We start from the raw sequence: 142500 nt of genomic DNA, 5'->3' as shown, positions 1-142500 counted from the left end.
TCCTCTTCTCCTGTCATTTTCCCCATTTTTCCATTTCTCTCCCCTTTCTCCTCGGCCTCTGCTGTCCCCGGGGGGTACGAGACAGGCTGGGAGATTCAGCGTTCGCGCCGCTGTCATGGCCTGAGCTCCCGTCTGAGGAGCCTTTGATGGTGCTGGGGATTATTCATCCTGTTCGCAGGGCCGTGTAGCGCTGTCACACAACAGCCGCAGCATCACATGCATGTACAGACGTGCACATAAAGGCACACTCTTGATTAATATAACGCCGCCAAAATTTCATACATTGCCTCACTTTGATGTTGCCTCTGCGGTTGTTATTAGGAAAATTTGAAGTTAAGATGCAGAGATGATTCTTGGCTCATTCAGCAGAGCAATCATCATTTAATTGATGCTACACATGTATGATGCAGGCACATGGATTTGTTTTTTTTTTTTTTTTTTGTCTCCAAGATGATCAGCTTGAAGCAAACTGCTGTCATAAACTGGTGGTAAAATTAAAAAAATAACCCCTGTTTAAATATTCAGTTTAATCTCTTTTCTGCTGGGATAATTTATACGGTAAAAATATGTTTTAAAGCAAAATTTGACAACTCTAAATGTGTTTTACTGCTCGCTTTTTCTTGACTTGACATTTCAACAGATCCTCGGTTTGTACAAATAATTTGCAGAAAACAAAATGAGCCTAAAACTGAAGTGAGGAGCTGATTTTACAGGTACAGCACTGTGCAAAAGTTTTAAACCATCTCATCATCATATAAAAATCCAGAATCACTGTATTTATTCAAATTTGTCCCGTTTTTCTTTGGAAAGCAATTACAATGCAGTATCTGTTCAATATCCATATTTTTCCTCAATTTCTGCAAAAACACAAAATGTTACCCTGTTTTTTTGATCTACCTTTTAGTGCACATTTACTTGAAATAAGATAAAACTAATTTACAAGTAACTTAGCAGCAAAATGAAAGAGCTTGTACTAAGTCACTAATTCTTACCTCTTAGAAGTATTCACTTATAGTCAGCTCTTTTATCTTGCTGAAAAGTTACTTGTAGTTTATTTTTTTTCTTATTGCAAGTGTATTCAGATGGTTGCACTAGAAAATTAGATGAAAATAGTTTGCACCATTTATTTTTCCATCCATCCATCCGTTTCTCAACACCTTGTCCCCAGTGGGGTCGAGAGGTGCTGGTGCACCGCTAACGTTTCGGGCGAGAGGCGGGGTCACCTTGGACGGGTCGCCAGTTTGTTGCAGGGTTTGGGTTTTCTTCAGTGTAGATGTAAATCACACATTTAAACAAGGTTCCAGCCAGGAACTGATTCTCCGGACAGATCTTTCACTCACAGTTTGTTTTATAGTTATTGAGTTTTGCAAACTCTGCTTCTAATTTTGCCTAATTGACCATTTCAGTCCGAAAGCACGCATCAGTAGGTTTTAAACTGTTCAGTTCAGAACTAGGGGCATATAAAAATAAACAACTTGAAGAATTATTAACTGTCAATAACTCAAACTTCAACACAAATGTCAAACTTTATTGACCTCAAATCTTACAAAACAGCCATGCAACTCAATGGCTTAGAATTTATACATAAAAATTAATTTTGGGAAGATAACTAATTGGCATTATCCCTGTAATTTACCAGATTAAGAACTGTTATTGTTTGACAGCCCTAGTTTGAATATTTCACTATAACTTGTCTACATGTGAATACACCAGTGAAGTGGCAAAAAATATTGAACTTTTTCAGCATATATTAACTTTCTGAGTTGTATTTTTAAATAAAGGAAGATAAAAGCTTTTAGTAGACGTAAGCAACATTAAGATGTAATATAATACCAAGTAAATTAGCACTTTAGAATTTATGTGAAGAAGTGAAAAAAAAAACTTAGGTGTGTTCAACGTTTTCAAAAATGATAAAGCACAAAACAACAAATTAGCTCCACTGTTAGCGCATTAGCGGCAGCAAGCAGATTTTGAGAGCTACATTAGATTCCTAGCTCATGAATCAGTTTTAACTTTTGGTTTTTGTTGGTTTTGTCAGATTTTCTGTCTCTCCATTCTAACTTATCTGTGTGCTGGTTTAGCAACGTGGCTCCTCGTTCTCTTCTCACTCAAACTCCAATCTGAAGACCTGTTTTGGATGTTTTTCCCATCTTCCAAGGTCCCTAGAGGAATTTGGGTGCTTCTCCTTAATGATCCTGAACGGTGCAGCAGTGGCAGTACGTGGGCTGTTGGTGTAGGCGATGGGAGATGGAAGAGCAGAGCTCCACAGCACCTCATTAGGCCCAAAATCCCGAGCTGGAGGCACATTAAAGAGCAGCCATGCCTTTCAACATGTGCCTGCGAGTCTCCCTTCCCTGCTCTCCCCGCTGCAGGAGCACCTCCTCATCCTTAAGATGCATCCATACATGCACTGAATGCAAGCAGGGAGACAGAGCGGACTGGTGTAATTTAAGGACGCAGCACATTTTTATTCGAAATGGTGCAATAAATGCAGTGAGCATATCAGAGATCTGTAATCACACGGCAACAACACAAATTATAACAAGTATTTTTGCCTAGTTTATAGTTCAAATATCTTAGTACACTTGAAATAAGACAATACTAACTTACAAGTAACTTTTCAGTAAGAAATAAGAGTTTGTTTTAAGCCGTAATCCCTTAATATTGATAAAATAGTTCTAGCTCCACTTGCAGATTATTTTACCTACAACATGGATAAAATGACTTGCCTAAAACGTTTTCATCAATATTAAGGAATTATTGATTTGAACTGCAGTGGGAATTTTTCCTGGTTTCTATTGCTTCTGAATTTCAAGCACTTTGATAAACATCCAGTTCTTTTAAGGCAATAATTTAATGTTTTTTTGGTGTTTGAAAAACGACCCATTTCAAAAACCTCCTGAACATGATGTCACAATGAGCGGGCACCGCCCGTTACCAAGCAACCCAACCCACTTCATTATTAGTCATTGAGCATGTTTGGTTAGCTGGTTTTACCTCTGTACGTGCGCTACAATGGCTACTGTTCAAGACAAGAGTTTGGTTGGTAATATTTGCACAGCTAGCCATTTTCAAGTGTAAATGTTGAGTTGGGGGGTGTGGCCAGGAGAACTTATTAGCATAAAAGGGGCAGAACCCTAAAACATCCCCAAAATATGCAGAACTGAGCAGGTAAAATCTCATTATCTAAGAAGGATTTTGTGTAAAAAATGTAATGAACATAGAATTTTTCTTAGAATATAGACGTATTCTAATCTTTTCAAGGAAGCATAGCGGCTCACTTTTGAAACAAGGTCAGTGTGCTGAAAAGTTACTTTTAAGTTATTGTCTTACTTCAAGATATTCGTGCTAGAATCTAGACCAAATCTACTTAAGATTTTGGTGTTTTTGCTGAGCAGATGAAAAGATTCAACTCTACCAGAACTGGATTCTGCTCAGACGCTCTCGTTTTCGAGTACCGGCAAAGCAGGGATCAGGGTAATCCAGAAAAGCCCTCCATCTCTTCATGTCCTCCACTGAAGTGGAGCTGGCTCCTCTTCTCTGTGTGAAGTTTGGCTTTGGAGGCTTCAGTGGGCCAGCCTCTTTGTGATCGCTGTCATATTGATGAAGAACACCGGTCCAGGACCTGCCCAGACTTCAGCCGGCAGCCCAACGTTTCGGGGGAAGTTTCTCCCTCTCGGGCGCACAAGAGGAGCAAAAAGGACTATTTGTTGTTGATCTTCTTCAAACTGCAGTGGGAATTTTTGGTGTTTACGATCGAGATGGTTTTGGCTATAAACAAGCCACCAGGAGAGAGCGGGAGCTGTTTGGATGGTTTGATAAAATGCATATCTTTTTTCAAGTGTTGAAATCAATATCCCACCATAATCATAAACATGAGGGCATTAGAGAGTGATGCTCGTAAGGACATACAGCATGTCATTAATGCAGTTTATTTCAATTAGCTCCTCGCTGGGCGGGCCGCAAAGGCCCACAGGGATATTTTGTTGAAAAAGGGAGCCGCGAGAGGAGGATTGCTGCTAATGCGATGATGTGATGAGCCCGTTTGGTGTCATAACAAGCAACAAACTGCAAAGTTTTAATTAAAGCCATAACAAGCCTGCGATCTCGCGCTCACTAACTGGAAGAGCGAGAGAGTCGAAGGTTTCCTAATGGACTGAAAAACGCTTTTAGATGAAAGAATTAAAATATAACTTTTTTTTTTTACTTCCTCAGACTGTCAAAACAGAACTAATCCTTAAGTTTTAGAAGCTCCTTGCAAGCAAATTTAAGAACAGAACAATGATTGCCAGCTAGCAGAACGTCATTATGAAATAAAATACAACACAAAGGAGAGCCTTTAGGTTTTACCTCCGGAGTGGCTCCCTGTCACAGGTGACACAAGCCATTATTTTTCTGTTTTCAGTGTATTTCATTTAAATTTCCATTCTGCGTCTGAGAAATGAATATTTGATCTTCTCCCCCTCCGAACCTGTCACTGATGGGCCTTTGAAGCTGCGAGACACTGCATTGTGTTTGTGACACTGCGGGATATACAGCAGAAAAAGATCAAACTTCTCTGCAGAGCAGGGGAATGGCGAAAGGTAAACACGCCGACCGGCTGGTTTACCTGTTTAGAGGCCCCTCTTTGTTTCCACGGGTTGGACCGCAAATGTTTGGGGGCCACAGTCCTGCGCAATGTTTGCTTTTCTGGAAACGACTGTTGGCTTTAATGTTTTTTGTGTTTATTTTGAGGGAACTGCTTCAGTTTGCAGAAAAACTTTCTCTTTGAGACTTTACTGTTCGCATGTAACCTTTCTGAGGCACGTTTTTTGTATCGCACCAGTCACAAGCTAATTCAGGTGTTTTACAGAAAAATAAAGAAACTGTGTTAAAACAAATTACAGTAAATACATTAAAAAACGTTCTGGAAAATTAAAATGAAAAAGCTTATGTAATACAATAGAACAGCTAAAACGTATCAGATTGTCTAAGTCACATGTGTCAAACTCAAGGCCCGTGGGCCAAATCCGGCCCGCCGTAGCTTTAATCACACTACGTGTGATTAAATATTATATTATCAGTCATATCAATGTAGTTTTTATCTGTTTACTGCCAATTTATATCAATCAATCCCTCCAGTTTCTTGAGAATTTAGTTGATGTATGATTATAGTCCATGATTTATATAGCGAGTAAAGAAAAAGTCGCATTTATTATTAGTCCCTGAAGGGACTAAAAAGATGTTCAAAAATATTATGTAATTTTAAGAATTTATTGTCATATTAACAGTTTGTGAACAGGTTTTATCAACACGTTCTGGCACAACCGGCCCTTTAAGAGTCTTCATAATCTTGATTTGGCCCAAAATGAAAAGGAGTTTCACACACCTGGTCTAAATTCACTTTATTTATAGACGACAACATTCTATTGCTGTGCTAAAAGTTTGGAGTAGCTTCTGATTAAAATCAAAAAGGAACTAAAAATGAACACAAAATGAAATATCTGAACACAAAATGAAATATCTGAAATATGTAGCTTAGCAACAGCCAAATAAAAACTAAGACAGGCAAAGACAGATTTCTAATAACTGTTTGTAAGTTTGGTTTTTCAACGTAAAACTTCCAAAATAATTGCACTACTTTTAGTGGTGGGACTCGATTAAAATGTTTGATCAAGTTAATTACAGGGGCTGTAATTTATTAAGTGCAATTTAAAAACTACTTATCAACAAACACGTTGATGGCAGAGAAACAACTTGACCAACCATCAGATTGGAGCAAAGTGTTTTTCTATCCATTTGTCTTTCCAGAGTTTCAGAAACTCCTGATCTTTTATGAAAACATTAGAAACATGGACTGTAATGTAGGTGCTGACATTAGCATTAGTTGCTACATGTTTAGCATTGAGGTACTATTTTAGGCTTGGATACTTTTGTGGCTTAGCTAACTATTTTTAGCTCAACTTCTATATAATAATAACAATAACTCTAAAGCACTAATCAAGCATTAGTTCCACTAATACTAAAGTGCTACATTAAAATGTTGGTTAGCAGAAGCTAATCATAGAGTGCTAACTTCATTTCACATTTTATAATACCCTGTGGACATTGTGTTCATGTTAGTTTCTTGTTCTCTACTACCCCTGTTTTGTTTTGTTTTGTTCCTTTAAATTTCTTGTTTTAAATAAAGCTACTGGCAGGAAATGAAACGGAATTGCTGCAAAAACAGTCTTCAATTACTTCACAATAAGAGCATGAATATAAATGCTTAACTACTAAAATAAGTCTTAACAGTTGACCAAAACGTTAAACTTTATTCAACTGAAAGATCACTAAATAGCCAAACAGATTAGCGCTTCAGAATTTATCTGGAAAAATGAATTTAGGGGAAGCTAAGTGCGCTAAATGTGTTGAAGGTTAGCAGTAATGCTAACATTCAATGCAAAACAAAGCAGCTCCACTATTAGAGGATTAGCATAAGCTTTTAGGATTAAGGGTCACACTTAGAGGTCTGATGTAAAAATTATTTTAGGTTAAGGTTGGTGAGGAGAATATACTGGTAACAGTTACGTTAAATATTAATAGTTACTAGAGTAGAAATATATACCTTTTAGTGGTGTTTTGTGTATTTCAGCATTTTCTCATCTTGTAACTATACTTTTTCCAACAAATATTATGTTGTGATGACCCACTAGTCCTTTTGGGCCTAAAGGCCAAAGAAGAAAAAGAAGTTTTTGGGTCAGGATCAGTATTAGGCAATAGAAATGAATTTAAAAAATGAATGGAAGTCAATGCAAGGTTTGTGTGTGTGTGTGTGTGTGTGTGTGTGTGTGTGTGTGTGTGTGTGGTGTGTGTGTGTGTGTGTGTGTGTGTGTGTGTGTGTGTGGAATCCCCCTTTCTGACATCAAATGGGAGAAAAGACGTGCAGACTTTTGCAGCTTTCCAATTAATACCAAACCTGAATTTTTGATTAGATGAAAGCTGATGGAAGCAGCCAGAGGTTGAGAGAAAATGTATTAAAAAAGAAGTGAAATTAGTAGTCAAACATAAAAAGTAAAAGAGAAAAATAAACTCTGAGCTGTTTCACAAAAATCCTGATTCTCCACTCCTAATTATAAAAAATAGAGGGAAAACATGGCCTAATAAAAAGTGGAAATTGAGCACCCTAGTTAGTCATAATTGACTAATTTTGTTTGTAAGGTCATGATAGCACTTAAAGCCTCTCTGGACCTCTTCCCGCAGAAATGCAGCATGCAACACAGGCAGCCCTTTTGTGTGCCAGCGAGCGCTGATGTGCTTTCTGTTTCCATGCCAACTCACTTTCATCTTTCATCTTTCTTACCAGCTCATCCTACGCTTCAGATGAATTAGGTTTGTTACAAATTCTTTTGAAGTGCACACACATCCCCCACCCCGCCGCCATACCACCCCACTTCAGCGAAACAAAACAAAAACACTGAGGAGCTACAAATGTAAGCCAGTAATCTCGCTCGTTTCGGCTCCTTGGCTAACCAATGGCGCCGCGGACAGGATATTTCCACTTCATTTCAATTTGGAAGACGTCCCTCGCTCCTTCTACCTCTTGGCTTCCATTTTCTGCTGTTGTGTGCAGCGCCGCGTCGCACAGTTCATTTCCATTATGAAGACGGTCGCTGAGAGGGTTGCATTGTGGGTTAGTAATGATCTTCAATTACACTGATGCCAGTCCCTGAGGGGGGAAAGGGAAGGTGGGGGTCTCTTAAGGATCAAAGGGTTAGACCTGAAGAAGACTTCTGTGTCCTTGCAGATGCATTTTCTCAAAATGATCCCATGAATTCTGCCTCCGGATACAGAAAGGTAATTTTCAGTCCCCGAGCCGCTCGCGTCTGTAATGGAAGGAGATGGAGAATCTGGTGCAGCCTGCAGCCAAGGCCTTGTTTACGATAACCTTATCATATTTTACAACACTCTGTTTAACCTCAGACTCAGAAAAAACAGACTCAGTCCTATATTTCTGAACACTGGGGTTAGTGCAATGAGTACGTAGAAAGCGCTACTGAAGTACATTTTGTCTGCAGTTTAGTGTTTTAAAAGCCAAAGTGTTGGAGTAGCAGCCATTTTTTTTCTATTGAGATAGGATACATTATATTACAGGAGCATAATGATTATATTACACTGGATTTGTGCTCATATAAAAGCAAAACACGATTTGCAGCCATTTAACTGCCAACATGGCTTCCTCCAAGCTCAGATTGAACAATACAGGATTTGTTTGCTGTTTAACTCAACCTGAAACTTACGACTGAGTTTTGGAAACACAATGAGGAATTTTTTTGAAAAATGACAAAAACAAAATTGTGATGTCACAAAATTGGAAATTAAGTCAACTATTAGAGGTCACCAGTCCGTCGCAGGGTGAAAATAATTAAACTAATATGAATTTATTGGAATTAAGTTGTGTTATTGGGAGAATGAAGTCATAATGTTACGACTTTATTTTTGAAATACTGACTTTATTCTCGTATTATCACGATTTTATTCTTGTACGAGTTTACTTTCAAAAAGTGACTTTATTCTTGCAATCTTAATGCTGTCCATCATGACCATGTGTGCGCCGCTTCTCCCCTGAATACTCAGCTAGTTAGTATACCCTCCAATAATGGCACGTAGACGGCTTTCCTGCAAGTTATTTCTCTGCCATCAAAATGTTTAGCAGCCTATTCACAAGTTGATTGACAGCACTAAGCCCTTCCACCTGGGTCTGATTGGTTGTTTTTGGTTTGTAAAAGCAACATACTGCGGCTTTAAAAGATCTAATTCCAAAAATGATTCAATGAACAACAAGCTAGTAAATCATCATCGCTGCACTTAATGCAGCCATTATTAGTGGACCAATGAGGAAAATATGAAATATTAAGAAGTGCTTCCGATGCCAGAACCGTCTGCCTCCTGGTTGTACTCAGTAGACTCAGATTTTACTGGGATTTTCTACATTTTAGCCTCAAATTAGCTTTAAATCCATGACAGCATCTTGACATTAGGTTGATGCAAGTCTCATTGAAACCGCTGTAAAAACGCATGCAAACAGACACAAAGCATATTCGTGTAAAATACCAAAATGCGCACAAACCACAACCAGGATCGGCTCATTTAACACTCGATTATGTCTGGCAGTTTGTGAGGAAAAATTAGAGACACTGAAATTTCTTGGTCAGCCTTTCAAAACGGCGATGCGTCGGTAATTTACTTGATTGGAATACAATCTGGAGGTTCAATTAAATCCAGGCTGGTTCAGAATAAATTACAGGCAGACTGATTTATTTAGGTTAAGCTGCCATTGGTGCCTTGCAGAAAAGTGGGGAAGCTTTAACAGAATGATATTTCATAACTGAAGTGAAAAATATTCCAGCCCCTTGAAAAGGCGTTTAAGGAGCATGAAAGGAGCCAAGGGTGATACTATAACCCTACAACATTTGGTTAATTGAAGATTGGTCACGGGCTGTAATATTTGACTGTAATCTGAAAGGCCTGTGAAAGCTAGAGCGTGCAGAGAGAGAGAGAGATCAGCAGAAGCTGTGAGGAGCAGCCGCTGATAAGATTAAACCCATTCACATCCCATAATGAAAAACGAGCAGCCGTGCTTCCTTTTTATCGGCCTCATTTCTCTCTTCTCTGGGTTGTTGTGCGCCGCGTAACAACGCCTGATCTCATCCTTCAAACATGCATGTTGCAGAAACATCTCAGCCCTGGCCTGATTCCCGCCATGTTCCAAACTGACTCATTACCAACTTCAAAGACACAGATAGGAGTTTTAATTAAGAGAAATGCTGCGGCTCCGTGGAGATAAGTAACACCCCTGCGCCCCTTCTATGCTCCCCGCACATCCCCGCCTCTCGCTGCTCAGACGGCATCATTAGGACGTTACGCCGGTTGCTGGTAATCCTCCCACCGCAGTGACACTGGGCACGTTTCAGTAAATACATGCAAACACAAACACGGGATTACCTGGCATCAGCAGCAGAACCAGGAGGGAAGGGAAGCTTCATTGTCTCTGTTATGTAACAGTTAAAAGGTCTGAGATTTTTATCGAAAAGCTCGGCTTTGATTGTTAAAACTCGACTCTAAGATGATCGATGCTCAAGTTAGGGAGTAATTTACTTTTATATACAGATATTGTTTGGAGAAAAAATGTTACTTGTGGGAGTGTAGTGGCAGCTGTTTGTCAAACCAAACATTCTATAAAAACTGATCCACCATACTGATGTAAGACTATCATTTTTTTTGTTTGTTTTACTTTTTACTCCAGTAAAACTAAAAAGTAGCCATCCAAGAAATGACTGAAGAGTAAAAAAAGCATTTGGTGAAAAGTTTACTCAAGTACTAACTGATCAAATTATTTGAGGCACAACTTGTCTCCCAATCAGCTCCTTCAGACTAGTCAGGAACAATTAGCAAACACCTGGTGGAACTGAGCTCCTGATAGGAGCTGCTGCTAACACAGCGCTGGTAAAAACGTTATTAAAGGGTTGATAAAGGAGCCACGTTGTGATGACTTCCTGAAGGTGGAGATACAGAAAGAGCAGGAGCTTCTTAAAGAGACAAGCCCAATTTCAAGGCTTTAAATTACAAAACCAAATATCTTTTAAATCATATTTGATATATGTAACAGCTGATAACAAAGTTATTTGATAGAAATTGCACTGTATGCCTAGAAAACGCATAATATTTTCAATTTGGTTCATATAAAATTTACAAATGGGCTAATTTTCTAAAAAAAAAAAAAAAAAGAAAGAAAGAAAATTGGGAGTTACAGAAAATCCTGGAATATTTCTAGTTTCACTGTATTTTCAATCAGCTCTTCTGCTGATTTGTGTGTGATGTTACAAATCAGCAGGCATAGCCCGTTGCCTAGCATTTTAACTGAGTGTAAAACTGAGGTAATTTTCTGAAAATGTAACATGATCAAGGTTATAAAACAAAAACATGAAATAATAAAAATTTGAAAAGTAAGAATTTATGATTTTAAACCAAGCAGACGAGTTAAAGAAAGTTTTCCTTCATTTAATTAGAAGAAAGTCAAACCAAATCTTGGTTGCCCCATCTCTCCCACTCTGCAGGTTTATCCACTCCAGTTTGAGACAACTGGGTGAGCCGGCAGCCGCAGGCTCGCTCTGTGGCAGCAGAGAGAGATCTGCCCCCCGGAGGGAAGGCCTCTTGTCGGAGAGATTAATTACAGGCTACGGAGCTGCAGCGCGCTGGGAGCGCTCATGGCTCCCGGGCCTAAATAGATTCATCTGCATTCACACAAACACACACAAGTGCTGCCTCACTTTTCCTCACAAGCGGGATCCATCAGCAAGTCGAGTCCCAGGTGAAAATCAGGAGGAGCTTCTCTCTCTTTTGTCTGCAGGTAGCGCGGCCTGGCGCGCAGCCCGCCGCCTCTCCGCTTTCATGTGGCGGGGGGAATTATCCCACGTTTTGTGCGTGTTGGTGTTCGGTTTGCTCAGAGTGTGACGCCTCCACAAGTACGAGCTTTCCTGGCTGGGAGCCAGCCAGCCAGCCACCTGTGAGGTTGTTTTCCCGGAGGCTTCTGAGCAAGGCAGCACTGCGGCTGGGGCTGCATCCGACAATTAGGAGCGCAGGAACACAGCTCTCTACTTAGTGGTGACGGGTTGGGAAGTGGTTTGCCTTGTGTGCGTAAATCAGCACGCTTTACGCATGGCTGTTTGTGTGTGTGAGAGTGTGTGTCCACATGTTTGGTTTTATTTGTACAAGGAGAAAAATGGAAGGTACAAACCCGCAGCGCACCGCTCTGCTTATTTTGGGGAAACATAACAACTGGTATTTGCCACTCTTCAAAGAAAAGCTCCATAATGCTTGGTTTTGCCGTCTTCTGTGGAGATCCCCACCGTGAATCCAACTTAAACGCTTTTCCATCCCACAAACCCCTGATGGAGTGAGCCTTCAACAGAGATCATCTGCAGCTTTGGTCGCCTCATCAGGCGTGTGTGTTCATGTTAGTGTGTGTGCGTGTGTGTGTGTCAGTAAGGTGTCATCATCAACTTTAATTTGGAATGAGACAAGTCAGGCCTTGCGTCTGAGTGTGCAAATATTTTAAAAGACCCCCTAAGATTGTTTATACTTTGCTTCTTGCACTGCAAAAACATTAAATTTTACCAAGTATTTTTGTTCTAGTTTTTAGTGAAAATAACTTAGTATTGTCTTACTTCTAGTTCACTAACTTAAAGGTAACGTTTCTCCTAGAAATAGGAGCTTGGTTTAAGCGAATAATTTTGCATGTTTTTGTACTTTCATCTGGGTTTCTACAGAAACAGACCAAGCACTTAAAAAAAAACACCAATCCAGGTTTTGGTAATAAGTTAATGGTTTTTAACGGTCGGAAAAATTAGTCATTTAAAAAACCTTCAAAATGTGATGTCACAACTCAGCAGGCACAGCCCGTTACCTAGCAACTCCAGCAGAGTTCCACCGTTACCTAGCAACTCCAGCAGAGTTCCACCGTTACCTAGCAACTCCAGCAGAGTTCCACCGTTACCTAGCAACTCCAGCAGAGTTCCACCGTTACCTAGCAACTCCAGCAGAGTTCCACCGTTACCTAGCAACTCCAGCAGAGTTCCACCGTTACCTAGCAACTCCAGCAGAGTTCCACCGTTACCTAGCAACTCCAGCAGAGTTCCACCGTTACCTAGCAACCCCAGCAGAGTTCCACCCGTTACCTGGCAACACAAGCTGAGCTCCAGTACATTTGGTAAGCTGGTTTTCCCGCTGTCTGCACTGTACAATGGCTGCTTAAAAAGACAAGTGTTTGTTGTTGACTTACCATCCAGAAACCACTTGCTGAATTTTGGTTGGTTCTTCTACTTTTCAAAGGTTTTTTTTTTAATTATTTTTTTTATTTTTCATAGGTTGGATAATTGTGCATCTGTTTGCTGCCATTTTCACGTGAGACTGTAGATCAGGGGTGGGGACTCCAGGTCCTCGAGGGCCGGTCTCCTGCAACTTTTATAAGTATCTCTACTTCAACACACCTGAGTCAAATAATGAGGTCATTAGCAGGACTCTGGAGAACTTGATTGTATTTAGGAGGTGATTCAGCTATTGGATTCAGGTGTGTTGGATCAGGGAGACAACCAAGAGTTGCAGGACACTGGCCCTCGAGGACCAGGAGTGCCCACCCCTGCTGTAGATCTTGAGTTGGGGACGTGGCGAGCAGCAACTTATTTGCAGTTAAAGAGACGAGACGCCCTAAAACAGCTCCAAACAGGCAAAACTGACCAGATTAAAATCTCATTATCTAAGAATGATTTTGTGCAGAAAATGTAGTGAACATGTTTTATGAGGGACATAGACCTAACATATAATAATGGGTCATCTTTTGTACTGATGAAAATGTTTGAGTTCCATTGGCAGATTATTTCACTTATAACCAGACATTATTCTCATGTTATAAGTGAAATAATCTGTTAGTGGATCTAATACTTTTCTTATCAAAATGAGGAGTTATTGATTTAAAACAAGATCCTAAATGTTTGAAAAGTTATTTGTAAATTTGTTTTGTCTCATTTCAAGCATCCCAAGAAAAATCATTTATTTCTGCAGTGCAGGACCAAAACCTTTGTGTAATCTTTATAGATAACTTTTATTATTTCGGGAAGGCGTTTTGGCTGCTTTCTAAATAACTTCCCAGATCTACTTGGATCAACATGAACATGACATCCTATAGCAAACACAGGAGCAGAGTTATCAGTAAAATCAGCACCTGCTTGGAATCGGTTCTGCGTGTGTGTAGCTTTTCCTGCATGCTGCAACAGAACGGGCCTGCAGGAGATGTAGCAGGTGGCCTCGCTCTGCTGTGGACAGCTGGGACCGTTTGTTGACTCTGGATTACATGAGGAGGATTCCAGCAGAATACCTCCACACTGTCCTGCTCTGTATGTCTGTAGGTAAACATTTACCACAATAATGTCAGCGAAACGCCTGGATTACTAGAAACAAGATGAAATGCAGCTGAACATGTTCTTTGTTGGAAGCCTTTGGGATTGTAATTTACTTTTAAAAGGCAGGAGAGTTTTATTTTTTTTGCAAAAAAGAAAATAAAGACCTTTGCAACTATATTTGTCTTGCAACTGCTTCCACGATAGATTTTAGGACTGTCACTGCAAAAACACAAACTCTTACCAACTATGATTGATCTAGTTTCTAAAATTTCCATAATATTGGTGAAAACGTTCTTGTTCCACTGGCAGATTATTTCATATATGACAATGGGAAACTCTTTTGTTGGACGTTTCTGGTCTGCTTGGCATTCACATATGCATTCGCACCAGAGTTCACTTCAGCTGAACCGAGAACGCAGCAGGAAGTGGATAACGCCGGGCATTCTGGGGAAAAACAGCCTGAACAAATGGTATCGCTAGCAGGAGAAATGGTTTACGGTCTTTTACTAAAAACAAGAGAAATCTTGCAGCCGCGAAAATCTGACCCCACTACATTTTTGTTTCCATTTGATGAAGAAGGAAGTTGCACTTAGTCTCTTTTTTATTTAACATCTTTACTTGGATATATTTGTTTGTTATAATCTTCTTTAGTTTTCTTTCTTATAAATCATGTTTTGATTTTTGTGCTAATTTTGTTGTGAGGAACTTTATGGCATTTTATATGAGAAGGCTGTGACACATGAATCGATACATTTATTTAGAAAAAACAAAAGATTAAAGTAGTACTTACATGTTCTTAAGTGTAAATGCAACATTATTACCAACCAAAAACAACACTTATTTGGAAAAAGGGGTTTAAGGAAGCTGAATTTAATTAATCATACGCCTTTTCTCTCCTGTAGAGCATTTTCTTTTTCACTTCTAAATCAAAGAGTTTCTAAGACAAATGTAAACACACATATTTGTATATGTAGAGTTTCAGACTAAATGTTAAAGTTCAAGGCCACACAACAGACAACTCTGATATTTATGAGTCAACATGTTGAAAGTCAGAATTTTCTTCTGAATTTTGTCAAAGAAATCCAGCAAACATTGCACATTTCTTCCATTTCATGTTCAAGCAACGAAAAAAAAAAGCTCCACCGTATCCATGATGGTTTATAATAGTTTGATTTAAAGGAGGAAAATCAATTTTTAGATTCTGTAATATCACATATAAAGCTGGATAGTTCATCACTCCGGTGCCTAAAGTCAATATGTCTTCCAAAATAGAAATCCATTCTCCGACCTGTCCCTCCACCCTCGCTTCACTTTGATGTCTGGGTGTCTGGGTCTTACATCAGACATCAGGGTCAAAGCCTGAAAAGCCAAGTCAATTTCCAGACAGACATCAGAGGCAGAGGCTCCTCCGTCACAGGTAGAGCCGGAGCAGCGGCGCTGCAACCTCCTCATCCGTCAGCCCTGAATGGAACAGACAGCTCGGCTAAAACCGTTTCATTGTTTGGGCTCGTTGCAAACATCGATTCGGGAGCCGGAGTGCAGGCGAGCTGAGCGCCGAGTCGTCCTGGTGCTGCAATGAGGGTCCGCACGTCTGCACATCAAAGACCAGAGAGAGAGAGGACGGAGAACCAGAGACCTGCTCCCCTTTTTAACCATGATTATAATATGTCTATAACTTCAACACAATGCTGAAAGAAAACACAAGACAAAATAGATTTACAATATTTATATTCCTATTATCCAAAAAACAAAAAGTGTAGACAAAAAATGTTTAGGTGAAGGCACAAGCTTACAGTATCAGATATAAAGTTACCTCTGTTTACTAGAACTGTGCTTTTATTTTGGGAACTCACTCGTTATAGTAGCTTAACAAGTTCTACCTGAGATGGTTAATCACAAGTCACAGAACTGACCGCCATCTTGGCAGGCAGTTGCTATGGAGATCCTACACAACAATAAAAAGCCACAAGTTCAGAACCAGCTCTCTTCTAGTTTCTGTCTAACTTATGAACAATTACAATATTTCAATACTTTATGTACCTCTGTGTAATGATAGGATAAATATCAGTGACATTTACTGCCAAACTGGCAACAGTAGCTTAGCTGACGTAGCTTTTATCTCCTAGCTAAGACGGACATGTAGCCTGCGTGTTTGTTTCTCACCAGAACCTTTGTGTTTAATTCACACGAAGAGGTTGTGTGTCCTCTACAAATCCACTTAAACACTGTCAATGTGTGTCCATAGAGTTCACGCGATGAAGCTCCTCCATGTTGTTGGCGCTCTGAAGTAGTTTATTATATGATAGTAGATCGAAGGCTTGGCTTGTCCACATAGTCAGACATATTTTCCTCATACCAGTTGATTTTCACAGCAGCCGTTATGCTCATGTGTGTTTCTCTCAAAGCCATGGGTCTGCGACGTGTTGCATGTGCACTTGCCTACTAAGATGACGCTGATCACTTCCGGTTCAGACTTGACTGAACTTTGCAGCAACAGCAACTCCAGCCTTACAACCCAGCATCACATTCGCTCCATCACTTCCAAGTCCAACAATCCGAGGCATAGCGACCCCGTGACCCGACAGCCTTTTCTAATTTTTCTCTGATGTGTTCAGAAGTGCCAGTCGAAATGGGATAACTGCCGAGTTTCAGGTCCTCTTTCTGTTGAAGTGTGATTAGCATCTTTTCCACTGTAACATTTGTGGTTTTACCTGCTTTTATTCCAACATGTGCTGCTGGTGATGCGGTCTGCAATGCTGCAGGTTATGGTCTTCGCTAACTGTATTCTTTGCATTGTATATTGTATGATTTCTTGTTCAGAAAATATTTTATTTCATTCAATATTTTAATGTATATTCAATATTCAATATTCATTCAATATTTTAATGTATTTCCACGGTGACAGGAAGTCAAACTGGGCTGGTTCCTGTGTGATTTGAAGCGCTGTTTGCATGCCTCGGGTTGGTTGTGGTTTGAGTTTAAAGCTAAGTTCCCGTTTTTCTGTTTTAATCTTTTTTTTCTTTGAACTCCACTGAAGTCAAATGTAATAAACTTCTCGTTGTGCACAGGTCTCCAACATCAAATGGATGCAGGAGTTGGTAATAATACTTCTTTTCATGTCTGCTTCAGCTGAATGCTGCGATCTCAGGCCCACTGTGGATTAATTGCTTTGGATGCAAAAGAATTTTTAATTTCTTCACTGAACCTTGTTTAAAAAAATAAAGAGAGAATGCACATTTTTATTTTTTTATGTGAGAAAACTTTCAGGTACAATTACTGACATTTTTGCGACATCAGACTGAAACGTTTCATATAATTTTAATAATTTTCGTTGAACTTGGAAAACGTTTAGCGCACCTAGCTCCCCTTTAATAAATGTTTCCAGCTCAATTCTAAAACACTAATTTTCTTTTTTGTAAACTTTCAGCTAAATAAAGTTCAGCATCTGTGTTTAAGTTTTGGTTTTGGACAGTTTAGAATTATTTACGTAGTTTAGACGTTTATATCGATGCTCTTATTTTGAAGTGGATGAGGCCATTTACACAGCGGTTCCATGTCCTGTCCTCACATCCTCCGCCCAGGTGTATCAAACAGGTTAATCTGTACCCAGAATGCATCATTCTACATTAGATAGTTGAAATCTGGTGATGTCCTGCTCGCTTTCGGACCCAAACCAGCTTCAAAATTAGCAAAGCTTTTGAACGGGAGATGAACAGATAGTAACTAATTTGTTAAGGCAACAAACTGTGTTGTACGTTGGGTATAAACGTGGTTCAAATGAGCGCTTTAGCATTAGCGCGTTAGCATTAGCTGTTGGTATTTTACAGCTATGCTACTTAGGGACTGGAGGGAGTTTTGAACACAAACTCCAAACTTTCCAACTTTGGAAATTGCTTTCCAAAGTTGTTTTCCCAGATTATTCATGGTTTCTACTTGTTCCAATGCTTGGTTTGGACTCATTGACGGCGATAATTGCAAATGTGGTAAATTTATGTCAAACAAGGTTATTGAAATTGGGGGATATTTTTGTTAAATTTGTGTTTTGTTCTCTGACCAATCAGGCGTGGAAGTTATGTGTCAGAGAGTTTTTGTTTGTTGCTACATAGAAAACCATCACAAAACATTATTAATAATAAAACGACATCATAAAATAGATTTTTTGTTTCTTTTGTATTGTTCTCATCTTCACAATTTAGTGCTGGAAAAGTTTTAAAACTTACCTTGAAAATGCTTGAAAAGTTCTGAGATCTTACTAAGAACGTAATATTGCATATTCTAAAATATCAGAATATGCAGTTAGAACAGAAAAAAGATTTTTGCATATGGTTTACACAGAGTTCATTCATTAGTTAAGAAAAATGTTTTATTAATTAATCAAACAAATAAAAGCCTGCAAATCTCATTGAACTGAAACTTAAAAATAAGTTTTATTCCAGTTTTTTTTTTTACCTGAAACCTGAGCAATAGATGGAGACGATTTCACACAGCAGTGTGTGAAGATCACATCAAACACAAACATGGATGAAAGACAAAGCACCTCTGCTGTATGTGCCGTTACTTGCAGCAGAGTTCATTAGTGTGTGAGTGGAAATAAAGGCCCTGCGTTTGGGGATTTCCCCCTTCCAGCGCGTTGCCTCAACACGAACGCCGCCGCCACTGCACAGACGCATGGCTGAGGGCGGATTCTCATCAGATCCCAGATCCTGTCGTCTTTCCACACACAGGTGGAAGTTCCTTCTTAGCTCGCTGCGTACGTACAGTGATGGAAATATGGCTTTGATACGTATAAAACTGATTTATGGCTCCACTTTTATCGCGGCTCAGTCAGAGCAGCTGCCCCGAGCGCTCCGTCCTGTGGAGAGGTATTTTTGGGGAGGAAACCACCTGCTTTGATTTACGGCCCCTAAAAGCTGAAAGTTGTGGTCTGGACTGAAGAGTGAAAAGCCCAGACATCTCTCTTCAGTTTGGTGAAATCAGTTTATTAAGAAGTTACAGTCTGGACTGTGTCACAGTACTAAAATTGCTTTCCTTATTGGGGCGCTATTATGTAAAATTGACTTTTTCAAGGGCTGCACAGTGAAGCAGTTAGTACTGTTGCCTTGCAGCAAGAAGGTCCTGAGTTTGATGCAGAACACAAGAAATACTATATATATATATAAAATATGACTTAAAAGAAGTTTACTTTCAAGTAAACCTCCTGATTTACAGACTTGAAATTGGGCCTCTGTGTCTTTAAGAAGCTCCCGCTCTTTCTGAAACTCCGCCTTCAGAAAGTCACGGCAACATGGCTTCTCTATTAACCTGTTAACGTTTTTACCAACGTTTTGCTCTGAGAAAAAGCTCCTACAATGAGCTCAGCAGTTCCACCATGTGTTTGCTAATTGCTGCTGGCTAGTCTGGAGGAGCTGTGCTTTGAAGGCGGGGTTAGGTCTACTCAGGTGTTCTGCTCAGCTGTTGCCATGGAGATTAAAGGATTTCTCAAACATGCATGAAAGAGTCAAAGCAACACTCCTTATATGATTTTCACAAGGAAGGGATTAACATGATAATATAATGTAAAGCTAAAAAAAAGTCAATTTTACATGACACTGTCCCTTTAAGATGATTCTGTTACAAACGTTTACGTTGATGATTTTTGTTTTTAAATGTTGTGAACTTTGCAGTGTTTTGTGTATTTATCCATTCAACAATTTGGGACGTCCTCCAGAGACGCTCGCTAGCGCTAGCACTAACTGCCGCTGTGAGATCTGCATTGGAAATGTGTTTTGTCTCCCGGGGCGACGGGCGCTCCTCCATTGTTTTACGGCTATCTTGACACCCACTCACCAGAATGGAGGCACGCCGCACTGAACCCTGGGATCTGCGATGCTGCCACCGATAGGCACAGCATCGGCGCCGATTCCATTAAGCTCCAAATTAAAGCAGGCACATCAAAGGGGCCTGCGAGGAGGCAGCATGGAGATGTGATGGGGGAGAGGGGAGCAAAAATAAGTGAGGGGAGGAAAAAAAAAAAGGAAAAACCTTCTTTATGCAATCCCTGAACGTGACAGAGCCTAATCCAAATCAATATCTGTGAGTGGTGCAGTGTTGCTACAATGCTAGTTTGGAACACATTAGCAGAAGATGAAAGCATCAAAGTGGTTAGCTTGATGAAAATGTGTCTTTTATGTCATGAGACAAAATTAGGGAATTCTGTAAGAGCTGTCATGCATTCTTGCCCCGTTGTTGTTGCAGGAGCTGGTGGCGGCGTCTTTTCAGGCCTGATGTGTGATTTTTATCCCCGTCTATAAAGCCTCTTCGTTGTCAGAGCAGCAATAATTGAACCGCTCTCACCGACAGGCTTGTAGGAAAAGCTCATGTGACCTTTTCATTCAAATAATTCAAGTTCAATAACGAGGGAAACAGACACAGTTAAGTCCAAAATTATTCACTCCTCTGGCAGATTTAGATTTTTATGTCGTAGAAAATCTGTGCACAGATGTAAAGATGATGATGAATTGGAGCTCAGTTGTATAAAAACAGAGGAAACATTAAAAAAGCAAATATAAAGAGCTGCAGTGAGTAAATATTTTTCCATTAATTATTGAGAAGGCTGTAAATAATTTTCAACATGCACTATTTCATGTGTAAAGAAACCTGACACTTAATTTACTTGACTATCAGAAACAAATTTCTCTTTTTTTTTCAACTAGTTTTTAAAGAAACTTCCAGATCTATGAGCTTTTTTGGACTTTAATGGATTCTGTCAGCTTTTTGCTTTCACCACAAAACAAATATAAATGATTATAATCAAATGAAATGAAATCATATCTAAAATTTCATGAGTTAGAACAAAGACAACTATGTCAAATCACATTGTGGAGCCAGATTTTCCAGTTCTCACCATCAGTTTGGAGAATAAGTCCTCTAATTTGCTAACATGCTAATAGTGTAGCTAATTTTTCAATTAGCGGTTTTGCTAACTTTGTTTAGCACACTTTACTTTTCCTAAATGCATTTATCACATAAATTATATAATAACCTGCCAGAGGAAGTATTCATGTTTTCATCAATATTTAGGGGTTAATAACTTAAAATAAGCTTCTTTTTCTTGCAGAAAGTTACTTGTAAGTCAGTTTAGTCTTATTTGAAGTGTGCTCAGAGTTTTGCAGTGTGTTTTCTGTTTTTGCAGTGCAGTTTCAGACTGAGCTGGATGTTTAGTTTTCCATCAGTATCTGTGAGGCTTCATCTGTGGCATGTGGAGGGTAACACGAGGGGGACCGCTGGGATCCCGTTGTCTCTCCTGATAATCTGTATTTATTTTTCTGTGAAGGGTGGAAAATTTGCTGCTAATCCCTCAGGTTTCTGTAAGTGTTTTATCAACCAGAGATTCTTCACCAGATGACAAGGGAGATAAGGCGGAGGGAAAGTCTCTACGTGATGCCGGACGCATAATCCCAGCTAGGTTTGTCCAGCGGATTGTCCCGCTCAGTCAACACCGGAGAACCTCGCCGTAAGCGTCCCTCTCTTTGTTTGTTTCCAGAAGCAGAGAAAGGTGAAGAGGGGTGACACGCAGCGGTGGTGAGGGTGGTGTTTGTGGCCCTACAGCAGTCTGCCTGATTACATCGCCACACAAGCGTGTCTTCAAAGCCTTCCCCTCCCCACCGCCCAGTTTGACCAGATAAGGGCCCCCTCTCGCTGTGGTTCAGCTGGGGGACAGGAAGACACACGAAGGGGTCAACAGTAGTGCCATCTGCGCCTCATGTTCAGCAAATACAGCACATCTCTGTCAACAGACCGTCTTCCTCTGGTGATCATGCTGCCGGTTTGTTTTATCGCTCCTGTAAGTTTTACCGAGCCGCTGTTGGTTTTGCTTTTGTCTCAACAACAAAGCCATTCATTAGAACTCTGAAGCCAGATATAATTTCTTTACATTGTTCTTCCAGGCAAACAGACTGTCTTGTCATCTTTAAAGGGGCAGTTCTATGTGTTTTCCAAGAACATAGGGCCATTTCATAGCACAATCGACTTACTATGTTATCTTCAGTTGGTATAAAAATGCTACATATATCAAATAGATATGACTTTGTAATTTAATGCTTTGAAATTGGGCCTCTGTCTCTTTAAGAAGCTCCTGCTCTTTCTGAAACTCCGTCTTCAGGAAGTCATCCCAACATGGTTTCTCTGTTAACCCTTTAAAACGTTTTTACCAGCGTTGCTCTGAGGAGAAGCTCCTCCAATGAGCTCAGTGCCACCAGGTGTTTACTAATTGCTGCTGGCTAGTCTGAAGGAGCAGAGTGGGAGAGGAGATGCACGTTGGAGGCGGGGCTAGATCCACCCAGGCATTTTACACAATGTTAACATGGAGATTAAAGAATTTCTCCAACATGAATGAAAGAATCCAGGCAACACTCCAGGTTTGTTTTTCATGAAGGAAATATGATTTAAAGATTAAAAACGATGATTTTACATAAAACTGCCCCATTAATGTTCTCCAGACTTTTTAAAGTGACAACGACAATATAAGTATAACTTGTCAGTACAAGTTTATATTATTCACACAGTTTATTTTTTAGAAGTCAAGTGATATTAAATGCAAACATTTTTCAAAATACTTTTAAAGCTGCAGTATATAACTCGCTTTAATTTATCTTGCAAATTATGCTTACTTCACATTTCATTCTTATTTGGTTCTAGAAGGCAGAACAAGCAAAGATACCTAATTTACATGCATCTCATTTACAGAAATCCTCCTGCTTTGCTCATTACATTAAAATATTGTGGGCTTAGTCTATTTTTTATTTTAAATAATAGTTTTTGCTATTGCATTTTTTGCCCTGTGAGTTCTTTCAACTTGCCATGAAGTTTGTTGTCCCCAGGTCTGCGCTCGGTCGTTTCTAACGCTAATCATCCTCTTCCTGCCTCCAAACGACTCCGCCTGACCTCACCTGCAAGGTGGTTTCCAGGTTTGGGAAGGTGAGACCTACAGGAGTCTGCTGAGGCCCCCCACAGTCTGAGATTTCTCTAAAAATTTCAATTACAGCTGTGGTTTCCAGATGTAATTGAGTGAACGGCTGACAAGCCGGGACAACAAAGAGATGGATGCAGTCATTGCGCTGCTGGGTAATAAAATGCGGGAATATCAAAGTCAGCTTAAAGAAAGCTGCGGCGCACAGTGAGCTGCTCCCCAAGCATGATGTGTCTGCGTAGCGAGGGGAAGCTGCCATGTGGGGACTTGAACAGCAGCCAGTGAAAACAGAATCGGCTTTGCATGGAGGAGAACAGTTACACAACAGAGCCTGTAATACCTGGTCAAACAAACTTGTGACTGTAGGAGGATTTCAGACAATTGAGTCGTTCAAGATTGAAAAGGATCACAAGACGTCGACCAAACAGTCCTGGGAGAGGCCCGGCTCGCTTCGCCCGTTATTAATGATGAGTGTGAAACTTTGATTTGTGTGGAGACTAATGGGAAACAAATTGTCTGAGCATGTTTTTGATTTGAGACGGAGGGATTCCTTAATCCTGAACCAAAAGGAAGAAACAAACCTCAGAGGTTTGGTTTAGTGAAGAGGGAGAGTGACAAGAACCGGGCCAAACCCTCCACACCCCAAAATCATTAAGTCTGAGGCTTTGATTCGTTTCTTTGTGGCTGAGATTCAACATAACAGAAACACCGCTGAGAGACTTCATATCGATGTGTTAGCCTCATGCGGTTGCTGCACGTTTGCCAGCGTTAAGTTCATGGTGACGATCTTATGGAAGAAGATTAGGGCCAAAAAATATATAAATATCAGAAAAAAGTCAGAATCCTGAGCCAGAATTCTAAGTTCGCAGTCAAAATTAGTTCTCTTTCTCTCTGTATGTATATATAACTGTATATATATAACTTTCAAAAAGTCAAACTTCTGAGAAGAGGTTTGAATTCTGAGTTTGAACTCTTCATTTTTAGCATCGATGGAGGCGGAAAGCAGCAAACGCTGCTACTAGCATCAAGCTAACTGCTAACAGGTGACTTTTTTGTTCCCTTTTGCAAAACTTTTATCTGAGACTGTTGTCAGGTCAAGTGAAAGCATACCGCGCATTTCATGTCTGTGATATCGATGATTATTACTTTTTGTTTTAAATATCTGAAATTCTGCCAAACTGGTGGCACATAGGACACGTTGTTGCTAGGTAACCAAAAAGGAGAACGTTAGCCGTCCTGGAGTTGCTAGCGGCTAGCCGCTAGCGGCTAGCCATTAGCGGCTAGCCATTAGCGGCTAGCCATTAGCGGCTGGAGACTTTACCTGCCTACATCCCCCAGAATGCCTTGAGGGTCTGGATCGGAGTTTAGTGAAATTATTTCATATTCAAGAAGATTAATTATTTTAAAGAAAGATTTAAAATATCTATGCTGAAAAAAAAGTAATTCTTCAAAAGTAATCTATTGCATTTTAAGAAATAAAATGTTTTCTTATTTAAAAAAGAACTAACTTGTTTCTTACTAGCATTTTCTATTTAATATATTTATTTTCCAAGGTTGGCTGATTGTTATTCAATTACTTGATTAATTATCAGAATAATTGATAGATTATTTTAACATTACTAACATAATTTTTCACAACCGCCCTATTGTTACGTTTTTATCAAGTGAAGCCTTGTCTCTGAAATATGCTCCACGGATAAACTTTGCTGTTTAACAGTCACATGTATTTTCGTTGAAATTTAATCCTGATGAGGCTCAGCAGACGAGTTCTGATGCACACGCCACTGCAACCCGGGTCTGGAAGGGTAACACAATATCACAAAATATTCCTTAAGACGATGAAGTCACACCGAACGACAGGAAGCATCTGGCTGCAAGCGACCACATGCAGAAAGCAGAACAATAAGGCTGTTTAACTGATGGAGGGAGGAAGAGGAGAGGATGATGAAGAGCCACTTGCAGGGCGACTTTATTGATGACAGAACAGCAGAAATACATTTTAGTTTTTATTTTTCATTCTCAGTTAAACATCAGGATGAATGTACAGTAAGGCGGCTTCAGATACAGGTCTGTGTGTGTGTGTGTGTGTGTGTGTGTGTGTGTGTGTGTGTGTGTGTGTGTGTGTGTGTGTGCGGTGAAAGGGTGGAGCTCTGAACAGAGGGCCCCTCTCGCCCAGACTTGAAAAGGCATTCTTTCATCATTGCTAATCTCCCAAACATAAACATGAGAGCATCCACACAATCTCTCTCCCTCTCTCTCTCCCACTCAGGGGCGAACGAGGCGGCGGGGGGCGTGACCCTCCCAGTACCGAAGGCGAGGAACCGCGCGGGCGCGCGGGGGGCCGTGGTGCTGTTTGTGTTACTGAGAGTATCAATCAACAAATCAGGTTTATAAGAGTTGTTTTGGAGATTTCCAGAGTTTTCTTGGGTGTGTGTGAGGAAGCGTCTGTGAACTGGATTTTGATTTAAGGCCTCTGTGTGTGTGTGTGTGTGTGTGTGTGTGTGTGCGTGTGTGTGTGTGTGTGTGTGTGTGTGTGTGTGTGTGTGTGTGTGTGTGTGTGTGTGTGTGTGTGTGTTTTTCTGTACAGGAAGGGTTTCATCCTCAGTGTTTTTCCACATATGTAAGCATGGGAGGTGTAATTGCTTGTGATTTCAGCAGAAAATTAAGTTACAAATTGCTCATAGATACGAGACAAAAGGAGAAGCACGATCCTCCAGAGAATTCGTGGATCTGCTGGGAATGAACATGGGGCGAGTGACAAGTCGCCATTTTGCATTTAAAGAGGCAGAATTACGTGTTGTCCAGCCACATGGCGGCGCTTTGGGAACCTCTGGACTTGATAAAGCCTTACCATTTATATATCGAATCAAATAACTATTTTACCTTCAGATGTAATAAAAATGCAATTTGACTTCAATATTTAACACTTGAAATTGGGCCTCTGTCTCTTTAAGAAGCTCCTGCTCTTTCTAAAACTCAACATGGCTCCTCTTTTAACGCTTTAATGATGTTTAACCAACGTTTCACTGAGTAGTAGCTCCTATAACGAGCTCAGCAGTTCCACCAGGTGTTTGCTAATTAATGCTGGCTAGTCTGCAGGAGCTGAGAGGGGGAGGAGCTGCGTCTCGGAGGCGGGGCTTGGTCCATCCAGGCATTTTCCACAGCTAAATGGTTGCCATGGAGATTGAAGGATTTTCTGTCAAACAGGCTTGACAGAATCAAAGCAACATGATGGCATGATTGAAAGCTCAAAAAGTATTTTTTTATTCATAAAACTGCCCCTTTTAAATAATTTTTACAAATCTGTGAACTGTTCTATTTATCATGCTAAGATATTTTTTATTTTCTATCCCTAAAGAAAGATCTTTAACAACCAGAGATAAACTGACGTCTCTGTAGTTTAAGAGCAGCAGGACTTTGGAAATGTGTGTAAAAACTAAAGACTTTTTATTTTAAAAATAAACAGTTTTTGCAGAGGGGTAGAAACTGAAACGGGTCAAAAATGAAAAAAGCAACTGGAAACTTGGAACTAACAGTGTAAATACCGAGGAGGTGATGAACATCACGGCTCACTTCTCATGAGAGTTTATTTATTTATTTCCAACATTTTCACGTTCACAGCTCGAATATCATGATGTATATTTAGAAAACTGCTCTAAAAGGAGGCAGGCAGGATTATTTGATCCTGCCTCCTTTCTTTTATATGTCTTACTTTAATGTTATTTATTTCAGACAAGAAAAGAAAAAATAAAATATGTTTATGAATCTCACCTTACATCTGTGGCTTGGACAAGGAGTCCGTTCTTAATGAAATTAATCTGGAAACAGTTGAGACATAGCAGAAACGTTTTGGAAGTCGCTTTGTCTGGTGTAAAACGAACAGCATTTCAGAAAAAGAAACATCAGTCCACCAAGTCAGAGGTAGTTTAACCATCTGGGTGCTTTCCTGTTTTAGAGAACCAATAATTCTGACACAATAACGCCTGGTAATCAATTCATGACCTCAACTTGGGTTCAACAGCAGGACAGTGATCAAACGTTAACACCAAGTCCCCCTCTCCGCAGCTCTAAGAATCAATGAAGGGTTTGGGTGGCCTAGTCAAAGTCTGGATGAGTCTAGGAGTGTTAGAGTCCTTTGATCTGATTGGATGGCAGAGTGAGGTTAGCGAGGATTACTTCTTCTCCAGTTGGATTGAGGAGCAATTTTTCTTTAATAATGAAAATCAACATCAGTAGTGAAATAAAACACTAACAGTCGGGGAGATCAACACTTTCTGTTTACTTCTCTGAACAGAAGAAGTGCCCTTCTGAAATCTTTTTTATCTCCCCGAGGCTCAACAGTTTGAAAGGCTAATTAATAGATTCATAAAAACAAAGGATATGTTTGATTTCAGGACGTTTCAGTTTTATAAAACTGTGTTGTATGAAACTGTTTTCTCAGTTTCAATGTCATTAGTTTTAAACAAAATAGCCCTGATCTTGATGTGACTAATAACTTTAGAGAGCTTTCGGTGCAAAGTCATGAATTGTAAATGGACAGAATATTGGCATGTGAGCTGGAAGCAGAGAACAGCGTGTGCTGCTCTGCAACATGGACGCTCATTTCCCAGGCCTTCACTGCTGGCATGAAATGAGCCCGACTCACATGAAGCATGCCTACGAGTGGGCACACACACACACACACACACACACACACACTAAAGCTGGTTTTGCGTAGCATTTAAGAGATAAGGCCAGAGAGTTAATGTAGACGAAGTGCCATAATCCAGTTTTCGTCCCTCTCTGGCTCTCTTCCCTCTCCGCTCGTCTCCAGCAGCTTCTCCGCGCTTCAGCTGCATATCTGTGACAGATTAGGGCAGATCACGGAGGATTACCGCCACCAGACGCAGCCCCCCGACACGCTGACCAGAGACGCCCCCGCAGGGAGACGGAGAGCAGCAGGGGGTCCAGGACCGGATTTAATATTTAGCTGCTTCATTTATTGATCACGGAGCCAGAAGGGGGTAACTGACTGCATTCTCTGGGGTTAAGAAAGAAATATTCATAAGAATGATTTTATTTGGTTTTTATGCAATGTAAACACTCTAAGCATCCTGTATTGCTGGAAGGATGCATGACCTGATATTCATGAGGGATTCGCATGCAGAATGAAAATAGGTTTTTATTATTTTTTCCATCTGATTTAAAAAATAATAATAATAAAAAAATAATAATCCCCCCAAACTCTCCAGCACCTGAAGCTAAATATCTGACAGACAAATCATTACCTTGTTTACTTTATTCCAACAACTTGATTTTCCTCCGCAGCGCGCCTCAGCGGCACCCAGTGGCCGCTGTGGGTACTGCACTCTGCTGCGGAAACATGCAGCGGAGTTTATCACGGATTTGATGTGAGTTTGAGATAAAATGAAACTGATATCCCAGCACTTTTAAATGTGATGCTTATGGGGGGCTTTAAGGGCAACATTTCGAATATGAAATGCATTTTAAATGAGGGGAAACTTTCCAGACAACTTTCCCAGAGTTAACTGTTACAGTCCAGAGAGAATATTTCACCCATTTTCATTAAAAGGGAGTCTGAGCAAATTAGTATCAGCCTTTATCCCTCCTCATCCAGCGACACCATGTTTATGATCAATAATATATGACTGGAATAAAATGCATACATGATGGAGATACACTAACCCCTCTTCTGTTTGAATGTGATCACAATTACATTCATGTTCTTTGTAAAGAGAGTTTTTTTCTTGTTTTATCTTCAGAATATCTCTCCATATGTGACTGAACTGAAGCAATCAGATCAAAGAGAATATTTCAGTGTTGTTCCACCATGGACGGGTAATTTACTTTATAGTCAGGTTGAGATTGGAAGAGCTCCTCTCCTCCACACAGGCGGAGTTGAAAACAATATAGGTTTAATGTTTTTTATGATTTCAACTCTTGGATGCAAAACTGACTCAAGCAAGATGAGGAAGCAGTTATTGCATCATATAATATCTTGTACTGCATCACATCAACAATTAAATATTACAATGTGTCATAGTTAAAGGGGGAGTATCATGTAAAATGGACTTTTTGTTAGCTTTACATCATGTTTTAATGTTATTTCTTCATCAAAAACAAACATGCTGTTTTGCCTTGATCCTTTCATGCATGTTGGGGAAAACCACTAATCTCCATGATAAACGTTGAGACGCGACTTCTACGCTTTAGAGCAGCCCTGCCCCGCGACTCCGCTCCTTCAGACTAGCCAGCAACAATTAGCAAACACCTGGTGGATCCGCTGAGCTCATTATGGGAGCTACTGCACAGAACACCGCTGGTAAAAACTTGTTGAATGGTCAATAGAGGAGCCGAACCTTCACATAAAGACAGTTACAAAGTCGGTCTTCTGTCACCTGAAGGACATTTCCAGGATTAGAGGACTAATGTCTCAGCGAGATCTAGAGAAACTCATCCATGCGTTTATCGTTTGTCGCATTGATTACTGCAGCAGCGTCTTCAGTCTGCCTAATGAATCCATCAGATCCAGAATGCTGTGGCAGGCTTCCTGACTGAAACCAGGAAGATGGAGCACATCACACCAGTTTTAAAATCCCTACACCGGCTCCCTGTAGCTCCGAGAACAGACTTTAAAACAGTTTACAAATCGCTGAACGGCTTCAAGATCTGCTGTTGTTGTATGAACCTTTCAGACCTGTTCTGGTTCTGGTTCTGTTCTGCATCCCCAGAACTAATCATGGAGAAGCAGCATTCAGCATCTATGCACCACAAATCTGGAACAAACTTCCTGAAATCTGCAAAACAGCTGAAACACTGAGTTCCTTTAAATCAGGGCTAAAACCCTCCTGTTTAGAGTTGTATTTGGTTATTACTAAGTGGAATTGATCAACAGATTCGATTAACATTTTCCTGATGATTTTCATTATGGCGCTTGACAAAATGTACTGCCTATTGGCATAACGGCTCACTGTGAAGTTTCATTATGTGAAGCTCTTTTAGCTGCCTGGTTGCTGAAATGTGCTAAACAAATAATCCTGTCTGACTTTTGTCCTGTAAATATTTTATTTAGAATCGTTTCTGTCAGACTTATTCGCTTTCTGAAAACTGACGGCCGTTATAGTGACCAAAGTCCGGGTCTAATACAGTTTGGGGTCAGAGGTTAATGTTTAGAGAAAAGGCATGAATTAGGTTTAAGTTGAAGAAACTGTATTATTTATTTTCCAGGCTCATTGTACCATTTTATAGCACAATCAAGTAACTATTTTATCTGCAGTTGTTAAGGCCATAAATATCAAATATGACTTGAAAGAAATTTGGCTTTGTAATTGAATGTCTTGAAATTAGCCCTCTGTCTCTTTAAGAAACTCTTCCTCTTTCTGAAGCTCCACTTTCAGAAAGTCATCACAAAATGGCTCCTCTATCAATGTTTTAATGACATTTTTACCAGCTTTTCACTGAGAGGTTGATCCCATAATGGGCGCAGCAGTTGTTTGCTAATTGCTGCTGGCTAGTCTGGAGGAGCTGAGTGGGGGAGGAGCTGGGTAAAGAAGGCGGGGCTAAAGCCAACGGGCATAGCTGAATGGTTGCCGTGGAGATTAAAGGATCAAGACTCTGCAGGTTTGTTTTTGATGAGAGAATAATTTTATAACATGATTAAATGAACAAAGCGTATTTTGCACTTTACTGCCCCTTTAAGGTTATGGGTAAGAATATGCTAATTTGGGTTAAAAGCAGGTAATAAAATGAATGGAAATTAATACAAAATCCCAATATGGGTAGAAATATAAACGTGGGTGTGGGTGTGTGTGTGTGTGTGTGTGTGCGTGCGTGTGTGTGTGTGTGTGTGCGTGTGTGTGTGTGTGTGTGTGTGGGGGGCCTGGGCCGGCCTGAGGCTCCACCTGGACGTAGAACAAGTGGGAAACCATCAGGGGACACGGACGCTGCTCAGCCCACTACAAAGGGCTGGCGGGGTGAAGCGCACGGACGCCATAACACAGCCAAAGCCCCATTGTTCTGCCCCGTTTCATCTCTCCTTCTCTCCAAATATTTGGAGGAACGCTCTGAATAACATGCTGGTACTGAGAATATTGTGCTGTGTATATTGTTGAAAGGAACTCAGCCAGTCTGAGTTTTTCGCTCTTCAAAGACGCTTGCTTTGTTTTATTTGGGTTTTGTTTGCTCCCACATTTGAATTGTGCTCCGTGATTTCGTGGATATCTCATTGTTCCAGGATTTGAGATTGCTGGCCGGAGAAGCGCCCACTGGCTCATTTATTTTCGTTGCATCATGTGACTCGTTGTAACTGGAACGCAGTGGGAGAAGCAGGCTGCAAAAAGGTGCAAAAACACAAGAAAACCAACTAGTAGCTCTTGTTTCCCACTGCTGTAGCTGCTGTTTGTGAGAGAAAGTTTGATTCTCCCGAATCATTAGAGGCCCGTTTGGGTTCCAGCGGATTCATTTCCATACCGAGCCAATGGGAAGTTGCTGATTAAAAATACAAGACCGCAGCTTTTGCTTCAGAGTTCAAAAACACAAAGCTGAAAGTGAGGAACTGAAGCATTAATCATGTGATCAGTGGGGGATGAGCATGGATCTCAACGATGCGGGCTTACAGCATCGCCGTTTGATGGCCCTTTCTGGGGACCCCGGAGCTGATTGGGCCCTCAGGGCGCCCTGCAGCGCTGCCCCGTCGCAGGGGCCTGACTGACAGCGCTAATGAAGTCTGCCATCGCCGGGCAAGGGACCACTCAAGAGAAGGCGCCGAACTTCAATCGTCCGCAGAGTTTGAATCTCTCAGCGGTGAGGGGGTGAAGAGAGGGGCCCCCCGGGGAGCCGGAGGCCCCCAGCCTGCCTTTGAATGTTCCTCCGGTTACCGCGTGTCAGGTGTGGGTCTGGGTTTGTTTTGGGTGGCGCTTTAAGGCTGCATTCACACTGCAGCCCTTCTGCCACCTGGAACTGATCTATTCATGACATCTGAGCAACGTAGATCTTTTTTTTCCAAATGTGACCCAAACAGGAAATAAGGATACATATTTGTGCTTTTTTGTTGTTGTTTTCATGCACCAGATATAAACTCACCAACTGATGAGCAGAAACAATCAAATCCGATCTGAGCTTTAGAAACCCTGAGTTTTTGTTTAGTTGCTTTTGAACCATCAGAACCGGAACACTGATCAACATTTTGATGAGTTGATCATTAAAATGTAATGTTTGTTCAGTTGTTGACTGTGTGGCGTTTCGTTCATAACTTTGTGTTTTTATCATGTAAAGCATTGTGAGCCGCCTTGCTGCTGCCATACAAATAAACCTGATTGGTTGATGAAACCTGGAACCTGCTGCGTTGAGGCTCTGAGTCCTGGGAGGATTTTCCGGAAGCTGTCCTCTGAACGCTCCCTTTGACGTCACAGTTACAGCTGTTTTCTGAACAAAGCGCCTCTGATGTGTTCCCAACAAACCCAAAGAAAGACACCAACTCAGGTAACTTCAGCTTCGTCTTTGTAGTTCTCAGGGAAAAGTTGCAGCTCTCCTTCTTCCCCACGTCTCTGCACGACGCAGGGCTGGTGAAGAGCAGCGCGGCCTCTGCGGACTCTTCCCCACTTTGTTCTATTATTCACCAGCTCTGGCTTCAGAACTGCGCGGTTCTCCACGGGGTTACGCGCTCCGTCCTGACGGAAACGCTCTGCGCCGCAGAGCCTGTTTACTCTCTGGCCCTGCATGCGCACAAGCAGTCGCTGTACTTTCAAATCAAAAACAGAAACCATTTGTAAATCTCATGTTTGCATGGTGCCTTTTGAATCCAATCCAAAAAAAAAAAAAAAAATTAAAATACCAGCTTGGTTTTAATTATGACATTTGGACAAATGTCAACCATCTTACTGTATTGTTGAATATTTTCAACCATCTCCTCTCATTTGTTCCCACATAAACAGTTATTTGAAAGATAAAAGCAAACATGTTTATTTTTTATTTGTCTACTTACTTCTCCTTTACGTCCCCAAAGGGTTTTATGAGCTCTTTGGTAATAAGCAGCAGAGAAGGGTTTTGCTTGTGCTTTGATGTACTCTTAGATTAAGTGAAGTCTGGAGCGATGTCTACAAAAATACACGACGCTCTTCCTCTGCGCTGGCCCTTCCTCTGCCTCCCAAGCCGCCATGAAGAGACACTCTGGATGTTTTGTAGTTGCAGGAGCCTCGTACGGCCTCCGACGAGAACCTCAGATGAAGCGTTCCCCAAAGAAACACAAGCTGGGGAGACTTTTTTTTTTTTTAGCCTTTCATAAACTGATGTTTCTCCCAGCATCCCTCCTCTCCTTGGAAAATGTCTGTTTTCAGAGTTGCTTTGATATTTTTGGATGTTGCTCTGCTTAAAAGAGACTCAGCAACAAGTCAAAACTCAAAGGGAAGAAGTTTGAGTCGCAAAAGTCATAAAAGACATAAAACTTTTTCATTTAGGGATATTAAAATCAGATGTTCTGTGATAACCAGAAGCAACAAATGAAAATAAGATGTTTTAAAAGACATTTATGACCAAACCCTTTTAAAATTCAGCTGGTTTTACAAATCAGGACGCAGTTCAGTTCAGTTTGGTTTCATTTGCTTGTTGATGAAAGGTGGCATGAATAATTCAGCATGAATTCTGATTAACTGCAGCTTTAACAGACCCTGAACTGCTGCTGATTTGAGGAGCGATATGATGCTGACCTCTGCTGGCCGCATCACCATCACTAAACTGCAACATCATGAGATGATGTTGCAGAGAAACTGAAGACCAACACAAATTATCTGGCTGCATTTCTGAAAACGTCTAGAAACTCAGACAGTGGTGTCTGAAGTCTGTATGTTTCAGTAAACTGGAAACTGCAGCTGCTGAAGAAAACATCAGAAAGACCAGAGAAAACACTCATGCTGTCAAATTGTAGAGGTTGTTGGATTCCTCTTCTGTCTTTGACTAAAGACCACGAGACATTTCTCCTGCTAGTGCTCGGCTAGTTGGTTTGTTTTGGTTGTATTTACCCAGAATGCCCTGTGCTGTAGTCCACTTTGGCTTCACATTAAAACAGCAGAAATCACTGGAACCGAACCCAGACTGAGGTTTGTTGGTGGGCCAGAGTTTAATTTTCTCCACAAATGAACTGGACTTTCTTGACAAATGATCAGCTGATCGAGTTCAGACTCCAGTCCAGTTGACCAGAAAGTCCGGTTTGTTTGGGGAGGTGTGAATGCCTGAGCGAACTCTGATCGATTTTTAATTGATTTACATTCGAATGCATATGTGAACACAAAGCAGACCAGCGACCGCTTCCAGAGCAGGAAGTAGACTATAGCGCAGGGCATTCTGGGTAAATACAACCAAAACAAACCTGAAAGTCTAGCGCTAGCGGGAGAAATGGCTATTGGTTTTTGTCAAAAACAAAAGAGAAATCCTCCAATCTGACACCTCTACATTTTTGTTCATATTTTGTTAAAAAAATACCTCAGAAATCTTACTCAAAATTTTGACTTATTTTCCCAGATTAACTTGTATTGTTTGTTTTAATCCTCTTCCATACAACAATAGATTGTGACATTCTGACAAATCCCCAACACACACACACTGAAACACACACACTGAAACACACACACCTACACCACAACTGCTCCCCGTTAGGGAGAAGGGTGATCAGAGAATGAATGAATGGATGGATGTTGAAATCTCATGAAAGGTATGGATTTCGTTCTAATCAGGAGGAACTGGGGGATGTTCTGGTCCTTCTTATTCAAAACATAATATTAAAGGCACAAAACTGTGTCAAACATGGCGGTAAATTTGAAGAAGGAAGAAAATCGCCTTAACTTGGTCCCAAACTGTCTTCTCTATCTATCAACATGATTCTTTCATGTATTAGGAGATTCGGTAGGTAATGGCACTTTTAATGCAAAGTTTGCACTTTTAACACTTTCAATGCAACTTTTAGAGCAACGTTGCATTAAAAGTGTAATTATTTACTGAATGACAACATATGACACATTTATGTGTTTAAGGACCTAAATGACAATAATTCTTATAATTAACAAAAAATAACAAAATTAGAAAAAATATTTTTTCCAAACCAACTTCTTTCAATAAAAACTTAAGAAATTTTACTAAAACTTCTAATTTTAATTTCTAATCTTAATTTTGCTAAAATTAAATCAATTTAATTTTCTTCCAGAAATTAAATTGATTTAATAAATACATTTTGGACGCATTACCGGTTTTTCACCACTAGATGGGGCTAATCAGCTTTTATTGATTTTCTTTCATTATGAGAAAATACTTTTTTTTAAAAAAAACCTTAGCAATGTTTAGACGTGCCCAACCGGAAACACATTATTACTTTATATAAATGATTAAAACTCTCCTGTGATTTTGTGAACATAATGTCTTAACTCTTTCAATTTATTTGGCTATTTTGTTGTTTAAATGTTTTTCTAATCTGGGTAAAATTTCCCCGCTCTACTGACTATGTTGGCTAAAATCTGTCTTGTCTTTGTTGTTCTCTTAAATGCGTTTTCTTGTCTCCTGCAGTGAAATAAAAACCACACAATGAAAAATGAGCTGCTGCATCCATGTGCATCAACTGAAATTGCTGCACTTTTTAGCATCAGTTTTAATGGATATAGTTGACTTGAAATCTGTCTGTAAATGTGGTTTGATTTGACCTGTTTTATATGACAGGACATGTAGGGTGCAAACTAAACTTCAAAACAAACACACAAAACAAATCCAACAACAAAAAACTCTGGAAAATGGAAGCAAAAACCTTCAATCAACAAAGCAAATGCTGGATTAAATCCCACAACCTCAGAAAATATGAGAAAAATGGAAAAGGTTGCAAAAAGTGTCTAAAACTCTGTCCACAAAACCGAAGCCCTCCAGGCCACCAGGGGGAGTCTGGAGTAGCAAATATTGTTTCCATAGATATGTTGCTGTTTAATAATGTAAGAAAACTGCCTGTTTGAAAAAGACATCAAATATGACATCACTTTTCTACTGTAATGATGTGCAGATCGATACCAAAATATTGATATCTTCAATATCAAAACTTAATAGTTAAAAATTGATTCTCAAGTTGAAGTACAATATCCACATTTCATTAACCAGTTGTGTTTTTATTATTGGTGTAATTTGTGTGAAAATCTTGGTTTCATCTTCCAGTCTTTCCTTTCGATGTTTGAGTTTCAGCTTGATGCCGATGCAAGCAAACTTGTTTTATACTAAAGTGCTACTTTCCTAATTAGCTAAAGCACATCTGCCAAGTCATTGCTGAAAATGCTTCCTATAAATCACCTCAATCAGCAGGACTTTAATCTTTCACTTCAGCAAGAAAACCAGAAGATAAATCATCTGGAAAGTAGCAAGAAAAAGAAGGAAGAAAATGATTTATTAACAGTAAATTTTCTCTTCCTGCCACCTGATGACTTCAGTGCATCCACTGAATTTTCCCAGCATTGATTCTCGGGGAAAAGTTGAACAAATGTAATTTTAAATCAGGCGTGCTAGTCAGTCTGAGGAGAAGGAATCGTTTTGCTACAGGTGGAGTATTGATCACGTCCTGCAGCTCTGTGGACTGCTGCTAAAAACGGACAGCAAATAATTAAATCCACAGAAAGTAAAACCTGGATAATGAAATTAATCCAGAGTATTTCCAACTCTGTGCAGAAGAATGTGCCAGTTAAATTGATTCAGGTTTGTTGCACAGTCTGATGAACCAGGCTTCACTTCTCATTAAAGATTAAATATTAATGGATGGATTAGAGTAGATTTCTCCACATTTACATTTTGTTCAGAGTTGGGAATAATTCCTGAGTGTTCATTTAAAAGTGAGTTTACACTGCTGTGTTTTCAAACAATCAGTACAGCAAATATTTCAGAATATCATTCAGAAATGAATTTGTTTCCCTCACCAAACAAAATATGAAACTTTGTTTCAGTCCAGTTACAGATGGCGGCTTTACATCATGTTATAATGTTTTATAACATGAACGTTTCCACAGCAGAAACATTCCTGCAGTGTTGCTTTGATTCTTTCATCCATGTTTAAGAAATCCTTCACCTCCCTGGCAACCATTCAAAACACTCCTTCAGACTAGCCAGCAGCAATTAGCAAACACCTGCTGGAATTGAGCTCATGACAGGAGCTGCTTCTCAGAGCAACGCTGGTAAAAATGTTGTGAAAGGTTTAATAGAGGAGCCGCAAAGCCACGACTTCCTGAAGGCGGAGTTTCAGAAAGAGCAGGAGTTTTAAAAGAGACGGTGACCCAATTTCAAAGCGATAAATAGGAAGTCATGTTCCTATATATAATTTATATATATAGTATTTTTATTACTCAAGGTAGCATAGTTACTTGATTATGTGGCTGCAAAATACATACTACCCCTTTAATATTTTTCAGTACAGAAAAAATGACTTAACAATCCCAAAATATAAGTGTGATCACGTTAATGTTTGTTATTGATATTAATTTATCAGATGCAATATGGGGATCAATGGGGGCTTTATGCGTTTCTGCCCTGGGCCTCGTTATTTTCGTACCCGCCCCTGCTGTTGCATTGCCTCGCTTTCAACCCACGGGACGTGACGTGACTGCGGCGGGAGCTCGGATCGCCCCGGGCTGGGCTGGGCCTGGCTGATGCACTCAGACTCTCCGAACCCCGCAGAAACGCAGCGGAGTTCGGCCGCGGAGCTCCGACCTCCTCCGGGATCCAAACCAGCAGCTGGCGGCTCACAGCGAGCCGGCGCCGGGCTTGTTGCAGACCGTCCGTCCGTCGGAATGTTCCGGAACCGAGGCGGCTGGTAAAGATGGCTTCGGTTCGGATGGTCGCTGAAGTTGGGACGGGACTTTGGAAAAGTCTTCATGGTTTCCGGGCCGGTTTCGCAGCTTTGGGTCCAGTTTCAGTTCTGCACCAGGTAAAAACCAAACCTGCATCCAGGTTCATGTTCTGAAGTAACGAGAAGCGGGTTTTTTAGTTCGGATGTTTCCTGGTTTCTAAACTCGGATGTTCTGAGAAAAACTATTCAAACCTTTGATGTTTTTATTTTGTCCCGTTACAACAACAAGCATCGATGCTTTGGATGCAATCAACACGAACTGCAGAAGTAGAAGGAAGAACAAACAAACAAAAATGATCTGAAAAGTGTGGTGTGCACTTTTTCCAAACCCAAGAGCATTCTTAGAAAACAGTAGCTGCTTGTAAATTACCAACATATGCAAAACTTTGTTAATGTTTCACAATTAATTAAATAAGAAACAAATAAAATCACAAGTGAATAACTTTGTTCATCGGATAAGAACTAGTTCGTGGGATGACTTCCTGTCTTCTTCTTCATGGTTTCTGTCAGTAGTAACATCTGGTTGTTGATCATGTAACTTGTGATGCAAAACAACAAAAGCTGTAGTTTGGCAGACCTTTCACTGTCTGTCTTCCTGTAAGGCAGGGGCCACAAACTCCAGTCCTGGAGGGCCGCTGTCCTGTCACGTCTAGATGAGCCTCTGCTGCTCCACAGCTGGAGCGAATAATTAGGTCATTTAGGCTGATCTGATCTACACAAGGTGGAGGTAATGAAGCCATTTCACTCCAGCCATCGGCCCTCCAGGCCTGGAGGCCCCTGCTGTAACAGTATTTCTGCTTCATTAAACAGTTAAAGAAAAGCATCCACACAGCATGATGCTGCCTCCACCATGTTCCACTATCAGAATGGTGTGTTCAGGGTGACGTGGAGAATCGATTTACCTAAACTCAGCCAACTATATATAAGCTAAAATATATAAAAATGACTTTTGGTGAAAAGTTTCTGCCTTTTTAACTTTGTTTTTAATTTGACAATATGATTTTTTTTTCTTCCACTTCACATTTACGCTCTACTTTGTGTTGGTTTATTTAATCAAATCTCAATAAGAGACGTTGCAGTTTGTGGTTGTAACGTGACAAAGTGTGGAAAATACAAGCTTAGCCATGTCACGTTAAACAGGTAATCAATTAATCACATGATAAATTAAAACAAGCTCAATAATTTCCATTTGCATGATTTATCGTTTCGCTCTTTCACCACAAACTGGATGATAAATCCTTCAGTCTGGTGCTTCCATCTCTGCTGGATTCTTTGTTTCAAGGACAATTTTGTTTACAGAGACGTTATGATTCATTTTATTTGTAGTTTCTGTTGTTTTGTTTATTTATTTTGGATATTTAAAATGTCTTCCAGTTCCAGTGTTAAATGTTCATTAGAGTTGTGTTTTTGCATCATTATGCCATGAAAATGGTCCCAAATTAATGACATTTTATTTTATCGCAGTAACTTCTGGAACAATTTATCATCCAGCTAAATTTGCTTTAACAACATTTCTCTCCGTACTTCAGGTTTGGTGTCACTGAACCCAAAATCTTTATTTTTCTCATATTTTCTGTTCATCATTAAGTGAACGGCATCATTCATCACGTCCATCTCCGGCTCTCAATGAAGCGTGAAGGGTTTCTGCACCAAACCTTCAAAGCTGGAGAGTAATGCTGCTGCATACATTACCATCAAACTGAATGTAGATTTATTTCAGCGCTGTTTAGTTGTAATATGTTTTCAGCTGAGCTGCAGGATCCTGGAAGCTGCACCATTGAGATAAATGTAATAAAGTTTGTCTGTTGAGGGAATATTTTTATCAGGACTGACAGTCAGGCTGTTGTTATGACTCACCGCCTTGTGCAACAATGACTGAGATGAACTCTGCGCTCAGATTGGTTCTTACACAAAACTGGAAGTGCTCTCAAGCTGGGAGGCTGGATATAAATTTATCTGCTGAAGCCTGGAGATTTTCCTGATCACAAATGGACTGAATTATTATTCTAATGAGAAGAGAAGCTACATTAAACAGCAGGTTGCAGGAAAAACCATTTTCTAGGCCAGGAGACGTGCTGAGCGATCAGATTTCAGAGTCCACAGAACACGACACCGAGTTTCATGACACAATTAAAGGTGAGCTGCGTGGAGCTGAGATCAGCCACCCTGGGAGCCGATCACTGAGAGATAGAGGGAAGGTCAGAGGTCACTGGAGGGATGGAGACTTTATGAATCCCTGCTTCAAGCTGGAAGAGGCTATTATTCAAAGCATAGATTCACCGATCTCTCCTAAAGTTTGGTTGATTCAGATTATTTATTCTGAAGACGGTAAAGCAAAAGGAAGAGACTAAATGTGAAGACATAACGTAATTCTGCCAATAAATGCACCAAAGTTCACCTTCTGAAACATTTGTAAGATCTTAATAAACTACAAAGAAGTATAAAAAACTAGATCATTCAGTATTTGACGTCCCAAATTTTAATATCGTCCCCGTTCTGATCTCTGACTGCTAGATTGGTGCGTTTCCTGTTTAAAGGTGTGCAAACTTGCAGAACCAGGTCCTGCTTCCTTTGAAATTTGCATAGTTTTCTAAAAACAGACCAGTTTGTTTTACTGTTGAATTATAAATGTCACTTTAAAGATACATGAGTTAAAAAATTTTCTTCATGCTTTAAAAGATTAACTTTTAAAGCGCAGGTAATTTTACACCTTTGCCCTTTTATGTTTCTGAACTCCTGATATTTATAAAAAATCAACTGGCTCACACAGTGTAAAACATCTTCACATGTTTTAGCACAGTGAGGTTAAATTTGTGACTTTTGAGCATTTTTATTTTTGTCTCGGTATTTCAACAAATTTTTGCAAAATAGTTAGAAAGCATAAAAAGCATTTCAGTGTTTCCCTTACAAAAATGTCCAAAACGTTGTTGATATTCCGCTAATGTTGCTAATCTTGCTAATGTTGCTAATCTTGCTAATGTTTCACAGTTGCAATGTTTTTGTTAAGTAAAAATGCAAATAAATTTACATATGAATAAGTTTGTTTACTACAAAGTCATTTTTAAAAATGCTGTGACGTCATCCTCCTTCCACTTCCTGTCGTCGTCTTCTTCGTGGTTTTCAGCAGTAGTAACATCCTGTTCTTGGTCATGTGACTCATACGGTGTGAAAAAAGAGTCTCCATTGGGTTTTTATGAAATATACAAATTTTGATGCAAATTGTCATGTTTGCATTAAGCAAATTTATTTTTGTACTTCCAGTTTTACACAATTTTATGGTGCACCATGGATTTCTGCAAAATGTAGCGTTGTCGTACATCCTTCCCCCAGCAGCAGTAGGTTATCCTACTGCTGCTGGGGTAGCAGGAACAAACTGAATAATCTGATACTTTTAGTCTTTTCACTTTCAGTCTGTTGTTTTTATGCACATGTTCACACGCAGATTGTGTATTTTATTTTTTCTTTTAAATTACTTTATTTGGACATTTATTTTCATTTGAGTATGATATTTTGTAATATTTTACCCTAACTATATAATTTCTTGTTATTCTTCAGTTTCAATATTTTTTTACTTTTTGCTGGAAAGCCTGAATTTCCCCATTTCTGGTCTATTCAAGAGCAGAAAATGGAAGAGATGGAACGGAGGGAGCAATTTGTAAGGAGGCTTTTACTGGCTGCTGACAAGAAATGTCACAGTTGGCAATTTTAAAGAATACATTTCTTTGCCAGTTGACCTTCAGCCACAGGGTCGGTCTGTGTCAGCGGATTTCTGTTCGTTCACCAGAGAAATGTTCAGCTCTGAATCACTGAGGCTGCTGGAGAAATAAGTTATTGTGTAATTTTAAAATGATGAAATTAACTTTTGACTTCCATCTCTGCAGCCAGACGTTGTTGTTCTGAGGAACTCCTGATGCTGTTTAACCGATGGATTATAGATTGGTGAAGATAAAGTTTTAAAGTTTGGCTCTGGAGGTTTGTGGCACACCCACCGTTTCCTGTGTGGCTGTTTGATAATAACTGCCAGTCAAAGCCTGTTTGCATGAAGTCAGAACCAGGATTATGATGTGATGTTTCACTGACGCCGATTGCTTTCATAATTTCACAAATATAATTTTCAGCTGTTGTTTATTTCTGGATTCATGGCGTCTGACTTCTTCTGGTGCAGAATTATGATGAAAGTCAGATAAAATGTGACATAAACATTCAGACTGCAGACGCTTTAAAAATGATCTGATGATTTAGTTCCACATGAAGAAGAGACACAAACCCCAACATGTGTGGGGTGAAAAGATCGGATTTGGATCCGTGTGAATGAACCCTTACGATGTTTTCACACCTCGGCTTGATTTTGGACCGAAGTTGCAGCATTTGTCACATTTTTAGCTGTTGTGATTCTCTTTCACAATTTGAGAAGCCAGTTCCTCTCCTCGCCTGGAGGCGCTGCACCAAGAACCACCAAATGAGACGACACACAAACCTCTGAAGAAGACACTGATCACAACTTCCCTCTTCACTAAATGTAAACAAAAATGAAGTGGCATCAAGTTTTAGCAACTGTGAGATTTCTTTCTTGTTTTGGTAAAAGATTTCTCCGGCTAGAGCTAGGCTAGCCCCTTTGTTTTTGTTCTATTTACCCAGAATTCCCTGAGCTACAATCCATTACCTGGTTTTGGAGCGGTCTCCAGTCTGCATTCAAACCGAAACCAGAGTTCACTTCAACTGAACCAGGATATAGATTTGTAGGCGAACCAGAGTTCAATTAGCTTTCACACCTCCACAAACAAACCGGATTTTCTAGTCAAACAGACTGGAGTTTGATTAAAGCTCCAGTCTGTTTGAATAATGTGGACTGGAGTGGGTTCAAAGCGGACCGGAGTCGGATTGATGCGGACCGGAGTCGGATCGATGCGGAACGGAGTCAGATCGAAGCGGAACGGAGTCGGATCGAAGCGGAACGGAGTCGGATCGATGCGGAACGGAGTCGGATCGAAGCGGAACGGAGTCGGATCGAAGCGGAACGGAGTCGGATCGATGCGGAACGGAGTGGGATCGATGCGGAACGGACTTGGATCGAAGCGGAACGGAGTCGGATCGAAGCGGACCGGAGTCGGAACGGAGTCAGATCGAAGTCAGATCGAAGCGGAACGGAGTCGTATCGATGCGGAACGGAGTCGGATCGAAGCGGCCGGAGTCGGAACGGAGTCAGATCAATGCGGAACGGAGTCGGATCGAAGCGGACCAGAGTCGGAACGGAGTCAGATCGATGCGGAACGGAGTCGGATCGAAGCGGAACAGAGTCGGATCGATGCGGACCGGAGTCGGATTGAAGCGGAACGGAGTCGGATCAATGCGGAACGAAGGAACGGAGTCGGATCGAAGCGGAACGGAGTCGGATCGAAGCGGACCTGAGTCGGAACGGAGTCAGATCGATGCGGAACGGAGTCGGATCGAAGCGGAACAGAGTCGGATCGATGCGGACCGGAGTCGGATCGAAGCGGAACGGAGTCGGATCGATGCGGAACGAAGTCGGAACGGAGTCGGATTGAAGCGGACCGGAGTCGGATCGAAGCGGACCGGAGTCGGATCGAAGCGGACCGGAGTCGGATCGATGCGGAACGGAGTCGGATCGAAGCGGAACGGAGTCGGATCGATGCGGAACGGAGTGGGATCGATGCGGAACGAAGTCGGAACGGAGTAGGATCGAAGCGGACCGGAGTCTGATCTAAGCGGACTGAATGCGGCTGGTGCGATCGATGCAGCTTTAGTTCTTGGTTCTCCTGCCTGGTGTCTGTATCGCTCTCCATCCTGCAGTCACATTCTGCACGCTGCATCCTGCTCTGACCGTTTTTATAACTGCATTGGGTCATTAAATTGGAAAGAGAAGAAGAAAAAAATGACCAAAAGGAAATAACTTTCATTATGGGGCGATAATGGCTGTTCTCAATCACATCGCTGACAGGAGCTCAGTTGGTTTCTCCTCCTGGCAGATTTATGCTTCACTCCAGCCTTCAGTCTGTAATAACCCAGCATTTCTGTGAGTTATCAGGTGGTTATTAAGCTCCAGTCGAGCCGGTGTGTCCTCGCTGTGACGGTACGACGCCTGTGGCTCCAAGTGGGACCAGATTCCTTCAGGACGTCTCCAAGCAGCGACCACAGCTCAGCTGTGACACTGCAAAGAAGTATTTATGTTCCAGTTTCTAGTGCAAATATTTTTGTTCACTTGAAATACCAGAAGACTAACTTAATGTAATTGATAATTTTTTGTTTTAAATATCTGAAATACAGCTAAACTGGTGTTGTGACCTTTCCTGTTTCATTTGCAGTTTCCTCTCCACGCCATTGTTTTTTATTTTTAAGCAGTAATGAGGCACAGCGGTGAAACATTAAACTGCTGCTGCGCTATAATAACCTCATAACACCAATATTATCGTTTATTGCAATAATCTCTGGGACAATTTATCGTCCAGCTAAATTTGTTTTCCTGACAGTAGGTCTCTGCCTACAACCCCCAGAATGCTGTGCAGTTCTGGATCGGAGTTCAGTGGAGTTATTCAGATGTTTGTCTGCATATATTATTGTTGACCGTTATTTCTTTCTGAAATAGGAGCAAATTAGTTTTGTCTTATTTTGAGTGTACTAAGATACTAGAAAGCATCAAAAATTCTCAGTGAGATTTTGTGTTTTTGCAGTGCACTGTAGTAGGAAGTGGTGTCCTGCCTGTGGAGGGAGATTACTGCTGTGCCCCGCCTCTCCTCTTTTCCTGGTGGTGTTGCATACAGATGACTGGCTGCTGGGGTAAACATGCCATCCGTGCAGTGCTGCGTGAAGCAGCAGCTGGGAGAAATCATTTTATAACAAGGGGCACATGTGGCTCCGCCATGTTTGTGGAAGTCACTTCGCATCGGTTTCCCTGTTCGGCTGTTTGCATGTTTCTGATGACTGGGCTTGTTCAGGCAGTCAGGAAGCCAGAGTGTGTTTGAATCTGGAGTGTCATGCAATGCAGGGGTGTGTCTCTTTGTAAGAAAACCGCCTGACGGAAAACTTTGTTCTGTGGAAAAAAACACAGAAAATGTCAGATGGTAAAGAGCAGCTCACCAAACAGGGTTAATAAAACGTATCTGGAACAGTTTTTAGTTAAGATGAACAATATGGAGGCATCATTTTTAACACATTGGAAAATTTGGACCGACATCAAAATCTGATATGAATATTGCAGCAACTACTCAGTTATTCTATCATTAGATCAGTTAATCGGATAAAAGATAACTTACTATTATCAAGTCATTTAGCTAGCTAGATAGGTAGCAATATAACTATCTTGCTATCTAGCTAGATAGCAAGATAACTAGCACACCTAATTAACCTGTGTAATAACTAACTAGCTTTCTATTTGGTTACACAAAACCTTCACAGATAAGCTACATGCTTATCTAGACTAGTAAATATATAGTTAGATATCACGCTAGTTAACTAGATAGCTAACTAAGTAAATAGATAGCTGTGTAGCTAGTTATCTAACAATGTGAAGATATAATTTTTTTCCTTGAACTTCAAGTGCAGCACAGACATCTTCTTTCCAAACTTAATGACAAATGTTTCAGATAATTTAGGATTCATAGACCAAGACATTTTTTCTTTCATAAATCAGCCACACAGAGCAATCTTTACCTGTTCACACTTTTGCCTGAGTAGATTAAGAAATGGATTTCCCCAGCTTGTGTTTTCATTCCCACATCTGACCCAAGCTGGCCTCCGTAGTTATTGGCCCAGCAAAGGGGACCAAGCAAATCACCAGGTCAGGAGCACCAGTAGAAACCCAATTCCTCTTAAAGGAGTGTTACTGCTAACGTTTTTAAACGTCTTCTGCTGTTGCTACATTTCGGTGGCAACCCAGAAGAACCTGTGATTAGAGCGCAGCGCGTCGGAACCGGCGGTAATGATAGAAAACCAGAAGCATAGCCGTGGAAGTGTGCTGCTATTCATCACCCGACTCGCAGGATTATCCGTCACAACAGCTGGAGATTTGCAATGGGCTTGGTAATATGTGCACACAGCATATGTTCATCGCCTGGAGGCAGGCAGCCTCTGAATTGACTCTGAATCGTGATAAATCACAAACACAAAGTGCTTCACATTAAAGAAGTCAAAGAGCCTCACAGACCTTTGATGATTAGTTTCAGATCTGGGGTTTTGTTGTCAACAGGAAACCAAGAATCTCAGCCAGAAGCATGTTTTCTAGTGTTTCTACAACCTGTGATTTCGTGAAATCTGCACAGTGGGGTGGGAGAATAAGGGTTTGTTATCTGGGAGTCAAATTATAATGTCTAATATCTCTGTCTGCATCAGAGATATTAGACAACAGGATCATTTATTTCTACAGCAGTCTCGTTCTCTGTCCTTTCTCATTGCACTGACTCAAACAATCAAAAGCCTTGGAGCAACCTATTCCCCTCCTCGCCTGTGGGAGCGCTGGACCAAGAACCCCTGAAGGAAACAACACAAAAACCAACGAATGAGACACATAGCACAACTTCCTGCTTCTCCAAATGGAAACAAAGATGGAGTAGCATCAGTTTTTACCAATTGTAGGATTTCACTTTTATTTTGGGTAAAACAGGGCGGCTGTGGCTGTGTGGCAGAGTTGTCGTCTTGCAATCGGAAGGTTGTAGGTTCGATTCCAGCTTCCTCCTGCCATATGTCGATGTGCCTCTGGGCAAGGCACTTAACCCTAAATTGCCTACCGGTCTGCGTATCGGTGTATGAATGTGTGTGTGAATGGGTGAATGTGACTCTAGTGTAAAGCGCTTTGAGTGGTCAAAATGACTGGAAAAGCGCTATATAAGTTCAGTCCATTTACCATTTACCATTTTAAAAGACCACGAGCCATTTCTCTCGTCAGTGCTAGGCTAGCATGTTTGCTTTGGTAGTATTTACCCAGAATGCCCTGCACTATACTGTTCACATGTTCACATACGCATTCAAACCATACCAGAGTTCAGCCATCAGATTGGAGCAAAGTGCTATTATTGTTTCAGGTAACCCTCATCCTTCATGGACCTTCTTTAGAAATGTGGATGCTAGCATTAGCATTGTGGGCTTCTGTGCTGCTGCTACATGGTTAGCGTTGAGATGTTATTTCAGCCTACAGTAGCTTTGCTAACAGGCTAACTCCTTTTAGCATAACTTGAACACAAAAACATTCTTTTCCAGCGTCACATCAGATCGCTTTTTGAGGAGCAGCTTTCATCCAAAGCCGTTAGCACACCTGTGCGTCATATTCACAGTCCTACTAGAAACGCAGAAATAGAAAAGTTCCTGTTCAAGACCTTTGTATGTGTGTGTGTGTGTGTGTGTGTGTGTGTGTGTGTGTGTGTGTGTGTGTGTGTGTGTGTGTGTATTTAATCAAAATTTTTAAAACTTAATTTTAAACTCCTGACTTTTCTAGTCTCAGCGCCAGATGTTCCTAAACCGAAGCATCTCTCTCTCTGACACACACACACACACACACACACACACACACACACACACCAGTGGAGTGGAAAGGGCAGCGTACCCGTCTCTGCTCGGTCCCTTTGCTTCAGGCTTTGCTCCATTGGTCGTTTTGATGATGTATCGATTGAGCAGAGAGAACCAGGTGAAGAACAAGATCCAGAGGAAATATAGTAGTGTTGAATTCATGTAGTTTTTAAAATAATATCAAAAAATGATAGTAGTTTAACAGTGTTCAAATATTGTGTGAGTTTGCTGACATAAATTCATGCGCTTTGGGTCGATCCAGATGTTTAATTCGGGTCAAACGGAGAGCAGAAGTGGATGGATCTGAACTGACAGAGCAACGCTGCGTGAATACCAAGCGAGGGATGAAGCGGCTACAATCTCTGTCTGCCTGCTCCTTATCGATGCTCTGATCATTATCAGCGGCGTCGGAAACTCCTGAGGGTCAGCTCTCACTGAGCCACAGTCTGGCATCCATCAGAACCCACAGAGGACCAGAAATTAATTAACAGGAAGGCGATGAGTCAGTCAGACAGTCTGGACCAACACCTGGTCCGATTCCTGCAGCAGCAGAGCCAGAATCTGGAGCTGAATATCAGAGAGAAACTCTGAGGGAGAACTGGCAGAAAGAAGCAGCTTGTTGGTGCCGACCTTCTGTTTGCACTTTGTCTGTTTACCAAAGGAAGGCCGTTTGGTTACACCAAGAACAAACTCCCTCCTTCCTTAAAGGGGCAGTCTCATGAAAACCAACTTTAACATCATGCTATAGAAAACACTCCTGGAGTGTTGCCTTGTTTGAGAAACCCTTTAATCTCCACGGCAACCATTCAGCCGAGCAAAACGCTGGATGGGCTTAGCCCCGCCTTCGACTCGCAGCTCCTCCCCACTCTGCTCCTTCAGACTGGCCAGCAGCAATTAGCAAACAGCTGGTGGAACTGCACATCTCAGAGCAACGCTGGTAAAAACATTAAAGGGTTAATAGAGGAGCCATGTTGGCATGACTTCCTGAAGGCGGAGTTTCAGAAAGAGCCGGAGCTTTTAAAGAGACAGGGACCCAATTTAATTGTGTTAAATTAGGAAAGTAAAGTTTCTTTTAAGACATATTTGATACATTTAATATTTTTATAACAACTGAAGATAACATAGTTGTGCTATAAAATGACACCATGTGCCTGTAACATTCCCATTTCTTTCTGTTTAGGTTCATCCCAGACATCCGTCTCTGAGAAACTGTCCAGCGTTCTTCTCCAGTGCTCCCTCTAGTGGTAAAACTCTCTCACTGCTAGCTGCCATAATCCAACCACAAACTGCAGAGTGTTTTACTGGGATCTGCATGAAGCAGCTAAAGACATCATTATACTGACAGGCTTTAACTAGGCTGCTGCTTTTCATCTCAGTTTTTATATTCATGGATGAAAAGCAGAGTGAGAAGAAAGAAGTTCAAACATCTCTTCCATTGATCATGATGGAAGAGGATCATGCAGTTTCACAAATCTTTGTCTTAATATTTAACATAAATTAACAGTGAAAAACACTGAAGTTGAAACACGAGACGGTTCACTGCAGTTTGTGGATTTCAGGTTTTTTATTTTTTTGTTTCTAGTGCCTGCTAGAAACAAAACAATAAGCTTTATTTCCTCTCTGCTGCAGACGTGTCTCTGAAGAACAAACATGGCCGCCTGGTTCTGGAGGTGCCGTTGCCGTCCAGGAACGAGAAGTGTCTGTTCTTCCTGCGGCCCATGCTGATGACAGTGGGAGACCTGATCGCCGACCTGCAGAGAGAGGACTCCGGAGCCGCGGCCTCCCTTCTCTCTGCAGGTGAGACCAGCTCACTTGAAACAGTCGGCCAGTGGGACTTTTTGATCAATATTAAGGAATTATTTATTTAAAACAACCGCCTTCAATTTTCTGAAAAGTTAGTTATTTAAAGTGCACAAAAACTAGAAACTAGACTAAAAATACTTGGTAAGATTTTGTGTTTTTTCAGTGTTTAATCTGCTGTTATTGATTGAAGTAACAATATTTTGCCACTCAGCAGTCAGTTAACAAAGTGAATCTTTTTTTCTTGCATTTTATTTAATGTCAGCGGTTCGGTTTTTGTGTTTTAAACGTTTAAATCTGAGTCGTTGCTCTTCCAGACGGGCAACGTGTTGCCAACTCGACGCTGTTGGACACCTTGCTGGAGACGGACTTCCAGCTCGTCATCAATAATCAAGTTTACAACGTCAGCGCACCTGAGAAAGGTAACAGCACTTCGTCTGTGGCTTCGTCTCTAATTAAGGACATCTCTAATTATTGGGGAGATAACTGGTTTTAACTTCCAGATAAGTTAAAAACTAGATATTTAGCTTAGCCCAGTAATTATTTGCTTTCAAGGTTAAACAAAGTCTTCTTTGTAAAAAATATATTTAATTAGAAGTATGACAACGGGTGGAACAAAAAATTTGATATCTTAAATTTATTTTAGGACTAGTCATAATTTAAACCTTAATGGTAATAGACAATTTATCCAAGTCAGATTAGAAATTTATTAACTGATTTTATGTTAAATCGGCTTGCCATACATGTGTGACTCCATGTTGCAAATCGTTCTTCGTGGTTGCAGTGATCACCTCCAGTGAGCATGCCAGAGACATGGAGGACATGAAGCACGTGGTGCATCTCCTGCACGCAGCGCTGCACCTGCCTGAACACCACCTGCTGCAGGAGCGCCATCTGCTGGAGAGGATGGACAACATCAAGCAGGAGCTGTCGCCTCTGGAGCAGGTAGCACAACCACCTGAGCGCAGGGAGGGCTGGTCAGACCAGGATGTCTACGATCAGCATCACTCTGAAAACAGTCACTAAACTCCGCTGGCATAAAAAGAACAAATACATTTTCTTCTCTTCCGATATCTGAGTTTTCGTATCGGCAGACATTGATCCGAAGCAGAAAAACATCCCTGACTTGATTTTAAATGGTTGTTTTTTTTAAAACGCAGCCATAAATGCACAGAATTTCAAATTTATTTAATCACTCCGCACCAATACAGCACATTTAGAAAACAGATAGCTTAACAATCTTGGTCAAACGTTATAACTGCCTATTTAAAATAAATAATAAAGAAACTGAAACTGAGAAAAACAACAGGTTGACCAACATGTCAAAATAAACTTTAATTATTTATTAGTTTTTAAATATCTGAATTTTTGCCAGACTGTGTCAAGACCTTTCCTGTTTCATCCAGTTTTCTCTCGCCACGCTGTTTTTTAATTTTAAGCAGTTATGAGGCGCGGTGGAAAAACCTGAAACTGCTGCTGCGCCCAGCAGGTTGTTGCTAGGTAATCTCAGAACTAGTAGCATTTTAATTATGGATCGGGAACATTATCAGCAATTCCCGATTTAGAATTTTTTTCAGTATTGGACCTGTTGCAGATATAATCGGATCGGTTCATTTCTCATAAAAATAGATTTGAATACTCCTAATTTACTTTCTGGGGTTTGTGAGCAGACTGAAGGTAATTCGTTTTAATTTTCCGTTTCTTCCAGACGAAGGCTGAGCTGAGCCGGACGGCCGAGTTTCACGCCTCCAGGAGTCTGTGGACCGGCATGGCGCTGCTCTCTGTGCAGGGCGGCGCCCTGGGCTGGCTCACCTGGTGGGTGTATTCATGGGACGTCATGGAGCCCGTCACATACTTCATCACCTACGCCACCAGCATGGGCGCCTTCGCCTACTACATCCTCACCAAGCAGGCAAGACTCACAGATCTGACACTTCAGGAGTTTAATGTTTGTGTCTGGAAATAAACTGGATTTCTCTCACACTTAGCACCAAATTATTGTTCTCTTGTCTTTGCCATTTTGAGCAGTTCCTAAGAAGGATAAATTCAATTTTTCCAAACATTTTGTGTGATTTTATGCAACAACAATAACATATGTATGTAGAATCGCTGCATAAACTTACTAAAACTGATTTTTCTTGGTGCTTTTATTTAATTATCAGTCATTATGTTTGTATTTTCATTTCTGTGGAAGATTTCTCCAGAATTGAGCCGGTCTGAACTGAATCATACATTAATCTGTTTATTATCGCTCCATCAGGATTACGTATATCCAGACGCGAAGGACAGGCAGTTCCTACGTTACTTTTATAAAGGCGCCAAGAAGAAGCAGTTCAACGTGGAAAAATACAACGAACTGAAGGATGAACTCGAACAGGTGACTCAGTTATCATACTCCAGAGTTTGTATTTCTGAATCGAAGAGCCGCAGTTAAATGCTGTGATGTGCTTTCAGGTGGAAGAGGACTTGAGACGTCTGAAATATCCAAACCGGCTGCAGCTTCCGCTGGAACAGATTCAGGCGAAGCCGTGAAAGACGCCGGGCTGGAAGGACTCAGAGACAAATGTTTGTTTTATGCTGATGACGCCATATTTTCACCTTAAAATCTATAAACCTGCATTCTTAATGTAGATGCCATATTGTAGCCCCAACAAATTCACAAACATTGATAATTAAAGTTTGCCTTTCACACATTTTTGTTGTCTGTTATTGTGTATTTTTATGTCCTTGTTTGCAGCATTTTTAATAAATTGCTCAACATTCCTCTTTTTTTATAAATTATTTTGAATTGTAGTTTTTATAAAATTAATTCTTCATTCTTCTGATATTCCAACTTAATTTTGGTAATTTTAATTTTATTCTCTGATCATTACAACTTTATATTCATTTTATTAAGACTTTATACTGGAAATACATTTTATTATTATTATGACTTTTTTCTGGCAAAATAACTTTATTCTTGAGATGATTTTCTTTTTATTAGCCTGGCTCTTCATCATTGCCATTGCATCATTTTCTAATATTATCCTGGAGAGAGTGCAGATTTTGTTCCCTGGTTGCTTAAAGTAGATTTAGGGTTAGGGTCATGACCTTTGACATTGTGGATCCCAGGACTGAAGCCTGCAGAGACAGCGAGTCGGTGGAACGGGGAAGCGTTGCATCCCGGTTGGTTCGTTCCAGAGATTCTGCCGACACGGATCGGTCCACGGATCGGTAAACGGATCGGTCCACGGATCGGTCCAAGCAGTCTGAAGGTGAAAAGCACCGTCAGGTTGACAGAAACGTTTTATATGAGATATAAACAGAAGGTTCAGACATTTCAGGTTATAAAACTCCAGTCATAAGATTTTCTTTACACAAAAATCAGTTTTATATCAGTTTCTGATCCGGTTTCACTAAAACGCAGCAGAACTTTGGTTCAGCACACAAGGACAAAGTTCATCCTGATTAGAAAGATTAAATAAAAAGTTCTGTTTTCAGTGTTTTTGTGTACGTGACTGAGCCCAGAAACAAACTGGGTCAGGGACGCAGAGGGGAATAAAAGCAGTAAGAGCTGAACTCGGGCTCAGACTGACGGAGCGCCGAAAACATCTGGGTCCTTTTTACTGTAAGTCACTTTGAAAAATATTTAAAAATTCAGTGAAAATAACAATTGTTGAGTCTGAACTATATATTGAGGAAATTGCATTAATTCAGGCCTGTTAGAACTGTTTTGATCCAGACCTTATAGAATGACTGACAGAGAGGAAAATAACTCAAAGCAGAAGAAACGTGAAAACGTTAAAATGTTGCCTTTGAATAATCAGGATGCTGGAGCTTCCTGTGTCCAGTGAGATGTGGAGCTTCTTGCTGGTTTTTGGGCTCCTCTGCTGGGGAGCCGACGGATCAGTGACCTGCAAAAACGACCTCAATGCTGAAGTGGACTGGTGAGAAAACATCAAATAGCAAAAATTTGTTTCCAGTTGGACTGGAAACAGCTCAGAACAACATCATGACTGGACAATAAAACCAAATCTAAACTGGATAAAGTTAACTTCACTGTTTATACAATTGGTTTTTATTATTCTTCATCAGGTACATTTTATACAAGATGCCCAAAATGGATCCCACTTCCACTGGTACGGAGTATTTCTACATCGACTCCAGTGGAAAGAGCGAGGAGCTGAACAACATCAACAACCCGAACGGCGTTCTGGGAAACACGCTGCGGCCGCTTTTCAGACCCATCAGAAACATGGTGCCGTCTGCTCTTCCAGTCCATTCACATCTTCATTTACATGGGCTGAAACGATTAATCGTGATTAACTGATTGATTCAAAAAAGGCCACTTACTGTCAAAACAAGACATTCAGAGGAGAAATTAAGACAAAACTGTACAAAGAGTTAAATTAAGTAGTAAAATTAAAAATATGCACAATTTTCAATTTTTTTATTTGACTAATTATCAGAATAATCGTTACTAAAATAATTGCCAGCTGCAGCCCTAACATGCTCTAGAGATAATAGTAAAGTTCTGCAGATCAGTGGATCAGTTGATCCAGTGGATCAGTTGATCCAGTGGATCAATGGTCCAATGGATTATTGATCCAGTGGATCAGTTGATCAGTTGATCCAATGGTCCAGTGGATAAGTTGATCCAGTGGATCAATGGTTCAGTGGATTATTGATCCATTGATCCAATGGTCCAGTGGATCAGTTGATCTAGTGGATCAGTTGATCCAATGGTCCAGTGGATCAGTTGATCCAGTGGATCAGTTGATCAGTTGATCCAATGGTCCAGTGGATCAGTTGATCCAGTGGATCAATGGTCCAGTGGATCAGTTGATCCATTGGTCCAGTGGATCAGTTGATCCAGTGGATCAATGGTCCAGTGGATCAGTTGATCCAGTGGATCAATGGTCCAGTGGATCAGTTGATCCAGTGGATCAGTGGTCCAGTGGTCCAGTGCATCAGTGGATCAGTGGTCCAGTGGATCAGTGATCCAGTGGATCAATGGTCCAGTGGATCCAGTGGTCCAGTGGATCAGTGAATCAGTGGATCAGTGATCCAGTGGATCAGTAGTCCTCAGCCCCCGATGGGCCTTTACGTATCGAACCATCAGATAAAGCTTCTGCTTGCTGGTTTGGTCACCAGTTTGCTGCCACCATTTTTTCCCCGATTTTCCCTTTTCAGAACGATCCGAGTTCAAAGACAGATATTTGGTAATCGATCGTCCCGCGGTGCATAATGTGCTCAGACTGGATTTTAAATATGTTTCTATTTTTATTCGATTAATTGCTTAACCACCAGAATAGTCACGACGGAGCGGCCCTGTGGTTTCAGGTTCGGTGCCTCGGTTAGTCATTAACAGTGTCTGAGCAGAAATGTTGAAGTCTGAACTCTGAATGATGAAGGTTGTGTTTGCAGGAGGAGACCTTCGGGTTCATCAGCTACAGTGATCAGCCGCCAGGATGTAGCGCCGATCAAAAGAGGTTTGGCCACAGCAAAGGTAGAAGAAGCATTTAATCACTTTAATATTGACGGTGCCAGGGTTATTGCTAATGTCTAACACACCTTTCAGCTCCGGAGAAGCTTCCTGCTAATACAGAAGTGGCCATTTTGAAAAAGAGCAGTTAATTAATGCATTAATTAACTTGGCTTCCTTTCCAAGTTTATGTCACATTTCAGCAGCAATGCAGTTCAAGGTGCCGTGCAGGAGGGGCAGGAATTTATCGTATCGTTTATCATTTATTGTGGTAAATTTTGATTTATTGTTGTCACAATAAAGTCCAGTTGATGATATTTAATCAGAATCAGCTTTTCTTACCAGAAGCACAGCGATGTTTGTTTCAGTGCAGCCTGTTCAAAGAACAACAACAAAAAACAAACATAAGACATGAGCAGCGGGTGCTGAGGCTGCAGCCGTCAGGGGAGGCGCTGCGTTTCATGGGATGGGAAGAACAACCGGAGGGTTTTCTACATCGTCAGGATTGTTACTTTTACTATTTTTTCTCCACTGTTTGATCAATAAATGATCAAAAAATATCAATCAATAATTTGGAAGTTTGTTCCAGATTGAATTCTGCTTCTCTGTGTTTGCTTCTGGTTCTGGGGATGCAGAGCAGACAGAACCAGAACCAGAAATATTTTAAAGTCTATTTTCTCAGTGGAAGGACTTTCAAACTGGGTGAGGTGCTTCGTCTTCCTGGTTTTAGTCAGAACGCCAGCAGCAGCGTTCTGGACCAGCTGCAGCTGGAGGACTGATTTATGGGCAGACCTGTGAAGACTCTTCTAAACATAAATGCCTGGATGAGTTTTTCTAAATCTTGCTGAGATGTTAGTCCATCAATCCCATAAATGTCCTCCAGGTGACAGAAGGCCGACTTTGTAACCGTCTTTATGTGCCTTTAAATCAGTGCTTCCCAATTATTTTCCGTTACGCCCCCCCTAGCAAGAAGAAAACTATTCGCGCCCCCCATTCCCCACCGTGACTATCCATCTCTGCATAACATTTTTTTCGCTGAAAAAACTCTAGCGGCTTATCGGCGTGATTGGGATGTAACGTATTTAAGTGACGCGCTAATTTATTTGGCTTCATGCTGTCCGCTGCGAGCATTTTTAGACACAGCAAACACAGCGGTCTTTCCTCTTCTCCAACTGTAGTCACAGTGAAGCCAAGCGCTAAATACGCTTCGTCGTATTTCCTCTTCTTAGCTTTCGGTTGACTTTCTGTTGTCTCATTATCTTTGTCTCTCTCCGCTTTTCTTTTCATCCCTGTGAAAAACTTTTTCATGTTGGGGGTTGTTGAATAACGGAGGCCATAGACAGAACGCAGTCGGAGCTTTTTGTTGACTTAACACTGCTAACCAAGGCAAACCTGTTGTCTTGTAAGTCATGAAATGTTGCACTGTCGCAAACGTGACAGAAGTAACAATGAGAGCGCCACTGCCGCCTACTGTGCGCAATTACACTTTATACTAGTTCGGCCAAAAAAAAGCCTGTTCCCCAGGATCACACGCCCCCCCAGGTATCGCACCGCGCCCCCCAAAGGGGGCCCGCCCCACTATTTGAGAAGCACTGCTTTAAATGTTCAAGTCAGAGCTCATCACTACTCCCAGATTTTAGGTCCTTATACCAACTCTTTCAAGAAATTAAATACATTTTTGTTTCATCAGTTTTTCAGAAACTGTTTATTTTCATATTTAAGTATTCCTGACCTTTGACCCATGTGATGTCAAATGTCACAAGATGGGTTTCATTTCCCATTTTCTGTGCTAATGAAAGTTGTGTTTGTTTTTTCCTGCAGGACTCGTGATGGTGGACAGGACCGGTACAGGAGTCTGGATCTTACACAGCACCCCTCGGTTCCCCTTCAGACGCGACCAGAACAACTTCTGGCCCACCAGCGGGAACAAAAACGCTCAAACATTCATCTGTGTGACGTTCAACTACAACCAGTTCACCACAATAGGTTTGAGTTCAGACATACTGTAGGGTTTACTACTGATGGATTATTTCTAATAATATGTTTAATGTTTGCAGGAACACATCTGAAGAACATCAATGCGTTTCCATTTGAACATTATATCCCAGACAATTTTCACGAGGAACTAAAAACTGTTGTGAGATGGACCGAAGGCCCTCCGTTCAGCCCTGTCCAGGTTGAGGTCTCATTGCTGACATCCAAAGGAAACCAAGGCTTCAAAGCCTTTGCTAAACGAGCCCATGAAGATGAAGAGGGTAAGAGTCGTCTTCTCCCGATTGTTCTTTAATATTCTCCGTTTAAAACTCCAACAGAACCAACAGAACCAGATCACAGATTTTCATTGGTTTATTTATTCTATTTGTATAGATTTAAAGTAAGTCAGTGTTTTCTGGAAGTTTGTTCCAGATTTGAGACGTCCATATCCCACAATGCAACACATACTTTGCTACAGAAGTGTTTCACCTCATAGGCTCAAGGTTGCAGATCTCTGTATGGTTCTGTGTTCACACCGGCACAACGAACCCACCGAACAGGGAAACCGATTTAAATGGGCCCCAATTAGCTGCATCTTCTTCTTCCAGTTGGAGATCTCTACCTAAGCATTGCCAAGAACATCAGGAGCGACGTCTACGCCCAGACATGGGGCTGCCAGCGCGACCGGTCCGACTCCTACTGTTCCAATGAGTTTTCAGTCATTAATGTCGAAGACTTACTGGTGGGTAACCAGAGGAGGTGGACGCCTAAAGTGGACCATTCCAAGTGGTGCGTAGCTAAGGATCAGAACAAACACTGGACCTGCATCGCCGACATGAACAGGGCCGTATCTCAGTTCGAGCGGTTCGGCGGGGCGCTCTGCATCAACCTCGAGTCGGTCCAACGTCGCTTTCTGGGTTTCGCTCGCCATCCTCAGATCTGTAGGAAACGCCCCCGCCCAGTTTGTGATCCAAACTCTGATGAAGTCAATCTTCAAATTATCGGTTAGCTCGGCCGAGTCCAAGTCGATCGCATCAGATCAATTCAGCTTTTCGATCAAACTGGAGGTAATTCCAGAATAAAATAAAATGCACGTTTCTTCCTGGTTGTTTGAAAAAATACATTTCAAAATCAAAAAACCTGAATTTTAAGAAGCCGTCACGCTGATGTAAACTTCATGTTTATCTCTGCCTTTATTTCTGCCCTGATAACCTTGATCTTTAACTCCAGAGGTCAAGAAAAGTGATAAACACTTCTTGTATCAATGTTAATTTTTGCAAAAATAAGCAAATTTGCTCCATAAAACTGTATTTCTCACCTTTTCCTACATTACAAATTCTGAATAAATCACAAAACATTTTTATGGCTAAAAAAAAGTTTTTATTTTTTCACAGCTCATAAACATAAACGATTGTTAAGACAGTTCAAAGTGATTTAATTGCCTTGTAGAGCTTTAAGAGACAGAAACACTTTCAGGTTTTCATGTTAGCGTTAGTTGACAGTTGGAATACAAATCTGCATTGAGAGACGAACCAAGAACTGGATAAGACAACAAAACAACATAGATTCCCTTTATTGTCTTTCAGGAGTGAACTTTAAAGATGTCCTATTATGTTTCCCTGAACACGTTAGAGGAGGCTGATGGCCTATACAAAACATGTTCATTACATTTTTTGCACAAAATCATTCTTAGATAATGAAATTGTGTTTTGTTTGGGCTGTTTTAGGGGGTCATTACTATAAATCCAAACAAGCTGCTGCTGGCCACGCCCCCCCAGCTCAATGTTTACATTCACATGAGAAAATGGCTGCAAACAGATGAAAAATTATACAACTGCACACCTTTGAAAAGTAGAAGTAGAGCCGGATGCACAACCAACAACAAGCCACCAAGTGGTTTCTAGATGTTAAGTCAACATCAAGAAACCATTTGGTTTTTTATTTATGTCAAAAAATCAAAACACAACTCTTGTCTTTTCCAGCAGCCATTGTACAGCGCATACTGGAGCTCTCCTGAGGTTGCTAGGTAACAGGCAGTGCCTGTTAATGTGAGATGTTACATTCACAAAAACATCAACTTATTGCCAAAACTGACTAGAAACCAAATGGAAGCATATAAATGTACAAAAAGTGAATTTTGCACGATGGGTCCAGAAAACAGCCTGGATCAATGGAGCCTCTGAGGAGATACCTGAGATTAGAAAACCCCTGAATCATTTCTGAAAGTTATGCTGCTACTCACCAAACGAGATCAATTACAAAAGAATTTAAAGACTAAGATTAAAACTTCCTGATTGTTTCAACTTTATCAGATAGAGAGATTTAAGAGCAGAAGGCGTCTCTGTGCAAATGATCGTCCAGGAATGTTGTCAACATATAAAAAGAAACAAAACAACTATATATTTTTCTCATCTTTGTGGAGTGGATCAGCCGTACCAGCTGACACGCGAAGGCTCAGATTTGAACCAACCAATCGAACCGTTGATCACTTCTTCGGCCGGAAGTAGAGCTTCTTGGTGAGCATCGAAGCGAAGCACGGTACCTGTTTCTTGCCAATTGCGCTGCGGTCTCTGGCGTTATCGACTCGGCGCATCGAGACCTTTCTGTTGACCAGTGTGAGCAGCTCCGTGAACTCCAGCGAGCCGCCGTACTTCCGGAGTAACTCACACAGATCCTGGATGTACCAGGAGCCGTTGATGACCTCTCTGTGGGAGTAGTAACCTGAAAGCCAAAGCAGGAAACGGATGGCGAGTCAAGAAATCGTCTTCCTGCCCTCCAGCGTTGTGCGCATGCGCAAGATTTCCTAATATAAACAATAACATTCAACTGCAAAAAAGCAACAGTGCTGCTTTTGACCCGACCACAGCCTCGCTCACCCCTGGCCTGAACTTCCTGGCCACGCCCCTCAGGGCCTCTTGGCTCCGCCCACTTTGTTGGAGTTTTCTACATTTGTTTAGTGGGCGGGGCTTTTGCTTTCACAGGGGGCGAGTTACATTTTGACTCATCATTGTCCATTTTAGGCAACATTTCTTTGAGTTTATTTTACATTATTTAGCTCCTTTTAAAATCCACTGGTTTGTTACTTTATAAGGATTAACTGAAGAGCAAAACATTTATTTATATTAAATATTTATCTGCTTTTTCTATTTTAAAGACAAAGTGTCCTCAATAATTTCTTCCAATAACACATAACTACTTTGTCATATTTTAAAATCTTGTCAACTTTGAACATTTCTGAACACAAAAACATGGCGGCTGCAGTTGGACTGACCTGGCGCCGCTGAACGTAACGCGGACGGCTCACCTTCAGCAACAGAGTAACACATGATGAAATCGGCGCCGGCAGGGAGGGTTTGGACGGCGCAGGCGTCCACCACCGTCTCATTTATCTCCATGTCGCTGTCCACGACGTCGCAGGGCGTCACACCAATTTCGTGCTGCTCCCCACGGCACGCCTTCACACATGGAAACATCCATGTTCAGACCTTCTGCTGTTTCCTAAACCCACAGATTTCACTGTGATGTTTCTACCTGCACAACAAAGATCTTGGGTTTTCCGACGAGGCTCTGGCACTTGTCTCCTCTGAACATGTCGGTGATGGTCTTGAGGCTGATCTTGCCATCGTATGCGTAGACGTGATCGTCCTCGCCGTGGCTAAGGAAGGCGAGCAGGAAGCAGTCGGCGTCTGAGTGATCGTCTTTGGCAGCTGGAGGAACAAAATGAAGGTTTGATCAGCAGCTAAAGATCATTTCACATCAAGAGAATCCTCCTTCATTTGTCCAACAATTAAGGTGAATTCACACCAGCCCAGTTTAGCCCACTTTTATCAAACTCTGGTCCATTTATCTACAAACCCCTGGCTCACATATAGTTCTGTATGTGAGTACCAAGTGGACCAAAGACCGGTCCAAAAGCAGAAAGTGGACTACAGCGCAGGGCATGTGGTTATTGCTGCAGCGCCCCGACAGGCGAGGAGGGGAACAGCTTTTTTATTTTGTTTGGATCGTTTCACTTGGCGTGAAATCAAACTGTACCAGCTGAAAATTCACAAATGTTGCAACTTCTGTGTCCAATCGAATCAAGTCTAACGGGCGTGAAAACATCCTGAAAGCTGCAGAGACTTTTATGAAAATATTTCATAAAAGCGTCACCATGTCATGACAGTTCATCAGAAAAGCTCGCTCTTTGCCTTCTCTCTGACCTGAAGAAAACAACCAATCACAGCCTCCTGCTTCTGATTGGTTGTTTCCAGTTAGAACTGGGAGAACTGGAGAAGGCAGAGGAGTTAGATTTTTTTTGCAGCTAATCTGTCTCATCAACAAATACATAAAAAATTAAAAAAAATAATAAAAGTTACAGTAGCTTTACAGTATATGAAATACGTTCATATTTAAAACAACAAAATAAACTACATATTCTGATAGAGGGTTCCAGTACCTTCATGGATTTTTTCCAGGACGTTCACCTGTGTGTAGTTATCATAACTCCTGACATCAAAGTTCAGCTCCAGCAGCCTGGGGAGACAGAATGAGCTCAGGTAAAGGTGCTGCGCCTGAGCAGCCGGTTCTTCCTGCTGCTCAGGAAGAACAGGTACCTCCTCTCCAGGTTCTGGCGGTCGGCGTTCGTCCCGTTTCTGGGGTTCAGGCGCAGGTGCCAGAAGAAACTCTCCTGGTTGAAGATGAGAGCAAGGCCTCGCCGCTTCCTGGTCATCTTGTATTCCTCCGCAGGATCCAAAACGACGGGGCTGTTACACAAAGAAACGTCAAAGAAGCAACGATTAATCAGACTGATAATGATCAACTTATACAGTCATCAATTAATCATTAACTGGAGTATGCAGAGTAAAAATCAGGCTGTTTTCTAAAATAATAACACACCCAGAGCAGTAATTAAGCCAGAACTGTGAAAAATATGTAGTTTTTGCATCATTAATAAAAGTCAAGAAATAAAAGTCAAGATCAGGAGAATAAAGTCGTACAGAAATAAAGTGGTAATAAGTCGTTCGACCATAAACTCATATCATGAAGTGGCAATATTATCACATTCTCATTATTCTACAAATGTATTCTTGTAACTAAATATCATTTTATTTATTATTTTCTTAGTGCTGCATTAATACTCCATGGAGCAACACAGAACTCCTCTAGAGGCTATTTTAGCTTTGAATTATGTAAAAAAATAAAACCTCTTAAGCTCCTTCAGCTCATTGATCATTAATTACTTAATCAGAGTAACAGTTCAGCAGAAAGGCCTGAGTTTTCCACATGTTGAATTATTTGTATTTTTATGCATTTCTAGTGCTGTATAAAATAAGCTTGTGTGGTTAAATAAAAAATCAGGCAATTCCTTTCAATCTGAAAGTCAGAATAGTGAATAGAATAAATTGATCATTAAAATAATCGTTAACTGAATGTTGTTAATCTGACAAAAACACAAAATAAAAAGTGATTACCTGCTGAAGAAACCATCAGTCTCTGTTAAATTCTCTATAGATGCTGCAGAAGGAAGAGACATTTTTAAATCAATAACACTGCAAACACAAAAGAAAAGAAAGAAAAGTCGAGACGCCTCGACTCCAGTCACACCCTGCTGGCTGGCCTCCCAGTCTGGCCTCCCAGTCTGTGCTGGGAAAACGCTGCAGATCCACAGCGAGGCGGCGAGTCTTTAACCTGTTGCTGGGAGTATTCAGCTCATTGTAAATGATATAAACTAAATAATGAAATATGAAAAATACTCTAAAATGTCTAGATTGTTCTTCTTCTTCTTTCCTCCAGTCCTTCCCGTTTCTACGAGGTCGGCTGCTTGGCTCAATCACAAACATCCGACTTTATAATCTCAGAGAACAGGCAACATCCAACTTTTAAATATTACTAATTGTTCTAGAAATGTGAGTTTTTAGTGAAAATTTGCTTTTCTTTTTATCTATGATACAGCCAACAACTTTATTATTATTATTATTATAATAAGTTTCCAGTGAATCTTCTAATCAAAGCTTAAGTGTCTTCAGTCAGAGGCTTTTTCAGATCTGCTGTAACACAAACTGCTACAGGAGATCTTTCCTGCTTACAGCCATCAGTATCTATAACTGTGAAGAAACTTGGATGATATTAGTTACAATATTTAATTTTCTTGTGGACAAATAAAGTATTTTTGAATTCAATCAATTATTTAAAAAACAACAACAAAAATAAATTTATTGATCAACATTTTTGCACTATGATGTGGTTTTTCAGCTGTATAAAATGTATTCCTTTATTATTTAATCAACACACCACAAATGCCTAATTGTGTCTTCGCAACGCCAGCAGAAAATCGACAAAGATTTGCAGACATCTGTAGAGGAAAGGCAGCATGATGTCAATCAGAAAACAGTCATGTTTCCACATACATGCATGTTTTTGCATGTCCCCTGCTGCAGGCTGGTGTTGACTACATCCACATTTATTACAGCTAAACATTCAGGTGCTTGTTTTTTCTATGTTGCAACGAGCAGAGGCATTTCCACCACAGAGCGTACACAGAATCAGGTCTAGCAGTTCATTTTTAGTGAGTTAAAGATGACAGTCATCTGCATGGCTGCACAGATTTAGCTCAACCTGAGAAAAAGACAAAACAGATCCAGGTGCAGTTTTCTGCAGTAGGTGTTAAAATATCCATTTAGTTTGGTCATAAATGATTCTGAAAGTACTTTATAATCTGTGAAATGCACTAATATGTTTTTATTGGGTAATAAAAGTGAGCCAAGTTTAATAAAAGCAAATTCATGTGATATTTTAGTTTTGCTTTTATTTTTAGAGCTCATTCCTGGAGTGGATACTCACCCACACTGTCTGTGGCTGTGGACACACTTCCTGGTGAGAAAGAAAAACAAAACTCAGAAAAATGATTTACTTCCTGAACCTGCTCAACCAGCTGTGATACAACACACTGAGAAAGAAAATAAAGCATTTAAAAATTTAAAAAAATAATAATAATATAGCAAAGAATAACTTTCTATGACTGGAGTTTGACAAGCTGATATGAACTGGAACAGTAAACATATGTGAACCCATTTTTTTAGTTGTTTTACCAAAAAGTTTAGTTTCTTTGGATAGTTTCATATTTAAGACATAAACATGTAATAATGTTGCTATTTTTACCTGCAATGTCACCTGACATGTTGACTTTTCGTCTTGGCTCGGAGTGGGAGACTGAAAGCTGCTTCCTTAAACAACCAGTAAAACTAGCTGGCACTTAGTCCCGCCCCCGCGATGTGATTGGCTGGAAATGGAAACCGGAGCGAACGATTGGTTATCTTGAATTAAAAAGCAACAGGTTTACGGAAACGACGGGCGCAATCGAACAAAGCGTTTCACAAAGGCTATAAATAAATCTACAGAAACTTACAGAACATTATCAGTCCACTCAGTGAAAGCAGGGGTGTCCAAAGCGTGGTTCAGGGGCCAAATTGCGACAATTTGACTGATTTTGTGAGGTCAAGAAAGCAGTACATTTGGCCAACAACACAGCAAGTTTTTTTTTTTATTTTGAAACTTAATATACAAAATATTTGGTGGAATGTGAAAGTTTCACATTTTAATAGTCATGCCTTTGTAATTTTTTTCACCCAACGGTAGGTCAAGGCCATTGATTTTTTGTTTTCCACTGAAGCACAAAGCAAAATAGAATGAAACAGGACAATATTTAATAATTATTTAATATGTTACGAGAGCCTTTGGCTGATTTCTATATGTTTTTTCTAATTAATCTTTGATTTTCTGCTCATTTGCTGTTGTTTTGTGCAAAACAAAGGAAAAAGAATGAAAAAAGTATTTATTTTGCCTTAAATATCATATTCTATCCCCCAATAATCAGTTTCAATTTAATTTAAGCATTGGCAATAGGGTAAATTCACAGGGATTACAAGAACATTGAGATTAGCATCATGTGAGAATAATCCAGAATAAAAAGCGACATCATTTGTTACAAAATGTTGTAGAACATTGATGTGTGCTTTATTACTGACCTTTGAACTTTGTAAAACCCTTTTAACTGTTTGTTAAAATGTTGAGTCCAGTCAAAACATGAATGAAACCAGTTTCCATTTCATTACAGAAACCTCTGGATATACAATATATACATAAATAGTGGATCACAAAGGGACAAATATTAGCTACGACCTACAAGAAACTTTTTATTTTACATTCACTTCGCATTGCAGTGTTTAATTTTAGCCAAAGAGGCTACATCCCTGAGAAAAATCTACACGTTTTCAGAAAAGTTTATTTATCCGGCGTCTGGATTTCAGTTTGTTTTTCTGTTAGAGCTCCTTCTTCACCTCGTACTGGCACACGCAGGCGTCCCGTTGGCTGTCCAGGTACGGCTTGCAGCCCAGGTGCATGACGGCGTCAAAGAGGAGCTTGACTGCAGACTCGCACGCTGCGAAGGGATGAAGAGCATAAAAACAATCAGAAAGATCAGACAAACATTTAATAAGAGTATTAAATATATAAATACTTCCATGAATAGTTTTAAATATTTTTTAACAACAAAAGAAAATCTGGCTCCTTATTTAAAAACTTAAGGGTTAGATTTGAATTTCAGCTCATAAAAGCCTGATGACATTTAAAACAAAGCTTTGGCTCCATCTAGTGGACACAATGTGTCAAACTTTTAAACAGCAGCTTTCAGTTTTCCTCCAATGGCAACAAGTTTTTCTTTTCACACAATCACGAGAAAAAAAAGCTGGACTATTTGAAGTTTTCAAGAAAAAAAACATATTAGAATCAAAAAAAGATGTGATATGAACTAAACATTTTAGCACAATAGTTTGTGGTACTACTGTGGCACCACAAAATGAATTAAAGAGTCATTGCAAATGAGGAAAAAAAATAACATGACAGAAATTCACATTTCCACCAGAAAACTGGAAAAGTCATAAATTTGCAAGAAAAAAAAATACAATTTTCACATTTAAAGCTGTAGTACATAACTTATTTTTTTAAAATAACTTTTTTTATGTATATATATGTGTTGAAACTATCACCATGTCATAAAACAAGTTATGAAACAATCTGTGCCTTCTCTCAGTGCTAACCAGAAACAACAAATCAGAGCCAGGAGGCGGGCCTTAGTGCTGACAATCACTCATAGCAGATCCTGATATGAATGCTAAGGCTGGTTAATTTTCCTGTAACTGTAAGTTATTTCTTCACCATTAGGACATTTTGAAGTAAGTACATGAGAGTGATTGACAGCAATAAGACCCGCCTGCTGGCTCTGATTCGCTTGGAGTGAGTGGTGCATTTCTTCAGACAGCAATAGCTCAAGGAGCAGGTGGAAGAAATCAATGTTTTCACAGGTTATCTTTATCATCACCTGTCACAAGATGGTAAGAGTTTCACACATATGTAAAAACAAAAACAAACACATTTTTATAAACATTACAAACTGGAGCTTTAAGTTTTCTGATGGCGGCAAAAGGCGACGTCCAGGCCGACCTCTTACCCTGGACTGTCTGAGCCAATCCCAGAGTCCTCTGCACGTTCCTGCAGATGGTCTCCAGGCAGTCCTGGAACTGATCGTCGCAGTCGTGCTTCAGGCGGCCGCAGGTGTCGTAGCAGCGGTCGTGCTGGTTGCAGCATTTGGTCATGGACGGGATTCCCAGGTCAAACTGGAAACGACAGCATGGTCACTGGGTTTGCTGGACTCACAGGAAAACAAAGCGTATTTACCAAAACTGAAGCAGATTACATGAAATCCAAAAAGCGGGGAGCCGCATCCGTTGGGAGGAGGGTGCCTGTAGCCGGGTCGAGGCATCGGTTTGAATCCTGACAGACAGAAAGAGGAAAGCTGCTGCATTGAAATAAAACACTGGAATAAATTCACTTTTCAACATATATTTTACTCATTGACACAATTTTTTCAATTACTAATCACTGTCTTTACAATGCTATGCTAAAGAATAAGATGGATTTCTTTTGTTCCCTTGTCCTGACTGACACCTTTCATCTACAAAATTCTTCTGCAGTTTTCTGTCTTTATTGCATTTTCAAAAATAAATCAGACATTGCAATATTTTAAGTAAAACTTATTTTAGATCCAAAAGATACTGCATTGTAAAATGGTCATTATGGAGAGAAAAAGGAATACATTTCCAACAAAAATAAAACTCAGAAACTTTAAGATTAAGCTCAGAAATTTTCTAAATAAATAAAAAGAAGAAAGATCTGAGTTTCAGAAGTTGAAGATTTCCAAATGTTGAGATTAATCTCATCATTTCTGAGTTTTTTTTTCTAAATTTTGACTCGAAGTTTAGAAATGTCCTTGTTTTATTTCTGGGATTAATCTAAAAATTTCTGAGTTTTTTTTTTCTCGCCAATTTTTTGTCTTTTGTAGCTCAGAAATATCCGTGTTACTTCTACAAAATGTCTGAGATTAAAATCAAAACTTCTGAGTTTCCTGACAGAAATTTACTCTTTTTTTTAAACAATGGCTTTAAATCATGATTGTAGAAAAAAAAACATCTCAGATGTTTGTGTGAATAAAAAATGTCCAGGTTCAGACTCCAAATGCTGCAAGGTGTTGGAACTAAAGTGTTGCTTTCTGCAAAGTCTCATGTTGTTGTTTGGTTGTTGCTTTGGACAACCAAACTTTGATGACGTCACCCGACATCCAGGCTTTAGCCAACGGAAAATCCAGGTTTAACTTCACTCCTTATTTTACGTTTTTTGAACTATTTTAAACAAACAGTCGTAACTGGCATAACATTAAACCAAAGGTCCTCAGACTCACCATCGCTGCACCGGTACCGACAGAGTCCGTCATCTCCGCCGAACAGGTCCAGCGCTGCGTTCAGGTACGTGTCGATCTTGTGAATCCCGTTCCGGATGGTTCTGAGAGTCATCCTCCAGTCCGGGGTCTCCGGTTCTTTCTCACAGGCAGAAACAGCTGGGAAAAGGCCGCAGCAGAGCAGACCGAGCAGCAGAACCGGGCCGGACAGAGCCGCACCTGGACCCATCATGCCAGCTGAGGTTCTGCCTGACCTGCCGCTCCGATCTGACACGTTTTAGCTAAAAACATACCAGCGACCAGACAATCAGCAGTTGTTACATGACTTCCGGGTTTCCCATGTCACGTGATCCTGGACAAACAATGTCGTCACTTTTGGAAATCGTCACAGAGGTTCCGTCTTGCATCAGAGTAACTTTTTCAACAGTTACGGTGTTTCAAAGCGTTATTTGATACTAATTATTCACGAACTACATTACCCACAGTTCACAGCGGCGCAAAAATCCTTTAACCATCAAAGTATGAAAGCTGATCAGGGGATCAGTTTACGTCACAGAAATCCCAGAAAAATAAGTCAGATTTCTGAAAATAAAGGAAACTAATCTGAAATTATTCAAAATCAAAATTTTTAAAAAGTAAAAATTCTGAGATTAAAGCCAGAAGTCTAAAGAATTTGAGTTCTGACTAGTTTCAGAACTCCAATTAAAGACAAGCTTGAGAAAATTTTTTTGAAAATGAGTCAAAATTCTGAGAAATAGGTTAGAATTCTGAAATTAGAATTCATTATAAAAGTCAAAACTTTCAGATTAAAGCAAGAAATCTGAGAAAAAAATAATTGAGAAAATAAATTACTTTCCACCCATCCCAGATCTCTAATCCTTTTCCATGTCAGACAAATGACTTAATGCTAAAGGGGGGGAAAGCTTCAGTATTAAAATGCAGATTTATGACTTCAATATATTTAATCAAAACATTTTCTCTGAGCTTCCTCCGTCTGCAAAATTTAAAATATTTCCCGTAAAATTTTCTGTGTAGAAAGTGTGCTACAGCACCCCCTGCTGGATGGATGTCACGTTGAAAATTCACTCATTGGTTTCAGCTTTTGAGAAATTTGACTTTTAACTTCTCAAAAGCTTTATGTTTGTCATAAAGTTATGACAAACATAGCTTTATGAAAATGCTTCTTAGTATCCTTATTAACCTTCAGGAATCCGAACATTTGCAGAATAAAACCATCTCTGCTTATCAAACTCCAGGAAAATCCAGATATAGAAGCAGAGAACACTTTAAATCCAGACTACAGCACCAGTTTGACTTTATTTAAATAATCAGGCCAGCACTGCAGAGAAAATTAGTTTCTTCTAGAGTTACTTAAATATGTGCCAAAACTTTTAAACATTCAAAAATAAAAGTGTACAGCCATTAATGGATGAAGATGTTGATGTGCACCGATTTCCACTTTCAACCCGAATAAATTTTGCAGAAGAAAATCCAAATAATCAAATTTTCTCCACAAGAAAAAAATAAAACATCCAGACTCTGTTGCTCCTTCGTGATATGGATGTCAGTGAAGAACGTCTCGGAAACGATGCCGAAATCTCACCGTTAAATCTACAACCAGGCGTCCGGGTCCTTCTGGCTCAACAAAAATAAGTCTGGAGTTTTGGTCGGTGTGCAGACCAGTTCGTTATGATGCAACAAGGCGATTCCCGGGATCAAGCTGGAATGAGGAGGAAGAGCCGTTCGCAAAGAATAAGACGCTTTTTAACCTTAAATAATTTAATAATCTTTTGCTCCTATCGTGAAGCCTCTCTGTTTAAAAAAAACAAACGTATACATCTATTCATATATTCACATTTTCTACAATCTCATCCGCCTCGGAACAGGTTGTTTAGTCTGTCCAGCTCCTTGCAGTTCTCCATCGTCATAAGCTCCGCCTTCTTCCGCATGCGGTCGTCCCTGTAGACCTTCGCCGCGTAAAGCAGGTCCGTTTCTGCACGAGAAAAACAGCGTTAAGACAGCGAGACCAAAGGACACGTTACAGGACAAAGAGTGGGTCACTGACTCGTCTGTCTCTCCTTCCAGCAGGTGTTCCTGACGTTCGTCACATAGTCTTCTTCTACGTTTTTCTCTATTTGCTGCAGAGCCGAGCCTTTAAAGTCCGATTTGAAATCCCGAGTGACGTAATAATCGACACGCAGGTTGCCTGTCTGCCTCTTGACGGTCTGACCCGTCGACCTGGAACAAGATGGAGGACAACACAAAAATATTTATTTTAACTTACTAATTTCCATGAATTGAAACTCTACGATATTTTTAAATGTATGTACGAACCCTTTTTTTAAACCAGACAAAAGAGATGCAGCGATTCCGACTTTTAGGATCACGATTGAATTCAGAAACTATTTAATTCAGAAACCAATTTTTCTATTGAACCAGTTTGGAAATTTTGTTTAAATTATGTGACTGACAATAGGAAAAGATGATGTCAAATCTAACATTTACTTGAAACAATTTCAAAGATATGGCCTTCTCCCAGCATCTGAGCCAGTTTAGTTCCTGTTTATTGCAGCCATGCGTAGCATCTGATGAATTACAATTTTTAGCCTAACTGGTTCGCTCCCAATAGACAGAAACATTCCTATGTTCTTTTCTGTGACATTTTAAAAGTTGGATTAGAAATCCAACTGTGTGCAGACGTACGGTCTGGAGAAGAGGCTGTACGGCGGAGGGGAAACCATCATCTGGCTCAGAATCGACACTAAAATCAGAACCACGATGGGCATCAGCTGGATGAACATCGAGAAGCCGCCCTGCAGAGAAACAGAGACGACATCAATGAGACGGAGGCGATTCCGAGACAGAAACCACTCTGAAATGACTCGGCGTACGTCTCCTCGCTCCTCCGTCCTCTCCTGGCGGTAGTCGTTGTGATGGCTGTAGCTCGTCCTGCCGTTGGTGAACGTGTGGGCGCTGGCTGCAGACAGAACGTCACAGCTGGGGTCAGAAACCTGCCGCCATGTTGTCCAGACAACCGCGGCTCTCTACGTTAGCATAAAATATCTAACAACCATCCTGACAGAAATCAGGAGGGAAACAAAAGATTTGTTTGTAGATTGGTAATAATCAGGGATGCATCAATATGAAAATCTGGTGTATCTGATATTAAACGACAGAATTATGTGTTAACCTGTTTTATAGCACAATTAAGTTACTATGTTACCCTGAGGTATTATAGAAATGCTGCAGATATATATGAAATATGACTAAAAACCTTTACTTTGTAATTACTGCATTTATTTTTGACTATGCAACTTGGAATCAGAAGATTAACGTAGAAATAATAGATAGATGTTGATGAATAATTATAAAAGACTTTTTGTAAAACTGGATATAAATCCAGGCCTTAAGAGGTTAATGTTGGTGAATTGTGTAACAGTGAGGCTGTTCATGGACCGTTCTCTTACAGGAGGGGAAGCCACCGCCGAAGAACATGTTGAAGAGGTCTTCAGGCGTGATGTCGGCCTCGAAGCCCCGGTGGAAGTCGAAGCCGCCGCCGCCGTGGGATTGGCTGGGGCTGCTGGGCTCCTCCCCGCCTGTCATGTCGTACTGCCGCCGCTTCGCCGCGTTGCTCAGAACCGCATACGCATTCCCAATCTCTGAAGGGAGGACAGCAACATATATCCAGCAGGTTAGAGGTTATGACTCTACTCAAAATTTTGAGTATTTACTGCCTTCAAGTCATAATGACAAAAACGTAACAGAAATAAACATGTAAAATGTGCTTATAAATCTATTTTTACGTTTAACTTTACAATTTTATTATTAATCCATTTATTAGTAAAATGTTGAATCAAAAATGCATCATATTGCTCCAATTTTATGACTAAACGTTATAATGATGTGCATTAAAGTACACAAACGCTGATCTGCATGTAGAAAAATGAAACGGTTTCTTCAGTGCGCAGTGAGTTACTTTTAAAGGCCTCCGTCGCTCCCGGTGCGTGGTTTTTGTCTGGGTGGAACTTGAGAGCGAGCTTCCTGTACGCCTTCTTCAGGTCGTCGTCTCCGGCTTCTTTGTTCACACCCAAAACTTCGTAATAATCCTTACAGCGCTTTATTCTGCAGGACAGAAACGTGGAGAGATGGATCCAAACGTCAGGATTAAACCTCTGTGATCATCTGCAGAACTCAGATGTTTTTCTGCCTTGATCGGTCATTTTCTGAAAACAGGTTCGTGTGCTACAGCAGAGAACAGCTGGTGGTCCTCACAAACAGAAAGGAGACAGAAAATCAACAAACAACACCAACAGTATCTGTACTCTTGCTTTATTACAACTTTACTCAGATAATAACTTTATTTTTGTATTATTTTGACATTACCATATGACTATTCTCAAATTATTGCGATTTCATCCTCTCATTACAAAACAAATTTATTCCCATTATAGTTAAAGTTCAGGATCGGCTGTTCTGGGTTTCCACCAGAGGTTGTTAATAATCTGATTTATTTGGAGACACTTTTTTTCCAGATAGAGTCTGAGTTTTATAAAATCAGGATCCAGGATCCTGAAACTGAATCAGGAAATACTTCAACAGTGTAAACACCTTTTTGTTGTGTTTTTTCTTCTAAAAACAGATTTATTGAATCTTCTAGTGGAACTTTATAGAATAAATGATTTTATAGTGAAACATGTGTAAACCATCTAACACTGTTTGTTTAATGTTTGTTTCAGTCGCTTGGTTTCCAGCGTTAGCGTCTCTCAGCCTCACGGGAAGAGCCAAAGATAAACTGGTTCCCACAGAAACGGCTACACACAGGTGGGGTTCAAGGTTCATGTTAACAGTGTTTCTGCGCTGATCCTCCAGTCTCACCTGCGGACCCCCTCCACCTGCTCGTCTGTGAAGCTTTTGGAGTCGCCTCCTGTCGGTTCCTGACTCTGTCCTCCCGCCTGCGACGTTTCCGAGTGATCTTTGGGCCGCCGGCGAAACGCGCCGTTACCCGCCGAGCTCCCATTGCTCGTCAACGCGTCCAACAGAGCTGGAGAAAACCAGAAACAGGAAGCTTATTTAGCTTAGTGTTTTAGTTGTAGAAACAGCAAAATGTTTTTCTCAAGCTTTCAATCATTAGTCAGATCAGTTTCTGTTTTACTGGAATGTTTTAAAATAAAGAGGAACTGGTAAATAAAAATAAAATGAAACAAACTGTCAAGTTTAGGGCACAGCAACAAAATGAATGGCTGGATGCATTATAACAGTTTATTTTTGTCTTTAACTCCTCCTGGAAAGGGAAACATTTAAACTTTCTTTTTGTTCTTTTCTCATCTGAGCCTGGATACAGTAACAGATTATTAGTGTAACATGCTGTCATGTAGACATTTGACCCACCTGGACGTGTTAGCCTGTGTTTACCTGTGTTAGCCTGCCTGTTTTCATGCCATGTATCCCGGATTACCAAAGCTCAGAGGGCCAATCATTCAATTAAAGGATTGGCCTCCTTCCTGGCTAAAGCTAACCACTTGTCCACTACCAACCCTTCTGGTTCTGAACTATGACCCCAATGTATCCGAAAGTGAAATTAGAGCTAAACTCAATTTTACAACCCAACAGACTTTAGCCTCTGACCTCATGAGTGGTCAACAAAAAGTTGTTGTGAAACTAAGCAGAGCTGAAGAGGATTAGAGCCACAGGAAAAACAAAACATTTTCTCTGAATTCTGAGAATATTAATCTGAATTAATGAGGAAAAAGACAGAATCATTAGGGGGGAAAAGTAACAATTTAGCCAGTGGCAAAAATCAGTTTCAACAGGAAAGAAAAATCGAGATAAATAGGAAGAAAATAAAAACTAATAAGGAAAATGTTTTTCAGTTTTTAAAACGCCAAAACAAATTAGAAAAAAAAAGTCTTACGTGAAAAAAGTCAACTTATGGTAATTCAAGTCCATTTAAAACATTTTATTAATTCGAAAGGGAAATTAAATATACAGGGACAAAGTAAAAATTAATAGAAAAGTCGAAATTAAAAAGAAAAGATTATTCCCGAAAAATATAATAAATGGGAATCAAAAGTCAGAATGAATGGGGGAAAATTCACAAGAAAGAATAAAGATGGGTAAAAATCTTTCACCCATCAAGTCAGAATTAACAAAAAAAAAGTAAATTTTGAGATTTATGTCTGAGATTAAAGTCAGAATCTCCGTTTTCGGTGACCCAAATTAAATTCACTAATAAATTAATTAAAAGTTAGCAGTTTAAAACGTGTTTCCCTTTAAATTGAGCACAAGCTATTGTAGGCTAGGTCCAAAGCTCAGCTGGCTAACTAAGGTCTTTGTTACTAAATTTACCAGGATCATAAAATTAACTCAGTAAATGAGCCCAAACGGATGTTTGTCATAATCACGGTGAGAGAGAGAGAGTTCTCACCGTGAATGGCGGTACAGAACATTAGCTACATGCTAACGGCAGGTAGATTTACACAGACATGGCTAAGCTAACCTCCTTCCCGGCTAACCTAGCCTAGCCTCACCTTTAGCTCTGTCGGTCGGGTACAGACGCTCCGCTTTGTAGAGAAACTTCAAGGCTTTATCTTTGTCTCCTGCGTCCAGAGCTTTCGTGGCGATGTTGATGCATTTCTCGGCTTCGTCTCTATTCCCTTCCATCTTCTCTTCTTCCTCTTCCTCCTCCCCCGGCAGTCAGCTGATTAGCTCAAACCACGTGGTCTCTGACAGGTAAACCGAGGCGGTGTTCAATCTGTGCTACCTCGTCAGATGCTAACAAACCGAGTTGTGTTCGTGTTAAATATTATCATTGGATAACATTATTTGAGTGACGAGACCGAAGATTAGGAGTTATGCTTAGTCATCGGAATAATTTATATGCACGACAAAACCACAAAAATATAACTTCCTTCATCAGAATCAGTCCGTTTATAATGAAAAGTTATTGCAGTTGTATGCACTAATTCTTTTCTAAAATATTTTAAATACAGAAATGTTTGTAATAATAAAACAGTATCAGACAGGGAAAATAGGTTTTTATTAAAATTGAATAAAAAATCTACAAATACAGAACATTTTAGCACATTAATACGTTACAGCACTATTCTGTAAATACTGCTAGCTTACTCAAACTAAAAAATACTTTATTTCAAACAGGTCTTAAAAAAGCAATGTGTAGGCAGAAGAAAAATCATGTGAACATAACCAAATAATTTGCTTACCAATAGGAATAACATTTATGTAATCCTGTACATTTCCTCAATTTAATGACTTGCTTAAAGTCCCTAATTATCAAAAATTTCTAATTATAACCATGTTATAATATTCCTGTTCCTGTTATAATATTCCTGTTCCTGTTCAATATACCGTGCTGAAGAGCTGACAAATTATATTACATAGACAAAATGGTAAACTAACTCATAAGACAAGCAAATATACAGATTTATAAAAATAATTACATTTAAATAAGAACCGGACATACAGCAACAGATTACCAACTCCTTGCCAATGTACAACTAGATAGGCAATAGACAATAGGTTTTGCTGGATGATAAATTGCCCCAGAAGTTATTGTCATACACAGCTAATAGAATGGCTATAGCATAGTAATGAGAAAACACTTTCTCAAAGATCAAACTTTAAAAACCCATCTGGGAAGAAAAAAGCTGCTGAGTGGAAGACAGGAGGGAAGAATCCTCTTCATTCGCAAACTTTAAATTCTAATGAACATTTAACACTGGACCTGGAAAACATCTAAAATAAACAAACTACAAAATAAAAGGAATTACGAAGTCTCTGGTCTCAACTAAACTTATACTTAAACTTATTGTTTAAAGAATAATTTTGTTTACAAAGCACCAGACTTTATTCATCCAGTTTCGAAACGGAAACAAATCATGCTAAAGGATATTGAGGATCGGAAGGCGACAACAGGACGGGTGCAGGTTCCAGGTCAAACTCTTTAACGACTCAAGAATAAAATCACTTTTCAAATACTCACTTTCAAATGAAACTTAAATAAACATTGGAACAGTTCTTTACAGATTAACAAACCTTTGACGAGTTGGGCGGATCCGCCAGGCACCTTGTAGCAATTCCTCAGCTTCAGTGAAGGGAATCCTCAGCTTGATTGAAGTAAATCCATAATCGATCATCTGTTAGCTCCAGTGGCCATTATATCTCGTCAGGTGTTTCAGGGACGCCAGCAAGCCGCCGAGAGGCCCTGGTCGGGTCTCTCCTTGTGTGCTGCTCAGTTAAAACACACACAAAAAAATGCTTCACTGACGCCATTGGTGGAAAAAAGACAACTTAGAATAAGGTTTTCGAAAAATAACTTACCGAATAACCAATGCAGCGACTTCAAATATGGCGCTCCCGCGGCCTGCTGACGTCACTGCGGCCTGCTAGTAGGTCAAGTTCAAGGCGCCTAGAGGCCTCAATGAACAATGACACGATTTCAACCGGATTCACGAAAGTTTCAATCATACAGCTGGGCTTCCCCTCGGATTCCGCGTCGTGGCAGATCAGAAAATATCGCCTTTAAAGGTCCCAAAGTTAATGAATATCAGACGGACAGCTTCGTGTCTCCATGCGGCCTGGCGATAGCCGCGTCTTTTTTAAAAACGCTCATGGAGAAGCTGCGTCATGCTTATATACGGCATGACGCATGCGCGTCACTCTCATTAATACAAATGGCGCCATTCGCCACTGTTGACATTTTCCAGTCCAAACAGAGAAAAACTGAAACTGTAAAACCTGCCGAGCTGCAAAGAAACAGTCCGAATCTAAACTTCTAATAAAACTCATATTAATAGCACTATATGATTTATTCATAATCTATCTCTTAATATATTTTTAGAATAATTTAGAGAAAAAGCAAAATTTTATATTTATTTTTTATGATGTTTGACTTAATATTTTTTTTCGTTTGTTTTCAAAATGTAAAATTTTCTAAGAACAAACCAATACAGTTTTACAAACAAAAAATATACATATATTAGTTTGTAACCCTAGAACTATATGAGGGATAAACTTAATACCAAACTGCTGCTCCAGTATGTCCTGACTGATGGAGAGTGAAGTGTCAAATGACAAATAACTTATGTAATAAAAAATCCTAAAACAGCTCAATATTTCTATCTCTCTTTTTAGAGAGTGAAACTCATGTATTATTATATTGTTGCATCACACATAGAATAAACTATTTCAAGCCTCTATTTGTTTTACTTATGATGATTTTATTGCTAACATAGAATGAAAATCAATCAAATCAAATAAAAATACATTATAAATTCCAAAGAGAAATTAAATGTTGCAACTCATATAAGATCTTGTAGCAAAAATTTTATGTCAAGTTAAGCGTGATCAAAGTTGGACTTCCACAATATATTAAAAAAAGTACACGATGACGCTCAGATAATTTAAAATTAATGTTTAATAATAATAAAAAAAATCTGACTTTCATCAGACCCACAAAGTCCTTCACATTGAACGCAATGTAAAGGATCATGTGTTTGTCCCAAGATGTGGCCTGATCTAGCTTTTCACCCCTTTTCAAAGCTAGATCAGGCCACATCTTGGGACAAACACATGATCAATATCAATAGGACATCTGATAGAATAATCAATATTCACTAAACACTGATCCAGAACAGCACAGCATTCTGGTAGATGTAGGCAGAGGAAAAGCGTCAGCCGCTCAACCTCATAGCTAGCTAAGCTCAGGTTGGTGGCATCAACTAACTCACTCGCTCTTTGGTTACCCAGCAACGACCTGATGAGTAAATCGCACAGCAGCAGTTTAAGTTTTTGCCTTCATGCTTCATAACTGCTCAAAAATAAAAAACAATAGGGAGGAGTGAAAACTGGATAAAACAGGAAAGGTCACACTATCAGTTTGGCAGCTTTTCAGATTATTAAAACAAAAAAAAAAACTAGTTAATAAGTATTGATATTGACTGATATGACATGAGTCTATTGTCGTAAGTTCACTGTACTGAGTATGGTTCTCTTTCAGCAAATTACAATAATCAATATTACAATATCACAATACAATACAATGAAATCATGACAATTATTCCGATTAATTGTTTCAGCCCTGAATTGATCAGCAACCTGAATAATAACTCATCTTAAAGAAAAGACTTAAAGATGCAGGAAAAGCTCCACAGTTTTTCCACAGTTTGTCATTTTTAAAACACTTCACTGCCTTACAGTCACAAATAAAGGCATGAATACACACACTGGAAACTATGTTAGCGCTACTGCAGAAACTAGCATCCTTATCTACACTCTTTGGGATTCAGCCAATCAGCATCAAGGAAAATTAGTGGCACTCCTGGATTGGCTGCTTTGCAAACAGCACTCAATAGTGTATCAGCCAGCATCCACAGCTTCCCAAGATTTTTTATTTTCTTTTGGAATATTTTAGACATGCTCTTCAAAAAAATGTGTAAATAGCTGAATTTTCCTCAAGGAGTCCTAGAAACATTTGTGAATAGGGAATTCTGACCACAAATATACAAGGGTCCACTGCATTAAATAAGATTTTTACAGTTAAAAATGTATAAATTACATATAAGCGAAACTCTAAGACTTGCTGCAACAACAAACAAAAAAAGCGAAAACATTCAGAGTTGACAAAGATGCGTTTAAAATATTGTTAGGTCCAATTTTCTCCTGGTCTTTCAAGCCGGCGTACGAGAAGGAGGAAGTTTGGCCTCAAAGGAGCCCATGGTGTTGAGCGTTGCATGGATGCGGAAGTGCAGCCTGGACTCCATGCTGTAGTCTCTGTAGTTCATCCTGCAAATAAAATCACCTGTTAGCCGTTTGGTGCAACTATGGGAGTGTTCTAAAAAAAAAAAAGAGAGAACATTTCCGAGTTTAAAAAGGCAAAACTTTTCTAGGAGAAACTCTGAAATTTTTAAATTATTATTAGAAATTTGCTAGTAAAAGCATGGAATTTGTTAGCCTCAAAAATTACCCAGTCAGAAATGGGAATTTTTCTGAGTAAAAAGTTTAACATTTTCTAGAAAAGACCAAAATCTTGAGATAAATCTAAGAAATTTTCTGGAAAAAAACTGAAATTTCTGAATTTTGAAAGTCAAACAATTTGACAATTTTGTTTTTTTTCCAATAATTTGTCAAAAAATTTCAGTGTTTTGAGTGCTTTTTTTTTTTTAATCTACATCGGCCGTCACAGGAATGTAATTAGAGATTGTCCGACAAAACTGATTTTATGTTAGATTGGCCTGCCATATCCATTGTTCAGACTGAGTGTATAAGCCTCTGTGAGAGGTTCTTACATGAAACGTTGGGTCAGTTTATTTGAAAGAAACATTTGAAAACACGTACTTTGCATTTTCAATAACTGTGATGGCCGTATTAAAGTCCCCTTTCAGCTTGTGCAGTAAACCCAGCTCATACATGGTAAATGGCACCAGGTAGGTGTCATGCTTGATGTCCTTTTCACTGCAGTAAACATAAAGAAACAACAACAGGAATAGTTATTGGCAGCAGAAGAAGAACACATTTCATATGGCATGACTAGCAGATGTGACCTTATTGTAATCTTTTCCATAACAATTGTCACTCTTGTCTATCATGGGCAAAATTGGCACTACTACTATACACAATATGAGATTTTCTTTTGAACATTTCTTTGGAGAAACAAGCCTAAATTTTATTCACAATGGTATTAAAAATTATTCATTGTTGAGTTGATGAAACCTGCAGAAAACGTCTATTATCTACAACTTTCTGCTCCTAACTGCTCTGACTTTATGTTGCAGTGAAACCATGAAAATCTGAGCTGAACATGTTTAGTATTCATCTTGTTTTTGTTGTCGTTGTGTTTTCTAGGTTTTTTGAACATCATGAATTACAAATAACATGAAGAACTTACATAATAAATAATAAATGTTGTAGACCAACCCATCCAGCAACATCACAATTTAGATTTTTTCCTATTTATAAGTATTGTAGTAATATACCTTTATTCTACTCAGATTCATGATGAATGTAAACATTCTGGTAAAAATAAAATAGTATTTAGTGCAGAAAATTTCTCTATATTTAAGATTTTGAATTTTTTAATGTTTGGACACTGAAACGTAAAAACGTCTTTTTGTGTTTCTAATTTTACAAGCTTTGAATTTTCATTTTCCTCTGAATTATAAAATCCTTCAACTTTCAATATTATCTAGTATCTGTTTATACTGGGCTTTAAATAAAATGATTTAAGTTAACCAGAATAATATATGCTAATGCTAACACAATGCAGCCAGTCATGTTGCCATAAACTCACCTGGAGATGACAAAGTTGAAGCAGATCTCCGCCTGAACCAGCCGCCCCAGCTGCGTCAGACACAAACCCTTCAGCATCTGGACCACACACACGTCGTCCGTGTGAAACTCTGCCGGACCTGCACATCACACAGGCTTTCAGTTTCACCCCAACGTTTGGGGTGAAAATGGGGACATGGGGGAGATCAGAATCAAAATTCTGATTATTTTTCCCAGAATTTTGATTTTTCTCTCAGAATTTTGACTTTGTCTACAACTAAACATGAAAATCAGGGAACTTGAATTGCTTGATTTTATTTTATTCTTTTGACCTGCAAGAACTTTTGACTTTTCAAGAAGAAGTTTGGATAATCCTGCCCTGAACATTTATCGGTTTTTGTTTCTCTCACCTGGATCGTTCCTCAGCTGCTCTTCTGCCGCCTCCAGAGTCAGTAAGATGCGTTCGGTTAACTCCGGTCGCTTGCCGACTACCGTGAAGCCGTTCCATACGTACATCATTTCCTGTAAGGAAGGATGTTGTGATAAACCAAACAGACTTACAGTTTTTACTGGATGGCTCAGAACGGGTTCTCACTAAAGCAGGAACCACGAGCTTCAGGGGCTTCGGCGACACGTATCTCTGGGCCTTCTTGGCAGCAAACTTCTCTGTTGGAATCGATTTTCCAGCTATTCTTAATCTGAGGCCATCCACCTGCCTGCAAACCGACGCTCAATTAGCCGAGCAAAAAAACACAAAATCTGACCATTTTTGTCTTATTTCTAGTGGAAATATCTTATTAGAGGAAACAGCAGAAAATGCCAGGGAGTTTGAAAAGAAACATCAACATTTAGAAGGTTTTTTTATTTCTCATCTGAGTTTACAGCTATGACTTTATTACCAGATGACACAATTTTACAACACAATCCCCTCTTTTAATTATAAGAAAATAATTAATATTAAATTAATCTCATCTAATCTTATTTTATTCTCATGGTTCTTATGGCTTTTTGCAGCTGGTTGATGAATTTTATAACAGCCTATAAAAAAAAGCATCAGAAATGGCACTTAAGTAAATTATTTAAACTATTTTTTATATTTGACAAAGCTTAAATAACGGAAAACAACAGTTGTGATGAAAAATCTAATATAAAATAATTAATGGGCTTGAAGTTTTTTTATTTTGGAGGTTTTTTTCCTCATCTTCTCCAACTTTCTGAGGCTCTCACTTTGAAAAATTTTCCCTTATTTCATGCAAAATAAACTTACTGGTAACTTTGATAAATGAGCTTTAAGTAATTAATTTTTGAATACTGAAACTACTGGTTGCACTAAGATATTTTTTAATTTATAACGGCAATTTTCCTTGTAAAAGAAATAATCTGCCATCAAACATTTTTCACTAGTTTTTTAAAGCTCGAACATCTTGGTGAAAAGCTACTTTTAAGATATTTTTCTAGTTGAACTAAGATATTTGCACCAGAAACTAGACAAAAACACAAATTTTTAGCATTTAGCTGCACTGTTTTTGCAGTGCAGCTAAATGCTAAGATATCTTTTCTTTCTTTGCTCACCTGAATAGCGCCACGACGTTTTCTCCCGTCTTGGCAACTTCCTCCTCCGGCAGCATGCTTAAGATGGCGGCTTTCTGAAATACATATGTGGCCTACGAGAAAACAGCAACTTTAAAATGAGCAAAGTCAAAGAAAATGTGAAGCAAAATGTCGGGATTAATGGTCATTTTGCATGAATTGCATTTGGTGGATTTGAGTTTTCAGACTAGTTTAGTCTGACGGAGCATAAATCAGAAAAACAATTTGGATTCTGACTTTAATCTCAGACAAGTCTTTAATCTCAGACTTGTGAGATTAAAGTCAGATTTCTGAGAAAACTTTGGAATTCTGATGGAAAAAAAGTCAAAATTTTTGTGGAAAAAATCTCAATTCTATGGAAGAGAATTAGGGCCACTGGGGGACAAAAAGCAGTTCTGACTTTAATCTCAGAATTCTGATTTTTTTAGTGCATTTCTTCTGTCCAAACTCCAGTCCAGTTGGTGGCAGTAATGTACTCTTAAAGTTTTCTGCCAACTGCCAAAGACGTCCAGAAGAAGAAGAACTAGACTCAGAAGAGAACGCAGGTACCTGTGACCACTTGTTCTCCTTGCAGAGGCGGTCGGCGTATCGATACGCTTCGGTCCAGTTCTGCTCGAAGGAGTACGACCACATCAGCTCCCAGTAGCAGAGGTGGTGGATCTGACGCCATTCCTCCTGAGTCGCTATGCAGGCCAGAAATTTCTCTTGAGCCTGCAGAGAAAACTCTCTGAAAACTGGCCTTCATTTAAACTCTCTGGAAACTGGCCTTCATTTAAACTCTCTGAAAACTGGCCTTCATTTAAACTTTCTGAAAACTGGCCTTCATTTAAACTCTCTGAAAACTGGCCTTCATTTACAGTCAGACAATAAACACTCACAAATGTGAAGTTTCCTTTCAGCACAGCGATCCTGGCCATGAAGAAGAGCATCAGGGCTCCCTGTGGGGAAAACACCTCAGATTCAATCCAGAGAAAAACATTTTACAGCAAGAGGAACAAGGAAAGTTTCCATTTCTCTCAATGCTACTGGTAGTATAATAGGGGCCAAAAAAAATTTGATTCACGTAAAAATTATGATTCCACAGCGGCTTTCACTGTAAATAGAAAAAAAAAACAGAACATTTTTGCCAATAAACTTACATTTTCCAGAAAAACTTGGGGATTTCTGAGGCCATAAAGTCAAAAATTTCCCAGAAATAAACTCTAAATTAATCTAAAAATTTTAGGTTAATTTCAGAAATTTTCTAGAAAAAAATTCAGAGCTGCAAAAGTCAAACATTTTTTGACTTCTGGAGCTGTGAAAATGTAAAAGTATTTTCTAGTATCAATTCCACAATTTTCTGAGATTTTCTTCTTGCAAATTTTCACCTTTTGGAATCTGTAGCTCCTTAATGTTGATGAAAAAGTTCCAGTTCCACTGACAGAGTATTTCACTGATAACATGGGAAAATCATCTTGTTGTAAGTTAAATGATCTGCCAGTAAATATTGAACATTTCAATATCAATATTAAGGACTTATTGATTTCAAACAAACTCCGAGGTCTTGCTCTAAAGTTACTTTAAATTTAGCTCTGTCTTATTTGATGTGTACTAAGATATTTGCATCAGAAACAAAACCAAATTACTTGGCAAGATTTTTTGTTTTTGCAGGTTTTGTTTTTGCAGTGAATGCATTGAGTTTTGGGGTGAACTTTTCTCATAATAAAGGAGCAGAAATGGAAACCTTTGTCCATTTGGTTGAGCGTTTCTTACGTTGGGATACTTGTCGGTGTACGGTTTGAGCAGAGCTTCAGCCTCCGCGAGGTTTCCTTCACCGGTACCTGAAGGAGCGTTAAAGTCACTTCCAGGCTCCAGTAATCTGACGTTCTGCTTCGCATGAGGAAAGTTTTCTCACCCAGAATGACGCTCATGTAGAGGTGGAACATGAGGAGAGTCAAGGTGCTGAGGATGGAGCGCAGGCTGTTACTGGCTGCCCCCTCTCTCAGCTGAGACAAGCCAAACTCCTGCAAGGCGGATTTTAGAAACTTATTAAAAAACATTGGTAATGCGGTAATAGTGGCATCGCAAAGCGAGCAGACAGAGTGCCGCCTCCTACCCTGTCTCCAGAAAATCCCAGAAACTCCATGAGTCTGAGGACTCTGGATGGAAGCATGGACAGGATCTGAAAAAACAAGTCAAACATGGTGGTTACTCTGGATTCACTGAGACAAATATGGTATGTCCAGATAAGTAGAGAGTATAGAGTAATCTAAAGTAGTGAATTAAATAGTTTTTAACTTGTTACCAGATTAAATGATCCGATGCCCATGTTGACTCCACCTCGGAAATGAATATGTGTGCTCCTCTCCTTTTCTCCATCTTCTATTGCGTTTTCCATAGCCTGGCAGTTCCTAGTTGAAAAACATGATGTCTTAATACCAACATAATGTAACTAAAATTATAAAGTTTTCAGGCTGCATCGATAAATAGACCCCAATGTTGCCGACTTAGCGACTTTGTTGCTATAGTCAACAACTTCACAAACAAACCAAAATTGGTAACATGTAGACTTTTTGATAAACAGCCAGAAAACTGCAATCAGTTCACTGCTAATTTTGTGTTTATCTTACTTGTAAATGAGATAACTGTTCCTCATTCCCATCCCTCCTTTGATGAAGCTGATGATGCTTTCATCCAGGAACGTCAGCGCCGCCTTCTGCATCAGGACCTCGGCGTAGCACAGCTCAGCGTGCATCTCCTCTGTGAAAAAACTAAATGTTAACCACATTTACAGTTAAACTGGTGCATGTTCTGCTACATACCAGCAGAAATAAAACGACATTTAGCTGAAATATCAATAAGTTTCTCTCAGAGATCAATGCAAGACTCACCTTCTGTCAGATTATCAACAGGCTGCCCATGCCAAAAGCTGGCTAAGCTCTCCATTATTCCAGTTTTCCTCTGAAATCTAAGTTGGGAAACAAAACTGGGTTGTAAAACATCAGAAATACGACAGAAATGTTCAAAACTGCAACTCAAACAGTTTATTTATGGCATAAATGTGTCTTTCAACTTAAACTATGAGATATTTAAATTTTATCCCTTTTTAAAACTGCCTCTGTAGTTTAAGCTGCTTCATTAGTTGTTCAGCTGATTAATGAACTTATTTTGTTGTAGAATAAGTGAAAGTGGATTTAATGTTGTGTGCTCTACATAAAAGGTTTTGAGTGATAAAGTCGTATTAATAACATTCAGTTGTATTTAATTTTCTTTCAGTTTATGTAATGTTAATAAAGAGAATCCATAATCACACATCAAGCCTATAAATACGTGTAACTTTTTCTCCAAAGTGACAAAAACACAATGAACTCAGGCAAACAATGAAATTAAATGATTTATAATATCATGTGTGAATGTTTTGTTTTTTGTTGTTCGTTCACATTAATTTATGCGCTCACATCAGTTTTTGTGTCACATCAGTTTTACTCCACACTCAGATCAGTGACACAAAAACCATAAAAATGAACTTTATGAGCAAAACCACATGAAAAGTGAGGACAAAAAATTACATAAACACATCCATAAATAAAATATACTGATGTGTTTTTCAAGCTTTACCTCTGGCAGGTGTGCAGAGCTTCCTTCAGTGACTCCATGGCAACATCCATGTCCTTGGGGTCAAAGGTCATAGCAGCCTGCATCAGTAAGATGCTGCTGTAGCCCATAGCGTGATACATATTGTGGCTCTTTCTGGAGGACACAAACACTTCAGTAAAATAGGATCAACAAAAGTAAAACGTGTAAAAAATGAAAGTAAGTTTACATTTTTGCTTCTTTTGTTTTTTGTTTGTTGTCACAAAGGAAATCAATTTGTTCTTTTAATTGATTTAGTTTTTCAGTCTATATAAAAAATCAGGGATTATGTCATATGACTGTAGATTTAAAAATTGCATTAAATAGCATTTAAAGAGGCGAGCCAGTCTGACTAATAATGATTCTGAGACTAAAGTCAGATTATTTTTGGTGTATTTAATCCTCCCTTTTCCTAAACGTTGCTGCTGAGATGTTGTTTCCAGGACAACTCAAAGATTTCCCGACCTGAAAACAGGATTTCTGATTCTGAGAACGCCCGTTTTACTCAAAGATCCTGCAGGTGTTGGTGAACAGAGACGTACCGCGGCTCCAGTGAACTCAAAGCGTCTGCAAAGCGGTTGTTCAGAAACAGATGCAGGGCGACGTTGCATTCCTCCAGGGCCGTCTCCAAGTCCAGCTCAACGGGGCTGAAAAACAGAGAAAATCAAACATTTCCAGAAAGACATTCTTCACAAACCCTCACATCTTCCATCCTCCTCCTTCCCTCTCAATTCTTTATTCACTCAGAATTCTTTTTATTTAATTCTTTTTTTTCAGAATTTTGATTTTTTTAATCAGAATTTTGACTTTCATAACTGAATTCCGATGTATAATTTTTAAATTCCCACTAATTTCCTCATTTTTATGTCTTGTTTATATGAGCCAGCTGACTTTATTAGTCGAATGTTCATGGTATGATCTTGTGTCTTTGTCAGAGGGAAATTTGTGTTAATGAAGACGCTGAAGGTTTTTTCACAGATTCTCCTTCAGAGCAAAGGTCCAGATAATCTCACCTTCTTATCCTTATGATTCGTTTCCCTTAATTTGGTTCCTATGAAGCCGTTATTTAGTCACAGCTTTTACTCCAAAGCTAAACTTTCATACTTTGCTGAAAGTTTTGGATTTATCAAATCACTGAAAAAGCAGCAAAAGACCAAATAAAAACTCAAAAAGCTTCAGGAAGCATAAAAAATGGGTTATAGAGAACACTTTAGAGAATATATTAACATTAAATCCTTAATTAGTTGATATATTTGATTAAAAATAAAAACATGAAGAACATTTGGAGAGATTGAACTCAACTTACGTCTCATCTTCATTTATATGATCCACATCCATCTAAAATCCCAGAAAAACACAAAATTAGGAGATTTAGTCTGAACTATCAAAGTGTGGCATTTAAATGGTGCAAAGTTTTTTTCTATTATGGTTTACTAAGGTCCTTTAGAGATTAAGCTCAGAAAAACAAGGACAATTCTGAGCTCCAAAAGTAAAATGTCTATAAGTCATGACTTTTCTAGAAACAGTTTGAAAATTCAGAAATTTGTGAGAAAAAACTGAGAAATGTTTAGATCAACCTGAAAAAGTCAATAGAAAACACATTAAAATTTATGAACTCCAAAAATAAAAAAAGTTAAAACTTTGAAATTTCTGAGTTTTAAAATTCAAAACTTTGCAAATTAACAACAGAATTTCAGATATTTACTAGAAAAAAACGTAGAAATCTATAAGTTAATTTTTACTAAATAAAAATGTCCAAGTTTTTCTACAAATTTAATAGAGATTAGATTACTTAGATTACTAAAAAAAAGCTCTGAGTAGAAATTCACTCTTGCTTGTTCTATTTATTTCTACAATGGCCCTAAAAAACTCTTCATGCAGATAATGAAACACAAATTAAATTTTTCTCCCCTGATACTTGGATATTAAAGATTAAAGATCCGTGTGAATAATCCAAATTATTAATATCTCCATTATATGAAGCAGTATAAATTACTTCTAGCTGCATTTTTGGCAAAAATGCCTACAATAGAATTAAAGAAACAACATTTGCTGTAACTAGAAGTAGAAATAATTCTCTATATTTTTAAAGGAATTTGACAAAAACAATGCAAATCCAAACATTAATATTGAATTTGTTCAGAAATAAAAACTCACCTCCTTGACAGCAACATTGTTCATCTCCATTTTATCTGAGGAACGAATGAAAAGACGAACGTCTTCCCCGGTCAACACGAACAAAAACAGTTTGAGTCGAGCTTCTTATGGTGATCTGGGAAGCTGGGCGGCTCCTGGCCAACAGGCTCAGCCCACTGAGCAAAGTGAAGGTTGGAAAGCAGATTGAAGAGATCTAAGACATAAAATGTGAATGGAACATCGTCAATACAGGGTGTGAATGATGAAGGCTTTCCTCTCTAGCTTAAGGGAAAAAAGCTTTTAAAGAATACCGACTATTGAGAAGTGAGTAAAAAATATTCAGTGACTTTTAAAAGGGGAAACCATGCGTAAAATTACCCAAAATGAATGATTGTGACAGAAGGCCGGCTGACATAACCTGGAGGACCGTCCTCACCGCAGGAACGCAAAATGTTTCCAAGAATTTCTGTCTAGTTTCCAGTTCAAATATATTAGTTCACTTGAAATAAGACAAAACTAACTTACAAGTAACTTCAGTGAGAAACAAGAATTAGCTCTAAATCAATAATTCCTACCAGTTCCATTGGCAGATTATTTCATGTACAAGACAATTTTCCCACGTTGTCAGCAAAATAATCTGTGACTTCTTCATCAATATTAATGAATAGTTTACTTAAAACAAGCCTCTATTTCTTTTTGAAAAGTTACTTTTAGGTTAGTTTTGTCTTATTTCAAGTGAACTAAGATATTTGCATTAAAACTAGACCAAAATTACTGGATAATATTCTGTTTTTTTGCAGTGTGAAGCACTAAAACATGCACAATCTGAGGTAGAACACTGCAAAAACACAAAATCTTACCAAGCATTTCTCTTTTAGTTTCCAGTTCAAATATCTTAATACATTTGAAAAAAAACAAAACTAACTTAAATATGAGCTTGTTTGAAGTCAATTATTTCTTAATATTGATGATATGGTTTGGTTAAAAGTGACATAATCTGTCAATGGAACTGGTGTCTTTTCATTAATTGACTTAAAACAAACTAGTTTTTGATGAAAAGCAAACTGAGCTGCTGTAAAGCTCCAGCTAACGTTAGCTTGTGTGTGTTTTTTAACATAATAGAAATTATCTAGTCAGCACAAAGCTTCATTTATTATCGATAGAAACTAGAGATTCAAACCAAAATCTGGGTATAGTGATGAACTCTGACCTGAACGTTCAGAGTCACATAAAGATGGTTACAAAGTCGGCCTTCTGTCACCTGGAGAACATTTACAGGGTTACAGGACGAGTGTCTCAGCAGGATCTTGAGAAACTCATCCATGCATTTAACTTTAGTCACATTGATTGGCTCCCTGTAGGTCAGAGACTTTAAAATACTCAGTTTGTAAATCACTGAACAGCTTAGCACCAAAACACATTAAAGATTTGCTGTTTGACTTGACAAATTAAAAGAAATAGAAGATGGAAACCCCAGGAGGAAAAAGATCTCACCCTGAAAAACTGTGTTCTTAAGGAACCAAGCCCTGAATGTTACCCATGTAACCGTAACAGAAGGTTTGTGCCGCCAGAATATCTGACTGTCTGCTGGCATGTGATGCATCAGCCTAAACAATTATTTCCAGTGGTTTTGTCATTCATTCTGCCGCGGTGCCCTTTGCACTTTCTCTGACGTAACCTGCTGGAGTTTTCTAACCAAAAAACCCCAGGAAGAAAAGTTTGTGACTGGTTTTAAATGTCTTTATCCGTCCTGCTGCGTCATCTTGATGCTCAATCAGCATCTGCTGGAAGGTGGTTAAATTTAAAAGACCAGAATTAGACCATTCAGCGATAACAGAGTCAGATATTAGTTGGATGCATAGAAAATATTTTATTTTGGTCGGATTTGCTTCTTTGTTATGCTAATCTAGGCTAACTAGAATTAGTATAATGGACCTTTGATATTCACAATAATTAGGAACTGCAAGACAAATAACCAATCAGAGTCAAGGAAATGAATGATGATCCTGGATTGGGTGCTTTCTAAACAACAGCTAACCAATGGCATGTCAGTTAGCATCACTGGTGAGTATTTCAGCTTCCAAAGCTGCACTTTCTTTTAAATGTTTGAGATATGCTTCAAAAACAAAAAAATCTGTGATCAGGATAATTTTCCTAGAATAATTTGGAGCTACATTCTCCAGAAAAATTCACAAATAGGCGATTTTATGAATATTGAATCAATATAAATAAATATGGAGAACTTAAATGACAATGAAGTTCTCCATATTGTGTATATTCAAATTGAACCATGTTTCCTGATATGTCCAACTGGGTTGATGAGATACAGTTGGAAGTGCAAATAATGTAATCTAAAAATTGCTGTGCTAAACGTTAGGCAGCCATATTGGATCTTGAGGTCCAGGTTGTTGAAGAATCTAGAAAACAAATATAGGCTACATATTGGTTGATTTTTTGCTAAAAGATGATTTGGGGGGAAAAATCACAGTTTTTCCAAAAACTGATCAAACTTTGGAATAATGCGAAAGTCAAAGTAAATTTACGCTGAAAGGGGCCTCGGAAAATGGCGGGCTTTATCCGGGTTAACTGCTTCTTCATTTGATGCAGTTTTATTGATTGATCGATTTTACGTTACTGCCCCCTGGTGGTCAAGAGAGTTGCGTTCACTCAAATTTTAATTTAATTAAAAAAACACTTTATTGATCCTAAGCCGAATAATTTCATTAGATTAACATGTGACATTCTGTGTTCACCAGAATTAATCGATCCACCACAACAAACACATTTCTGTGTGGTAATTGTGCCTTTAGGAAGGCGATGATCTGAAAACCGCACAGAACCATGGAACTACATTACCCACAAGCCTTTGCGCGGGTCAGCGTTAAAAGCCCGGGGACGGATTTGTTTTCGTTGCTGAAAACATGGCGGCGTCCGAGCAGCAGGCAGAACCGAGCAGCAGCAGCAGCGTCCCAGATTATGAGTTCATGAACTTAAACTCCTCACCTTTTCACATCGGCTCCTTCCGGGACGAGTGGCTGAAGCGACTGAAGCCGGAAGACTTTTCCTTCCGGCCGGGAGACCAGGACGCGTTTGAGGCTCGGTTCGCTGCGGCGATGGGGGTCGGAGAGGAAACCATGGCCGAACTCAGATCCGTCTGCAGGTCGGTGGCACCAGCGGGTCCGAACCACAGGCGATTTCGAACACAGATGGGTCCGAACCCCCGGCGGGTCCGAACCCCCGGCGGGTCCGAACCCAGACGGGTCCGAACCGGAGACGGTTCCCACCCAAGATTGTGGTACCAAAGGTCCAATCTCAGCTTTAATTTAGCTTTTGTAATTTCACGTCGCTTACATTGGACCAAATTCGCTCTTTCAATAATTAGAACATCTCAGCGTAAATAAACATATTTTTCATCCAGCTGCTGTTCACAGACTGCTGTGTTCCATCCTCTCAGTGGAAAGTTGAGTGGAAGGAAAAAGGCCTGTCCACAGCTGGGTTTACAAATAAAAAATAAATCTTAAATTACGTAGCCACAAGCTAATCGCCTCCATCATTGATCCAGTAATTCAAGCTAAAAGTCTTAATTTTTTTTTTTGATTTATGCTACCATTAACATTTTGTCAAAAGCCAAATTAAAATTAGTTTTTTTATTTGCTGTAAATGATCAGAAATAAAAAAGTGACATATTTCAGCAAATTCAAAGGTTTAAAATTCCTGTTTTCTGGTTGCAGCGTCGACTCGCTTCTTTGCCATTCTGGCGATCAGGAGCCCGACCCGGAAGTCGTCCCTCCGAACGCGACACTGAAGACTCTGACGTAAGACCGGTTCCCATTTATTCAAGTCCAGTTACTGTGTGGGTCCCCCAGCAGGATGACTCTGCCTGTTTCTTCTGACAGACACAGAAAAAAGCAGAACAACAAACCTCAGAAACGAACCAGAAACAGACACGACCTCTACGCAGATGAACTGGTGGGTGAACTGAAGGATTCATCAATAACACAGAACCTTAAATACATGGAAGAACTTAACTTCTCACTGTCTGGTGTTAAATCAGACCAAAATCCTTTTGTTTTAGGTCAGTATAAATAATCTAAATTACTTTGATTTGCTAGAAGTCAAAATTGAGAGAAAATATGTCAGAGATGAATTTATTAATATATTCCAAATCAGAACTTTCCCAACAGGAACAATGAAAGTTAATTGTTTGTTTCCTCTGAACGATTTGCAGGACCGCCTGACTGCTGGGAGGCTCCCAGAGACCGAGGCGAACCGGCTCCCTGAAGGCGAACTCATTCTCACCATCAATATCTACTTCCCTAGTACTGTGGAGAAAGTGAGCATTTATCTGGTTATCTCTGAATGGTTCTTCTGTGGGGCTGACATTTCCCTTCTACGGCGGCCCAGAAGGGCCAACAAACCCCAAAAGCCACAATGAAAACCACATCAGAAGTAATGGTAAAATAAAAGTTATGCTGCCAAGTTTTTCATGAATTCAATTTCAAGCCAAGAGAAATTTTGCTTATAAAGGATTTATGCTAAAGCAGAAGTTATGCTGAAGGAGATCGATGGAAGTTCTCAGATTCTGCTTTATAATAAAACTTAAACTAAAATTTATGCTAATACAGAAGCTATGCTAGCACGATGAACATGAATTCTGCTGTAGCATAAAACAGAATTATGGTGAAATGGATTAACGATGCTACGGCGGTTATGCTAGCAATTTCATCCTAAAGTTTTCGCATCCGTTTTAGCATAACTTGCACTGTGGCTTTTGCTTTTGTGTACCTTGTGGGCCACCGTCCTCCCAAACCTTCCCCAGTTTAACCACCTCAGAGCCCACACCACCATGCTGATGACCGGCTCCCACACGCTGGCCGACCTCCGGGACGCCGTCTGCTGCGTCAGCGACCTGCAGGTGTGCGGCGAGTTCAGCAGCACGCCGGACATGGCGCCGGACTTCATGAGCAAAGTGAGCAGCTCAACATTCACTGCGACTGGACGGTCCAGTCGACTGGCCACCTAACCGTCGTGTTTTAATGCTTCTTGTTTCAGGATCTTTTCAAATCGGCCTTCTTTTTCTTCGAAGGAGTTTTCTACAATGACATGCGCTATCCAGAGTGCCAGGACATCAGCAGGTCCGTTTCCGGCATTTCTGACACAAACCACAGATCCTCTGGGTCATGTATGTCTTTTTCATTCTGAATTTTAATTATTTATCTGTTGTCTTGACAGGGAAAGTTAAAAAATGAGACTTTAATTCATTTTTAATAAATAATCCCACTTATTGTGGTGTTTTCTAATGTTCCTGGATCCGACCATTTACCTTCTCCTGCTTTTTCATTGTTTTGAGTTTTTTTCATCATTTTTTCATTGATTCTTGTCTTTTACTGGGAATCCAGTACGACCATCGACTGGGCCAAATCCCACAACTTCCCGCCGTTCAGCACGGCCAAGATGGAGGACACACGGTTCGTGGACCTGAAGGTGAAGGTGGGGTTTCCGTACCTCTACTGTCACCAAGGCGACTGCGAACACCTCGTCATCATCACCGACGTCAGGTCAGCGGCTTGTCGTAAAATCACTCTAGTAATTTTATTTGTGCAAAGGGAAGTAAGTATTTCTAAAATCTGATCAGTTGCATAAGCAGAGCAGCCGCGCGAAAAAGCTGCGGCGTCACGAATGTGAAATTAATTTCCTTTTTTATTTTTCCGGCTGCAGACTGGCGCACCGCAGCGACTGCCTGGACATGGACCTTTACCCGCTGCTCACCCATAAGAACCGCTTGGTGACCCAAAAATGTTCCGTCTGCCACGTCTTCATCGGCCGGTCCGTAAACATAAGCGCTCGCATCCTGAGCGTCGTCTTTGACCTCTGACCTCTGGTGTGTTTGGGTTTTTGTAGATGGTACACCACCAGGGACCAGTTTGCGCCCAGCGATCCGTGTCTGTTCTGCGATAAATGTTTCCGGATGCTGCATTACGACAAGGAGGGGAACAAACTGGGAGACTTCCTGGCGTTTCCGTACGTGGACCCAGGCGCCTTCAACTGATTTACGCTTCATAATGAAGACAAACATGGATTTATTTTCCTGTTTTTGAATAAGACTTTACTTTTTACTGCTGTATTTTGACTTCTACTGGTTACTGGGAAGTCTCCAGTTTGAAATCATTAAACTTCAGTGAGTTCATTTAATGCCTTGCAGGAAGGTCTTGGGTTCCAATCCCAGTCTGGGGTTTTTCTTCAGGACACTTTTGTTTCTTACAGAAAGTTTGTGTTTTTATCTTAGAAGGAATGGAAAGTTTGACCTGTTTTGCTTTTTGCACATTGATTTACGGTGCCTTAAATATCTGTTTAGTAGTAAAAATCCATCTGTAATCTTCATTTATCTCATATGATAAATGAAGCGGTTACATGTTTTACAGCCATCTGAAGGCCATCATCCATTGTGAAATTTCATGTTTTTCCAAGTTTTACATCAAAAAGACAAAAATGTACATCATGAAAAATGATAAAAACAAACATGGCGGTTGTGCTGCAGCTACCACTTTATTACCAGGATGATGACACAAGCACAAAAATACTCTTATATACATCTAGGTTTTAAAAGACATGATGGAAAATAAAGCACTTCGTTGGCTAAAAGGAAACTTTGGCAAAGTTTTCTGTTCAACATGCGTTACACAGCATTAAAAACACGATCAGTTTACAGAATCTGTACTTCAAGTCCTGGGAGGTTCACAACTGAAATGATCGACCAAAATAAAAACAAAAACACTTCACGATGAAGACGAGGAGGAATGACCCCGCTTCTCATACACAGTCATTAAAATTCACAACTACACCGACGGGAATTAAATACATCCAACAGCAGGCGGCACAAGGTGTCTGAGTACAAAAATAAAACTATGAAGCATCTTGGTGAACTGAAACCTTGGGAGCAGCAGCACAACACTGGGAACCGGTGTCCACCAGGGGGCGTCGTTCCATTACAGCAGCGAATCTCTTCTCCGGGTCGGCGGACGGTTCAGGCCGACTCCTGAGGTTTCGGGGGACTGCAGTCGGAAATGAAGACAAAACATAAAACCGACCAAACGCAAGCAGAAGGTGGAGAAATGTGAGCAAGGCTGAAACGATTAATCGAATCAATCGTGATCAATCGATTGTTGAAATTGTCTAGTAATTTACTAATCGATTAAATGTTAATTGGAGAGTCAAAAAAGGCCTGAATAAAAACATGTTTATAGTAGCATTTAAACCAAAACCACAGAATAATAGGACTGGACAATATGGCTGAGAAACTTATCAGGATGTAAACGTTTCATATCAGTCGATATTGATAATTATTGTTTTAAATAACTGAAATGCTTCCTGTTTTATCCAGTTTTGTCTCCATGCTGTTTGTTTTATTTTTAAGCAGATATATACTAAGCAGGCTGTTGGTAGGCCACCAGAGAGTGAGTGAGTTAGTTGAAGCCGAAAGTTTTTTTAGCTCCCAGAGAAAGGTTTTTTAAAAAGTGTTTAATATAACAAAGAAAAGAGACATTTGTGATTCATAACGCTGGAAAAACAAAATCTGAAATATTTTTGGTCCATTTTCAAGTCCAAGTATCTTAACACTTGAAATAAGAAACAAAACTCACTTAGCAAGACAAATAAATAATTCATTAATATTGATGAAAATCACTAGTTCCACTGGCAGTTTATTTCCCTTATAACATGGAAAAATGTCTTTCGATAAGTGAATTTATCTGCCAGTGGAAATAGTCAATATTCATCAATATTAAAGAGTATTTAACTTAAAAAAGTTCTTCTATCTTGCTGAGATTGTTTCTTATTCCAAGTGCACCAAGACATTTGCACTAGAAAATAGACCAAAATCATTTGGTAGAATTTTGTGTTTTTGCTGTGAATAAATGTTGCTGAATTTTAATGTTTTAATTGATAATTTTTTGGATTTTATAAAAAAAAACTAAAATCTTTTATTAAAGTCTAAATTTAACCAAATATGGTCTGTATTTTTTTTCTCCTGATGTAATTGTGAGTTTGAGCCTCATAATCTGAATCTGAAGATAAAAAAACCAACATGACGTTCAGATCAGCTGTGGATCATCTGGTTGCCGTTCGCGCCGCTGCGTTCGCGCCGCTGCGTTCGCACCGCTGCGTTCGCGCCGCTGCGTTCGCGCCGCTGCGTTCGCGCCGCTGCGTTCGCGCCGCTGCGTTCGCGCCGCTGCGTTCGCACCGCTGCGTTCGCGCCATTTTCCGGCCTGGAGGACGTACCTGTGGTTTTCTCCCACCGCGGCGTCCTCCATCTTGTCCGTCTTCTTCTCCTCGGGGCTGGCGTCGCCGTTGGCCACCTTGTCTGCGGAGCAGGAAGATTGGATCAGCGATGACGTCACCACGCCGTCGGCATGTGACGGCCGGCGCGGCTCTGCGGAAGTGAGTCCAGTTAAAAAGATTCTCCATGGATTCGATTCACCCAGAGAGACAATGCGCTTCAGTAACGGAGGATCCGGGTGTTCATCAGGACGGAGGCGGCCGCAGCGTACGATAACAGCTGCTGATGATGAAGGTCGACCACAGAGATCCCATGACTGGCTCCTGATTGGCCGCCTGCTCCGCCGCCCGTAATGGATTTAATGAAGGAGAGGAATGTCTGTGATGGAAACTTGCAACCCAAAATTACAGTCGTTACCTCTTTAGATAATTTATTTCTGGTTGTTGTTCCGGTTTCAGCGTGACCGGACCGTCTCCTGAGAGTCAAACTTTTTACCTTGGAGCCAAAATTTATGTTATTTTAAGTTGCTTTAGATCAGTGCTTCTCAATTATTTTCCGTTACGCCCCCCCTAGCAAGAAGAAAACTATTCGCGCCCCCCACTCCCCACCGTGACTATCCATCTCTGCATAACAGTTTTTTCCTTATTAACATTTTTTTCGTGAAAAAACTCTAGCGGCTTATCGGCGTGATTGGGATGTAACGTATTTAAGTGACGCGCTAATTTATTTGGCTTCATGCTGTCCGCTGCGAGCATTTTTAGACACAGCAAACACAGCGGTCTTTCCTCTTCTCCAACTGTAGTCACAGTGAAGCCAAGCGCTAAATACGCTTCCTCGTATTTCCTCTTCTTAGCTTTCGGTTGACTTTCTGTTGTCTCATTATCTTTGTCTCTCTCGCTTTTCTTTTCATCCCTGTGAAAAACTTTTTCATGTTGGGGGTTGTTGAATAACGGAGGCCATAGACAGAACGCAGTCGGAGCTTTTTGTTGACTTAACACTGCTAACCAAGGCAAACCTGTTGTCTTGTAAGTCATGAAATGTTGCACTGTCGCAAACGTGACAGAAGTAACAATGAGAGCGCCACTGCCCCCCAAAGGGGGCCCGCCCCACTATTTGAGAAGCACTGCTTTAGATTTACCTGCTCAACAACAAACACACTTTTAATGAAACCCATCATCAATTATAACTATTCATTCAATGAATCATTATAAAACAAGTAATCACCAACTAGTCCATTAATCGTTAACGAGTTAAATAATCAAGTCAAAAGTAGGGCTGAAACAATTAATAGTCGTTAATTAATTGCTGTAATAATCGTCAAGTAATTTTGTAATTGATAAATTGTTAACCTGAATATACAGATTTTGAAAAGGTCATTTGATGAAAAACACTTTAATTTCATGTTTTCTATGAAAATACACAGGCCAAAACCATCGGCCTGAAGTGATTAATTGTGATCAATCGTCACAAATCACTGATTTGTCAACTAATTTAGAAATAATTAATCATTAACTGGGATATACAGATTTTTTAAAGGCCAATAGCAGAAAGAACTAAAAAACGACTGAGTTTTTAGGGAGTTTTATGAAGCCATGTTTCCTGCATGTTTTCTGCCGTTTCCTGCCATGTTTTCTGCCGTTTCCTGCCATGTTTTCTGCCGTTTCCTGCATTGTTTGCTGCCGTTTCCTGCATTGTTTGCTGCCGTTTCCTGCCATGTTTGTTTTGCCGTACCTGTGCCGCCGTCCTTGACGTGCTCGGCTCTCTTCAGTGCTCCTCTCTTGGCCTCTTCGTGCTGCCGCTGCTCGGCGAGCGACTTGTTCAGCACCTGGCTCAGCACGCAGTCGCCCTCGCCCACCAGGAACATCGTCTTGAACTTGTTGTACAGCATGGTGGCTTTGTCCATGATGTCCTGGCTGGCCTTGAACTTCCGGATCTGGAATGCAGATTAAACCACAGTTCATGACCGCCGGCACCAGGCGGAGCTGTCAGCGTCCGGGAACCGCTGTGCTTTGCTGGTTTACCTTCTTGAGCGTGGCGATGAGCTCGCTGTGCTTCTGCAGGTGCTGAGTCGTCACTTGAAGAGAACCGATCTCGTCCAATGCGTCCAAACATTTCTTCACATCCTGGAGGACAAAAACAAATAAATGCAAGTTTTAAAGTTTCAACTCATTAAGAAAAAAAACACTTTTTTATTTATAAGGAGTTCAACAACTTCAAAAATTTACGTACAGAAGAAAATAATGTCATCAATAATGTCAATCCTTCACTCAGATGGAAAAACACAGAAAATCCCACCAGGTGACCCGTTGCGTTTCTACATCTAAGTGAACAATTCATTTAGTTTTGATTAATTCTTACAGTTTTTATTATTAATGTGTTGTAGATTCCTTGTTTTTTATTTATTGTTTATACCGATTGCATTTTCTGGATTTATTGACACAACTTGTGTTGTCGAGTCATTTTAGCCTCGTCTCGATGTTTTTAGTATTTTATAGTGAAAACAGATTTTGAAATGTGACAACCGCATTGTTCCTAGCAAATAAATTACAAAATTAATTAAAATTTTTAAAAAAGAGGAAAAAACAAAACTTGGAGTCAAACATTTTTGCTCAGCAAAGCATTTAAATCGCTTGATCTATTTTCCCTCAACACATCCATCATCATAAGGCGACATCAAGTCACGATTAAGCAAAACGTAGTAAAAACAAGAAATACTGCCCCCTGCAGGTGGGAGTTGGCATCATTTAAACCCAATGGGTTTTACCATTTTTGTAGAAAAATTACAATAAACTCATAATTATGCTTTGGCATAAAAAAAAAAAATACAGAAATTTGTTGAATTTCTACAATCAAAGAATCACAAAACTCTGGAGGGACTAACTAGATTCATCATTTTTCTGTTTCCAGGGAGGAAAAAAATTATAAATATCTTTCGCTTAAAATCTGTGTAATTAGTAAAAACTACCGTTAAAATATGAATGTCAGAACTGACCGGGTTGTCGATTTTCAGGGAAATCTTGATCTCACTGTGGAGTTTCTGGAGTTTCAGGTCGGTTGACATTTCTGGAAAATAAATCGGGGAAAAAAGAGATGATGTTACACAGCAGTCAATTAAAAAAAAACAACAACAAATCTTAAAATAAATAAACAGTTCCAGCTAAAACCACATATTTATTTATCTTTTTAAAATCACCTTTCTTCTTGGGTCCCACCTCAGGTTTCTTCACATCTTCTTTGTCGGCCCTGAAAGACAAAAAACACGACATCAGAAACTCAGCAATTAATCAATTAATCGTATAATAAATCGAATCGATCATCTTTGGTAGAAAGAAATTTTGGCAGAAAAACACCAAACTCTCCATTCTGATGCTTCTGCCTCTTTTTGAGGGATAATTTTGTTGACAGAGATGTAATAGTTCATTTTGTTTGTTGTTTCTTTTGTTTTGTTTTTTTATTTATTTTGGATATTGAAAACGTTTCCACCTCCAGCGTTAAATGTTCAGTAGAAATTACAGTTTATGGATCTTTGAGAAAGTGTTTCATTATTTCATTGCTGTTAAATTGCTTGAAAATGTTGTCAAACAACATTATTGCTGACAGCAGTAACTTCTAGGACAAATTATTGTGAAGATAAATTTGGTATCGTAACAAATCAAGCGCCTACAATCAAAAACTGCCTCAAAGTTACTGAAATATGTCAACACTGAAACACAACTTCAAATATTCATCAAATAAAGACCTGGGGCTTTATTTCTGGTCAGACCTCGTTAGCATGCGGCTAAGTTTGTTGTTGTTGCTGTGGCAACAGAGTAACACCATGACGCCTCATCATGGAGGGATGAACTCACTCTCTGGGTTCGTCGGCTTTCCAGCGCCGCCCGTCTTTATCCGCCTCTGCATTCTGCAGCTTCTTCCTCCCTTTGCTTTTCTGAGACTAACAGGAATAGAAACGTTAAAACCATCTTCTCGTCCGACACACTGCCGGCGTGCGAAGACGCTTGCCTCATCGTCGTCCGAGCCAGACGAGCCGTTGTCCTTCTTCCTCTTCTTGGCCTCCGTCTCCTTTAGCTCCGCCTCCTTCCCCTTGCTGCCCTCCCTCTTCTTCCTCTTCTCCTCTTCTCCGTTCAGCTGCTTGTCCTCCGCTGCCCTCTTTCGCTTCTTCTCAGAGTCGTTCGTCTCCCTAAAATGAAAATAAAACAAAAACAAGCTGTAAAAAAGAAGGAGTCAATGAAAGCTGTTTTCTGAAGGTTTACATTTCGCTCCCAGAGCCGTGTTGGTCCTGCTGCAGCAGAAGCAGCTTCTCGGTTTTCGGCTTCCTGCCTCGCCGTTTCGGAGCGTCTCCACCTGATCACAGATAAACAGTTATTGATCATATTCCACTAATTCTACCTCAAATTAAAACCTACTTCCCTAAAAATAACGAGCTACATTCAGTTTTTGATACAAAATTACAGTTTTCACAAGTGAACAAAGTGTTTTTACAAATTTTTCAGTTGGGCTGAAATGATTAATCAAATTAATTGTAATTATTCGATAATTGTCAACTAATTTAGTAATTGACTAAAAGCTAACTGCAGAAAACCAACTCAAAATAAGTGTATTTGCTGAAAGAATAACTCACTCAGAGCAGCAATTAAACCAAAAGTGTATCAAAATATATTTACATTTTGCATTTAAGATGAAAAGACATTTCATTTGTAAATCTATTCTACCGAGAACGCTTCAAATGGCAAAAAAAAAAAATCTATAAAGCAATCTTTCCTACCCAATTGTTAATTTGTATAAACCATTTTTAATATTTTATTTTAAAAAAGTAAATAAATCAGCAGAATGTGCCAACTTTTCATTGGATTAATCGCCAGAATAATCATTTACTAAAAATAATTACTTTGCAGCTCCAGTTTTGTGGTGAAAATTTATTTCCTTTTAGATTATTGTGCACAATAAAAAGACGCTCATTACATTTATTGCTAATTTACTACTAGTTTTTGGAGCATTTTTAGCCTAAAATTATCAGTAACAGTAATATCTTCAGTGAGCTTACATATTATTTTTTTATTCTTGTCAGCAATTAATTGCTACAAAAATAGGAGCAAATGTTGTGGAAATCACAGCTTTGCACCAAAATGGCCTCAGGTTATTGATTAATCAGTTAATCTGCAGTTGATCAATTTTATCTTATAGAGTGACAAACAAATTAACTGACAAGTAAACCTGAATTTTGTTTTGTGTCCATAACGTAAAGAGCAAAATTTTTCATAATATTTTGAATTTTTAAAAAAAGGATCAGGATGTCGCCCTCTTCTGGATGGAGGCCAAACTGCAACATTAACAAAAGATCTAAGCCAGGGGTGTCAAACTCCTCGAGGGCCACTGTCCTGCACTTTTGTCACAGGTACAAAACACAGGAATGAAATGGCTTAATTACCTCCTCCTTGTTCTCCAGAGCCTTGCTAATGGCCTAATTATTCTATTCAGGTGCAACAGAGGCACATCTAAAAGTTGCAGGACAGCGGCCCTCGAGGACTGGATGTTGACACCCCTGATCTAATCATTAGTTAATGAATTGGAACAATTTAAATCTAATAATCCATTGATCAATAATTATTCATATGTTGACTAACGCTTTGCAAATGGATGAAAAATAATAATAAAAAAAATCATCAGACAAAGCCAACTTTTAAAGTTTCTCCCTCTTGGGCCATTTTGCACCAAAATGAAACAGGAAACAGGATCCTGTTTCCACCAGGGCAGATCTTCCTGAAGAAAGCTCTCAAAAAGCTGAAGCTAACGAACTCAGATCAACTTCAAGGTCCAGAAGCTATGAGGAGAATATAAGAGATCTTCAACAGTGTAAAACAAAAACACTTTTCAGCAGAAATCCCACCTGATGGACTCACGGGACTTCCAGGATCTTCGTCTTTTTCGTTCTCCTGGTCACCCTGAAAAACAAACACATGATTAAACGATTTAATCGCTCCTAAAACTGAATTTAAATCACCTTCAGCGACACTACCAACCTTCTTCTTCCTTCCTCTTTTGGGTTTTGAGGGATCAGTCGATTCTTTCTGAGCAGAAACCTGAAAAGTTGACCAGAAAGTTTGATTTTATTCCAGCTGACCTCAAAAACAAGCCGACTTTACTTCCTTAGAAAGCTGCTGAAGTAGAGAAAAAGCAGAAAGTGAAAAAAACCGATTTAGAGCAACAGCACCCTCTAGTGTGCAGCTGAGGTTTTACACCAGATTCAATGCAAAAGGGAATTTCTTTCATACTTACCTTCTTTTGAAGATTTATTTGTTAAATTAGGAGGAAAAAAGCATTGAAATCAGAACTTAACCACTTGGATGAGAAAGAAAGTGGATGAAATCAGTGGAATCATGCAGCAGATGGACAGAAAAGCAAGAAATGAACCCAAAACTTTCAAATAAACTCATTTTTATTCATCAAGCACAAACTCAACATGACTGAAAACACAAACAGCTCTCCGTTAGATTTTCATTAGCGACCCGAATGCCGACCCGGCTCTGGAAAAACCGCCGATGTAGCATGCTTTTTTTAATTTTCCACCCAAACAAGGGATGACATGACCTGCGCCGCTGCATGGCAACCCGACATGCAAGAGTACGTACATCCTGGATCTCAGGACCCTGCTCAGACATCAGAGACCCTTCCTCCTCCTCTTTCTCCTCCTCCTCATCATCATTCTCCTGCTCAGTCTCTTTTCCTGGAACCTGAATGCACCATAGACACAGCATAGGACGCAGCGAGGCGCGGTCAGCGAGCTTCCTGCTCTTTTTGCTACCAAACATCAACTCTACGAGAGGGAAAACCGCTTCCTGCAGTTACGATGCAGACAAACGTCACAGGAAGCTTTGAGAGACAAAAAACATGAAAGAATCTGGCAACAGAAGAGATTCACTGCAGTGGAGCAACATGGGAATGGAGGTTATGAACAGGAAATAAAAAAACTAAAACTTACTTTGGGTTTGACTCCTTTATCAGCTGCGTCTTCTTCTTCTCCTTCCGGACCGCTTTCCAAATCCTTTTCCAGGAAGGAAGGAGGAGGAACCGGCTTCCGATTTCAAAAAAATGAAAAACAGGATTTAACTCATTAAAACTCATTAAAGCAGCAGAAAATTTGTTCACTTCATCACACCGTCCCCTTAAATTCAGCTTTATTTATCTGTTAAAGCAGAGAAACGAACATCCTGACCAGCTGGGAACAGTTTGTTGGACATTTCAGAATATATCCAGGTTTCTACAAATTAAATTTATTACTTAAGACCTTTTCAATTCCACCTTGGATTAAATTTAAAGGTAAAAAACGATAAAGGCAACAGATAGTTGAGGGATTGTAGCATGTGTCACAGATTAAAGTTTAGTTATTGCACAGAAAAAAAACTTACCCATGGTAAACAACAAAAAAAATAGCTAGCTAGCAAGGCTAAAGCTGACTAGCAATTTTAAAAAATAAATGTAAGACTTTTTAAGGATGTAGTTATAAAGCGTTCCCACTGAAGCCTGTTTGCTGATCCGTTTACGTCTGAACGACAACGCAGTGTGAGGGACATATAGATTTGAAAATAAGAGGAAAAAAGTACATTTCTACCAAATAATTTAGTATTTTTTTCAAGAAAATTTTTGGAATTAATTTCAAATATTTGACTTCAAATTTTGAAATTTTATTTTTTTAGATTAATCTCAAAATTTTAGCTTTCTTCAGCAAATTTTCAACTTTTTTGAAACTCAAATTTTCTTATTTTTCTAAACAGAGATGTTGTAACACTGACTGCTACTGGAGAGTCTTCACTTCCACAGCGACTGAAGATATTTGGGTGAGTTACATTTAACTTCCCTTTGGGATAAATTAAGTATTTTTTAATTAGGTTTAAGTTTAGTTCTAATCAGTAAGAGGAGAATCTAATCTGGATTTGGCTCAGTGGAAAATAAAATTTTAAAGTTGAAATTCTGCTGTTTACACCCAGTTTCTAACGAAGTCGTACCTTTGGCGCAGTCAGCTCAACTTTTGGGTTGTTTTCGATCTCCCACAATCCTTCATTGAAGCCTTTCCTTTTGTTCGGTTTTGCGTATTTCTCTTTGTTTTGTTGGTACGGAAAAATGTCCTTCGGCCCAAGAAACGCTCTGCAGGAGGGAAAATACTTTCAGTCATGAACGTAAACGCAACACTGGTGCCAAGCATTAAAAATGCAGAATGGGGATGGAAACCGGACCCTCATCAAACATTTATCTATTAAAAACCTTCAGAGGAACAAAATTGCGCCTTGATAAACATCTGCAGTTTGCTGCTCACGTTTCATGAGTGCCGAAGAAGAAAATTGGATATTTGATGTTGGATGGTTTCACAGCACCGTCTGGGACTTCATCAATCTGAAACAGAAACAAATTTACTCAAGATTTCTCATAATTTTATTTATATTTATTTTTCATGTGGCTCTGATACTCTATTGTAGCAAAAAAAAAAAAAAAATTATTTTTACCTGCTCAAAAATAAACTGAGCAGATAATATTTTAATAAATGAGCAATTTCTTGATTTCAAACATAAAAAGCTTCTGCAGGTTTGCCAGATTTAAAACAAAAAAACCACATCCTACATGTTTCAGGTTGATCAACTTTTTCTAAATTTTTCTTTCTTTGCAGAAACATGAAGGTTTAATAAATTATTTAAAAGTGATTGGATGTAGAGGGTTTTTTTTTTATCTTAAAATGAATTAAATTCAAAGCAAAAACCTAGATGAATAATTTGTGTTCCACTTTCCATTTTAAGATTTGAAATTGCACCCCAACATTGTTTTTAAATACGAGTCAAATTTCTGTCATTTTTGCCCAGTGATGCGCTTCGTGCTGCTTACCCTCGCAGGCCAGTGAGGATAACCCTTCATTTTGGCAAAGATCAGATCGCCTGGCTTCCAGTCGCCGGCCATCTTGGATTTGAAACCAAACTGAAAAGAAAACCCACGACGTTTAGAGACAGACACGTCATCTAGAAACACTGAAACTAAATGAAAGCCACATTATGACCGTGCCTCACACCAAAAAACTCCTGGAAGTCTTAATGCTGTTACACAAAAACAACTTTGAGGTTTCAAGGTTTTTTTATATATCGTGACAAAAACATTATAACAAAAGATCTTTTTTACCGTATTTTTTCAGGTAACTTTCTGACTGCAACAGCATTTATTTCACCATAAACACAAATATTGTTCTTTAAAAACATCCTAATTTGTAATAATTTTAATTTATTTGAACACACATTAGCATTTCCGTAAATTTTAAGGTTTACAGTAAATGCATCAGATTTAGCAAAAAGGCTATTTTTCATCTCATTAAAAGAATCCTGTTATGTGATTTTACGATATAAAATGTGATTTTTATTATTTAAAAATTAACTGAATTGCTTATTTATTTCCCTCTTAATATACATAGTCAATTTCTGTCAATTTTTTTATTGGATTAATTGATAACTAAAGTAATCCTTAGCTGCAGCCCTTGTTGATTTTATCGATTAATCAAATGCTTATAGCATCAGGTAACACAACAATCAAATTATGATGAGTATTCTTTGTACTTTGCAATACTTATTAAATTTAAATGTCAAACAATTTTAAATATTTTTATTAAAATTTGATAGTATTCTCATTCTGAATAAGACGTTAAAATAGATGTACATTTTAAAGAGTCATGCCATAAACTGCTGAGTGTGCTTATGCCTTGGTCCAGCTCTGCTCACAGATGGACTCTATTCACATGGTCATCTTTGAAAGAAAACAGGCTGCACTCAATTTTATCTAGGGAAATCAGAGTAAAAGGGGTTTGTTTACAAAAACAACAATTGAGAATCATGCATCGGTTTCATGTGTTGTGTGTGTAACGCCACAAAATGTAGAAAATAAATAAAAAAGTCCAGTATCTGGACACACAGCATCTCCAGCGATGCTATTAAAAACCCAGTTAACCTGCAGGATGGATGGGACGTAAACGCCTCATTAACTCCCGTTAGCTAGCTTAAAGTTAGCAAACAAAGCGACGTAAAGATCCAGTTTTATTCACCTCCGTTCTGTTTGGGCTTCTGAGGAGACGAAATGCGCTGGCTGCAGTAAATTGGAGCTTGAAGAAGATATTATTTAATCAATACAACGAAACGCTCCTCTTCCGTAAAGCCGACGCACGTTTTCCGCTCCCGCGCAGGACGTCGCCCGACCGAACCACTGCAGAGACACGGGGGCGGCGCTTCATTTGACAGCGCGACGCTCCCGCTTCTTTAAACGCTACACTACGTTAGTATTAGAAACTCTTACTTATATTACTTATTTTTATTATCTTTCCGTCGAAGCCAAACTTGCTGTGAAACAGAAATTATCCGTGTTGGACTGCCTGGCCCGGGTTCAAAGATTGTTCAATAAAGCAAGACGATTTGCTGGAGCGAGGCCTCAATGGCATCGATGTAAGCACAAAAATCATCAAAATTTTGATATTGTGGGTAAAAAAAAAATTTTGAAACGAAAACTCGATCAATTAAAATCACAGAGCTTAAGATAGACGTTTACTTTAAAATACAATTTAAATAGCTGTCGTAGAAAGCTTACTTCATTTAGACTCTGTAAAAAAAAGCAGAGTGGGACCTCTGCAGCTGTTCAGACGCTCTTTGCTGCTCTTTTGTGGCGATGCTGATCATTTTAAAGAGAAAGGCGCTTCATACCAAGAGCATTTATATTTAATACTTACATATAAAATAAATTATGAATTTAAAGAGTAATTAATAAATTATTAAATACAAAAATAGCGAAATAAAACACTCACAAAAGATAAGAATAATAACAGAAATAAGAATAATAATTATTATACAACAACAACAATAATAATAAATACTCAATTGATTGCTTTATGGTTGCTGAAACATAATTGAAAACCAACAGAAGTAAAGATGAAAGACAAAAATTAAAGCTAAAAAAGGCTAAATATCAACTGAACATGTTAAGATCATTTTGAAAATTGCAAAAAAAAAATACTGTTTGGCACTGTTGTGCAGAGAGAAAAATATGAATATTAATCTTTTATTTAAAATGTATTTTCCTTCAGCTAAATGTTTGGCATCTTTACATTGTGGGATTTGAAACTGTGGTTGATATTTAGTGACATCTGGTGGCCAAAATCTATCATAACAACTGATATTTATAAATGTACCTGGCCGATTTTTGTCCATATTGTGCTTTAAATTTGGAAAATTGATGTCAGATCAGCAATTTATTTTTATTTGTGTGAAAAAAAAACTAACAACAGAATAAATAAACATTTTACAGTGAAATTACTGCATAATAAATGTCCTATCCTCAACTTTGAGGCTGCTGCAACCCTGCAGATCACAGAGATAAATGAAAGTGACCTTGATATTAGATGTGTGAGTGTAATAAAGACAATGGCCGCTGATAGCTGAAGGACAGGTCCGTTATCCCAGAGCGGGAGAAGAAAGGCCGGGCTGGGCCAAAGGAGGCTGAAGCTCCGCTCGGTATCCAGGAATAACCACCGGGAGGTGAGAGACCTCCGCTTTGGACGGCAGCCAGCATGGAGGGCTTCCTGCTTCGACACACGGCCACGCGGAGGCCGGCGATGGAGAGATGACAGCGAGGCGTACCCTTCACCCCGCCAGGCGAGGTCAGGCCGCCTCCCCGGGCCGCGGGAGTCCCGCTGTCCCCCATCACTCATTTTAGGCTGCCGCTCCTTTTCAGAGTCCCGGCTCACGCTGGGAGGCTTTGTGGTGTTTAAAATCACCTGGCTGCCACGGTGATGACCTCTGACCCCGGTGACAAGACAGCTGGGGTTCATGAAGGCCCTCATTTGCTTTAAACCCAAACAGCAGCATAAAGGTGAGCCTGTTAAAGTGATCTGCTCATAAATTACCTCTGATGGTCCAGAAGGAGCAGAGAAACGTTGTTCGACTTCAGCAGCAGTGATCTGAGTTACCCACTGCACAAGTTCGCATTTTAATCTCTTTAGGGACACCAGGAAAACAAAGGAGGAGAAAATTACTGCCAAAAACAAAACGCAGAAATTTCAGTTTTTTAAAGGAAAAAAACGAGCTTCTCTCAAAATTTCTGAGTTTGTTTTTAAGGAAACATTTGACTTTCAAATTCAGAAATGTCCTTGTTTCTAGAAAATTTCTGAGATTCATCTCAAAATTTTTTTTTCCAGTTAATTTTCAACTTTTCAAACTCAAATATTTTCTTGTTTTTTCTGCACAATTTCATTTTTTTGGCAGAAGTTTGTTCCTCCTTTTTTCCTCTTCTCTGCTGTAGCCTTAACTCTCAGTCACAGATTTGCTCTGGTGAAATGACTGATTTCAGTTTGGGGTGTTAGCTTAAGGTCACCTTCTCTGGTCCTGAATGAGGGATGCTGTCCTTCAGACGGTGTGTGTTTCCAGTATGCGTGTGTGTGTGTGTGTGTGTGTGTGTGTGTGTGTGTGTGTGTCATCCACATGGATTGGCATCCTTCCCCTTTCTGCTGGCATCCCTTCAGCATGTTGAGGGGAACGGACGCCGCCGCAGGATGATGAAGTATCACCAGGCGCCTTCATTAATGCGTCATAAATAAAAATTTAAAAAAAACTTCCACTTGGCTCTGCAGAACCGGAGCGATCGTCTCGTCGTGGACGGTCACCAACAAGCTCCAGATGTGTGTGTGTGTCTGCGTGTGTCTACGTGTGTGTGTGTCTGTGTGTGTGTGCGTGTGTGTCTACATGTGTCTGTGTGTGTGCCTGCGTGTGTGTGTGATGGAGTCAGGCCAGCAGGTGAGGATGTGAAGGCAGGGTGTGACAGATGCTTCTGTCAGCGGTCCAACAGTCGCCACTTTGTGGGAGCCGCGCAGATGCCTTCATCCTCCTCTTTCTCCTCCTCCTCCTGCTCCTCCTCCTCCTCCTCCTCCTCCCTTTCCGCCGTGATGAAGAGGCAAGCAAGACGGGGCGCTCCTCTCAGCTTCAAGGTGCTACACGACCCCGGGGTCTGAGGAGGGAGTAAATGTAACTATTACATTTACTAAGTTACATTTACCCGAGTGACTTTCAGGAAACCTGAACCTGCAGGTTTTCTTAAAGGTGATCTGTTGTGCTTCCCTGAACAGGCTAAAACAGGTAGGAAAATAAAGAATAACATGAGAATAAATTCAAAATAATACAAAAATAAGAATAAAGTCAATATCTTGTGAATTTAGATGTAATATTTTACTTTATTCTTTTGCTTCTTTTTGTTTTCTTAGCGTGGCCCAAACACTCTGTTGTAATTTTGAGTTACTTTCAGAGTGAACTGTTTTAGGGCCTCTATCACTTGCTGCTGTCCATGTCCCCCAATTCAACGTTTACTTTTGAATGTAAAAATGGCTGCAAACAGATGCACAATTATACAGCTGTGCATCTTTGAAAAGCAGAAGTGGAGCCTCCTGCACAACCAAGCAGAATGCAGCAAGTGCTTTCTGGATAGTAAGTCGACAACAAAACACTTGTCTTTTCCAGCAGCCATTGTACAGCGTATAATCTGCCTCCTGCAGAGGCAGCGGTTTGAAGCAGCAAAACCAGCTGACCAGAAGTGCTGGAGCTCAGCTTGGGTTGCTAGGTGATGGGCTGTGCCTGCTGATTTGTAAGGATTTTGAAGCTGCTCATTTTCCAAACGCCAAAAAACATTAAGTTTGAATAGCATTTCAATCAGAGGAGCGCAGAGGACCCACATTAATTTACTCAAGTAAGAACAGCGCTACGTCATCATATTTTACTCAAATAAAAGTAAAAGGGAGGTGAAATTAGTCAAGAGTAAAAAAGTATTTGGTACTGAATAACTAAACAAATTATCATCTAATATTTAAAAATTGCATAATCAGATGGACCAAATGTAAAGTTAAGTGGAAATTAGGGCATTTTAAGAATTAGGATTACAATAATTCATATAAGTAACAAAAAAAATCATGCAGATCAGTTTCTTTCAACAAAAACTTCATTTGTTTTTCATTCAGTGGATAAAGAATACAGAAATTTCACTAAAATAAAAGTTGAGCCTACAGTAAAAATAAATGTAACTAGTAACTAGTTGCTACCAGCTCTGATTATCGCCAACATTTATTACTCCAACTCGAGTAACTTAATGCTGCTCTTACCTGCGTGTTGAAGTGCTGCTGCTCTTACCTCCGTGCCCCGTGATGGGGGTTATAAATGCGGGGGTCATTGCGTGAGGACAGGGGAAGGGCTCTCTCGCTGGGCTGCGGGGCCCAGCTGAGCCGCGGGGTCCGCCGCCGTCCTGCCTGTGAGGAAAGCAGATGTTTTCGCTCGGGGAAGTGCCAAGTTTGCAGCGCAACCTTCAGCAGCTTGGAGGTCAGGCCTTTAATAAGGGGCTGAGCGCGGGACGCTTCGGAGGCAAACGCTTCAGCTTTGATTCAACAACATATTAATTATGATGGCAGACCGGCGCGGGGCGCAGGGTTGTAGCGGAACATCGCGCCCCGCCGCTCTGGAGCCGCCGCCGGCCTGACGTTCGCCAACACCGGCTGGCAGGATCGCTGCTGTCCCAGCAGCCGCTCCGCCAAGCGGACCGGCTCCTGCAGAGGCAGCGGTTTGGACCGGATCCACCCGAACCGGCTCTGAGGCCAAAGCCAGAGAAAACACTGCAGTTTGGACCAGAAAGCAAACACGAGCTTTTATTTTCCTCAACCTTCTGATCTTTAAATTTAATAGGAAGCAATAGCCTGCATGTGACAATACTGCAGAAACACCTGCAAACTGAATAAAAGTAGATAAAAAATGCAATTAAAAGGAAATACCTACAAGTAGCTAAACATAAAGAAGGATTTATATATAAGCTAGTAAATGTCATAATTCTGAGAAAAAGTCAGAATTATGACTCCATCTGCAACATCAGCTGAAGTTCAATACTTTACTGTTAATACAGAGCTAATATAGCGCTTTAGCATTAGCTTCCACCAAATGGAGCGTTGTTATAGCGCTTTAGTGTTAGCTTCAATTAAATACAGTGTGATACAGTGGACCAGTTGCTAATTTTCCTTAGTTTCAAAGATCTAATGTCTTTCTAATTTCAACTTTACAAGCAGCACCAACTTCTTCAAAGCATTTAGGATTTTCCTTCCTAGCAGCGCCATGAACGACAGTTTAAAAGCTTGCGTGAAATAGGACAATTAGTTTCATCATGGAGCCACACCGATAAAGGAAAAAGTGATCATAAGACCATGACTTCCCAGCCTGATGAGTTAAGAAGGGAGTTTCACCTCGTCTCAACCTTTGCATTGATTTTTGAGCGAGTGGGAGATCTGGGGATTACTTCGGAGAGCAGCGATGAAGACCTAGCTTATTTGGTCTTTTTTGTATTTGGCAAATGGGCTTGACAAAGATGGAGGAGACAAAATCTAGGGCTTACAGCTGCGGCACCCAATCGGGGGAACTTGAAAGTAGCGGCGGTATGGGAAGCTGGGATAGACGGTGCCTCATTTAGGAGCGGCGCGTTTTGGACCGGGCGGCATAGGGAGATGCTTAAAGCAAACCACAGAGGCCCCAACAATCGCCGGGAATTGAGACGTTTTAAACCTTTAACAGGGGACTGTGATCAAAGCGGCGGCAGATCCTCGCTCGAGTGTGAAAGAGGAACCGGAGGGAACAGAGGGGATTGGGAGGGGATCACGGCAGGTTGAAAACGTAAAATCAGCACATTAGCTTTATAAGGGCATCAGAATATAGATGATCTGGGGATCATTGGACCCATGGGGAACCAAAGAGAATCTGATATGTACCGAGCCGAAGCGCAGGAAAAATGAGGCCACTGCTGACAGAAAAGCCTCCTTTATCAAAGATGCAGTTAGAGAAGATTTTTTTTCTATATTCCCATGGAAAATATCATCATACACAATTTGGAGTTGAAAACTTTATATCTTATCGCCACCTTCCAGCTAACGGAGTTACATTACACACCAGTGGCTTTCATCATATCCAACTTTTCTGCCTAAAAGTTTGATTGTTTTATCAGTTCGGAGAATGAAAAGCAAAAGAATAACATCTGTACAGACATTTAATCTAATAAAAATCAGATTCTTGCACCTTTCTCTTGCTGCACCTCCCGCCTCTGGCTGCAGAAGCTCTTTGAATTATAAATCAAAGAGCATTTAAATAAAACCATTTGCTAATTACATGCTCACTAGTTTCTCTCTGCGTATAGCTTTCTGGTGAAGTTTATAAGATGAGGAGTAACTCTTAAGTTTAAAGTAATGGAAAAGTTAACTTATTTCATTAAACCAGTTAAAGAAATGAAACTCTACCATTATATCAGTTTATTACAATCATATTTCAAGTGTTTATTTCTGTTATCTTTAATAATAGATTATAAATAACATGTCAGTGGTGATCAAGGTGCTCTTCTTGTAATTTCGCCAAAGTCTTCAATGATTTTTGCTTCACAATCCTCTTACTGTTACACATGCAACCTTTCTACGACATGTTTTTCCTTCAACTGAACTCTCCAATCAATATAACTGGACACATCACTCTGTGAGGGAGGTTTCTGAGAAAAAACCCTAACCCTACCCCAATAGTCGGTGAGGGGCCCAATAGTCAGTTAGGGGCCCAATAGTCAGTTAGGATCCTCCACATTGAGGCTCCAGCAGCTTCTAATAACTTTTTGCTGCTTTGTAAGGGCATTTTAACAGCAACTCTCTTAATCCCATGAATTTGTCTAACAGAAACTTTCCTCTTTAGCCTTTATATGTATGAACCATCTTTGTTGTGAATCAGCCACAAATCTCTTCACAGTACGATGATAACGCTTCAGTTTTCGTTAAATATCTCGTTTTCATACCTTGTCATACGGCACTACAATATCTGATGACTTTCTTCAGCAGAGATTCTTTCTCTTTCCATATTGCTTGAAACCTGTGGCCTGCTTAATAATGTGGAACATCCTTCTTAAGTAGATTTCCTTTAATTGAGCTCAACAGACAAACTGAGCAACCAGCTCTCTGAAATGAATTATAGTGATTCAAAGAGCGCTGACACACAAACCATCTATAAATTTAATAGCACAACAAAAAAATTTAATCTCGATGACACTTAAATCCAATTTGCATAATAATGTGGAACACAGTTTAGTTTGCTAAATATTTAGTTATGAGCTGTAGTTAGCTCACTAACTATAGCAATCAGGTAATATTTTTTGTTTGAAGCTAAATATGTAGCTTGCTAGATACTTAGATACCAACTTAAATATGAATCTCTAAACTGAGTTAGCAAACTAAATATTTAGTAAACTTGCTACATATCTAGTTATGAAGCTAAGTAATTTGCTCACTTGTTAATTATTTAGTTATCAAACCAAGTATTTAGTTTAAGCTCAAATTAGCAAGCCAAGTATTTAGTTAGAAGCTAAATATTATGTTCGATTAATAAAAACTCAGATACTAAGTTACATATTTAGCTATAAACTAAATATATAGCTAGCAAAATAAACATTTAGTTAGCTTGCTATGTATTTAGTTTGGACCTATATATTTAGTTTACAAACCAAGGTTTGTAAATAAAATAATTAGTTTGAAACTGTGACATTTATTAATGAATGAATAACATGGTGAAAATAAAACCATAAAAATGAATCTATGATGAGCCAAATAACCCATTTTATTGAGCTCATTTTTAATTTACAGATGACAGCCCTTCATTTGTGTTCAAATTTATTTTTATTAAAATTATGTGATGAAATAAAATTGCTATACAAATAAAACCTTGTTATTATTTTGGTCTACTTGTTGTGTCACTGGGGCAGAAATCCCTGGTTTTGAATCTCAGTGGGTTTTGTATCCTGGTGAAATAAAGGTTATTTTTTTTTAAAATGTCATTCCCTGTGAGCCATAATCAATGTGAACACAAATAAATGCTGAAATATAATATTTCTTCTGTCATTTAATATTTGAATTTTTGAAGTTAAATAAGTGAACTCTTCAGATATATTCTTATTAACTGGGTAGTTTTATTTTCCTGTGATTAAAATGTGTATTTGCTGAAATTAATAGACTCTTGGCTTCCGAAGCTGCTCTTTCTTTCCTTCCAGTAGTGATATTTTTATCTCCTCTCCCGTATTTGTGACTTGCTCGTCCTCTTTCTGTCCTCTGAGTGTCATGCTTTACGCCCCCACCGCCTCCGCAAGGCAAACCAATTCATCACCGGCCAAAGAAGGCCCTTCACTTTGTCTGTTTCCCGGCTCTCGCTCCGCAGGTCGGTCTCCTAATGAAAGGCGGTGTCGCGTCCCGGCCAGTCCACCGAGACCGAAAGGGGCCAAAAAGTCCAGGTCCAAGTCCAACGTGGAGCGGTAATTATCCCCTGAGCAACACACACTCACACACGCTGTGGTTGTTAGAAAGGGCTGCTCAAGTCATGTGACCCAGTGGACTCGGCGCGCCTTGGCCTTGGTCGCGGGCGCCGGCGGAAGGACCGGTGCCAGGCCCGGCAGAGGAGAGGGGGGAGTCGGTTGACAGGAAGAGGAATGGACTGTCAGGCAGAGATAAATAACGAGAGGGAAGCGGGCAGCAGGCGACCCGCGGCAGGGCTGCCTCGTTGGGACAGTGACCCACTGACCTCTGGGCTGGCTCTCGCGGGGGCCACCCACTGGTCACCTACTTTCCCTCTGTCATGTCGCAGTTCAGGCTGGGATGGAGAAATTACATGATGGATAATCAAGAGGCCGGCGTTTAAAAATGATAAACTGTGGATTTTGTCTGACAGAGCAAAACTTTCCTCCTTATTATTAAAGGTGACCTGTTCTGCTTCCCTTATCAGGTTAGATGCATCCATGGGATATAAAAAAAGACATGTTTGTTACATTTACTCCATAAAATCATTATTATTTAATGATTCAGTCTATTTTGAGTTCCTGTCAGAATGAGTTGTTGTAGGGCCTCTGTAATTTTAAATCCAAATAAGCTGCTGCTGGCCACCCCCATTTACACTCACATGTGAAGATGGCTGCAAATTATACAATTGTACATCTTTGAAAAGCATAAGTAGAGCTTCCTGCACAACCATCAAGAATGCAGAAAGTGGTTTCTGGATGGTAAATCAGCAACAAAACCTGTGATTTTCCAGCAGTCATTGTACAGGGTATACAGTGGTAAACTATGATTCATTTAATTACTTATAAATTTATTTACACCTTAATATGTTTCCGTATGTTTTATTTATTTATTGTATATATTTATCTTATATTCAGTTGTATTTAAGTCACTTACAATATCAGACTTAAGTCTAAACACTTTTTACAATAAATTTTATATTGCTTGTGGTTATATTTGTATTTCCCAAAATGTAACACTTTGGATGGAGTAGCAGCTTACCTGCTCCTCAGCAGCCAGCTAAGCTAAGTTAGGCAGTGCCTGCTGATTTGTGTCGTTACATTCAGGTTTTTTAAACGCTTCATGTTCCAGACACCAAAAAAAAACGTACTTATTGCCAGAAAACTGGTGGATGATTTTATTTCAGGCACTTAGGTTGTTTGTAAAAGTAGTAGAAACCCAAATGGAAGTACAAGAACAGAAACCCTTTAAGAAAAGATGACACACAAAAGACTTGGATTAATTTTGTTCACTTACATGGAGACCTAGGTTTTAAATGATCATCCACTCTGATTTGAATTTTTTTATTTCTTTTTTTCCCTCCTGAAATTTGATTGTTTTTCTATTTTGTTTTTGCCTGGTCGTTTAGCTGAACCAGCCTTCTGCGTGAACAGTCCAGAAGCGACACGCATGCGCAGAAGAAGAACGTTGACGTCACACGGCAGAGCTCTGATCAGGAAAGTAATAAAGGCCGCTGCCGTCGTCTATGGATCGATTTTAAAGTTTATTCAGCAGTGGGAGCCGATAGTATCGTCACTGAAACGTGACAAGACGGAGGAAGCATAGAGAAAGAAGAGTCAACTCACAGCTACGGCTTTATGCCGAGCATTGACTGCGACGTCTGGAGAGAAGTCGGTTTGGTTGTGTCGTAGGAACCAGGAATGGCGGGATTCGGATGCGACGCGCTTCACTGACACGTACTTGTTTTATAATTTCATAATTCTAATGTTCAGTCGTTGTTTGCGGTCGGATTTACCTCGTCTTGGCTTCTTCTGGTGAAGGAAAGAACAGCTGGACCCGACTTCGGAGGGCCGCATCCCGCAGCTGTCCGCAGAGAGGTAGGCAGCCATCTTGTTTCCGATGCTTAGCATTAGAACAGGAAACGGCGAAATTAGAAATCACTCCTGTAAAACAAACCAATTCGATATTATCAACCTAATTTTATTGATGGCGAAATATCATATAAATAAATCTAAATGTTCATATCAGAAACCTTTCTTCTCAACCCTTAAAGAGGAAAAAACAATAAAATTAGATAACCTGGTTTTGTAAAAGCAGTAAAGACAACTGATATGTGAAATCAGTTGAACATTTTTGTTCAACTGATTCATATTTATGTACATACATTCCTATTTGAGTTTACTGTAAACTCCCTAGCATTTTTGCTTTGTTCTTTATTAATCATTTGACAGCCACTTTATTATCAATAAAGATAAAAACAGTTATAGCTTCTTGAAAACCTCTCAGTTTTCCTGAAATGTGTTGTCCAAGTTAGTTAGCCACCTCTACTTCCTGTTTATTACAGCTACTCACAATGTCAAAATCTGACAAAATTATGCTTTACCAGCCTGGTTACTCACTCAGATCCAGACCTGTCACGATAAACATTTTTTCTGGAAGATAAATTGTCTCAGAAGTTATTGCGATATATATAAGTATTATTTTTTGACACCATTTGAAAGTAGTATGATGGCAATAGCATAATAACGCAAGAACATACAAAAACTAGGACTGGAAAATATTTTAAATATCCAAACAAAACAACAGAAACAACAAATAAAAAGTCTGTTCTTAAAAAAACCCAGACTGAGGACTTTTGTCATCCAGTTTTTGGTAGAAAGAAAAGAAAAAAGTTATAAATTAGGCACATGGAAATTATTAAGTTTGTTTTGATTGATTGAGGGAATAATTGATTTATTGAAACATTTTGAAAATTCTCTTTGTAAAATGCACACCACTCACCTCCACTAAAGGTCCATTCAACACTGAACAACAACTGATTTGCATTCTTATATTGCATTCTTATATGTAATTTTTTTTGTCATAAAAACACTATTTTCAAATCATCCTATCAGAGAAATGTTACATTTTTAATTCCAGTGTTGACCTCTGAGGTCAAAACAAGCATCTCTTCCTCTAATCCTCAACTTACACAGACAGCACAGCTGAGTTCCCATAAATTAAAGCACAAAGTTCTCCTGAAAACAGCCCTCTGGCAGTTTTTATAACCCTCTCCCCTGTTTTCATCATGAACCAGTGTCTGTAATGTAATTTAGTTGAGTGAGCTGCCTGGGATGCCCATCATTCCCTCTATCTTTTCCTGCTGGTATCGATCCTCCTCTTGGACCAATTAGACATCTGCCTCCGCAGGGTTCTGCTGCACCCATATCTGCACCACTGGACCAAACCAGTGTTTGTTCAGGGACAACAGGACTTTTCCCTCCTCTGTTGGAGAGAAAGTAGACTCTGGAGTTCCTCTGGAAACTGCAATAAATAACCGAATAATTCAAATTTCACAAACTGCTGATAAACCCTAAGTGTATTCTTTTGTGGATGTTATTTATATTTGTTCTTCAGGAAAACAAAATCTATAAATTTCATATATACATTGTTATTTTTCTCAAGTGTATTAACTCAGATATCTAAATATTTCAGTTATTGTGACCAGTTGATTTACAGCTTTAAATCTGGACAAAACCAAAGCAAATATTAGAAAAATTATATTATTCATATAATCTGAAAGAAAGAAAAACAACCTGAAACAAGCAAAATACTGATTTTTATTATCCAGTCCAAACTTTTGCCATTAGGGCCACACTTGAATGTTTCAAAATATTTGAAGGGGCGGTGTTATTTGTTTCATATCACAAGCAAGTAACTGTTTCCTTCAGGAGTTAAGAAATGCAGTGAATAACAAAATTGGCTTAAAAGAAATTGGATTTTGCACCAGAGCTGTGCACAGTGGCTTGAAATTGGCCTCTGTCTCTTTAAGAAACTGCTGCCCCCTTCGGCACTATGGCAAAAGAATAGTGCCAAATTACAGTAACAAAATAACACATTAAATTATAATTTAAATTTGTTGATTTTTAAACTAAAAATATAAAAATAATTTATTAAATATGAATTAATAACGTGTTTTGATTATTATGGCCATTGTAGAAAAAAAAGCACATTTAATCCTAAAAAAAATCAGAAGTTTGTAGAAAAGCTTCTGAAGATTCTAAAATTTTCTGGAAAAAAATAGATTAATATAAAAAACATTCTTGAAAATGTTGTATATTTCTGAGTTTGAAAAGACAAAAATTTGTTAGAAATTTTGTGTCCAGAAAAAAAATAATCAAAAACTTCGAGATTGTTCTCAGTAATTTTCTTGAACAATTGTAGAAGTTTCCCAAAGTCAAAAATGATAAACTTTTGAAACTGAGAAATTTCCAAGATTTTTCAAAAATAAATTCTGAGATTAATCTGCACATTTTGGAGTTTTTGGGTGGAAATTTACTGCTGATTTTTCTACCTAGAAAGGTCCTCGTACTTGTATATGTGTGCAGTAATTCTCAATCTCATCCACAAACCCCCCATAAGACAGTTTGGCCCCCTGTGGCGCCCCTGACTTTAAAAGTCTGGCTCCGCCTCTGCGTCTAAAGTTCTGCGAAAACATTTCCAGGTTTATTTGTTTATCGAACTACAACACGTGTAAAAGTTGCTTTGTGCATTCTTCCAGTCACAGCAGCTCACCCAAAACAGTCGAGAGTTTCGGCCTGAAGACAGGTGACAGTGGGGCAAGCCTGCGTCGTCATGGCGATAGCTCGAGCAGAAAGTCGATACGCGTCGAGGCGAGGAGTCGCGGGGAGGGGGGAGCAGAGCGAGCGTTGAAGGAGGACCAGATCAATTTTGCTGTTTGATCTTTCTCAGGCTCTGAATAAATGTATATTTTAAGATGTCTTTTTTTCCTCCCTCTCTCTGAGCAAACATTGACATTTTTCATGTTGATTCTTGACTTTTGTGGATAGAGACTTGATTTTATCCAACATCTTGGACTTGTTATTCCAGCTGTGTGTTTTTTTTATTATTTTTTTATTTTATTTTGCAAACCGAGGTGGCCGAGCACCGAGTCTCCCCTCAGACACAGCGACTCTCAAACGGGAGAGTCATGCTTTTCTAACTAAATGTATACAAATTTGGATCAAATCAGTAAAATTCAAGTGAAAAATAACATATAGCGAAAAAGCTGAAGTAACGGGATTGTTTAAATGTGCAAAACCAGCTGAAAGCTACTTTTAATTCAATTTCTTGAGGTCACACCAGATTATCACGCAACGTAAATATGTAAATAAATGAGAGAAGTGGAGATACTGTAAAAACTGGACATTTCTCCAAAATCGATAAAAAGACGAGACTGAAATGATCATTTCTGTTGTTCATTCAATGTGTGACATAATCTATTTGATTCATTTTGATGTGTTTATATCCGAGTGTATATGTGTTTCCATACATATGTATCATACATACAATGATACATACTCATATTTTGTATATTTTTTACATCTTTTGCACTGTTTTGGAAAATTTTTGGATGCGACAACAATAAATTCTAATTTGTTAAAAGACAACAGAAGGTTTTCCTTACAAAGAAAACACAAGATAAGTTTGGAAAAAACAACATAACTCACCAAAAATACACCGTAACAACAGTGACATATGGTGATGGCAGCATCATGAAGGTTTTTAAATACCAGTCAGATTTTTGGTCTCTAAACCTTTGATATAAGTACAAGTAACAACGTATACAAGTACTAATGAGAAAAAAAACTTAAATTATGCAAATAAAGTTATAATATTATGAGAAGATAAGTTTAAATAATACCACATTAAACTATATTATGGGGAAAATTTGTAACATAATACAATGTTTAATAAAATGAGAATAAAGTAATGTTATTATCATAAAGTCATCATGATGTTGTAACAAGTCATATTACAAAATAAAGTCGTAACAATATCAGAATAAAGTCGTAATTTAAGAAAAATTCACAATAGTTGTTTTGCAAGAAAAATGTTGCAGTAATGACAGAAAAAAGTCACGATATGCCAAAAAACCCCTAAATTATTATAATACTACTAGAATAAAGTGATAGTTATAAAAAAAAAAAAGTTGTGGCAATATGCCAATAAATTTGTAGTAATACGAAGATACTCATAATATTAGTAGAATGAAGTAGCTATTTATTGAACGTCTTGTGAAGTTGTTTTGTTTTTACAAATAAGGAAATAATCTGTTTACTCATCAGTTTCAAATTATTTAGCAAAAGTTTGAAAAGATTGTGGAAACAACCATTTCTATTTCAAAAAAATCACACGAACCGTGCTTCTCAATGCTCTTATCTCATTCTAACGTCTTTTTGAAAACTTTTTTCTGGTAACGTGTGTTTAGTTTGCTAATGTTATGACTTTATTCTCAAAATAAAAAATAAAATCCAACTCTTAGCCAGGTCCCAATACTCTGTCATTAATCCAGTCACTGTGAAAGTCGAGCAGCAGCAACACAATCCGGTTTTTACTGGAATCCAGTGAACCAAATGCGAGGCTAACTTTCTCTTTAGTCAGTCCTCTCTGACGCAAGAGTGGCGTGAAGCCTCCAATGTTCATACAATGCCAAACAAAAACAAACAGCAAACAGAGATGAGTTTGTTTTGTTCGGCAGTAAAGTTTCTGTAAAGATGTCAGTGAAGGCAACAACAAACCTACTGCCTGTCTCTGGTGTGAACGGTTCGCACCAAGACGCTCTCAATTGTGTTTTTTTTTTTATATGAGCTTACAATTTTATTTCTGCTTTATTCTAATGAAAATATTCAGATATTTAAATACACAGAGAGGTTCTAATGTTTGACCCATTTACGGTTCTCTACTGCTCCCTGTTCAACATGGCTGACCGTTCTGCGGTCCCACTGGTCGTCCTCGCCCTTGATCTAGTTTAAATAACATGCTCTGCTGCAATAATTATGATTTAATCTCGTTTAACGTAGCTGAATTAAGGAGTTTCCAGGATGGGCTGATTGGAAATAGAGAGGGATTTGAATGAGAATTAATGAAATTAGGCTGACTGGACATTTATCTAAATAATTCATTGTCCGTGTGATGTTACAGTGATGGGTTGATTACCCGTTTAAACGTCTACAAGGGGAGTTTCATTACTTTTTTGCAGGTTTGTGGAGGAAAATATGAAACTTGTCAGGCGGCTTCTCTGTAAAGCGTGTTCAAAAGGCTTATTTATTTATTCCCCTGTTGCTTAAGATGTGTGAAATATTTTACCATCTGGGTGTGAAACTTTGATTTCTGTTTCATATTCAAACTGCATAATTTTGTAATGAAGTGTAATTTAACGCTGGTTTAAAAACCTAAATCTGGAAAACAATATTTACAGTTAAAACCAGATATTTTATAATTACACAATTTTTTTTCTCACTGCCTGAAATTAAATCAGACTAAACTTTATTTGTTTTAGGTCAGTTAGAATAAGCTAAATTATTTCTATTTGACCAGAAAACTCAGCGAGACGATTTTTATTTATTTATTTTGCAACTTCTTTTGCATATTGTGATTTTTAAACATTTAAGTTGAGCAGGAAGCTATTTCACATTCCTGGTGTAGAATGTGTAATAATACTGTCACATTATTGATTTGGTCACAACTGTCACAACTTGATTATTTACATCTAATTGATTGTTTTAGTCGTTTCTCTCTTTCTACCAAAACCTGGATGACAATAGTATTCAGCCTGGATATTTGTTTGTCTCTGTTTACAGAGACTTTGGTGTCCATTTTATTTGTTGTTTTGGGTGTTTTGTTTATTTATTTTGGATATTTAAAATGTCTTTCATTTCCAGTTTTAAATTTTTGTTAGAAGTCATATTTTATTGATCTTTGAGGGGATTACTTGCATTGTTACTAGCAAAACAACAATATTATCATTAATTACAAAAACTTATGGGACAATTTATTGTTCAGAGAAATTTTTTATTGTGACTGGCCCAGTTTCTGCCTTATTCCAAATGGCACTACATTAATCTCTCATAGACGTAAATACCAAATAATGAGTAGCAGCATTTCTATCACAAATGTACAAAACTTTGTCAGTATTCCGCTAATGGCAAAAATCCATAATTTCGCTATTTTTTAAAGTGAGAAACGTAATTAAAATGTCACTTGAAAAGTTTGTTCACTCAATAAGGTATTAAAAACCATACCGCTCCATCATCTCTGACCACTTCCTGTCGTCTTCTTCGCGGTAGGAACATCCGGTTGCTGATCATGTCACTCGTGTGACATGGAAATACAAAGTGTTTCCATTGCAGTTCAGTTAAATAAACACATTTCAATACAATCTAAAATCCACCAAAACTTTTTATTAAAAAATTATTTTTTTCATAGTTGACATGTTTTCTTTACATTTTAAAATATCAATTATATGATCAATGGAAACACAAGTACCGGAGAAAATATTTTTAGAGGTCTTTGCAAATTAGTTAAAAATAGAAAACCATAAAATAAGGTGAGAAATTATGCAGACAGACATTTGCCTTTCGTAATGTTTATATATATATATATATATATATATATATATATATATATATATATATATATATATATATATATATATTCTGTGTGTCAGTGTGTGGAAGTCGATCCGCTGACCTGCCTGTCCGTCATCAGCGCTCCACTCTGAGATTGTACCGCTGCAACATCCAGGCCTATATCAGCAGTAGATCTTCTTCCATTATTTATCAAAAAGTTTACCACCACTCTAACCTGCATCTCTGTGAAGCTCCTAGTTCCTCTGACAGGCCAGACACTCTATGTGTTCCTGCACATCAGTCATCATGCTTCATGAACTGTTTCACGTTTTGTCACGTAGTAATGCAGCTGTACAATATGGCTGAAAAACTTACCACAACATAAGAGATACATTTCAGCAGATGTAGATAATTTCTGATGAGTTTTTTTTATTTAAATAAGTGAGCGATTTGATTCTTTTGACCTTGTGTTAAGTAACAAAATAGAACTGAAGAGACTAAAATTTCATGATATGAGAATAATTTTGTGCAAAAAGATAGGTCAGTGGTTTTGTTTAGACCACTGACCTATCTTAACCCGTTTAAGGAAATATAATAGGTCACCTTTAAAGTCCCCCAGATGTGGCTTAAAGTGAGAGCAGAAGTTTGTCTTGTGTTGTTTGGATCACCTGAACCCTCTGCCTGACCTGCTGACCTCCACTTCAGCTAATTAGCAGGAACAACAAGTTTTTTTTTTTTACACTATATTCCTGATAACGACGTTTGTCCTGCGGGTAACTGGGAACCAGTTCCTCTAAAACTCTCAGGATAAACATGCACCAATCACAGCAGCGGTGCAGCTTGCAGGACACACTGAGGACAGCCGCATGAATAATTCACCAGCATTAATTATGACATGGCTGCTTCTCTGTTTGGTGCCATTTCTGAGGGCATTTTAACGTTTGCGAGGACTTTTCCCTTTGTGGGATCAGTCACCGTCACCAGCCACTGGGACCTAATTAACACAACATAAATTATGGGATGCTGATAAAGCAGTCAAAAGGGGAAGCTCTCCTCATAGCGGACCAACATGGCCGCCTGTATTTACTCTGTGAAGTGAGATACTGGATACTTTACATTGTCTTCCACTGCAAGAAAATGTTAATTTCTATTTAATTATTTCCACCTGATTAAAAATAGAAATTATTCACTTGCATCAACCAATTTTTAAATTGCTGCTTCTCGGAGGTCACAAAAAAATTATCCTAGGGGCCACAAATGGCCCCCTATCCGCACTTTGAGCAGCCCTGGTTCAGGGTTTTTGCATGCAAACCTTTATTCTTTCTGCAGAAAGTAAAATATTTTACAAAAGATTACTTTAGCTGCTCTAATAAACATCAGCAACAGTTTCAGACACAAATAATTGTGAGGCCTCACAATTATTAGAAAAAATAATTCTTTTTTATTTAGAAAAAAAAACTACTTTTTTTTTTAAAAGATCAAAAATTTTGTAGTAATTCTTTAAAATGGTGGAGATTGTTGTTTTTCTTTTTTCTTTTGTTTTTCTAAAGGGGTTTCAATTTTTCTTCCCAACTTTTTTCAGCCTTTTTATTCTTTTTTTGTGCGATCCTTGTTCCTGAAGTAACTAGTCTAGCAGTCAGCAGTTGATCCCTTTACATGCTTTCTACCCCACATTTTGTTTCATAATAGTAGAAGAAACAGAATAAATATATAACTCACTTAGTTTTAGGCGTGTCACAAAAAGCAATAAATCAACTAATTGGATAATAAATTAAAACAAGCTCAATTACATGATTAATTTTTCTCTCTCTATAAAAAACTGGATGATAAAGATTTTCAGTCTGGTGCTTTGGTATCAACTGGCCCTTTATTTGAAGGATAATTTTGTTTATGGAGACTTCATTCACTTTATTTGTTGTTTCTGTTGTTGATCTGTTTTGGATATTTTAAGTGTTTTCCGGTTGTAGTATTAAGTGTTCATTAGAATTTAAAGTTTATTAATATTTGCAGTGGTATGGTGTTGTGCTACTTGAACATGATCTCAAAACAACATTATTGTTTATCCCAATAACTTCTGGGACAGTTTTTTAGCTACAAAATGTTGGAATCTTGAACAAAGATCCTGAAAAAGTCTGCATGACTGACTGAAAGCGCATTTGGCCAAATAAGGAAAGACGAAGCAGTGTTGACAGTGAGGCAGTGGTCGATAAACTCAGACAAAATGAAAATGGAAGTGTGGAGCCATCCGTTACCTCCCGTTTTGGTGGAGATAAACCTCAGGCCGCTGCTGCAGACATGTTGGGGACCGGCAAAGACAGGCGGCCGACACACAAACACCGAGGCCATGATAGATGTTAAAGTGAACCAAACATCCGAGTAATGACCCATGAAAAGACGGAACCCACTGGCGCAGACCTCACTGCCAAAAAAATCCCGGAGCAGGTAAATAAAGTGTGAAAAAAGGGGCAAACAAAGGCGATCCCCAGCAGCTCGTGGCTCTGAAGGAGGATCAGGCAGCACTCAGGCAGCCTTGTTCTCTCTTTATCCGAAAACAACAGAGAAATGAGCTGAGTGTGTTCCTCCAGGTGCATGCTAGGCATTGCCCACGGTTGCGCTGTTTGATTTGTGCTTGGCCTTGCTTGTCTATGAGCTCTTGACATGTGCACTGCCGCATGAATAATTGAGGCCTCACACACAGTTAGGGTCCAGCAAACACTGCAAGCTCCCTCTCTCTCTCTTCCTTTTGTCTTGTCGTCTCACTTCATTTTCAACTGGACTCCAGACGCGTTCCAACCCGCGTTCCCTGTGAGATATAGTTTATTGGTGGTTCGGTCCGTAGCGATGCTGATGGAAGAGATGATGCTATCTATACCTCCAATACTAGAACTTTATGCATTCAAGTTCAACTACGCTTGTTGCAATAAGCAATAAATCAATTAATTGCATAATAAATTTAAACAAATTCAATCATTTCCATTTGCATAATTTATCGTTCTCTCTTTCTACCAAAAACTGGGTGAAAAAAAGTCTTCAGTCTGGTGCTATGGTCTCAGCTAGCCCTTCTTAATCACAATTTTGTTTATGGAGAAATTGTTACTGAATATTGCAAGAAACCTACTGAGTTCTCTTCTCATATTTTTCCTATTTCTTGCTTTTGGTGTCATCTGCGCGACACAAAGACATGTTGTCATAGCAACTGACTGACAACGGCGCTAATTTATCAGGATTCAACACCAAAAGATACGCAAACGTTTGCAACACAAAGAACAGAACATTCAGTCCATTGCAGTTTCATGCTTTCAGGGATGATGTTTATTTTTGCGCTTGTTAATAATTGATCACTGTGGTAGATTAGCTACTTGCTGCTGTTAGCTAATCTAACACATTGTTTGTTGACTAGATAATTTAAACACCTGCTCTACTGATGATCTGTCAGAGTTGGTGTGTAGGTCGTGTTTTTTGTTTTTGAACCGAGAAACACTGAAAAAAACCTACTCACTTTGCTATTTTTCTTTAATTAACATTTTTTCCAGACCTTGTTATCTCGTTGTCATAGAGTTGACAATTAGTACCGAGGCAGTGTGTCCCTTTTTCTTTTATATATCAGGTGTACATTTAAGATTTAGCTCAATATGTTGATAACTTGACAGCTAAAACCAATGCTAGTCATCGTTAGCGCTCAGATTTTTTCCATCCAGCTGGGAGCTGGAGGTGGTTTTAAGTGGATCCTAAGGCCAAACATTTTCATCAAAAAATTGTAAGTTTTATTGAAATTATGCAAATGTATTTTTGCATTCTCAAATTACGCCATAATATGTTCAATGCAAACGCGACGAATGAAAGGGCTTTCCTGGTGTGAATGCACCCGGTTTTATCTTTACGGCTCTTTTGCTCTGCTCTTGTTGTTTTATAAAGTTCTTTTAAATAAAGTTAATTATGTATTTGTGTAATTATTGGTAACTGTTACTCTGGAGTACATTCATTTTATTTTATTTTTTTACAGTACATGCTCCCTTTAGGCTTGTAATGTTTGGGCTGGATGGAAGGTAAAGAAAAACAGCCCGACTGTTGATGAAGACATGCTAATCAATGAGAAAAGACTGGAGGAGATCCGTCTTTCTGTCTGTTTCTTCCTCCATATTGAGGCAGGTAGAGCGATCAGCAGATAAACAAACCCAGCTGCCAAATATAAGTCCAATATGTGAAACTCAATCAAAATTCTGGAAAAACCGGCTGGGGATATGAAAGGAGGAAAGAGGAAAATGAAAGCTGCCATGCCCACAGGGCAAAGCCCAAGGTCCCTTCTGGAAAACCTTTCCTTCCCTCTTTGCTATCACTTATTTATCTTAGAAAGATAAAAAACAACAAACAGATTGAAATAAAAAATCACCATACAGAAAATCCCGTAACATTTCTTTGTCAACGCGCTCTGCTTATTGGAGAATACAGTGAGGAAGGCGAAGTCTGGCAAATTCATTCAAGGTTTTAATAGTTTTGGGGTTTTCTATATTCAGTTAATTTTCACTGTGTTTTTGCTAGTTTCTGTCTGTTAAATATTGTTTCGTTTTAGTAAAGTTTTTAATATAATAGTTTTAGTTTTTTCATACTTTAGTTAACTTTTAGATTCAGAAAGTATTGTGATTGTGTATTTTCTTACCCTAACATCTTCCGGTTGTCAGTTTGCCATCAAGAGGAGAATGAAGCGCCGTAATTTGGTGCTTTAGGCTCAATCTACATAATTAATTTATTTCAGTTTTATTTATTTTGGATATTTGAAATGTCCTCCAGTTCCAGTGTAAAATATTAATTCAAATTTAAAGTTTATTGATCTTTCATAATGTGTTCTTGCATTATCGTTCTTGCATTATCGTTGTATAACTTGAACATGGTTTTAAAACAACATTTTATCACAATAACGTCTGGGACAATTTATCGTCAAGCAGATTTTGCTGTTGATATAGTTATAGTCCCCTCACTCATTAATTTCCGTGGATGAAATCGTTTTCTCAGGTTCAGTTTTTGTTATCTTGGATGTCTCCTCTGAAGTCTTCCTCGCCCTCCATCTTGGATGTCTGTGATTTCCTCCTGTCAGAGAGGAACGCGACCTCAGCATCAGAGGAAACTTAGAGGAAGGGGAAAAAACACCACCAAGTGTGTGCGTAGTGCTAGCTTCGACCGGACTCACTCCTGCTTTGACATTGACGGCCCTGGGAGAGAAGAAGAGGACCGGCTACCCCAGAGGAAGAGGAGGAAGAGAGGCGGGCGGGGGGGACTGCCAGAGGCGGATCCAGGCTTTGAAGCGGGGACTAGAAAGAGTCGAGGGCACCGTTAGACTCCTTGAAGTGGATTCAGCTCTTGTCACTCTTGCGGGTGCTGCCTTGAGCCGCGGACAGGTCCCAGTCTGGGCTCACCTTGATGTGGTGACTTGAATCGATACGCAGACCAGTGAGCCACTGGAACCAGTATGCTGTGATGTTTGAAAAGTAGCTGAAGTGTTTCTCCGTGCCCCGGCTAGCTGGAGGAAGCGGTTCCTGTCAGAGTCCTCCAACACGCAGCAGGAAACAAAGTGGGAGGAAAACACAGAGGAGCAGGCCGTAAACTTTAGGTTAGGAAGAGGAAAAGTACATTCAGATAAATATCTGAGCTTGAAATTCACCTTATAAAATGACTGCAAGTCTCATATCTTCAGATTAATACAAAACTCTGATTTGCTCATTTTAAATGCCTTTTATCTGTTTTTGCTCCAAACAAGTATTTCTGTTTAGGTGCTGGTATAAAATAACTTTCAAGTAAGTTTTCAACAACATATATGAGCTTGTTTTAAGTTGATAATCCTTTAATATTGAATGAAGACATAATATTACAAGGATAAAGTTGTAATATAATCACGTTAGTACGACTTTATTCTCATTTTTTTTTTTTTTCTTAGCACGGCCCTGATACTCAGTCCTACTTTTTTGTCAATAATAAGGAATTACTGACTTAAAACTATATCTTGCTGAAAAGTTATTTAAAAGTTAATTTTTTGTGTATTGAGATATTTGCGATAGAAACTAGACCAAAATACTTGGTAAGACTTTGTGTTTTGCAGTGTTTTCGCTGAAAAACATTGGAAGGTAGTTTAAGTTGAGAATGAAGATTCACCTACTGCACAAGATCTTACAAATTAGTTCTGTCTGGTTTCTGGTATAAGTATTTTAATACACTTAATATAAGAAAATTAATATAAGTGGCTTTTCAGCAATAATTATGAGCTTGTTTTAAGTCAAGAATTCCTTTAATATTGATTGGACTGGAAACAGGAAGTGGACTACAGTGCAGAGGATTCTGGGTAAACACAACCAAACCAAATGGGAACAATTGAGAAAAAAAACAAAACAATTGAAACTATTTTTCCCTCCACTTTACGCTCTACTTATTCAAGTGTCATGAATAAATACATTAAAATTCACAAAAGTTTGTTGTAACAACATGTAGAAAAGTTAAAGGAGTGTGAATAAATCTGCAAATGCACAGGAATAAAAAAAAAATCAACAACTGCCAAATGCTTCTCCGTTATTTTCCTGTCTTTGTTAGAGGCTTGCATGTAATTATTATCAGTGAACATTTGTCTCGGTGCAGAACAGCGTTCACTGTTCATCATATATAAGGGGGAGGAAAAAAGGCTCTTTGTCTTTGCTTTAGTGACCCAGCTCAATAAATAGTCTGAAATACTTCTGGTCCCAAAGTACCCACTAAGTACTATTAGTATTTACTGCCTGTGGTTCCTCTGCCCCCTCGTTTGGCCTCTCCCCTCCCCAAAGATAGATTACATCCAAGACAGCCTATGACCGATGGATGGGGGGCACAGGCCTGAGCCTTTAGAGAAATATGCGCTTATGAAATCATAAATATTATCTCTAACACTAATTAGCATTAAGAGCAGCAGTGATTTTATTTATCACGTTTAGCCACAATTAACAGCTAGAGCCTTGAGAAGAGCGCGAGGCGGCCGTGCAGGACATGTTCTCCGCGTCAAGGCCGTAAACCCACAACACGTTACTGATTGAGGCAGCCGCCCCCCTGGGGGAATAAGTAATTGTGTCTGAGAAATTTTAATTGCCCTGGAATTCGTTCTAAATTACAGCGGCTTGTTTTCAGGCAGAAGCGGCGCGAGCCCAGGGGCTGGGATCGTGGCGCGGTGTCGTGGGTCCAGTAATGGGCGCTAAACACCAGATTACCCCAGCTTTTTTATTTTTTATTCTTTATTTTTTAACCTTCTGGTTTGTGAAAGACTTCATAAAAGTTTTAATGTGAGGCTTTGCGACTGCACAGTGGTTTATTTTATTTAAATTAACAGATGTAAAATAAAATAGATTTTGGAAATGGGAAAAGAGAAATGTAATGACTTTGAGGCCGATTCCAGGGCCGGCCCATGCTCTGATGGTGCCCTAATTAGATTTTAATTTGGTGCCCACAATACCAACATGCTTCACCATTCCTAAGCTAGCATGCCTACTATCATTAGCATCATTTTTAATTTGGTCACATCATACCAGTGGTATTAATGCCATTGATTTTTACCAGGTAGTTCAACTTAGGAGTAGCAAGTTTATTTAAAATATTTGGATTTCAAATTGTACACAAAAACTAACAAAGTGTAGCGGTGAGCCATGGAGATTGACGGACAAACCAGCGGAAAACAGTAGCTGCGTTTCTGCTGACAATAACTAGCTGATAGCAATGATAGCAAATGGAATTACGAAAAATACATGTGAAAAAGCACTGCAATTAAAAAAAAACAAACATTTTTCAACAACATTTTGCAAGAACAGATTAAAAGTTGGATTAAATACAACATTACCGTTAAAAACTATGGATTTGTATTCAATTTATTTCTATATATGGAATTGGCACAAATCCGATTTTTTTTACGGATCAAATCATCGGATTTGGGTCGACTGCTGTGAGAACGTAGCCTAATTGCGACCAGGCAGCTGTCAAGCAGCACCTGGTGTTCAAACACTGCTAAAACATTCATTTTATTTTCTATTTTCACATTATTACCTTTGTTTTGTTTTGAGAACAATTTTTTTAATTTTGGACGTAGATGAACATTTCTAAGCATAAAAAAAGTATAATTATTTTATGTACTTTTTATGGTGATTGAGTTGAAGCAACCTTGTTTTGTTTTTGTTGTTTGCATTTATTGTAATAATTTTATTTATTGACAAAATTTGTTGTAACTTTTGTGTAGCTTTTGAAATTGAGCATTGTCCAGGGACAGCAGATGAAAAATAGCCTTTTGGCTAATTCTGGCGCATTTACATAAATATAAATATGCATTGTCCCAGGCAAAGAAATTAAAATGAAATGTTTTTGATATTAGAAATGAAGTTAGTGCCTCCTTCTTAACCAGAGGTGGGTGGTTGTCTTTATTTTTTAAGTTATTGTGTGTTCATTCATTATAGCCATAATAATGTAATATTTTTTTAATTTACTGGACCTCAGATTGACTCTTATCTCACCTGCAGGTCGCCAACGTTAACCTTCTACATCCTGGGAATAAGCTGAACTACTTTAAAAACTCAGGGGGTTTGGCGTTACTTTGCTCTAAAAGTTTTTCTTGGCTAGCTTGATGGAAGTGCTGCTGCGCTGAATTAAAGTTCATCCGAACGTTCACACACACAATCTTTGTCCGATACTCTCGCTGGAATATTTTCTGATGATTTCTGTTTCTCTAATAACTTTGACCCAGCGGTTGTTGCTGCTGTTTGCATCACCTCCAAATATAAATATTATTGTGCAATTTAACCGGGGAAAGAAATCAGAAGTATGAAGATTTGCTTAATGAGTTTTTGTAAACAACTTTCATTTCAAATTAATCATTCAGAAAGTGGCAAATTCAGTTGCAAATTTGCAACTGAATGTGAGGCAGAAATAATGTTTTAATTACAGAAATTCTGTATAAAATTCATAACTTGTTCATCTCAGGACTCTGAGACTTTTGTGGCCACATGCAGAGCAGTGAAATGCAGAGAGGGGGAGCTAGCTGCCAAGTCTGGAAGTAAGATTTCACTGTGCACATCTTCTAAATTCACACTGGAGTGTGTTGATCTTTGTCGCTTTAGGGGAAAACAGACAATCTGAAAGCAGGCAGAGATCATAAACTGTCTTTAACATCAAAAAAGTGTCCACACAGATTTACTTAATGGGTTTAACTCGGATAAATTATTCAAAGCTTCCCACCATGCCGCTCTCTGGCAACTGAACCCAAACACACAAATGGTTGTGGCTAAATGTTATCACTCCTCCGACCTTTTATTAATTTGTTTTTCTCCGCTGGCTTCTGAAATCTTGGAAAACTAATTGGACTTTTGAGAGTTAAAAAAAATCTGGAGTTTTAGACATTTTTCTTTGCTGATAGTCTTAAAATTAAAACTTTTCCTTGACGTAGTAACATTGTTCAAGGGAAATATTTCAGTCAATATAAATGGTCCTTGAAATCCTATAAATCAGTTTCAGCACAACTTAAACTAGTTTTTACAACAAGCATTAAGAACAAAAAGTAAAACAAGTGAATCAATCATAGAATAGAATAGAATTAGAATTCAACTTTATTGGCATTGCACTGTCGCTTGTACAAGCAACGAAATGTAGTTTCGTTATATAAACATAAATATGAGAGCTATGTACATATTATACAAATTACCAGGATTGTACAGAATATACAGGAATATGAAAAATGGATTGTATATATATATTAGTTGTCTTATAATACAGGGTCTATAAAATGAATGGGTCTTTATAACTAAGAACTGAGCGAATAATCAAGCTGCTATCAGTCGGTAATTTCAGCTGAATTTCAATAATCATTGAAGATTAAGAGAACAGCTTTGGGGAAATTGGATTAGATTGTGAAAGCGAACAAGAGCAACTGATATTAGAACAAATGTTGAATTTTGGTGCCCAGTCGAACAAGAAATTGGGTTTCTGTGGTCACTAAGTGGAAAGTTGTTTCAGTAAAGCATGATGAGTCAGATTGACTATTTTGGATGAGGCTCGAAGAAACCATAGCATTTTGATTTTCTCCCTAATTTGAAATATAAACTAATAATAACACTGGGTTTTTTTGAGTTCATGGCATACAGCAAGGCAGAGTCACAGGCACAGTGGATGTTATGTATTCGATGACTTGGAGAAAATGACCTCTGAACATCTCTGATGTGAAGACATTTCCAGAAACAATGCTACGTTTTCAACTAACTTAAAAATGGCAACCTGATGGATAGCTTTGGAAAAGTCTGACATTGACACTGCCATTTGGTCTTCCTGCTTAACCTCTTATATTTCAACATCACACAGTGTACAGTCATAATATTAACAACCTTAATTTGATCTGATCACATGAAAGATCTACTTAATGGAGAGAAATTCGGGATGTAGCGTGGTTTCGGCTCTAGCTGCAGACTACCAAATCATTCAGATTAGCTCTTTTTGAAGACCCTGACACGTCGGCTCTGTTTTATGTGACCAATAAAGAAAGTCTCCTGCTAAAACTCAGCAGGGCCCCGACTCTGATACATGGCTTACTGTGACAACACGGCAGAGGGAGTCTGCGTGAAGTTAAATAAGGCATGAATCTCTGTTCCTGAAGAATCAGCTTAAGCAGTGCATTGAGTTGCATGCAAATTATTTTGAAATTAACTCTTTTTGATTATGAAGGAAGGTAAAATGGAGCTTTGTATTCTATGTACTTTCATTCATTTTCCAGATAATTAGTTGGTTCGAAAAGCTAAAACTTCATTAAAGGTTTCTTGTGCTTTCCTAATCAGGTTAGAATATGTCTACGTTCTATACAAAACATGTTTATGACATTTTTTGCACAAAATCATTCTTATATAATGAGAGTTTAGTCCGCTTAGCACTTTTCAGAGTGAGATGTTTTAGGGTGTCTTGTCACTTTAAATCCAAAGAAGCTGCTGCTGGCCATGCCCCCAACATAAGGTTTACACTCAGGTGAAAATGACTTCAAATAGATCCACAATTATGTAATGAACATCTTTGAAAAGCAGAAGTGGAGCTTCTTGCACAACCAATGACAATGCAGCAAGTGGTTTCTGGATGCTCGGTTAACAAAATACTCGTCTTTTCCAGCAGCCATTGTTCAGCACATATATTAGCAATAATAATAATAATAATCAATTTATTGAGGCTAACATAACCTATCATACAAATCAAGAGTTTCTCATATTTAGCTTAGACCATTGTCTTACGCAAAAGTTTGAATTGTTTAATGTTTGGACATAGAAATGGAAAATTTTCCCTCTGACATTATAAAGTCAGAAAACAAATCCTCAATATTTTCTGGTATTTTCATTTTGTGCCTTAAATAAGACATAGACAGTTTCTAAAATTTTCCTAATCATTAAGTTGTAATAATTTAGAATGTATAAATAAGTGTGATCAGGCAGTCAACTCATAATTCTTATTGGTATTTTTTATTTTCTTTGCAGTTTAATTAATGGCTGTAATGTAATTGCATTCTTACTGTAAGGTATAATTTCTATGAAAAGATTGTAAAATATTCCAAGGTTTTCTCCAAACTCTAATAATCGTATTTGAGCTGCAGCATGCAGACCATAAGTGCCACTGTAGTCTGCCATTTCATACGTAATGGATGAAATTAAGAGAGACCTTGCAGTTCTGTGCTGGGCTCAGTGTGGGATTAGAGGGCAACTATCTCAAGGCTGTGCTTCTCAGATAACCGCACCTAAGGCAACCTTTTCTGGAGCACACAATTACCCGTCCGCTCCATCCCCCAATCCTTTTCACCGCCTCCCTTCTGAATTTCATCAGGGGCTTAATTAGTATACAAATAAAACTTCCCTTATCTCCCTCTCGCCCTAATTGGCCTGTCTTTAGTTATGCCTGGTGAGTGTGTGTGAGAAAGCTGGGGCCCCTGTAATTAGTGTGACCGTGTTCACCTTTCCTCTCAGACACGCGGGTACTCAGGCGGCCCATGGGGCCCGAGGGGCTCTGCGTTGTACTGTACACTCATACGAATGTGTGTATGATTGGATTATTGCTCTGCAATCATTCCTGGACCATCTGAAAGGCGTTCTGGTGAGCCTGCGGGGGCTTTGGATGCTACTGGTTCCCACTGAACTGAAGGGGCATCGCAGTTTATTCATCCTGTTTTCTTAGTCTACCTCAACCTCGACTCCCCTTTAGACTAAAGGGTTTATTGATTATCTCAACCTGCTCCTCAACAACTTAATATTGGGTGACAGTACATTGTGTTCTCACCGTAATTAGAGTTCAGTGCTTAAGCGGGGGTAAGCCAATATGAGGGGCAATTAGAACCCTTTGTTATTAAATATGATTCATCTTCCCGTTACGACCTGGTCGGCCATTCTATCGGACTCTTGCAGAGAGTAACAACACACAGCCAGCTCGAACTGGCTGAAACCAGATAGAGCTGACTGGAACCACCTGAAACTAGATAGAACCAGATAGAGCTGACTGGAACCACCTGAAACTGGATAGAACCAGATAGAGCTGACTGGAACCACCTGAAACTGGATAGAACCAGATAGAGCTGACTGGAACCACCTGAAACTGGATAGAACCAGATAGAGCTGATTGGAACCACCTGAAACTGGATAGAACCAGATTGAGCTGACTGGAACCACCTGAAACTGGATAGAACCAGATAGAGCTGACTGGAACCACCTGAAACTGGATAGAACCAGATAGAGCTGACTGGAACCATCTGGAACCAGATCAAGTGAGTGAGTTAGTTGAAGGCACCAACCTCGCTTTGTTAGTTTTGAGAGATTGAGCTTCTGTTTCTCCTCTGTCCACATTCCCCTGAATCCTGTGCAGTTCTGGATTGGAGTTCAGAGAATATTTAATATTCTATCAGTTATCTATTGATATTTATCAAAATGCCAAGCATACCAGAGTGCTCCAAAAGCATGAAGTGGACTACAGTACATGTCATTCTGAGTAAATACGAACTAAACAAACGTACGAGTGGGAGAAATGGGTTTTTATGCCAAAGACAAACGTGAAATCCAACAACTACTAACATGAGATATGAAAATGTAACAAATGTTGCTACTTTGGTAACCAATCAAACGTAATCTATCGGACTATCAAATGGAAAAATTCCCCAAATCTTAAATAAGATTTTAATTAGAGCAAAATTATGTGGTGAACACAATAGCCTGAATTTCTTTTTTGACCTTTTGAGGTCATACACTAATGTTTTAAAATTATATAAAAATTATTTTCAAAATTTACTGCAGCTAAAAATTTGAGGATGGGTTATGATTCAACATATTCAGCACTCTGTCAGCTTCCTTTAACCCTTTCTGCTCAATCTCTGCTTCTCTTTGCGTCTCCTGGAGCTGGAGATGCGGCTTATGGGAAGAAGGGAAGCAGATCAATCCCGGTGTCAGCAGCTCAGCGCACATCTTTCCCAGTAACGGCAGGACAAGTGTCAACTGGAGGAGAGGAAGCCGCCATGCAGAGCCAGAGAAAGAAAGTGAGACTGAGTGAACGGGAGGCTGGGAGGAGGCGGGGTGAGAGAGGGAACGCACTGCATGGCAGCCAAGCGGGCGAGTGAGCGGCCCTGCCCAAGGGAGTGCACCTCGAGTAGACAAAAGATCAATTCTCTCCATTTCACTCTCAGCTCCTGATAACAAGCAAAAGTTCAGCAAGCCCAGAAGCTGTCTTGTCTTTGAAATGTGCATACTGGTTTGCTACACACATGCAGCTGCACTCTTAAACTCTCACACAAGAGCCGGAGACAAACAAACCCTCAACGCAGCTGCATGTGAATGAAGAAAGGCAGCGGCTTTGTCCTGGTTGTAAATAAATGCTATTTGATAGAGATCTGGACAAGATGAAATAATTCAGTCACCGATTGTTTTGCTTTGTTTTAGTTTTACTAGTAATTTACAGTTGCAACAAGATTACACAAATCCCAGTGCGCATATGTGTTTTAGTGGATAGACAAGCTCGCATCTGTTTGCAGTAAATCAACCGAAATCGGCTTTAAACAGAACAGAAGTAATAAGACAACTTTAACACAGACACTTTTAATGTTTCTCGAAGGCGGGGCTAAGTCCAACCAGCCGTTTACCACAGCTGAGTGGTTGCCATGACCATTTAAAGGATTGCTCAAACGCGAAAGAATGAAAGCAACTCAGTATATTTTTGATGAACAAATAACTTAATACTAAGTAAAGCGCAAATAAGCAGATTTTGCATAATACAGCCCCTTTAAAATAATAGATAATTAAAAATAATAATTTTGAAAAGTTACGTTTGCCTGCAAAACCATAGGTAACATAAAACCTCTGTAAATAACTTTTTTTCCCCTAAAGTGATTTTATTATTTTATTTAAATAGTTCTGCTTTTATGCAGCATAGTTTTGTTGCATATTTTCCGACTTCTAACATCCCAGATTCTCATTCCTGCCACAGAAATGATTCATTCTGGGGCTGCAGCTGGTTCAAAAATGATAAAACAAACAAAGAAATAAGAATAGGAACTTTGTATTTGGTCGGAATCAGAAAATTGTGACAGCTCGCTGTGCCATGTGGAGTGTGGTTTTGATCGTGATTGCGGATGACATTTTCTTGGCGAATGACAAGCAGAAACATGCATTTTTGTTTTCCGCCTGCACACATCGCTGTACTCATAACATCCTCATTTAGGAGAGTTTATGGAATATATCGTTTCCTTCCTGTTTGTGCCGACGTTCGAGTCGCCTTGTTTTTTTTTGTTTTGTTTTTTGTTTCATTTTTATCAGATTTAAAAGAGTTCCCCTCCTGAAACTACATGTTTTCTGTTGACTTGTTTCCCGTCTTTTTACCGTATTAAAATAAATGTGCGATGACATGTCGTCCGTTTATAACTGGACGCAACACATTTTTTTCCTTTTCCAGTTCCAGTAAAATTCATGTGCATCTAAGGCAGAGGGGAAAAAATCTCAAACATGCTGCCAAGTTTCTTGTTTTTGAAAATCAACAAGTGAATTTCATGCAAAATGGCCAAAGTTTATCTCATCTCCCTGCTAGGGGATGCGCTCCTGCAGTCTGTTTTGATTGTCCGTCTCTCTGTGATGGGCCGTGAATCCGCTCCGGATCTCCGCAGCGCTGATGGTGTTTGACAGTCCCGTAGCTGGTTCTGGTTAAGCCGACCGCAAACACGGAGCCGCTCTGCGGAGGTTAGAGCCTTGCCTCTTCTCATCAGAGTAAAAACTCAGTGCGAGGGTCGCCGTTCGTCAGCTGAACCCTGACCCCTCAAACCATGCGGGTTGCCAGATCTGACTGACATTTTCCATCTCAGAAACAACAGAAACCCAGCCCAGACTCAACTTCAAATGAAATTAATGGGATTAATTTCTACAAAGTGACACCGATTAACCAGTGACTAATCATTGATGATGTCTCTTTCGACAGAATCTAGAAATTTCAAAATAACTAATGAGATAATTGAAATGGCATGCTATTTTATTAAAGGTTTTTTGCTATTTTGTCATGTAACTATTTTGAAATTATTTTCCACAGGAAAATAATTTCAAAAAACTTTATCACATGCAGTGGAAACCCGACCATCCTGGTTGGCAGTTGACGGTTGGCTTAGCGATGTTTCCTTCCCACCCCAAAAGTTCAGCTTCATTTGGAGTCTGAGTGTCGTAACGTCGTCTGCAAACTTTACATAATAATTAGGTTTTCTTCTCAGGGAGACTTTCTGTGGCAGGTGGCTTGGATTTCTCTGTGAATGCAGTGGGAAAGTTTACACATGACTGTCAGTACAAGAACAGGCACTAATGGAGGGGAAATATGTTTCTCAAACTGAGGGTGCAGCACCCTGGGGGGCACGCAGGGGGCGCTGTGCAGGGCTGTGGAAATTGGAGCAAAGATAAGAGGAAAAAATTAGCAAAAATAGACAAAATTGAATTAGGCTCATTTTTTCATCATACTTTTTGCTTTAACAAACAATTTTTAAAAATAAATAATAGATTTAAATGTAATTTCAGATTGGTCGCCAGAAATTCATCAAGCTGCTTTTCTCCTCAAGCAAGAAATGGAAAAGTTTCTGACGAGAAAAAGACCAAAGGAACTGGGTACCCCTGCAAAAAATCATAAGAACCAGGGCAATAAAATTTAATTCCATGTGATTAATATAAAATATAACATATTTCCTTAAATTATCATTTTAGTATCTGGTGATAAAGTCATAATATATTAACTGATAATAAAAAAAAATTACCATGAACTCATTGGGATCTAAAATCAGATGATATGAAGCAACATTTAAATGAATTTAGTAATTATGGAATAAAAAAGTAAAGGTTGATGTTTCTTTATGTATTTTTTCTAGTATTGTCTCTGGGTTTTCACAAGCGGTTTCCAGCTGTGGCATGAAAAACTTTGGAAATTTCTGATCCATTTTGTTTCACTTTTCTCATTTTTTCCCCTTCATGTTGTGCCTGAAAGCTGAGAGAAAGAGGGACGTTCAGCGTCACACAACTGACCTTTTTACATGATTTTCAATTACCAGAGAGCGCAGGAACAGAGAGGTCCCTGTAGCTTACCGTCGTCTTTCCTGAACATCTGCCGGTCCAACATGTCCGCCGTTGCTCTTTCCTCCCCCATGCAGTGGCCTGCCACGGCTGGGATGGGCAGGTGTGTGCTGGGCCGGGCCCCTCCGTCATTAAGCGGCCCAGCTGTGCTGTCATGCCTGACACGGAGGCCGGTGTCATCCGTGACCCGCGCGCAGACCTTGACAGGGCTGCTGAGGGTGAAGCCACGCCTGGAATATCTATGAAGGACGATGGCGCCGTCCCCTTTTCGCCTCCCGGCGGGCGCCACCTCCGGGCCTGCCAACGTGCAGGACGGGCCGCTCATCAGCCGCGTCCGTCAGGAGCAGCAGAGACATCGTCCTCGCCCCCCACTGTGTCCTCAGTGTCCGCTCAAAAGACACTCAGAAAATGAAACGATGGAGCGCTTGTTGGTGCTTTCAGAAGCAAATGCGCACAAGTCTTTATTTGTAAAGTCTTGACATGACACAATTTCACAATTTCCAAGGAATTGAGTGAAAATTGCACGTTAAAAAGCTTGTTCATCATCAAAATCATGGCAGCAATGGATTTAAATATTTACATAGCATTTAGACACATTGCAGTGTGATGTCACAGCACAAGGTCCCGCCCCCTGCTCCGGGCTGTTGGATGAAAAGCTGCTTGCTAACGATGACTAGCATTGGTCTAACATAGCACATAAAATCTTAAATGTATGTACATCTACGTATATAGGTAAAACCAGACGCAGTGCTTTGCTCCAGTGGTTTGATGCTGATGCGTTCTGAACACTTTAATCCACCCGAGTGTTTCCTTTTATCTGCCTGGGCTTCTCCAAAAGAGGGGAATGGTCAACACTACGACCAAAAGATGAAAAATAAAAGTGAAGGAGAGAGCCAGTTATGCTAGCTTGACTTTGACAATCTCAACAAGAAGATGTGATGCAGAAATTTGTGTGTTTCTCTTCAGTTACAAAATGAAAAAGGGTGACCTAAACACCAAATCTGGCAGATTATCAGGAGAGTTTAAATTAACTAATCAACCACTGCTGTGTTAGCTTAGCTGATAGCAGCTAATCTGCCACTGCTTTCACTTAATCCCAAAATAATCAAACCTAAAAAGATTAAACTGTAACAAACTGAATGTCCTGTTCGTTCTGTTGGAAATGTTTGCATGTTTTTTTGGTGTTGAATCCTGATGCAGCGTTTGTTGCGGTTGCCATCTTGATAGGATTTTTTTTTTGACTTCATAAAAGGCAGTTTTCTAACTTTTTGTGTAATTATTTTCTGATTATTTGCTCTGAAAAATCTTTGTCTGTCCCCAGCAACAAAACTTGGAACTCTATTAAAAAATACCCAAAATATTGAATTAAAGTTTAATAAAATAATGAATGTGTTCCAGTCACTGAATGTTTGTAGCCCTACTATTAAGTAAAATATAAAAATACTTTGTGTGTAACTCTTTCTGCTGAACTGCAGGTGGGGGCCACACTTTGAAAACCCCTGGCTTAAATGAATTGTTGATGTTTCAGCCTCCTACATTAAGAATATTACTTTATTGTGTACATTGACAATAGGATAGGAACACTGCAAAAACAGAAAATCTTATAAAGTACTTTTGGTTCTAGTAAAAATTTCTTGATACATTTGAAATAAAACAAAACTTAACGATTCCTGAACACTGATGAAACAATATTTGTTCCATTGGCAGGCTAATTCAGTTAAACTTGGGAAAAATGGCTTTTAAGTGAATTTATCTGCCATGTAACGCCATTTAAGTCGTTTTCCATCAAAATTAAGGACTTACAGACTTAAAACATGCTCCTACTTTGCTGAACAGTTACTTCTAAGTTTGCTTTCCTTATTTCAAATGTGCTAAGAATTTGCTGTTAGTCCATTTTAACACATATCAGTGATGTGTGTTTTGATGCACAAAGTGAAAGAAATAAAATTCTTACCGTAGCCAGACGTGGCTGTCCACACAACCTTTTTCAGGCGGGCGAGAAATGAAGAATTTAATGTTTGTTTGGTCATTTCTGAGTTTGTGTTTCTTTGGTGTCAGCAGTGTTATTCCCAGCCTCACCTATAGTTTGCGCTCACGTCTGGAGTTATTGGCGGCGAGCCTTCATCCGCCGACACCTCCAGCGTCCCTGGTGGCCTTTGTCACAGAAGAAAGAGAATGATCAATATCCCAGTTAAACCAGACTTTCAAAGCCCAGCGTACGGGGCCTCGTTCTGGGGCCTTCTTTAATGAATTTTCTTTCATTCTGCACAAGTTTTTAAACATCAAACAATAAATCGGCCAGGGCACAGTAAAATATTTAGATCTATTGACTGTGTTTGAAAAATGTAGAGGGCGAAAACTCCAGTGGTTTGATGCTGATGCATTCTGAACACTTTAATCCACCCGAGTGTTTCCTTTTATCTGCCTGGGCTTCTCCAAAAGAGGGGAAAAGGGCCTGAAGAATGTTCTCAAAGATCCACCAACTCCTTCTTAAAAGCTTCTTACCTTCAACCGCGCTTCTTTACCTCATTCAACTGCATGGAAACAACCTTTAAAATGCATACCTGCACCTGCAAAATCACACATTATAGCACATCTTCAATGATGCCCGTTGTTTTAGAGAAGTTCATTTATTTTTTTAATAAACAGGCCTGCACTGGTCAGGCCTGTTGCAATAAATCCATTAATCACATGATAAATTAAAACAGACTCAATAATTTTCACTTGCAATATTTATTTTTCTTTCTACCATAAATAAATTGCATGACGAAGGTTTTCAGTCTCAACTAGTCCTTTCTTGGAAGGACGTTTTTGTTTACAGAGACTTTATAATTCATTTTATTTGTTGTTTTATTTATTTATTTTGGGTATTTAAATGTTCCAGATTTTTAGAATTTAAACTTTATTGATCTTTGAGAATGTGCTTATTGTTATTATTATTTATTATTCCATTAAAATGGTCTCAAAGCAACAGTATTATAGTTTATTGCGATAACTGCTGAGGCAATTTATTGTCCAGGAAAATTTGCTATCCTGACAATAAAAAATAAAAAACATAGAAACGTGGCAAAATTACACATGAAGCCCTCTATATAATTCAATTGGTCTAAAATATATGTTAAATTATGATACTTGTAAAGAAAACGCAGAGATGACGCCACCGTTAAGAGACGGAAACAGAAAAGGGGAGGAGCCATCAGTTACCGGTTGTAACTTTTGGTGAACATGGTCTCAAAACAACAACAGCAGCAGCATCATGAAAGGCCAAACAGTGTCCTCAAAAAGTATTTAGCTCTTCATTGATTTCTTCTTTTTTTAACATTTCAGGTTTTTAGATCTTAAAACTTTTTATAACCGAAGGACACATTGTTAAATCATCAACAGTTTTTCCCTAAACCTCTAAAACAGAACTGTTTGCGCTTACAAAAAAATAAATAAATTCAAAAACGAGTGAAATCTGTTCAATGTACCATAAATATTTCAATTCATGATTGGAACAATTTCAACACCCAACAATTTCTGATATTCTCATAGCAGCAATAATTTAATGTCCGATGTGCCGTTTACCTTCAATTTGACAAAACTTCACTTGCAGCTTCATTGAGTTCGTGCTGTAAATTGATTTTTGCTGCTGTTATTATTTTTCTTGTCAACAATTGAGACTGATAAAAGCAGAATATTTAGAGAAAACCTTGGCAGGCAGGTGCAAAACAACTTACTAAAGAAAAGTCTGAACCTTCTTTGTGTGACAAGTTAGCAGGAATCAAAAAAGTTACAGCAAAGCGTTCGCCTCACAACACGAGATCTGAGCAAGATAACGTAAGACAAAAAATTTTTTAAAAATATTTTGGCTAATTTTTTACTTCTGAAACAGAAAATTCTAAATTTTCTATAGAAAATTTATCAAATAATCTTAAAATTTCTGAATCTTATAACATTTTAGTTTCAACTCCAAAATTTCTGTTTTTGAAAAAAAAAACTAAAATAATCTCAAATTTTTAAATTTTTGTAGCAAATGTTTAGCGTTTAAAATTCAAAAGTTGTTTCTTGAAA

The 142500-nt window shown here is 39.2% G+C and overlaps 8 protein-coding genes and 2 long non-coding RNA genes across 17 annotated transcripts; 5 read left to right on the top strand and 5 right to left on the bottom strand.

Annotated features, from left to right (window-relative positions):
- Positions 1 to 37471: 37471 nt before the first annotated feature.
- Positions 37472 to 51726, top strand: LOC129351103 (calcium uniporter regulatory subunit MCUb, mitochondrial-like; the record flags this gene model as incomplete). Its single annotated transcript, XM_055019897.1, has 8 exons — positions 37472 to 37795; positions 48414 to 48477; positions 48863 to 49030; positions 49351 to 49455; positions 49818 to 49978; positions 50742 to 50945; positions 51294 to 51410; positions 51488 to 51726. Coding segments are annotated over 8 exons (1221 nt in total), but the record flags the coding sequence as incomplete, so codon positions are not given.
- Positions 51727 to 52517: 791 nt separating this feature from the next.
- Positions 52518 to 57830, top strand: LOC129351093 (deoxyribonuclease-2-beta-like). Its single transcript, XM_055019886.1, has 7 exons — positions 52518 to 52640; positions 52840 to 52959; positions 53108 to 53270; positions 54440 to 54521; positions 56319 to 56483; positions 56555 to 56752; positions 57080 to 57830. Exons 2-7 carry the CDS (start codon positions 52841 to 52843, stop codon positions 57478 to 57480), a joined length of 1128 nt encoding a protein of 375 aa, XP_054875861.1. The 5' UTR covers positions 52518 to 52640; position 52840; the 3' UTR covers positions 57481 to 57830.
- Positions 57831 to 57844: 14 nt separating this feature from the next.
- On the bottom strand, positions 57845 to 63691 carry LOC129351094 (caspase-6-like). Its single transcript, XM_055019887.1, has 8 exons — positions 63612 to 63691; positions 63294 to 63323; positions 61925 to 61967; positions 61067 to 61216; positions 60910 to 60986; positions 60003 to 60178; positions 59776 to 59926; positions 57845 to 59192 (listed from the first exon to the last, which is right to left on the bottom strand). Exons 1-8 carry the CDS (start codon positions 63628 to 63630, stop codon positions 58957 to 58959), a joined length of 882 nt encoding a protein of 293 aa, XP_054875862.1. The 5' UTR covers positions 63631 to 63691; the 3' UTR covers positions 57845 to 58956.
- Positions 63692 to 63979: 288 nt separating this feature from the next.
- Positions 63980 to 67576, bottom strand: pla2g12a (phospholipase A2, group XIIA). The gene is made up of 4 exons (XM_055019888.1): positions 67246 to 67576; positions 66205 to 66281; positions 65959 to 66124; positions 63980 to 64890 (listed from the first exon to the last, which is right to left on the bottom strand). Exons 1-4 carry the CDS (start codon positions 67472 to 67474, stop codon positions 64772 to 64774), a joined length of 591 nt encoding a protein of 196 aa, XP_054875863.1. The 5' UTR covers positions 67475 to 67576; the 3' UTR covers positions 63980 to 64771.
- LOC129351098 (uncharacterized) lies at positions 67111 to 70818 on the top strand. Of its 2 annotated transcripts, none has more exons than XR_008604698.1 (3): positions 67111 to 67152; positions 67232 to 67309; positions 70712 to 70818. It is a non-coding gene; the product is annotated as an uncharacterized LOC129351098 (long non-coding RNA). The 2 variants fall into 2 exon arrangements; XR_008604697.1 differs by lacking the exon at positions 70712 to 70818 and adding an exon at positions 67392 to 67479.
- dnajb14 (DnaJ heat shock protein family (Hsp40) member B14) lies at positions 68541 to 73955 on the bottom strand. Its single transcript, XM_055019885.1, has 8 exons — positions 73770 to 73955; positions 72118 to 72283; positions 71219 to 71364; positions 70710 to 70901; positions 70134 to 70219; positions 69946 to 70055; positions 69308 to 69480; positions 68541 to 69235 (listed from the first exon to the last, which is right to left on the bottom strand). Exons 1-8 carry the CDS (start codon positions 73900 to 73902, stop codon positions 69111 to 69113), a joined length of 1131 nt encoding a protein of 376 aa, XP_054875860.1. The 5' UTR covers positions 73903 to 73955; the 3' UTR covers positions 68541 to 69110.
- Positions 70827 to 72105, top strand: LOC129351096 (uncharacterized). Its single transcript, XR_008604696.1, has 3 exons — positions 70827 to 70933; positions 71371 to 71475; positions 71979 to 72105. It is a non-coding gene; the product is annotated as an uncharacterized LOC129351096 (long non-coding RNA).
- Positions 73956 to 76767: 2812 nt separating the features above from the next.
- LOC129351111 (tetratricopeptide repeat protein 39B-like) lies at positions 76768 to 86947 on the bottom strand. The gene is made up of 18 exons (XM_055019907.1): positions 86884 to 86947; positions 86033 to 86064; positions 85269 to 85373; positions 84712 to 84843; positions 83985 to 84061; positions 83724 to 83853; positions 83399 to 83504; positions 83210 to 83275; positions 83009 to 83117; positions 82867 to 82934; positions 81993 to 82052; positions 81664 to 81825; positions 81097 to 81188; positions 80120 to 80240; positions 79935 to 80046; positions 79547 to 79664; positions 78595 to 78711; positions 76768 to 78042 (listed from the first exon to the last, which is right to left on the bottom strand). Exons 1-18 carry the CDS (start codon positions 86911 to 86913, stop codon positions 77928 to 77930), a joined length of 1752 nt encoding a protein of 583 aa, XP_054875882.1. The 5' UTR covers positions 86914 to 86947; the 3' UTR covers positions 76768 to 77927.
- Positions 86948 to 89771: 2824 nt separating this feature from the next.
- Positions 89772 to 93054, top strand: snapc3 (small nuclear RNA activating complex, polypeptide 3). Of its 2 annotated transcripts, none has more exons than XR_008604700.1 (9): positions 89772 to 90022; positions 90594 to 90677; positions 90759 to 90831; positions 91091 to 91195; positions 91682 to 91831; positions 91949 to 92044; positions 92262 to 92420; positions 92581 to 92688; positions 92764 to 92879. XR_008604700.1 is itself a non-coding variant. In XM_055019917.1 (9 exons), the coding sequence occupies exons 1-9, from the start codon at positions 89784 to 89786 to the stop codon at positions 92909 to 92911; spliced, it is 1149 nt and encodes a 382-aa protein (XP_054875892.1). In that variant the 5' UTR covers positions 89772 to 89783; the 3' UTR covers positions 92912 to 93054. The 2 variants fall into 2 exon arrangements, 1 of the variants encoding a protein (XP_054875892.1); XM_055019917.1 differs by having other exon boundaries at positions 91915 to 91997; positions 92764 to 93054.
- A 331-nt stretch (positions 93055 to 93385) lies between these two features.
- Positions 93386 to 105533, bottom strand: psip1a (PC4 and SFRS1 interacting protein 1a). 6 transcript variants are annotated; one of them, XM_055019910.1, is made up of 17 exons: positions 105207 to 105533; positions 104009 to 104098; positions 103449 to 103525; positions 103141 to 103279; positions 102117 to 102209; positions 101767 to 101868; positions 101158 to 101217; positions 101025 to 101079; positions 99391 to 99481; positions 99140 to 99344; positions 98986 to 99071; positions 98331 to 98380; positions 98130 to 98200; positions 97159 to 97260; positions 96869 to 97070; positions 95140 to 95290; positions 93386 to 93914 (listed from the first exon to the last, which is right to left on the bottom strand). In XM_055019910.1, the coding sequence occupies exons 2-17, from the start codon at positions 104078 to 104080 to the stop codon at positions 93887 to 93889; spliced, it is 1584 nt and encodes a 527-aa protein (XP_054875885.1). In that variant the 5' UTR covers positions 104081 to 104098; positions 105207 to 105533; the 3' UTR covers positions 93386 to 93886. The 6 variants fall into 6 exon arrangements, with proteins under 6 accessions (XP_054875885.1, XP_054875888.1, XP_054875886.1 ...); XM_055019913.1 differs by having other exon boundaries at positions 95140 to 95221; XM_055019911.1 differs by having other exon boundaries at positions 99140 to 99317.
- Between the last annotated feature and the right edge of the window lie 36967 nt (positions 105534 to 142500).

This window comes from Poeciliopsis prolifica, unplaced genomic scaffold, assembly GCF_027474105.1.
Source record: "Poeciliopsis prolifica strain line A6 unplaced genomic scaffold, Auburn_PproV2 SCAFFOLD064, whole genome shotgun sequence".
Classification (NCBI taxonomy): domain Eukaryota; kingdom Metazoa; phylum Chordata; class Actinopteri; order Cyprinodontiformes; family Poeciliidae; genus Poeciliopsis; species Poeciliopsis prolifica.
The sequence above is the reverse complement of the archived record's forward strand: the minus strand, read 5'-3'. Positions and strand labels throughout refer to the sequence as shown.

Bases quoted from the DNA above. Each gene is read 5' to 3' on its own strand.
- LOC129351093 (XM_055019886.1), top strand. From the start codon at position 52,841: ATGCTGGAGCTTCCTGTGTCCAGTGAGATGTGGAGCTTCTTGCTGGTT. The intron at 52,960-53,107 runs GTGAGAAAACAT...ATTCTTCATCAG, and splicing joins CTCAATGCTGAAGTGGACTG to GTACATTTTATACAAGATGC. The intron at 54,522-56,318 runs GTAGAAGAAGCA...TTTTTCCTGCAG, and splicing joins GAGGTTTGGCCACAGCAAAG to GACTCGTGATGGTGGACAGG.
- LOC129351094 (XM_055019887.1), bottom strand. The intron at 61,968-63,293 runs GTGAGTATCCAC...TTCCTTCTGCAG, and splicing joins CACAGCCACAGACAGTGTGG to CATCTATAGAGAATTTAACA. The intron at 60,179-60,909 runs GTACTGGAACCC...TTGTTCCTCCAG, and splicing joins CCTGGAAAAAATCCATGAAG to CTGCCAAAGACGATCACTCA.
- pla2g12a (XM_055019888.1), bottom strand. From the start codon at position 67,474: ATGATGGGTCCAGGTGCGGCTCTGTCCGGCCCGGTTCTGCTGCTCGGT. The intron at 66,125-66,204 runs GTAATCTGCTTC...TGTCGTTTCCAG, and splicing joins CCCCGCTTTTTGGATTTCAT to TTTGACCTGGGAATCCCGTC. The intron at 64,891-65,958 runs GTAAGAGGTCGG...ATCCCTTCGCAG, and splicing joins ATTGGCTCAGACAGTCCAGG to CGTGCGAGTCTGCAGTCAAG.
- dnajb14 (XM_055019885.1), bottom strand. From the start codon at position 73,902: ATGGAAGGGAATAGAGACGAAGCCGAGAAATGCATCAACATCGCCACG. The intron at 70,902-71,218 runs GTAACTCACTGC...TCCTCCCTTCAG, and splicing joins AGCGACGGAGGCCTTTAAAA to AGATTGGGAATGCGTATGCG. The intron at 70,056-70,133 runs GTACGCCGAGTC...GTTTCTCTGCAG, and splicing joins GGACGGAGGAGCGAGGAGAC to GGCGGCTTCTCGATGTTCAT.
- LOC129351111 (XM_055019907.1), bottom strand. From the start codon at position 86,913: ATGGAGATGAACAATGTTGCTGTCAAGGAG. The intron at 83,505-83,723 runs GTAAGATAAACA...TTTTTCAACTAG, and splicing joins AACAGTTATCTCATTTACAA to GAACTGCCAGGCTATGGAAA. The intron at 82,053-82,866 runs GTAAGAAACGCT...TTTTCCCCACAG, and splicing joins ACACCGACAAGTATCCCAAC to GGAGCCCTGATGCTCTTCTT.
- snapc3 (XM_055019917.1), top strand. From the start codon at position 89,784: ATGGCGGCGTCCGAGCAGCAGGCAGAACCGAGCAGCAGCAGCAGCGTC. The intron at 90,832-91,090 runs GTGGGTGAACTG...AACGATTTGCAG, and splicing joins ACCTCTACGCAGATGAACTG to GACCGCCTGACTGCTGGGAG. The intron at 91,196-91,681 runs GTGAGCATTTAT...AACCTTCCCCAG, and splicing joins TCCCTAGTACTGTGGAGAAA to TTTAACCACCTCAGAGCCCA.
- psip1a (XM_055019910.1), bottom strand. From the start codon at position 104,080: ATGGCCGGCGACTGGAAGCCAGGCGATCTGATCTTTGCCAAAATGAAG. The intron at 103,280-103,448 runs GTGAGCAGCAAA...TCCCTCCTGCAG, and splicing joins TTCTTCGGCACTCATGAAAC to AGCGTTTCTTGGGCCGAAGG. The intron at 99,482-101,024 runs GTGGGATTTCTG...ATCTGTGATCAG, and splicing joins AAGTCCCGTGAGTCCATCAG to GTGGAGACGCTCCGAAACGG.